This window comes from Corvus hawaiiensis, chromosome 1 (genome assembly GCF_020740725.1).
Source record: "Corvus hawaiiensis isolate bCorHaw1 chromosome 1, bCorHaw1.pri.cur, whole genome shotgun sequence".
Lineage (NCBI taxonomy): Eukaryota > Metazoa > Chordata > Aves > Passeriformes > Corvidae > Corvus > Corvus hawaiiensis.
Genome location: NC_063213.1, coordinates 44188997 through 44333175, shown reverse-complemented (window position 1 = coordinate 44333175; position 144179 = coordinate 44188997). Strand labels below are relative to the sequence as shown.

Below are 144179 nucleotides of genomic sequence, written 5' to 3'. Positions count from 1 at the left end.
GAAGACTTTTTTTTAAATGGAAAATCTCTGTGAGAAGAGTTAACTGGAAACAAAGCAAATTAACCTGACATGATAAATTCTGGAAATTATATACTTCCCATTCTTTTAATTGAACAAAATGCCTGTCCTTTCTTGTATTTCACTATAGTATAGCAATGCATTTCTTCATATTGCAAGTTATTTTTCAGTATTTTCAAGTATTGCTTTATGTACTTGTTTTTTAAAGTAACATTGTTACAGCTATTTATATGATGATCTCTCTGATGGCAGTAAATGGAAATCCCAGCTGAGTTTCTCTCTTTGATATGCTAATTATTAGACAAAGTAAAATCAAGTGGTTGTATCTTGCAGTGTACTGTCTACTTTTAACTTTTTCATATGCTCCCTTTAAAAGCATTTACAACTTCCTGAACAAATTGTAGTTTGACTTTGGGGGAATTGCTGCAACATACAAATAAAATATATTATTTTTCTTAAGTATTCAATATTTAATATTTCCTATAATTTCAAAAGTCTCTTGCTTTAACTGTAGCTATCTGAAGTTCAAACAATTGAAAAATAAAATCTAAATTAAGTGAGATAGAATGTTTTGGAAAATATTCAGATGCTTACTTTTGTTATTTAATCAGGGCATGACAGGCATATGCATTTATTGATGTAATACTGCTGACTAGAAGAGTCAATAGATAGAGAAAGACCACTGGAAGCAGCAGGTGCACTGTCAACAGATTAAAATCAAAGAAGAATTTAGATTAGAATCAAGGAACAATTTAAAGTATATTTCTATTAATTAAGTAATTATTTTGCTGAGGATTTTAATTACACTTAGTCTCAGCGTCCTTATTATGCACTTACACAGACTAAATGTTCACGATCCTGCAGTAAGATATGGTTAGAGACAAAGGAAAATGGGACTACAGCAGAAAAGGCATTTAAAAAGAAGGATAAGTAACCTAGAGTAAAGACATGATGCTTGTGTAATTCTCACACTAAAATTTTGAATGTGATGTGTGACTAACTAGATTTTCACTACAGAATTTCTGGGGGGTTTGTTGAGGTTTTTTTTGTACAAAATAATATAAGCCAATATATACACAGAGGTTATCTTGTTTTTAGTCAAGTATGCTACACCCAAAAGATCAGTCTAAGGTTGCCTGTCCAAAATCAGCCCTTATTGCTCTATGGAACATCTTCTGCTCTGAGCAAGAAAGTATTTGGCTATGCCTAGGTTACACAGTCAATTATCAGGCTGTCACGCCTTGCATCCTGGTGCTTGTCTTTTACTGAAAGCTATGGTATTTCTGTAGATCATGCTCCTTGAAAGAGTTGCTTTCATAATTTGTTTCAGAAAAAAAAAAGGCAAAAATCAATGGAAAAAACCACACACTGAGTGAAATATATATCTATTTGTTCAATGGTTTTAATTGAACTCTGGGGCAGAAGAAAAACACATATTAAGAAATGACACTAATGAATGAATATGAATCAGTATGAGAGAGCATTCTGGTGACTGATCTAAGGCAGAAGACCCACTTTGCAACTAGGGATAGGGGATAGAGATCCTATTAAAAAAGCCCGGATTGTGACTGGGACACCACAGGGAGAGACATTTCCATCAGACAAGGAAATGAATCTTGTAGGCAGTTCCAAACTATGCACAGTCTGGATGATACAGCAGAGAATAACCCTTCCCACAGCTCCTGGAGAGCAGGGCAGCATAACCCAAGCAGACTGTCATTCTCTAAGAAAATAGAAAGTGCTTTGTTAATTTTAAGTAGGAGTCGAGTGCACCAGTTGCTGCTGCAGCTGCAACAGCTGCCTTACCTTGGAAAGAAAAGTCACTATCGGCAAATGGTAAATGGGAGAAACTTGAGTCCGATTCTTGAAGGTGAGACTAGGCGAAGGTGAAGAGGGAACGTGTTTACCTTATCTCACAGCTGCCGTGGAAGGAGCTGTCTTGCTCCAGAAGTGTGAAATTTGGAGTGCAGCACTTGCGAGTTGTACTTGTTACTAAAAAGTGAAAGCCTGTAGGCACAGCAGGGTCGCAGGCTTTGGCAGACATCTGTAGGCAGAACAAGCCTTTTGTTTTTTCTGTATGAGACATTAGCATTAGGCAGAGCTGGTCATAAGCTGCTTCTGTCAAAAAGGTATTGCCAAAAACCTCCCTAAGGATGCAGAGGACATTTTCATCCACAAGTAAACATTTACAAGCAGACTGCACCTCCAGAATGAACTTTCCCAGCAGTGGCAAACATGCTATCTTCAGCATTGGATAACAGATCAGTGTAATAAGCTGCTTTATAGATGTATTGACCTACAAAGAAAAACCAAGTAAACCTGTCTGGATATAGATGAAATGTGGAGTTTGATTAGATTATTTGTGAAGTCCTAAAGATATTATCATAGAATGACCAGAAGACTGTTAGCCAGCTCCAACTTGACAATTAAACAGTCCAGTTGCAATTTTATCTGCATTTTGAAAGAAAAAGGACAGAGATTCATAAGGTGGTACACTAAAATACAGGAAAGTAAGTACATAAGGCAGAGACAAACAAATGAGTCCAAGCTGGTAGTAGGGAAATTGCTGGACTCCTAAAGCAAAACAGATATGGATTTGTTGAGACAGGCTGCAAAAATAATCCAATTCCATTTGTTGCATACCAGTCATAGACTGCTGCTGTTCAGCACTATGTCCAGACAATTAAAGGAAGGCTTTCAGTCCACTCACCAGCTGGTTTTTAAAAGGACGAGGGCAAGGGAATATCTTATGAAGCTTGATACAGATACTCCTCTGTAAGGAAGAATAGCAGTTCCATCTTGCTGCACCACTTCAAAGCAAAAACAGGGATGGAGTGACCTACTGCGTCACCTGAGTTGCCAACTGATTGTCAGCAGCTCAAGGCTACATCAAATTAACCTCTGCCTACTCCAGATTAGAAAAACTGTGGGTGAGATTTGATCAGACCCTATTCTTTGTATGCATCTGGATTCTTCTGTTCTTTGCATCCTGGGGCACCGTCCGGATTATATTAGGGCCAGGACTTTCTTTTCCATTTTCTCGTCTCCATTTCACACCCGTCAGTCACTCTTCACACCTGTCAGGGAAGGCTGTTCCTTGGGGATTGAGGCTCCAGGAGTGGGGCCCTGGTCTCCTGGTGGAGCCAGCAGTACAGGCAGGGGGCAGCTACAGTCAGCCTGGAGTCCCCATCACCAGGCATATCTTTGCTGGGACACAGGGACAACCAATTCACAGGATCAGGACCCAGATAATTGGTCCATGGCCAGGCACAGATCATGGCAATAAACACTTTTTTGGCTATAAGGTCAGCTTTTCCCTAGCCCTCTGCTTGCCAACTTATGTAGGCAGGTGGTCCTTTGAGTTTCCAACACAACATAAATAACAGTGCTTTCTGCTGAAATTATAATGTGTATTTACAGCTTAGCTTGCTGATAACTCTTTGAGGAAATTCTGGTTACAAATTAAGCACATTCTGGTTTGCCACAGGCTACACTTTACTGGCCATGAATTTAAGTAGTTGCAGAGGAGTACAGCTGAGCTGTACAAATACTGGTTACCCTGACTGTCAATCTTACAGATTGCTGGGATTGTCAAAATAAGAAACAAACAATTAAAGATTTGTAAACTTAAACTCTGAATCATGTATAGGGTTGCCAAGTTAGAGAAAAGAACAAGTGAAACCAGGATTTTCCATACTTAAAATTCATTCAGCCTCTGGGTTCATAAGCCAAATGCTATCATACAATTTGAAACTGGTATCAGAAATGCAGGTGAATCACAGAAAGATGAAGAGACAGGTAGAGGGAGCAAACCACCAGTGTGATTTGGCTCTTGCAGTATCCCATTTCCTTGTGAAAATGATACTGTTCATAACTACCGTAGAAAATTATGTTTGAAAAAGCTGTACTACCACAAGAATTAGTCAATTAGCCATGATTATTTTTTCTTTTTTGCATCAGAAGGATGAAGATTGTGGAGGAATAGTGCCTTATTTAAATACCAGGAAGGAGGGATATAAGGGCTTTGATTCAAGTATTTTGTATGAGAAAGTCTCAGGCAGTGAGCACAGAATGAAGAAGCCTTAACAGCAAGAGAGAACTATTCTTGAATGCAGCAGCATGGAATTATTGCCACCTGACAAAGCTGTTGTTGATGCTTCAAGGCAGCATCTGTAGGCTCAGGCAGCATTTCAAAGCAACTCAAATACCATCAGCTAATGCATCCACCAATATGTGAAATTCTGAATTATGTTAATGTTGTCGGCTAGCATGGCTGTGTTTGGGAAAGGAAGTTATAAGTAATTGCCTCCCAAAGGGGTTTTCCTATAAACCCCTGGGGTTTGCTATAAACCCCTTTGCTGTAAACCCCTTGAGAGCACATTTTATTCTGAATTTCACATGGAGAACTAGAATGTAAACTATGAAAGAACAGATCTCTTTCATTTGCTCTTTCTTTAAAGCATCATAGCAGATCCCGTACAAAGGAAAGTCTAAGCAAAATGCGACTTGGAGTCTGTTACTCCCTGTGTAATTTAAATGCTTTTGAAAATCCTGCTTATTTTAAAATTTATTTGTTAATGGGTATCAGAAAGCTTGATAAAATGTACAGACCTTAAAATAACAGCTTTGGGGAATATCTCAGTAACTTCTGTTTTGCAGAGTAGGAGGTGTCTGTTGAGTCAGAGGGCAACATTGCTGAGGTGACAGCCTCTCAGCAGTGCAAGGTCACATTCTTGTGTCCGCTCTCTTCCACTGTGGATATACATGAATCTTTGTAGAAGATTGACATCTGTCCACAGGCTGAGAATAGGTACCTATTTCCAACTTCTTTCATTAGTTTTTAAAACAGGCTCTCCTCCAGATAAGTAGGCTACTACACTTACTGTGCCATGAACACATTTTCACCAGTACAGGTTGTGAATGCAGCTGGAAATAGTGGATTACTTGGAATTTCAGTGCTGTGCATGATGAGAAACTAGAGGTATAGGTGGTAGATGATGCAGTTCTTTATGTGTATTAAAGGTGACTTCCACATCAGGTATTTTGCGCTATAAAACTACTAATGGGTGCAGATAAAAACATGATTAGCAATTACAAATAACATTTTCAAAATAAAATAAAACCCTCATCTATTAAATCAATAAGCAGTGGCTTGATTAATCTGATTCTGAGGATTAATTCTATAAGCCATCTTACTGTTCTGATCTGTAGACAAAAAGGAAACTCAAATGCTACAGTAAGATATGTTCCCCTCTGAGCAATAAACTTGAGTGCCTCAGTAAATCAAGTTTGACCTGAGGTTTTTAAAGCCTTTGATCTGTTAGGTTATACTGATGGCAAAAAACCCCTATTTAATTTAGGAAGCAAATTCTACATGTTTCAATAACTCTTTAATTGAAATATAAGTGAGTACAAAATGTGAATTTATTTGAGTAGCAGGAAAATTAACCAAAAGTCTTCCTGGCATAAGAATAGGAACAACCTTTTTCAGTAAAGATTTCTCCTTTAAATGATGGGATGACATTTGCAATTATTATAAGAATTTGGCCAGATGTTTGTTTTTAAAAGGGCTATATATCCTTAAACTGAGATGTGAGAGCAGCTCTATTGTTAGAAAATATCCTCTGAATGAATGAGGTGAGTTATTTCAGCAGACAGAGAGCAGATGCACTGCAGATGAAATCACTGCCCTGCAGAAAAACTAAGGACTGTTATGTGATACATAACACATTGTCTTGGGACTCGTACAGTGTGAGGGGGCTCTTGCATTACTCATAACTTCTCAGGGTTTCTCCACTCTGGATGTGGCTATTGATGAATAGTTTCCTGCCAGAAAGACTTATGTGCAAAAAAATTGAGGTGATTGAGCATCTAACTTTGTACAAGCATTTATATTACTGAAATCAAATATGTAAATATGTACATATGTATTCCAAAATACATTTGCATACTGTTTTGGTTATATTTAAAGGGGAAATGTAATGCAAATATAATGCAAATTCTATATTCCTTTCAAATGCCTAGTGAGTCCTTAGCAGTGAAGTATTGTATTCTAGCAGTGACCTCTGCCCAGTGAAATCTGTTTCCTGTTGTCTTTTGCCACTGTGATGGCTCTTCTACGTGCTGCCAAGACTTTGAGTTCAATCAAGACATCTGAGTCTTGAAAATTGTCTTGATATTTTCTATTCAAAAAAATAACTGTAGGTAAGTCAATAATAGGTTGATTAGCTTTCTCTGGGAGATGTACCTTTTTAGTGTCTATTGATTTCTTCTTCTAGCTACAGCACAATAAAATAAAATGACAGAAACAATATGCCTAATTTGGTGATTCTCACTTAAGCAGCATACAAAACCAGAAATTAATTTTTCCTCTGGTTCAAGAAGAATGTTTAAATTTTAGAATTACCTCTTTTACCTGTCCTGAAGCCTTTCACTTTCATTTAGCTGTGTATTCATTTTATCTCTGGGCAATATGGGGGGGAAAAAAAACCAATCCACTTAAAAACTTTTTTTCATACAGTCCCATTAATTCAGCTTTATCTTGCTGATCATGTCTGGACTTGGTTGTTGTGTAGAGACTCTCTATGTTTCTCCCTTTATATTGTCATCACATTAAAAGTGAAAAAACCCAAAACCCAAAAGTGAAACTCAGACAAAAAGAGGTGCCTTGCATCTCTTCGAGGTATTTACTTAGTCCACCAAGCAACTTCTTTTCCTGTAGCAGCTGAAAGATATTTTTATGGCTTGTGTGGTTCTTTGTACCACCCTAAGAAATAGCAAACTAGTCCAGAGAAGGGTTTTTCCTGCAGTCAGTCACTCACACTGACAATCCCAGTTCCTGGCTGTAGGGGACACCTACAGGAAATTGCATTTTTCCTATCCTCTCCTGGGAAGGTCCTTGTGGACAAGAGCTGCCGTCTGGTTGCCAGGGAGGAGGGGATGTGAGGCCCTTGCTTGTCTTACCTTCCTGTGTGTCCTTCCAGCATCTTTCATGCCTCTCCAGCAGCAGTCAGACCTTTGGGGAGGCTTGCTGGGGAACACCATGTGGGAAGTGTGGGGAGGAAAATGGGAAGACTCTAACCCTGCTGAGCTGTGTCTTTAGCGGCCCACCATCATAATTTCTGTTGTATGTTGTTGTACTAATATATTTGTTTTCCCCTTTTCTTTCTAGCCCGAAGGACTGTCAACATGCTACTTTTCCACCAAATAAATTGTTTTCCAATGGTTTTGCTTATATGAAGTCTCTTCTGGGTTCATCCAGGTCTACTTCAGAGAAAGGGCATTCATGTGCTATAAATGCTCTCAAATGCTTCCTGAACAAGTGGCAACATCTGATTTCTCAACCCTGTGTTATTTTTTAACTTCTTTTTCACTCTTTATGATGAAAAATACATCTGTGTCTTTTCCTTTCCTTTTCTCCTGATTTGATGCAGCTTTTAAACTGGTTTAGGACTTCTGGCTGAAACCAACCCTTTCCAGATTTATTCCAGTATAAGTAGCATCAAAGTCAGAGCTCGCTGCTCATTTGCTGTGTGACTGTTATACTTCTGTTCATGACTTTCTCTTCCTCACCTTTTTCTTTTTAAATTATTATCTATAATCAACACTTGATTCTAGTTCTTTGAAGCAAAAAGCATTCCCTTATATGTATTTGTATAATCTCTAGCATAAATCTAGGCTGTTTTAGGATCTCTGTTTATGCCTATAGAACTACATAATATGATGTAAAACCAATAAAAATGCAGTAAAAAAAATTACAACTGATTGTGAATATAATTGGCTGCCCTAGAGAGGGAAAATTTTCATTTAATTTCTGAACAAGGTTTTGGGGACTCTTGTTTTGATCTCCCTTCTCCCTGACCTTGGTAAAGATATATACGCATCTTTAAAACTGGGTCAGCAGACCTTGTACATAGGCGGCCAGGGGGGCTCCAGTTTTACCTGTCACACCTATCTCATCTCATCCCTTTTGGCACTGTTTCAGTGTCATCCACCCTCTATCTCTGCTCAGCATATATATATATATATACACCCAGAAAACATTCCTCACCTATTGTTTCCACTCTTCTCTTGGAGTGTTTAATGTAAAAGGTTGCCCAAATTACCTAAGTACCTAATAAAAAACGAACAGTTGGAATGTGGAGAAATATAAATCATAGACTCAGTTCTCTTGCCTATTGATACTGACTGAACTGAGTTGAAGGAAATTCTGCAGTAGATCAAGTTGGGATTTGATAGGACACTATCACTGCTCAGAGTTTTACTTGGTGTTTCGGGTTCTGATTTATCCCACGTAGTTTCAAAACTTTTCAAAAATTATTATTCTCTTCTGCCTTCCTCAGCCTGAGTTGAGCTTAATTCTTTTTTGCAGCATTATTCCTCCTTACAGCTTTGTTGCTGTTGTTTGGGTTATTTTGTTCTTCTTTTTTAAAGCAAACAGAAAGCTGGGTATAAGCTTTTTCACAAAATAAGTGAAACTGATGTAGATTTTTTTCCCTCCCAGACAGTTTCTACCTATGCTAAATCAGATTTTCACCAGAACCAGAACATTAACCTACTTATATTTTTTCTAAGAATTTTCATTTGTAGGGACAAAGGGTCATGTCACACCTGGCATATCAAACAAGCCATGTCCTTCTATTTAAAAAAGGATTAAGCCTTTCTTCTTTTGTCTGTGCCTGTGGCTTATAGTGAGCATGGCAGTCTGTGCATAGATCCGCTCTGTAAACAGCAACCTTCAAGATACATCGTCCATATGCACTTTCTTCATTTAGTCTCCTTCCTTCCTCTTCCAGGGTCTCTTTAATCACTTGGGGTTGTGTAAGTAGCAGGCATAATGCTGTATACCTGTGCTCAGTGTGGGAGGAGGCAGGATATGTGTACATCCACCCTAAAGCTGTTGCTAACTGAGAAGTGTTTGATCTTGCATATCTTTGGCAATGTGTTCAAGGATGGCACGTCTGGAAGAATTCCAGCTACCTTTTTTCTCTTGAATCGCACCACAAAAATTTTACTCCTCAAAGTTTGCACCAGCCATATATTTTGAAATGTCAAATTTCAGTTACATTTTATCTTTTTTAGAAGACGCACAGATGCAACACAATAGAACAAGAGGGATTTCAGAAACTCCAAACAACCACAAAACCATAATCTTCCCACTTATGCCAACATTTCTCAGGCGTTGAGAACAATTATAGATTAAAGTTCAAGTACTAACCAAGAGCCATTTAACCCTGGGCTGTGCTTCCTCTTCAGCTGCTGGAAGAACCAGTGGTATTACCCCCCTTGTAGTTTCAGATTACCATTTTCCTAAAATTAGAACCATAAAAACCAAATTGTAACCAGAGAACCATGCAAGCTAGTAAAAACGGTTTTTAATTGAAAGGACACTTTGAAATCCCTGTGCTGAAAAGAACTGAAATCATTTATGGGTGGCTTGGAGGAGAGGGAAGGAGGAAATGTTTCCAAGAAGATTGGACTGTTCTTCCAATAATAAAATATAATACGATAATATTATAGTATAATATCTAAACTACTGTTTAACATCTAGAATTTAGAAGCTGGCAGTGGCCTGCTATGAGCCATATAGGCAGTACTGAAAATAATTGGTCACGCTCTTTAATGCTGTACAGCCACTTTGTGTATAAAATAGCGGCAGTAGCTGCCCCCCTGACTGAGTAAGTGGCGAATAAGTGGGGAGGATTGCTTCATTTTGTGTGCTGTAGAGACCATCTAGCAACATTCTTACTTCCCTCTCCTTGTGGTTGATATACCAAAGCAAAGGAAAAGGGCTGAAAGACAGGAATTCTCTGACCAGGTCTATTTAAAGATCCTTCCGGTTTTTGTGACCTACAAGAAGCTTCTTCTAAGGTAAAGGGGGCAATCCTGGGCAAGCAGCAGCTGTGGCATTCACGAGTACAGGTGATGGGCAGGTTTCACCTTCAGGTTTCTATCCTAACTGTAGAATTAGCAGCACTGAAAAATAGCAGAGGGTTCATCCCTGGTGACTCTTACAAACATATTCCTAAGAAGCTGAGCTTACTATCTCTCCATAATGAAGGCAGTTTGGATAAGATCTCTTCAGCAATTTTTAGGAGAAAATGCAGAATTTACCTTTACTGAGAATTAACAACTTGAACCTTAATATGATATGACTGGACTCTGTAATCACTGTTTTTCTTTTTGATTTTTCTATTTTAAATTTGGTTTTAGCCTTCTTGCTCATCATGAATCATAACTTTATTCTAAGAGGAAGGGAAGATCCCACACTTTTTGCTTTTCAGAGACTTTTTCAGCGACGTTCAGACTAAGAGCCCTCAGGACTTACTGAATCTCATAAATACAGTCTCACTTTGAAGTCTAGACTAGAGGAGTTAACTGTAAGCCCAAGTGAAATGCTCACTTTTTTTCCCTTGAATATGAAACTTTATACTGTATCTAGGAATACTGCTACTTTATTGGAGAATTGACGCAAGCACTGCTGTAATTAATTCTTCCAAAGAAGCAGCAGACAGCTAGGCCACATACGACTTCTGTCATCTCAGAGAAATCTAGCAGAGAATTAAGTCTCTGAGTCAAAGGTTAAATATGTCAGCTGTAAAGTGGGCATTTTTAGGAGGAAAAAAAGAGAAGCTTGACCTTGCTTTTAGAGACCTGGGACACTGGAAGTAAATTATGATCAAAATTATGTACAAAGTTTTAAGTAGAATTGACCAAAAGAGCAGTTATCACTTAAAAGATCTTTGATATTTACAAGAAACAAGCATCGACAGCTGAATGAGGAAATGGGGGAAAACAAAGGTATTCAGAGAAAATAACTACTAGTTCTCTGAGGATTTTAACCTGGCCAACACACTAATGAAAATCCCTATTGTGATTTAAATTCAATGCACTGCAGAGCATAAAGCAGTATTGAACAGGATTTCCAGGTGTACCTTTGAGAGGTAGTGATTTCTATGCAGGGGGCGATGTCGCCCCTTATTTTACAAAGAAAGTGGACCTGAATATATTTTATCTGGAAAGAAGAACTGTCTCTCAATGACTGTGTACTCCTGGAGGAGTTTGGGATAGGTTGGTTATCTATATTTGATATTGGATTAGTTACAAATAAACAAGGCAGAGACACATTGAGGATAAATGATGCTGTGATACTTGAACTTCTAAATGGCAGAAAGCAAGACAGAAATTTAAGATCTGAGGACTGAGGACTGAGGAAAAAGGGGGATTGAATATAAAGGACAGAGACATTTGATGGTGAAACAGTGTCTAGGAAGTGAGATAGGAAATGGAGATTGTTTCCTTGGCCAGAAATATGAGAACTAAACCATTTTTTGGCAGCAAAAAGAGCCAGAGTACAGAGCAGAAACTGGATGGGCTTCAAGAGCTTGAATGAATAGCGGGAGGGATAATAGGAGAAGATTGCAGGGTATGCAGCATGTGCAGAAAGCGTTCCGAGGCACAGGGGACAAGGAGAGGCTCTGAGAAGGGAGTGAGAGATGCAGGCAGACATTCACGGTATTTTGGATACTGTATGGAGGCGGAGAAGAATGAACTGTACAGAAGGAATTATTTCTTAGATCCTGGGTGGGATGTCCAAAGCAAGAATGAAGAAAACAAAAATACTTCAAAAAGGTGGAAAAGATGGAGGTGGGAAGGAGGGGGAGAATGAGGGCCAGGAAATGTGGGAGGTATTTAAAAATAAGTGAAGGAGTGGGAAAGGCAAATAAGGACAGTAAGAAGAGGAGGAAGGAGAAATTTTATGATAATCTGTAAGTATGAATCCACTGAAAAAAGTGATTTCTCTAAAAAAAAAATTGAATACAGTATCAATATACAATACTATACACAGTTCATTACATCTTTTATTGGATAGTCCTTAAGCTCTTTGCAAAGCTAGAATAAAAAGGATTTGAATTCTCTGCATAATTTGTCTTAGAGAGGCAGTCAATAAATTAACTATTTAAACAATATTCCCAATCTATTAAATTAAATCCCAGTTTATGGATTTTGTGAGGTACAGTATTTTGTTGCAATATCTGTGCAGATAGACTCCACTCTGATAAAATGAACTACATCTCTTTGTAGCCTGGGGTAAATGTCAAAGTAATGCTACAATTTATTACTATATTTTTAAATTATGTAATAAAGAAAAAGAAATGAAACACAATCTCTCAGCTGATGGACCCCACAGGCGAGGAAATGCGTCACACGGCTCCTATATCTCCAGTGGTATGAATTATTTCAGCCTGCTGGAGAAGGAGAAAAGGGAAGGGAGAGAGCACTAAAACTAAAGAGTGGAAAACAGGCATCTTTGTTGGCCATAACCCAAGCAGACTCTATGGGCTTGATGCATAGATGGTTGTGTTGTATTCTCTGGCCTGTCATGTGTGTGGTCAGACCAGACAGTCTCTACCAACATATTCAGTAGAAGATAGCATGGAAGATAAGTTATCAATGAGAACAGGGATACAAGAAAGAGAGTAACAAAGATGAAAACTGATTTTAGTACTTATCTGTTAAAAAAGTGATTTTCATTAAGAGATGTGAAGTAACTTTTCCAGTAAATTAGTGAAAACTTTCATTATTCCCTTTACAAATGGGAAAACTATGCTGAATACTTCAATATGTTATAAATTACTGGGTAATACCATATCCAACTATATCAGGGACATTCTTCAGCAAGTTACAGAAGCCCAAGATGTCACTTGGTTACCATCAGGGTAGATTTTGATAGCTCAATGCTTTCCGGTCTTTAATGGTGACATCCCCAGCCATATGTTTGTTGGCCTGTTTATGTATGGATACATCCATTGAGGATTAAAGAATTAGTAATATACTTTCTTGAATAGATTATATGTGTTCTTGGCATCTGTTTGAATACTGGCTGGGATGGTTTCCTGGTTGGCTTTGGAGCGCAAACTGCTTGGGCAGATAGGGGGTAGATTTCTCATGACTGTTTTGTCCTCAGAATGCCTCACAAAGCAAGAATTTCCAAACCATCAGTCATAAATCTCTCTCTCTTCCTTTACCAGCAATGTTAATACATTTTGAAATAATAGAGGTTCAAAAGTTCACTAGGAAAATATTGGTTTCATTACTCATTGAAAAAGCTTTTATTCGTATGTAGCTGTAATTTAACATCATGTTAACATCAGCACAGTATATAACACAGTAAATGTTCAAGTGTTTTTACTAAAGCTCCAGCTAATTCTAATCTAATTAGTAAAACACGTTGATGATTTCTACAGCATTCTGCATCCTGTTCTTGCTTATTTGCTCAGGCTTCTCCAAGTCATTTTTGTTTGAATTGGGATGCTGGTAGTTTTCCTTGAAATACAGATGTCCTGAGTGACTGCACTAGCTGACTGTGACAGCAAAGATTCTCAGGTTCTTGGCAGCATAATTTCAGAAAATGCACCTGGAAAGTTTCATGGTCATATAATCAAATAAAGAAGAGTTTAAGCAGGCTATTTTAAAAAAGGTTTGGGACTTGCTACAGGAGTTTAGGCTTCTGATTGTAAAGCTGAGAGGGAGAATAATAACCTGCTGGTGTAAGAGAAAGATTTGGCATATATGTTTGTAAAAATCATATTAGATTTTCCTACTAAAATGCAAATTCTGAGCAGGTTTCCTTCCCAAAAGGACACTGTCCCTTGCTAGAGCCTTCTGCTAAGCTGTGATTTTGCTCTCTGACTGGAAATAGTCCTTCCCTTGTTGTTTTTATACCCAAGCCTGGATTCTTTCTCTGTCTGCTCTGCTGTTCCACTCTCTGCTTCTTTTCTTGTCACAAGGAGGCCAGCAGTTGTGACATTTAGGGGAAAACAGCCCTTGTATAGAGTATATTGCTCCATTTCTCTACCTCCAATCCCGCTTCTCACTACAGCATGGTACCAAGCTCCTTAACTGATGTAAAACATCCAGCTTGAACCTCTTGCTGCAGCTGCAGGGACTAGAAACATCTCCTGAGATAGCAGGATAAGCTTTGCTACCCTTGGGATGGTCTGGCTGTGGCTGGGACAGCCTTACCGTGGCCATGCCTGAAATGCACAGCCAGAGCTCCAGGAGTGCTGGGGGCTCCTAGGAATGTGCTCACCATGAAGATGGAGGCTTTGAGAGGGTGGGAGGGGTCTGCTTCTTCCTAAAAATCCTAAAAAAGGGATGGGAGGAACAGAGGAAGAACACTGTGCTTAGCTAGAAAGAGGTTGGATTTTTTCCTTCCCTTCACCTCATCTTTTTCTCTCTTGCAGTGCAATGCTCGGCAGCCCTCCTGCTGCTGCAGCCTTCCTGAGACCTCTCTCTGTCTCCCTGCTGTTTTGCCGCCGGAGCTGTGGCTTCCCTGCTCGGCACCAGCATCCAGTAGCTGGGAAAAAGCCTTTGGGGAAGGCAGAGAGGCCTCCAGGGCGTTTGCTGGCAGAGATCATCCCCGCAGGCTCTGCCAGCCTCCAGCTGGCAGCTGTGTGCTCCCGGGAGCGTTTGGTGAAACTGCCAAAATACAGATGCTGCAGAGCCATCGGGCTGGAAAATTCCCACAGGAGTTGACCACACTGTTGCTCTTTTACCCAACTAGGCAAGCCTGCCCAGGATGTCTAAATTAGTCCCTTTTGGGAACTTTGCACTTTCCCCAATATAGTAGATTTCTAGATTATAACCAGCAGCTGAAAATTTACCAGTCTTTCTGTGAGTACAGTGCTCAAACCAACTTCTGTATTAATCCACTAGGAAAAGACATTAATCTGTAATAAGATCTCCCAATGTTTTTAAGCTTTCTCTATGCCTGAGTCTCTGCTAAAATACCCTGTTTCTCCTTCTGCCTGGTGTTCAGGGCTGTGGACAGCGGTGAATGATATCTGAAGTTTTCTCCTGGAGCCTGAAAAAGCAGTGGAGAACCTAAGTAAGTGCAGAAGGAGCAGTGATGGGCAGTGGACAAGATAGGATGATGAAGCTGATAGATACATTATAGGCTACAGGTACTAAAGCTGGGAGAGACTAGTATGAGCTGCAGGACTGGCATGTATGGTTGGAGCTATCACCATAAGAGACAGTTTGAGTCCAAGATAAAGTGTGTCAGTGAGAATTGTGAGGCACTGTAATTAATGTCAGGCTGAAAGGGCCGGAATAATTTATGAGACTGAGAAGATACAGGGTGAGAAGCATACAATTAATTAATGGTGAGATGGTAGGCATGCAGGATTGAGGATAAGGCATCCAGATTTAGCCACTTGGAATTGAGGGGAAAAATGAGTCTTTTGTGTGACCAAACAGGTCTATGCAAGTGTATGTAATTTATGTGAGTTATAGGATATTTGTCATGTTGCAAAACATTGCCTATTTTGAAATGCTAATGACATCTTGCATCACTGGGCCAAGTTCTGCTTCAGATACACTGATGTACTGACAAATTCACCAAATTCACTCAGACAAGACAGTAAAATGTAAGCAATTGACTTTTTAATTTTCAGAGTCTTATTGCATAGTAATCCTTGACAGCATGTTAAAAACATCTACATTGCAGTTATTAAATCAGAGTTTTTTCTAAGCTACAGAAAACTTGTGAAAAATCCTAATGTCTGACTGAAATCCCTTACATCCATTTCTCACTGACAAAGAACTACAGACGCCCATAAAATTACTGCAGAATTATATTGATACAGGGGAACTATTTTCTCTAGAACCATATTGTGCAAAATCAAATGCAAAGGAGATTTAGGCTCTATTTAATAACCCCAGGTAAATCAGAAGGATGTTTGGATCCGTTCTACATGAATGTAAATGGAAAGAGGTACTGTACAAGGCTGAAAAGAGATGCATCCATACTTTCCCTAGCAGTGCCCGCTGTCTCCAGGACCCATCTAGCAAAGGCTGTTGCAGAAAGAGGAAACACAGTGGTGCTGCGTGGATTGGGCAATGTCTACTGGCTGCTGCTCCCGAAGTGAGCAGGGAAGGTCTGTCTAGGACCTGTCTTCTAGGGCAGCATATGGTTTGCTAAACGGTTTTGCAACTGGAGGATGGCACATATCCAGGTGGCCTTCATTCCCTGCCAGAATTTTAAAGAGATGTTAACAATGTTTACATTTTTCAGTTTTGACAGTCTCTAAAAATTACCTATTTAAACCTTCTCTCCCGCTCTGACAACACAAAATCCAGCTCGTCCTTCAGATGCAAAGTGCCCCAGTGCTTTCTGAGTTCTCATTGAAGGACTCAGAGAAGAGAAATCCTGTTGGCAGTGCCACCGCTGCCCCTCTGCCCCACCACTGGAGCCTTAGTAGGTGCTGCAGCTCTGAGTGCCCCGTGCCCATGCCACCTACAACTAAGAGGTGGGAACATTTCTGTGCTCAACAAATTCAGTGCCTCAAATCTGTTTGGGGGAGTAGCAGTGGGATTTTAACAGCTGCTTTTTTCTATTGTTCAGCCTTTCATTAAAAAAAAAAAAAAGGGGTGATTGTTTTTAGGTGATTCATCAATAAAACAAGTGTAAATGAGAATCTTTCTTGCTCATCCAAAGTGTTAGTCTTGATAGTCAGCTATCTTCAAAGATAAGGAATTCCCCCTCATTACTAGATCAGACACTTTTCACTAGATCACTAGATCACCCTTTTCCAAATATACACAACTCTACTGTCAAACTGATGAAGTCTCATTTGTAGAATGTGGGACAGAGTAATGAAAGCCATGGAAATTAACTCCCTCACTAAGTTTAGCAAAGGAAAATAACGAGGCTTCTGGGAGAGGCTGTCGGTGGAATACTGCAGCACACCACAGGATGTTTAAACGAAATGTAAGGACCAGTACTTTTTTGCAAGGTTAAGGACAGAGACCATAGCCAGAATGTTTCATTTCCAAATGGACATCTGGCAAATATTGATCTACAGTAGTATTCAGCATGTAATGGAAAGTGCAGGCTGTTACATGAGCAGTCAATAGTTTTTTAGATTATTGATCCATACAGTGGCTATTGATTGGTTTTTAGGAGATAGCACAGTCTATTTTTTCATTTAGCTAAGCTTAAAATAATTGGATTGCAAGTTGTGTGCCTATATGTGTGGAAAGGGACTCAATATGCAAATACTGTTTCTCATAATTCACAACATATAAAAAACCCCCCTCACTTTTAAGTGTTTTTTCTTCTCTGTTATGTAGTAGGACTACTCAAATATAATTTTGATAAGATAAAAAATGAAGTTGGCATCAGAAGAGTCCAGATGCCACCGTTTCCCCTTTGCTGTGTGACTAGAACATTTTTATCAAAAATATTTTATGACTAAAGTCAACTGTTAGAATGAACACATAAAGGATCGAACTGATTTCTCTAGACGTCATCTTATCATTCACTCTCATCCCAACTGATATAATTGTTTGCTTTCTTCTGCAGAGAAAACACTCTGTTGCCTACTGCTTGGGGACTTTGTAGAAGTCCCAGCAAGTACTCTTGAGTGTGCTGGATTTTATGAATTGCAAAACAAGCTGATAGTATTTTCTGTTCAGTTAAAAGAAGCTCTACATACATGGGGAAGGACTGGGATACAAGAAATGTCAGTAAACTACGAGCCAGATCATGCCTTGAGGTGTTAGTTCTTGTGATTGCTAGTTATATTTCAGTGCAGACTGGAGTTCTTTCTTTTGACCAAGGCATAATATTCCCACTACAGGCAATCACCAGCTAATGCTCCAGCCATTCTGTAAATAAATTAATCCCATGTTTGCATTTGGTTCCTCCTGCAGAAGCTAGAAACAGAACTGAGGTGTTTATTGTACAGACTCAGTGCTCCTCTGTGCTGACTTTTGGAGTAAATAAAGAGTCAAATGTGTGCATTGAGCAATGTTATTTATGTTATCTAGACAAGATGAGAATGCATCATTTTGTTGTACTGCGTTTTCCCAGATCCAAGAAAGCAAACCACAAATCTTTCTGCTGTTATCTAGCAAGTAACTCTATACCACTACTAAATCAACAACAGCAGGGAATGGAACTATTTTTTCAGGTGTCATAAATATATCCCAATGCACTGTCTGTCCTGAAGGTTATGTGTCAAATCATTCTGGGAACAGATTTTTATCTAGTCTGAAAACATTAATCCCTTACAATTTCACATCTAAGCCAAGCAAACAAAAACCAGTCTAACAGAAGTGTAACAAAAATGAAAGTTTTCTGCATAAATTTAAATAAAAACTGTCTTAGAAAATGATGTAATTTGACCACTGCAGAATCAAAAAATAGGCTGGTGAGTATTCTGAAATTTCACCCTTGACACTGTTTTAAAATAAATTTGTGTAATACACCTGTGGGGGCTATTCTTGGGTACCACTGCATACCTTTGTATTTAAGAATTAGGGATTAAAAATTCAGTACATTTCATGTTCTGGTAGGATTTTATGGGATATTTGTTTACAGTTAAAGATTTCCCCCTTGTTTTGGGAGTGAAAAAACTGCAAAAGTCTTCAGTTTCTTATCTTAGTGTTACATAAGGGTGAATTTGACCTACAATGTGAAATCTGAAACTGAATCAAAGCTACATAAAATAATCTAGAGTTACTTTGATCAGGATCTAGAGTCAGACCTTTCTTAAACGCGTTTTGATTCCAGGTGAAGGGCTGCAAACCATCCCTCCCTCCCAGTGATGATTTGGGTTAAGAGAAGGTGTGTGGTTTGATTAGATCTGAGCTCATCTTTAATAACTGCTATCAAACCCAAAGATTTTTTGGCAAATTGCTAAACTTTCTTGAGTTTTATTGACGTCAAACCAACAAACAAAACAGGAAAAAAGAGCTTTTTTATACAGACAGCGTTTTAGTCTTCAGGACACTGAAAGTACTTTAACTTGATGCTTCATTAGTCTTGCCTTGATTGTAAGATAAAGGCTTATGCAAGTGGCTGTAGAACCTAAAAGGCTGTTAATTGTCTGAAATACTAACTGAAGCAGCTTTCTTTCCTAGCGTGGTCTATTTTAGCATTATAAATTCATTTTGGATGGGAGCTCCTCTATTAGAGAAGTGTTTGGTTTTTTTTTTTTTTTTCAATCTCTGTCTTTTTATGAAGAAAAAACCCAGCATTTTAAGCATTTAAATGTCTTCTGGGCAGTAGCTATTTATCTCACAAGACAGTGTTTCAGGACATCTTTATTTTCTTTGAGAAACTCTGCAAAAATACAGTATAATGTCATTTATTGCTGGATGTGCATGCAGAGCAATATTGTTCTGTTGCCTGGTAACGAGTGAGAGGGAGGCACTTTGGAAACACTGATAGGAAAAGGGAAAGAGTGTGTGCTCAACTGCACACACTCGAGTAGAAGACTTATAAAACTGGTATTTGTTCCAGGTAGATTTGAAGAGGAGTTTGGGTCAAGGTTCTCGTAGGGTTTTGTAAGTTTTTTTTCACATTAAAAAGCCCAGCAGGATATTTTCTTGTGTTGGAATTTAATGACCAGGCTTATTTTTCCAAGTCATGTTTACAGTTTGCATGCTTCAGAAAGAGAAACGTTCCTTTTTTCTTAATATGCATTCTTGAATACTTTTTGAAGGTGTGTTCTCCTTAGAATAGCACACGGATAGTGTTGTAACAAAACAAATATGTAGAAGTGTTTTGAACTGATATTCTTACGAACTGTGAACGATCATGGACATATTTTCAAAGCCAAAATGCTCTGACAGTTTCTGAATTAGCGAAGTCCTAGGTATGGTAATACAAACAATAGATTTGCTGAGTCAAACAAACAATCATGAAACAAACCCAGAAAATATTTCAGTCTGGCCATCGCTTCCTGTTTTACAAGCAACAGAAAGCCAGCATAAAACCAAGGCAGAAGAGATGAGCTCACAGGATTCAGTGTAACCTTTGGCCAACCTCAGCCAAAGTGCAGGTGAGGTTTCAAGGGTCTGGGTTTTTGTGCTGTTCCCTGATGCCTCCCTGGCTTCCCGCGTCTCACCGGTGCCAGGGGCAGACGGTCTTTGCTTGGCCCTTCCTCGCCGCTGAGCGAGCAGGAAGTGCTGGGCGCCTGCGGGGCCGTTTATTGCTGCAAGAGTTACAGCAGAGTTTTGAGAAGTGAAAAGGGTTGTGTTAAACTCAGAAGCTTTGTAAACCTTGTTGGCTTTAGCTGTGGAGTAGTGGTTTACTCCATGTGAACCTCGGAATTCTAGGAAGTAGGAGTTGCACACCTTTGTATGTTGATCACTTCACTGATTATGGGTGCTGGAAAAATTAAGGTCAGAGATTATCTCCTCCATAATAACCTTCTGTGGCATTCAGCTGGTGGCAGAGAGTTCATGGACAGTATGAGGAAAGCATAAAGAAGATGGTACCCTTCATACTGGTGTGTTAGTTTTTCACATTTCCTCTTCTAGAACAATTTGAAGATCATAAAAAATATAAGTAGACAAGCACTAGAAAATTCTTAATTAGGATCTCACCGATTAATATTTCCTGTTTACTTATGTAGGTAATGCACACATATCAGGACCAAGAAGAAATTTAGCTCTAACAGAAAGCCTTGGAATTTTTGCTAAAATCCTTAATATAAGTTATTTGAGAGAAATCTGGAGGAAGCTGGAAGATAAACCTTGTTGTTCTGACTCCGTGATCGTGTCCCTTTTAAACAAATTATTTCCTCCTAGTAGAGTGGTTCACTGAGATCTCAAAGCCTTGCTCTCAATATATCCCAGCAGAAACCACTTACAGACCCCTCCTTATTTTGGAGAGGTCTGTAAGTGCCACAGCTGAACTTTCCTCTGAAACATCATAAAAGGTGTACTCTCTTTCCCTTCTGTGCTTGCTACCTCCAATAAAGAACCTGTAAGTGACCACAAAATCTCATTCTTTGTGAATTTCTGTTAATGATGCTACATAGGAAATATACATCAGTAATGAGGGCAGACAGCCATTCAGTCTCTGTAGAGGAAGAATAAAAACGAAGTCTAAGCTGTGTCTCATGCCATTAAAAAATGGATTTGCTGGATTATAGGGCAAAGAAGCAACATTCAGCTTCCATGCTGCAAATCTAGTTTATGACTAGAGAGGCAACATGATATCAAGGTATCCTGATGTTATTTTTTCTTCAAAAATGCTGGCTGGCAAATTTGGGGTTTGGACATTTGCCCTGTTTTACAAAACCCACTCCCTCACAGAGATGCAGGAACTACCCTTGCTGCAAGTGCTTGCCAGAGAGCAAATGAGGGTTGGCAGAGACTTAGCCATGCTCTGTGGGGCAGGCTTGGGGTCACACTCAGACCCTAGTATGTCCTATCCTTGCAATCTTAACACACCAAAACACTGCAGAAAAACATAACATCAATTAGAAACACCTTATATTTACTGGAAGTAATTGTGTACCTTTTACGTGGGGTTGGATTGAAATTTGATACATTAATTGTTCACAGAATATAAACTTGAATATTTCAAATAATCTGGAAGGCAATTATGATTACATAAAATATTTGTGTGATAATAGCAATTGCTTATCAACTCACAAAGGGTTCACTCATTCAAAGTGTTGAATAGACTGTGTCCATCAAACACAGTATTTCAGGGCAGGTTTAGCTTTACACAAGTAAGTAGTCCAATTGACCTCACTAAGGCCACTCATCTACTTAAATGTCAACATCTATCTAAGTGCTTTCCTGGATTAGGGCCAGAATGTTTTGTCTTTTGGAAGACAAGGTCCTAAGAAGACCTGTTGCAAATGGCTATAGTCTGCAGAGTCCCAGAAAGGTGAAGCAAAATAAAAAAGGACAGTATCACATTATAACTTAGCTGTTCATTTATTTAAGGAATGTAGTTTATCATTAATGATTGGCATTATTACAGACAGGACTATTGCTACTTGAAGGCAGTAATATTAGGAAATATGATCAGGTACTTGAAACACGTAATAGGCCTGAAAAGCAAAGGGACTTTGACAGAGATAGTAATTATCTTATCAGAGACTCAGAGTTATGGGGTTCTTTGGAAATCATTTTGCAGTAGGGGACTATTTCGTGCATTTCTGTTCCTGGAGTCCCAGAAATGGAGCTTCAAAACTGGCTTGCCTGAGGATGGAGTACACTCCCTCCGGATCCTTATCTCTCTGGAGAGTCTGAGGTCCATGAGCTGCTGTCCACAAAGGTCCATTTTAGAGGATTGCTCTTAGCCCCATTAAAAAATAAAAAAACCTAAATACAAGTGATTGTCTTTACCTTGATGAAAGTGAATATAAGGTGAGCCCAGGCATGTGACTATGAATCAAATAGAATCCCCTTCAGGGTAGCTAATGTAGCTGTGGTTTTGCAGGTCATACTCTCAGTTGGTGTGGCCAACCTAACTTCATGCTCACATTAATAATTGATAGTGTGGCAAATTTTCAACTGCTGCCTTTGTACAAGAAAAAAATTTCCTGTATGTAATTCTTCTTAGTTTCAAAGCAAAATACAGATATTCAGATACTCTTGGTATGTCAAATATGTAATGTCAAGCTGCTGCCCAGTACTTTTTGCCTCTCTGGGCATAACTGTCCTGTTTGTATTATACCAGCATTTTGCCAGTGTGAGAACCAAGGATATCAGCTATACCTAACTACACATACTTCCACATACAGCTAGCACTACTCTTTATGCTTGGGTAAAGCAGAGAGGAGGCTTTAGCTAATTATAGTCTGCATTTGAAAGGAAAGCAGCTCTGTATATAGAATGGTATGTTTTAATACTTGGTGGATTTGTTATGGTCAAACTGTTGTGTTGAAGTGTATAACCAGGATGGAAGCTTTGCTTTGACTGCCAGATATTTCAGAGAAATTTGTGCTAGTGAACTGAAAGGTCAGTCTTTAGCTACAAGGAAAAGGAAGAATTACTGTGGAGGATATCTGTATATCTTACATTACCCCTATCTAAATTGAAAAAATATACTAGACAATTTCAGGAAAACTAGTTCACGTATAATGAAACAATTTTAATGCCTTAGGGTAAAGATTCTTCTTCCACTGAATTAATTTTGGATTCCCACTGGATTTGTAAGTCAATGTAAGATATGTTCACATATCAAAATCTTAAGTTGATTCCAAAACCCAGAAATTCAAATAAAGTACCTATTTAAAGCACCCACTGTTTTTCTGGCCAATTTTTCTCTTTTCCTTGGACAACTCATTTTTACATTTACAACCAGTATTTGTGAGGTGTTTTCCATACTTGGTACTGTGGAACAGTGCAGTACATTGTTCTTTAGCTTCATTTGCTCCTTTCGCATAGTTTGTCTTGCTGGAAACATCTATTTCATCTGCTTCATGTAACTTCACCCATTTTTTTTCCAGAGCACAGCTTTGTATTTTATTGGGAAAACCAAGGATACTCAGAATGAAACAAAGAAAATAGTTGTGAATGTCTGTGTGTGTCTGTATGCACATAGTCATAATCCAGAAATCATGCTGATAAACAATGTGAAAAAAAAGCATTATTAATAATTCAAGAAGCTAGGCAGTGGGAAAAAAAGTCAAAGAAATTGTTTTTTTCTCCCAGATGAACAATATTTAAGCAATTTAAGTGGTGCCTCTTCAGTCAGAAGAAATTACTGAAGTCAGCAGAATTGAGAGTTCTGAGATAACTGGTCAGAAAAAGAGCTAAACTTAGTTTGAAGAGTTGGGTTAAACACACCTGCACTTCCAAATGCCCAGGGAACCTTTGTGAGGCTTTAAAAGATAGGAAGTTAAGTAAATCAGTCCCTGAATTTCATTGCCTATCTTATGTTAAAATGCTGTACTTAATGAAGATTAATCAAGATAATTCTTCTTCCGTTGACACCATCACCATTTGCACCTGTACAGAATCATTTATGCAAAATGGTTGGTTTTATTATAGTGCCTCTTACTTGAGACTTCAAATAAGATTTAAGTGTACAAGGTGCCTTAAAATAATTAAAACAAATGAAACAATAAAGATGCAGACTGGTAGAAATCAGTGGACCCATTGGATATACAGTGGTGAATCCTTTTGGCACACACAGTGCTTCAGTTCTTCACTGCTCTTTATCCTGAATTCCTTCTAGCTACATACATATGACCAAGAAAATATTTTTCTAGAGAAAGATGACCAAGTGCTCAGGAAGACAATCAGAAATTTTGAAGGTCCTGATTTCTAAATTATCCAGAGAATGTCTGTGTGCTCTTTTGGGAGCAGATGCAAGATCACACTATTTGTGCTCCAAATTGGATGGCTAGGTGCCATCTCTGAAATGGATCCATACCTTTATACAGTGTCAACACCAGTGAGCCTTGATGTTGACTGGGGCTTTTAGACTTCTCTGTAACACAGATACCAATATAATTAATTTTAAAAAGATTAAAATCAGTAATTTGATCTTAGTCTTCACCGATAGGCAAATTCATGTCTTGTTTCTTGCTTAAGAAGAACTTAGGAACTTAAGGGGAAAAAAGAAAGAATTTTAAATGGAGCAAAACCACAGCATCTCTTTCCACAGAAAGTGACTTTATTAAGTACTGAAATGACCAATGTCAAATAGTCAAGAAGCATGCATTTAGGCCTCAGCTGCTTCTGCTGGACAAAACACATATGGAACATATCAGTGTTGGCAATGTAATCTGCAAGAGAAAATCCCTTCTTTGGCTCGTGTCTGTTACTTCCTCATTGCATCTGAATGTGAGAAGCTCTTGCATACATATTCATTCCGTGTGATTGGTCTCGTTTCCTTCTTCCCCTGTACAGTCATAACCCTTGACAGCTAAGTTAAGTTATTTGAATTTTATTTTAATATTACATTTTAAGACTTTCTTTGCAATAATATATTTTTCTTCCATCTGACCAATCTTGTTTAATTTCCTTCTGTCCTCTTCTGTGTTCAAATTTGTTTTTCAATTCTAATGACTAACTGTTCTTATTCTCTTTCTGCTACCATGGTTTTTCATTTGCCAATTCCTTGGCTTTATCTCCCTCTCTAATTTTGACTTGCTCTTTCCCTCAGTGTTCACTCTTTTCTTTTTTCCTGTCTCTGTATTAGTGCTATGGAATATGATAACAGTAATCCTGAAACTTATTATAAATAAATGTTAATGTTAATGTTTTTACCACTATGTTTTATTGTCCTTCTCTGCTGTGCCTTTTCATTAATTTTTTTCATTCATGCTCTTCCCCTACTATTTTCCTAACTTTTCTGGAGTCTGTTCTGTCCTTGAGCAGTGACTTAGGAATGCTCAGAGGGTTGAACTTCATTGCAGCTGCTTATCTTAGATGGAGGAGGAAAAAGCAATTTGTACAATGAATTCAAATGTACAGATCCCTACAGAAAGGGAAAGTCAGATGAGAAAAGGAAGGATGGAAGTGCTTTTTCTGTACAAGAAGGAGTTAGAGGAGTGCCAGCTGCAACAACTTTGTTTTCACAGCCTCCTGATACATGAAGGCAAAAATGTGAGAGAACTAGAAAATCTTCAAATATTGCTTAGTTTTACTGTTATCCCAACAGAGATTCTCCCTCCTGGTGACTCTTCTTCCAGGAGTAGGTTGCCATAGCAAAGAACAGAACAGAACAGAAGCTGGGAATTTCCTTCTGGTTTTTGGCAGAAGAAAAGTGGTACTTTCCCCTTACTTCAGCTGCTGTTTACTCAGAAAATGAACTGGCTGTATATTAACAGAGAGATTTTGTACATATATATATTTTTCTGAAAATCCAGAGAATATAGGAAAAGTTATATTAGTGGTCAGGACCCTGAGTCTCATGTCTGGTTTATTCAAAATATAAATATATCAGAGAAATTATGAAGACTCTTACGTGTCTACTGACTCCTGTCAGTTTGTGATAGTTGTACAACAGATGTTTTGTTAAGGTCTTCTGATCTGAAGTTTCAACCATAAGCCTATTTCTAGTAAAGACATTTTGAATATGCATGTGAAATCTTCTGTAAATACAGTAAATTTTTAGCATTTTTAGATCTAAAAATAAAGAAAACAAATATGACTGTTGACTTATGCTTCAGAAGCTGGAAGACTGAATAAAAAATTAAATGGTGGAATTGACTTCTGTTAAGAACTGTGCTGGTTAGTGCAATATACCCAAATCTACCATCCCTAAGGCACAGAAGCTGATGTTAATTGCTCATGTGAGCAATACAAAAATTAATGGGATTAAGGAACTTCATTACAAGCTTTAGGACAGGATACAATCTCACTGGCTGTTGTCTTGCAGGCTAGCAGTATCCATGTCAAACAGCATGAAAAACAGTGTTCCCCATGTGTTACCAAACCTTTTAAAACCTGCTTCAAATAATTTGTGCTGTGTGATTGTTCTCAAATGAATGAAAAGAAATACATTTATGTCTTGGAGTATAACAAGTTTCATCAACTCCTCTCTACACCCCTGTTGTGGGCATATACTAAGAATAAAATGTGATTTCTTGTAATTCAGAAAAGTTGCTAGGCTAAAGTAAATTATGTGGATTTTGACTGCCATTCAATATAGGAACTTCATTCCTCTTTTATACATACGTATTCCTCTTCCTGTGGTATTGTGTCGCAAGCTTTCTAACAAGACAAGCTGACACCAGCACACAGTTAATTGTTTATCAGCAGAAGTGTGTATGTGTTATCTCTCCTATTATGTCCTCAAAGATGAAGACATAACACACTGCAACTCCTACCAAGCACATGCAGACCCAGTGTTTACCCTCATGGACATGATAAAATGAAGACAATTATAGAAAGAACTCTGGCTGTCAAAAAAATTCAACTGGTTTTATTTACTTACTCACCTAAAATGGAAAAGATGCAGTTTTCCTCAAAGTAGTGAAAATGTTTAATATTCTGCTATGATGAGAATTCACAAAGCACAGAATGCTGAAATTACAAATTAAAAGCTTTATGTTTTTTCCTTGTTGAAATTTAATGAAATCTTTTAAAATGATCACTATTAACACTTTCATTAGTTTAAAAAAGTTTAGGTTTGAAGAAGTTATAAAAGCTCATTGTGGGCTATTTTATTGGCATGCTCCTGTAATAATAGAGTCAAATGCTTCAAATGACAAAAATAGATGGGTTATGAAATGTCTTATGTCCCACAAGTCAAATGCTTCTGTATATACCCAGCACTTACTAACAAACATAAGGAGGGACAAAATGAAATCTAATCCTTTGCAGAATCCTGGCTCTCGGCCTGTTTTTGTAACTTTTGTAACTTCTCTTTAGAGGGCAGAGTACAGCACCAGGAGATGGCAAACATTGTATGCTCTTTCTAATGACGCATCAGAAACCCTTCAACAGGTTTGTTGTCCCGGTCTCTTTCAGATAACATATGTGCCTCTGCTGAAATGGGCACGATGCAAGTCCTTTTCATGGTGTCTGCCTTTCCTAGTAGAAGAAAATGAAAATTTTGCTCCATAGAAAGTTTATCTCAAGTAGTATTGCTACAAAACAAGTTTTCCAAATGGTGATACTAAAGTCAAACGAAGAATATTTGATTTTCAGCCTTTTCAAGAACGGCAAACTAACAACATGCTATTAGAATATGATAAGTTGTAATTTCCTGTTAAAACAACTCCAGGATCCCCAAAAGAGTTACTCAGAGTTAGTGCCCAGGTCAAGATTTTTTAAAAAGTCTTAATTTCTAGTTTGCAAACCAAGGCCTTGAGGGAGGCCTCTGATATCCAGAAAGTCCTTCCTGTTTCCTCTTTAACTTTCCCTAAAGTCTCCTCTTTTAATGGGCAGGGAGGAAATGCTGTCCTTCAGTTTTTGAAAACCTTGACCTTTTTAAAAACATATATACAAGGAGTCTCATTTTCAAAGCAATGTGATTTAAAGCTATGTTGCAACCAACTAGCCACCGCAGCATGACAGTCTTATTAACAGACAGTTTAGAGAAGAACTGTTGAATGAGCTTGTAGAAAAACACTCCTTCTGGATTCAAGAGTATGTAGGGGAAGAGTAGATTTACTGTTAAGCTCTTGTTAATTCTCAACCATCACATTGAGTAGGCTGGTAGCCAAACTAAAAGGCTTTATAGGTAGGATAGAGAGCAAGCATTCCTTAAGCTGTATTTAATAGGAAAAAATGGTTGAGCTGCTTGATTAAAAAAAAAAATCAAAACACCTCATACTTAGAGTCATAGAATCATAGCATATCATAAGTTGGAAGAGGCCAACAAGGATCATCAAAGTCTAACTCCTGGCTCCTATAGTCACTGCTAATATAACGAACATTCCAAAACTGCAAAAAAATTATTTTCATGTACACAATGTTAATAAATGCTCTGCAGTAGACAAATCTGTCAATACAGTCTATGTTTGCCTCCCTTTTTTTGCCATCTTTAGTGCACATTGTACCGTCTGCACATTTTATGTGCATATGAAACACCTGTACTTTACAGATGTTGTATACAATAATGCATTATTTACAGATAAACTTTGCTTTGGATTAATTATGAATCAGATTCTGACTGTAACAGGGCTGCTTAAACATGTATACTTAATTATAAAAAAGTATAACAAACTAGTATGTGCTAGACTGCGACCTGAACAATCAAGTCAAGCAATTTAAATTATTACCAGAATTGTAGAGATACTTACAATAATGAAAAACCATATTTCAAGCAGAGGTGTCAGAAAAGCAACATTTAAACAAGATAATTGCTAATTAAAGTTTTTCATGTTTGGAATAAACAGTATTTAGTGTATGAGCAATAATCTGGTATTTGGCTTCTTTAAACACTGGTCATTTAGTCACTGGTTAGGGGTTTAAGCATATCCTGTTTCTTGGCATGTTTTTACTGCCACACTATTTGAGTTAGAAAAGTTCAATGGGTAATGTTAGCTTAGCTGTGGAACTCTGATATTTAATAGGATTTTATGAAAATAGCTAATATGTGCACATGACAGCAAGTTCTCACAGTTAAATATTGTCACAGACGGGTGTTTTGATTCCATTATAATCCTTATTTCATTTAACAATTAAACAAATAGAGCCTGCTGAGGCCACTATTGAATAATGATAAAGTTTCTTCACCCCTTGATCTTCAAGAAGTTGTGGCAAAGAAAGTATACAGTTCACATTAGTATTACATTAGTTACATCAGTATTATCTCTGAGCTTACTGGGATAAATAAGGTCTCTGTGGAATAGCTCAGTCTTGGTGACCATTTCTGGGATTTGGTTTATCAGAAATGCCTCCTTTTGTATATGGAAATATTTTTCAACTTTAGGAACTTTAAAAATACATCTAAATAAACACCTTGCTAATTTAAAGAAGTCCTGTAGAACAGAATGGGACAATAAGAGAAATCAGAGAATGGTCATCAGAAGAAATCTTAGATATGGAGAATTAATTATTTGCTACCTCCATCTTGCTAGCACAACCTTACTAGTTTAGGGTCTGATACAATGCTCTTATCAGTAATTAAATTTCAGTATTTAGAATAAGCATAATAGATACTATTACACTGAGTTGTGGGCATGTATCCTTAAGATTAGATTCAGAAGTTTTACTATTTCCTTTGTATTGAATCATCAGCTTTACAGTCAAAAGTCTGGCAATGTCTGTCTATCATTCATTACAGAACTGCCAGGGCTAAAGTTAAATTATTTCTTTTTCAGTGTTGTTGTCTTGTTTCTATACAGGTTGGACTGATAAGCAGAGTTGAAAAGGGTTTGTTTTAATACCTTTTTTCTCTGAGACAGGACTGATCAAATTTTGCTACAGGCCTTAAAACTGGTATTCTAGTATGTGCAATTTAAGCAGCAAAATGACAGAGAGCATACATCTTCCTCACCAGTTTATTGGCAACGCTCTGTGACAAATGATTCTAATAACATTTTGTACCTGTTGTGTATAAATCTCATCCTTCAGAAGAAGCAGTGACACTCCTAAAGACAAAGTGTCTCCTGTAGGGATGGTTTGTGATGTACACATCTGTAGATACAATACTGGATAATATTTAATATTCAAGGCTGACTTTTCCTAGTTAAATGGCAAGGCAAGGTGTTCAGGCAAGAGATGTTCACATAAGGGCAAATGGTAAAATTGCTGTACTACCAGCTAATGAAAAACACACACTTTGGCTATTTCAGATCTTAAGTTTAATATTAATGTCTCTAATGTTTACAGCCTAAATCCTGCAAATGTGCAGGTTTTCATTTAACCTTAAGTTTTGTTAATAGTTTGATTAAATTGGGACCATATATGAGTGATGTAGCCGTGTCAGGTTCTGAACTTCCTTGACCCACTAGAAATGATACTGAATAAGTAATATTCTCCAAAGAGCTTTGTACTTTCCTCCAATCTGCATCACACTTTATGGTTCCTTTTTTGCTGCAGTGACAAGCACCACTGTCTGGATTGCAGACTGAATATTGAAGAAAACAGTCTCACCAGCTCCAGTCTGTAAGGTGAACCATTCATGGATGTGAATCTTTTCAGGAAGAGGAGATTGAAGTAAGGGCTCTCATGCTCCAAGTGATCCAAACAGTGAACACAGACAGAAGACATCATCTCCGAGGCTCTGCGTTTTGGAGGAGTGTGCTGTCCCTTGGTATTCTGAAGGACAGGATGGAGGTACCTTCCTTTTGGAGACAGCTCAGGGCAGTGGGCCACAAAGGTATGGTTGCACTGCTCTGTAGTCCATGGTAAAGCCCTGGAGCTGGGGGACAGGATTGAAAATGTACCCTTCTGTCCAGTGTTTTCACCACCAATGCACTGAAGGGGGTATTTATGCTGCTTTATTCAAGCCAACTAGGATAGGTGTCTGATCTCTGTGCCAAGGTTCCAGGCACAGTCAGTGATCTCCTGAGGGCAACTGGGGGGAACCTAAATTAAAAGTGTAGTGCTTTCATTCAACTATAATCTGAGCCAAGCTCCTGCACTAAGCACTTCAGCCAAATGATGAAGGTCAGATGGTGTGGGCCGTGTTAGGTGTCTCTTCGCTCAGTGTGACTCTTTGCACTCCTATTTCTGCGATTTCCAGTTTTGCTCATGCTCTCAATATATTGTCTCCCCAACTGACTCAATTTCTGAATTTCAAGCAAAGGGCCAAGTGTCTCGACTGTGGCATTTCATTTCCCTTTATTCAACTTAATCGTGAAATATCAAGCTCTTTCAATATGTGGCCGAGTTAAGAGGTAAAAATAAATATGTGGCTCTCTGAATTACTGCTCTTACACCAAGTCCCTCCTGTTTGTCTCATAGCAAACCTAAACGAGTGTGTATGGAGTACGTGAGGGCACTCCGACCGAGCATGCTGTGTCGTGGACACGCCTGCAGGTACCCATCAAGTTGCAGTTTCCGTTAAGCTTTTAATATTCCAGCACTCCATCACATTCGTTCGTTTATTAATTAATGGCTCTAACTGGACCAATTGGGCTCTCACTGGGTTGTCAGCGCCCGGTAGGACGCAGGAATGGTCGCTGCGCCGCCGCCCCCCGCCCTTCCTGCGCGCCGGGGCGGCTGCAGCCCCTCGGGTGAGCAGGGCGGGTGAAGAGCCCGGGTCCCCGACGGGAGGGGCGGGAGGAGCCGCCGTCCGGGGCGGAGGGGAGCGGGGAGCGGAGGATGCGGCCGGGCGCGGGGGGCCGGGGAGCGGGCTCTTTTGTGTCAGCGCGGAGCCCGGCCGGCAGGCGCGGGGCGGGAGCGTGCGGAGGAATCCTCCGGTGAGCGCGGGGCGCGGGAAGGGGCGGGCGCGGGTCCTGCCCTCCGGCGGAGCGCCCCCGAGCTGCCGGAGGGGGGTGCTGGCGGCGGGGCCGCCAATCCGCGCGGGGCCGGCCCTGTGACTGCCGGCGGCGGCAGGGGGGGCGAGCCCGGATCGCTCGCTCAGCCTTCCCCGGAGAGTTTCCTCGCGGGGGCGGCCGGGGCTGCCTCTCCCCTCGGCGCTGCCGGCGTTTCCCTCCACGGGGCTGCTGCCGAGCATTGGGCCGGGGAAGGCGGCGGCGGCGGCAGCAGCAGCAGCAGCAACAGCAGAGAGCGAGGGAGCAGCCACATGAATCAGTTTCTCTCTGTATCCGGCTCCGGGCAGAGGCGGCGACCATAGCGGGGAGGAGGGGAGAGGGGGAAAAGCGGCTACTGCAGCAGCGGCAGCCGGGGGCTTCCCTCGCCGCCGAGGTGGGTAGCGGGGCCGCAGCGTGCGGGAGGGGTCGGCTGCGGGCGGAGGGGCCGCGGGGGGCCGGGGGTGCGCTGCCCTGGCCGGGCTGTCTCCGCTCTGGGGCGGCTGCATGTCAGCAGGCAGCGGGAAGGGAGAAAAGTTACCGAGGGTGCCCGGGGGCTGCCCCGCGGGGCGGCGGCGGTGACCCTGCTCGTGTTCCGCCGCTTCTCGCCGCCGCTCCTGGCCGGAGAGGGGCTGCGGCGGATCGTCCCCGCCGTGCGTGGGACGGGCTTTCCCCCGGCCGGGGCCGAAGGCTTTGGGGCGTGTTGTTCTGCAAGTTCTCTTTTCGCTCCCGCTTCGTTGCTTCAGCGATTATGGGTGTCGCTGTGTCAGGGTGAGAAAATACCGCCATCAACGCCTCTCGTTTTCCCGGCTGAGCAGCCCCAAAAGCGCAGTTCCTCCGGTCCCCTGCCGCCTCCCTCGCCCCTTGGCGGCCGGGGCGGGCCGGTCCCTGTCCCCGCGGCGGGGCTGCGCTCTGCCCGCTCGGTGCCCTCGGCGGGTCGCGCGTGTGCCCGGCGGGGACCCCGGGCAGCCCCTCTCCTCCCACGCGTGTCCGTGTGTGCGCGCAGGGCAGCGCGCCGCGGTGCGACGCTCCTCCGCCCCGAGTGAGGACGGGTTGTTACGTTTCGTCTCCTTTTCCCTCTCCAGGTGCTGCGGGACTGGTGCTCGCCGAGCCGCCACCGACACGTTTCGTTCGTCCCCCTTCCCCTCTTGGAGCTACGCGGCCTCGGCTGCCAAATGCGCGGGGGGGAGAGACTTTGGCTCAAAATCCCCCGATCGTAAATAGAGAGAAAGCGGAAGGAGAGCCACCGCCGAGCGGCCGCGGGAGGAGGGGAGGGGGGCAGCGGTGGTGCTTCTGCCGTAGCCAGGGAGGCTGATGGCGGAGTTTGGCAGCGGTGGCGGCACCGGCGGCGGGGGGCTGCCCTCCTCCCCGGGGCCGGTCCAAGGGAAGGTGGCCTTCAAGGCAGGAGATGGGGAAGGAGGAGGAGGAGGCGGCGGCGGGAGATCCCGCTTTGACAGTGCGGGCAGCCGGGTCTCCAACGGGGACTGTGCCCAGCCGGGAGCTGGTGAGGAGCCGGGATCAGCTCCTCCTACAAGCCCGGAGAGCAGCAGCAAAGAAAAAGGATTTTCCACCAGTCAACAACGAGAAGGCAAACCCGGCATCCCCCGGAGGAGCAGCATAATTAAGGTAAGAGCTCTTGCTCCTCTCCATCGGGGTCTTTTTCTCTGTGACAGAGGGAGGGAGATGCGGGCGATACATTGGGCTCACAGAGCCTTGGCTCTAGATGAAAGGACAGGCAGCTTTTTTCTTTCTCTTTTTTTCCTCCCCCCTGTGGTGAGGGGACTTGATTTTTCCTTTGTCAGAAGTCGACAACAGTGAGAGGATGGCTTTGTATACATCCACACTTGGGGGTAGCTGGGCGTCATGTTTTGAGGTTTATTAAAGCAGAAGGCTCTAACTCCTGTTAGGGAAGGCGAGAGAAACTAGCTGGCTGGTGACAAGACAACATGGGCACCAGCCTGGCAGGGAAAGACATGAATTGTACAGTATGCTTGTTATTTGGGATGCACCTGTGCAGAGCAATTTTGTGGCTCCATTGGCTTGTGTGTGTGACAGGCACACAGCAGGTGATGAGAGATTCGGGATGTCATTGGGCTGGGGGTGGGAGAAGGCATAATAGGGAACATTCTTCTTGTTAAAAATGACAGCTTGTTTAGCAGTAGGCTGAGTTGTACTTCACCTATAGAAACATCTTTATACATGGTGCTGCATATTCTGAACGCCTCTATTTCAGCTGGAAAAGTAAGGGGAGCATCAGTGGTAGAATGTAGCTTGGGCAAAAAGGAATAGGATTTTTTTTTTTTTTTAAATACAGTTATTTCTACAAATACAGTTGTTTATTTCTACAAATACAGCTTATTAAATCCGTGGTTTCTGAGATATGTGTTGGGTTAGCTTTCCCAACTCCACGGAAAAGGTTGAGAGAACATAGAGAAATTATTCCAATGGTATAACAGCTGTGTTAGCTGTGAAATGAAGCACAACTTCAAGTACTTAAGATCTGAGTTTAATCAAGGTTAGCTAGATCTAAATTAAACTGATGTGTTGTTTTCTTAGATATTTATATGCTTCCAAAATCAGCTGTGGTGGGCTGACCTTGGCTGGATGTCAGACACCAACCAAAGACACTCTGTTGCTCCCCTCCTCAGGTGGACAGGGAAAAGAAGATAGAACGAGAGGCTGAAAGGCTCATGGGTCGAGATAAGGACAGGGAGAGATCACTCAGAAATTACTGTCATGGACAAAACATACTTGACTTGTGGAAATGAATCAAAAATATAGGATAATAAGAAATAAAACCAAATCTTAAAAACACCTTCCCTCCATTCCGCCCCTCTCCAGTGGTGCAGGGGGATGTGGAATGGGGGTTGTGGTCAGTTCATCACATGTTTCTGCTGTTCCTTCCTCCTCTTGCAGGTAGGACTGCTCACGCTTTTACCCTGTTCCAGCATGGGGTCCTGTCCTATGGGAGGGACCATGAACTTCCATGAACTTCTCCAACCTGAGTCTTATCCACAGGGTGCAGTTCTTCCTGTACTGCTCTAGTGTGGTTCCCACATGGGGGTCACAAGTCCTGCCTGTAAACCTGCTCCAGCCTAGGCTTCCCTTTGTCCATGGGTCCTGCCAGGAGCCTTCTTCAGCATGGGCTTCCCACAGTGTCACAGCCTTCTTCAGGCATCCACCTCCTCTGCCGTGGAGTCCTCCATGGGCTGCTGGGGGACAGCTTGTCTCACCATGGTCTTCTCTGTGGGCTGCAGGGAAATCTCAGCTCTGGCACCTGGAGCACCTTCTCCCCTCCTTCACTGACCTTGGTGTCTGCAGTGTTGTTTCACTTGTCTACTGTGCTCCCCTCTCTCTGGCTGCAATTGCTTCCTGTCAGTTTTTTCTCTTACCCTGTTAAGTCTGTTATCCCAGGAGTACTGCCACAGTCACTGGTGGGGTCGGCTTGGCCATGTTGGAGCCGGCTGGCATTGGCTGTGTTGGTCATCGGTGAAGCTACTGGCACCTTCTCACAGAACCCACCCCTGTAGCCTTCCTGCATGCCAAAATCAATGTCACCCAAGAGACATTCCACCCCTTATCATTAAAATCCACATCCATCATACAATCTTCACAAATTTCAGTCACATCAACGAAAAAGAATTCCCCACGCCAAAATCAAATACATCACCATCACAACACCAAACAAAACACACACAATTCACCACAGTTAGAACATAAATTCCACACAATCAGCCCATGATTTGCCCATTATCTCTGTTGTTCTGTTGGTTGAATGATGGAAAAATGTGTAGAATATCAAGACTAGTAGTGTATTGAAAGTTGTGTTACTGTCTCCTGGACCTTGCTGTAAAAACCAAGGGGAGAGCAAGGGCAGTGAGCAGTGGAACACATTTGACAGGCTGTACCCACCCTTCCTGTTTGAGCAGTGGTGCTGGGCGTGTACGTGTGTGTGTGTGTGTGCGCTAAAGAAATTATAACAATGGACAAGGGGCAGCTGAGCTTGGTATTGGAATAACTTCATATTTGCTGGATTTGCCAGTGGTTTTTTTTTTACAGGTCTGATATTTCTTAAAGCTTTTTTGTTTCTTCTGTGGTAGCCCAGGAAAGACAGTAGTGTTGTTTGCAGTGTGTACCATGCCGTTCCACTACTTTGTAGTGTATGATTTAATTATACAGCAACCTTCTGCCTCTCTGGGGACCAGACAAGGTCACAGTACCTAGGGATTTGTGATATATTAAGATCAAGAAGCATGAGATAAGGAAATAGGTTTTGAATTACATTTCATGGATAGCCGAGTCAAGGTTCTTAATTTCTACAGAAATGTTAGCACTTTGGAATACAAAATTATTCAACTTTCTGCTATTATTGCTGCTGAATACTGTTTTGCAGATGTGAACAGTAATCTGTGCAGCAGCCAAGAACTGATTACAAAAACTTTGTGTTATCCTATGAATAATTATCTTGAGTGGAAAAATGTGACAACACTGCATTTAAGGTTATGTGGTCCATATTTATTTTAGATATGACTGTTTTAATACTTTTGGGAAAAATCACCTGTCTAAATATATTCTGAATATTATTCTGCCTGCTTAGTTCAGCAGTTCAGGTGGTTTGAATCCGGGTGTGTTGGTGCCTGGTTTTCACTATAAAACCTTTTGGAACATCTGGCAGGGGTAGTAAACCTTAAGATGCTTCTTGCCTGCTCTTGCAGAGCAAATGTCTGTAAAGAGTGGAAAAAGTAAGATGTAATATGTTTTTGGAGAGTGTTCCTGGAGTTTCAATAGCTTATGTAGGTAAAGCTACTCTTAAAGAGGATACAAAGTAACCTCAAGGAACAGGTCTGTTCCATGCAGATGTAGATTTCATACGTTTGTGCAAAACATGACATTGTTAGTTGATCTGTAAAATGCACCTTTATGGAATATCTAATACTTAAATGTTGTGCCTGCCAATTACCGTGTAGGTGTTTGGGTCACAAACAGAAAATTGACATTTGAGTTAATAGTTCTAGTTCAGACGAAATCCTTTAGAACCACAGGTTTGTGCATGAGAATCAGGAGCACAGATCTGTATTTTATTTTGGTTTCAGTCTGTGCTTCCATTGGCTGTCTATTTTCATAACTCTGAGAAGAGCAGTTGCTGCCTTTTTTCCCTTTCCTTTCTTACTTGCAGTCTCTGTTCCCTTTTTCCAGTAGCTCCATATTTTTTTTTCTGTCTTATTTACTTTGTGCACCTGCTAATTTTGACTTTTTCTTTCTTGTTTGGTATAACATGATGTACTCTTTGAGTCTGAAGTGTCACCTAGGATGATGGCAGGTGGTACAGCTGCTATTACTGGAAAAAGTAACACAGGCTTTATACATAGTAGTTTACTTGGCCTTTCACTCTCATATGTCAGCTGTGTTTAGACTGAAAGGATTAAAGATTGTACTCTTCATTTGTAGCAATTTTTATAGAATAGCCTTTTTTATTGCTTGCCTTTGTTGTACCAAATTTGAGGACTAAAGACTACGTACATGTGTTTATAGAGACTTTTTCAGTTTCTATTTTTTATTCTCTGTATTTATGAGATTCTGATTTTTCAAGAGGTAATAGTGATGATGCATTGTGCATCCATGAGATTTAGGCTCTTGGATACCTGATTTGTGAACTAATTTATGTGCCACTTGTTTGTATGTAGTGGGTTTTGGGGTGATTGTTTTGTTTTTCCATAATATTTTCCTTGGTGCAGCTAGCTGTGGTTTCCTATTATGTAATTTCCTACAACATTTCCTATAATATTCTGTGAAATGAATTTACATCTTGCAGTTCAAAGTGGATTTAAGCATCCTGTGAACTTTTCTTAGCTGCTCTGACAGTTGGCAGTGAGCTTACTTTATTTTTGTGTGAGGTTCCTCCACGCCTTTCTGAAAGAGACTTTGAGGTGGGTAGGCGTTTGAGAATCTTTAAGGCAGCAAGTGACTTGTGGTGTATGGGTATGTTTCCTCAGAGCTGCTTGCTTCCAGGGACGTCCAATAAATGGTTACAGAACCTCATGGTTTCCCAAAGCTATAGACCTAGACAGAAAGAGGTCCAGGGGGACAAATATGTCTCTATTAGGAGACAGGTTGTGGTAATAAAATGAGAAGAGATACACTTAGGAGAAGCTGCAGTTATTTAGGAAGGCAGCAGTGAGAAACACATGGAGAACGGTGGCTTTAGCACTCTGTGAGCAGGAGTGTTTTTTATCAAGATGTGTGTGGAAGCAAAGTCCAGGGTGTTTTTTTGGCATATACCAATACTGATCTCAGTGTCAATAAATTTCTTGGCTGACAACTTAAACAAATTTGTATCTTCCTTTTTTCTTCTGGTCTAAACAGAAGCTCTGTAAAGTCATGCACTTGCTGAGCATTGTCAACTCCTAAGTTTCAAAGTCTGTGCGAAGAGAGGGACCAAATTTAGCAGGTAGATCCTCTAGGGTATAATTTTCAGCAGAGCTTTGCTTTTGGAACTAAACATATCTGTGTCTTTCTATGATGGGGGATTTAGACAGCATATGCATCAAGATCTTATTTTTTCTTGTTGGAATGCCAGTATATGTTGCTATCTTGTTCAATCTTTTGTGATCTCTAGTTCATACTGTAATACCCATTTGTATCAGGTGTACAAAATATGAAATATGGAGAATGTTGAACAGTGTTTTCTACAGCTCTGTTTTAAATGCTTTAATATAAACTCTTTTGCTTTCATGGTAAACTCTAAAGTAGCATTTTCAGTGGACTTAGGTTCTCTGCAGTTCTAAATTATCTTAGCCACAATATTTGCAAGTCTTCATGGAGGCCTAGGAACAGGTCATACATATTTGGCTTCCATTTGAAAGAATATCAAGGAATTAGGTTCCTGGACTCAGTTTAAAGTATATGAAATTACCTGATTTTCAGTCATTTTTCATATTACAAAGAAACCTGTGTAATGGTGCAAGTAAACTTGATTAAGCAGTCTTTGGCTCGAAGATGCTAAGGTTCTTTAAGTTCAAAGAAAACAGCCATGGAGAGGAAAGGAGGAGAAAACTAACATGTTTGGTTTACTCATGCCCTTCCCCTTGGAAACAAAATGCTACAGTATCAGCTGAATTTCTCCTGGATACAGAAGATCTGTGGAGGAAGGATGTGGATGTCCCAGCAGCAAAAGATATTTTGCCCAGAGCCCATGTCCTAATTGACACCAAAACTGGCAGCACAAAAAGGCATATATTTAGGGAAGAAGGCAGTGATAGTTGAGCTCCCTGTCTAACCTTGGACAGCCATTCAACTAGACAGCCAAAGTGTAAGTTTTTCTGAGAGGCTGTTTCTGGATTTGTTTTTGTTTATTTCTTAGTTTTCTCTTGTTGTTTTAATGCAGATCTGTCTTACCTCTTTGGTTTGTCATTATGAGAGACCTGAACAGCTAACTGCAGCTCCATGAATCCTGGAGCTTTCTTTTAGAGGATGCTGTCTCTGTGATTTTTTGGACTCTCAGCTAGATTATAGAAGGTTACCAGCACCCATCCATATTTGTATTCCTTCTCCATCCTCTACTACTGATTGTGTACTGGCTTCCTAATTTTTAAAAAATACAATATTTTGAAAAGAATACTTTAGCACCATAAAAATCCTATCTTCTGTGATACAAAAGCTGTATACTTTAGGTATTTGCATAGAGTATCATATATATACGCTAGACCTATGTATCAGGCAGTTTACTACTTGTTAACAGTGACACTGTATGTCACAGCCACTGAGTGGGTAGGTTGTACATTGCATTTGGTCTGTGTTTTTATTTGCATTAGTAGTTTCTGTAGACTGCAGTAATCGAAATTTTATTTGAAGATATGTAACACACAAAAAAAAAGTTGTTTGTAGAAATGTATACATGAGGATACAGCCTTTACATGGTTTAGTTAGCTTATGTACAAAGAGAAGCATTTTTTTCAAAAGCTGACTTGGAGTGGGAGCTTAATTTGGATGAATTTAGCTTCTCTGACTTCTCTTCTGGAAGAGCTTATCTGTCTATTTCTCTTGACTGAGTAAAGAGCTTGGCTAGTGTGAATAATAGGAACTCCTTCACCGCCTGTGCCCACAAAACCTTAGACTATCCACAAAACACGTTCAGTCTGTTCAGTGGTGAAAAATTAATTAATGGAATTAAAAATCATTATGAATACCTGATGAGATTTTTACTTATGCCTACTATCAGGCTTGATCAGTGACATGACTAGTTTAGCCTATTTTTAAACTAGGAATTAGAGCAGTGGTGTCCTGCCCATGGCTCACAAATAGTACACTACTTCCATGATTTGATTGCATTTGTGGAAGATTAAAAGAATTTAAACAGAGACTGACAGGACAAGTTAATTGTGTAGTTTCCCAGCCTTTGCTGGTCCATGGATGATATTGCCATCCATCCTTGTATTATTTGCACTGACTCTATTAGGGAAAGACCCTTATATAAAATTTGCCAATTGTCAATCTCTAAGGGCAAATTAAGTTAGAGCACATATTATGATATTAGTGCATGGATTCTAAATTATTTATCTTTTCACACAAATGTGGGATTGTGTTCAAAATTTAGAAGTCTAAAGAGAAACAGACTAGCAGGTCGATTTTGGGGGAGGAAAGGTGTATAGTAATTTATGTGTAATATACATGGAGAAGAGGAAATCATGAAATCGTGGTAAAAATCAGCAATGTATATATATATATAAGAATGTTTAAAAATAGGGCTGGAAGAGACCTCAAGAGGTCAGTCTACTCTGCTCCACTGCTCTGCTACAGGATCGACTGTTAATAAATTTCAGTATGATGCTTTTTGTCTTTTAATGACCTTTTGTTTGTGATCCTTCTGTGCAAGCTGCTGCCTGATTGTTCCTCTTTGTAATGGGCAAAAGCAATCATCTGCAAAGAGCTTGTACTTGTCCTACTAACTGCATTCTAATTATTTCAGATTATATCTTCGGTTTGTCAGGTTCTTTCTGATTTTAACGTACCTTCTAACATACATGCAGCTCTTCCACCTTCAGGTAAACATCCTGTTTTAACTGTGCTCTCATTTTATCATACATGGTACATGATTTTTTTTGGGGGGCGGGGATTGTTAAGTAGATTGTTATAGATTTTGGTACAAGATCAAGTTATATATTCCATGGTTAAAATAGAAATTGGTTATTTGTATTCTTCACCACCTGTAAATTGAGTGATACGATGTTGCAGAATCTAGTTCAAAAATACAATTTTTGAGAAAATGTTGTTCCTTCTAAATATGTTAAAATAATAGTTGGTAAGTACAAATTGATATTATTATTATAACTGGATTGTAGCATTGGCATAAAATGGGCCCTTTGGAGGGGGCTGGTTTGTTTGTCTTTATGGAGAGTAAGTAGCAAGTGGCCTCTTTCCCTGTTTTGCAGCTGTGTTTATGAAGACTATTGTTACTGGTTTACAGTGGATCTTCACATCTGGCATGCCTTTCAAACATGTGGCAGTGCCATCACTGTACTTCTCCCTGTTGTAGAAGGCTGTGCATGAAGCAGTCCTTTGAAAGGATTGTTGCCCATCCTCTTGACTGCAATACATCTCTTAATAATCTACTTAACTCGCTTATTTTCCAGAGCTGTCTGTATAGACTCATCTGTCCATTGTTCCTGAAGAGGAACATCCCTGAGTTCACTCGCCTGTTCCCTCCTACACCTTGACCTCACAAAACATGAATATTCAAAGCAGTGAAGAGTGCACTGTAGGGAGAGACTGGAATTCAGCAGTACTGAGGCTCACAGTGTTAACTGGTACAGCCTTGGGAGAGTAAAATAGCAGTGATTCGTTTCTGCCTCTCTTGGGATTCCTTTTAATGTCATTTGGCCTTTTGGAGTAAGTAATAAAATATCCCTGAGTACTTCAGATTGTATACCATGCTCAGGAATCTTTTCAGATACCAAATTTTCACGTTCTGGAAATAAGTGCAGGCGGACAGGAAGTATCTTTAAACAAACAAACCAACTCCTTTTCAGAATAGCAGCTGACAGTTTTATAAAATGAACAATAAAAAATAGCAAGATATTAAGCTGGATTTCAAAGTTAACTATAAAAGTCTTTAACAAAAGAAACTTATTCAGACGTTTTATTTTGGTATAAGAAATGGGTACCATACAAGTATATAGCAGATAATTGATATTATGCATATTAGTGTAATGACTGTCCTAATGCCTTTGCTGAAATTGATTAAAATGATTTGGTATTGCCTTTAAATTATGAGATAATCCATACTTCAGAAGAAAAAGACCTGCAGCTTTTTTCATAAAAAGCACTTCCACAGAATTTTCAAGATTTTTTAATGGTTGAGTTTCTGTGATTATAACTTCCCCCCCCCTTATATTTTTTTCCTTTCTTCTTACCAGCATTATTATTTTTCTTACACTAAAAAAAGGCAGAGCATTATACATTTCTGTGTGTGCTTTGATGTTTTAGCATCGGTGAACATATCCCCATCCTTTACTGTCCTTTTTAGTGTAGGATAGGAGAGGAAGAATGGTGAAATTCTGCAGCAGCAGAATGGTCTGCACAGGTTTTGTTTTGTGAAGTACCTCTTATGATGGAAAATCCAGGATGCTTTATATATTTCATTACCTAGTTCCCTGTGATGAAAGTGTTTGACATTGTCAACTGTTTGTTCTAGCTGCATTCCTTAAAATAAAGTGTAAATGACTGCTTATTTAAAAAGATATAATTTCATTGCTTTGTATTACCAAGGTGTAGTTTGGACTAAAAGGACAGGAATTCAGCTTGTGTTGAAGCTTTTGTTAAGAATATTTTCTTCCTGTTGTTGGGGGTTTTAGGATAGGCAGTTATTTATTGATTTTAAGTAACTCCTGTGAACAGCACAGGAACACAAAAAAAGGCAAGACAGTGACTTTGTATACTCTACCATGCTTTTTTGTTTAGTAAATTTAAAGCAGAATGAATCTCTTTCATGTACGTACTGTAGGAAATGTTAGTTTCTGAGTTGCAGGATTAATACTTACATTCAGTTGCAATATTGACATGTTTACAATGTAAATACATCCATTTTTGCTACGTAAGGCAGGAAAAACTCAGTAACAGTTGGAAATAAATCACTTCAGGAAATCAGTCTTGAATCAACTGAAATGTATTTTGTTGATTACAGAGAATGCTCCCTAAATAATTTTTTTTTTTTTGAGATCTGTTGATAGCAGCTTGTTACAAAAAGCCAATGTAAATTCTGGAGTTCAAGACTAATATTTATGTTAAATGAGAATGTATTTCATCATGGCACATTATTACCACATAGTGGAAAAAGCTAGATCAGACGTAAGTCGTTTGAGTCTGTGTAGTATTAGGTTTTTCTTGCTTTTGAAGAACCTTCCAAGAACTTTATATGGCCTATTGGATGTACTTCATTTGTTAAACCCAAATGTCCTCTAATTTCTCGTTCTTCCTGGTTGTAGTAGTTGCAGTGATGTGTTTCACAAACGTTATTTGAGGTTAACACTTTTCAGCCTAAATAATGTGTTCCATGTTGCCTCATGCTTGGTCCTTCTTCAGTGAGCAGCCAGCCTGGTCTGGAATCTGCTCTGAGAGTGGTGGTGTAGTGTGGAGCCACTGAATGCCTCCAGTTGTGAGAATCACCTTGTGGTGTTTTGTAGATTTAGAAGGATGCTTTGGAAGAATGGATAGTATTGGTCTTTCACTAGCCTGCTTGGCCTGGATCCGGTTTGTGTCTGTCACCTCACCCGCTGTGTCACCCAGCCTGCTCATCCCTCCCTTTCTTGGGTCTCTCCGCATCCCTCATACAGCTTGGCCTTCCTGCTTCAGCAGTAACAGACTGGCCTCACTCTGCTTTTTGTCTGGAACAGCTGGTGGAGAACCTTCTATTCCCAGCAAAGTGCTGGAGCAGAGCAGAACTCTGTGTGCTCTGTGCAGTTCTTTGTGTCTGCTTGTGAATCCTCAGAAAAGGAGTGATGAAAAGGGAGTGCACATTCCAGTGCAAGGCTCTCAGCCTTCCCAGGGGGTTTAAGTCCTACAGGCTTTGGGGCTTGAACCTGTCTGTGATGAAGGCTGACTGCACAGCTTGGGGTAGATGCATCTGTTTCCCCCAGCCTTCAAAAGTTCCCAGCCCTTGTGAATTTTAAGGATGGCTGAAAGTCCATTTGGCTCATGATGTTGCCTCCAACAGGAAGAATAGAAGAAGCCTCCTTTCCTGACATCTGCTTCCAGCCTTAAGTGATCTGGAACTAAGATGCATTTAATCCTTATGGGTGGTTTTTCCTCCCCATTAATTGTCAAAGGCCAGTTTGACTTTTGGAAGCTTTTCACCACTGTAACATCCTATGGCAGTTTCTTAACTATGTGTTGTGTGAAGAAGTCAGGTTTTTTCTCTTTTTTTTTTTTGTTTCTTTGCATGGTTTTACCAGGCAGCTATTTACTTGTTTACCTGGTGTCCCCTGGTTCTTATGTTAGAACACTTTCTCTTTTCCACAAATGAGCTGTCTTCCTCACGTTTGCTTTATGTAATTTTTTTTCCTGGGCTAAAGCATCTCAATTTGCTGTCATTCCGCCTATTGAAGCTTTTCTGTGCATTCTTTTTTTTATCCTGGCACCCTTTAATATGTTTTTTTCCTACCATTTTATTAATTTTTTGCAGTGCAGGACTAAAATGGTATTCCAAATGTGTGTCAGTCAAATGTGTAAATCTACTATAACGTAATGAAGGTTTAGCAATATTGTGATACTAAATTGGACTGTAATTTATTTATTTTTAGTGTTGTCATCATCAAATATTTAAATGGTATCACTGCTGCTAATTGGCAGTGGGAGAGTGCTGTTAAAACCTTTTGCTAAATATTTAAAACCTTTTTAAAGGACTATGTAAGAATGTTTATTCTAGTGGTGATAGTTGTGTTGGAAGTGGCTGCCATTAACATCTTTGCAGGAGACAATTGTTCTGTTAGAAGTCTTTTAGGAAGTGTTTTCGTGGTGCTGGTGACACAAAGCATTGCTGATTAGCACATCGAGCTTCTAGCTGTGGTTGACTTTTAAGGTTCTTGTCCAACACTTGTGTTAATGGATTATTTTATTCAATCTTTTATTTCTTTTGCTTTTATAATGTTTGAGGCTCTTCAGAATGCCTGTGTCAGAGTCCAGAAGAGTCAAGAAGGCATTTTTATTCTTCAGAAAACTCACACAAAGTATAACAATGAGATCAGATAGCTTCCTGAAAATAGAACATCTGAAGTTTCACTGCAGAGAATTATTCAACTGAGGATTAAAATGATTATTAAATACAGTAAGTAATGAAGGACAAACATAACCAGAAGTTTCTGTGTCCCACGAGATTGATACAACAGCATTATCTTGGAAGGAAATCCCAACGCTTTATTGCTTGTCTGTCTTTTCTCCTTTGAGGAGGGAAACTGGTTTGTTTTCTTTCCCTTCTTCAGTACTTTCTCACTTCTGAGAAGAAAAGTCATCCCTATTAGCCTATTCCTGCTCAGTTGGACTGCTGTGTTGAGACATACCTTGGTTACTCCTGAATTCCTGAGGATTTTTGAATCCTCATACTTTTGTGAGCCCATTTTGTGACAAGAATCCAGTGTCTGACTCATAATTTCTGAGCATCACTGTCAGCAAAATTATCTTTATGCACTTAAGTCTCAAAGCTTCAGGTAATTCTACTGCTTGTTCTAAAATGTCTGATTATGTGTTATTTTTCTTGTGTAAGTGGCATATACTCAGTTGGAGTAGCAAGAATAGAACATGGCATGGATTTTAATTGTTTTACATGTAGAAATTAATATGTTTGTCCATAAGTATTGAACTTGATCTCCAAAAATAGTAGTTTAGGAGTTCTTGCTATGCTGGGAGAAAATTCACCATTTCTTTGTCCTGATAATTGCAGATGATGTTTTATATTAGTTGGAAATAACAGGTCAAATGTATACTTTCAGTGGGGTCAGCTGCAGAAAATATTTTTCTTTCTTCTACATCTAATCCCAAATTCAACTCAGTCCTTAGTGGATATATAAAATTTACTATAATAATTTGAGTGCCTTGCGATTAAAGTTTTGGCACTAATAATGATTTACAAGATGAACCACTTGCCAAATATCTAAGAATCTTAAACTAATCTTATTTAAAAAAAATGAGATTCTAATGTTTAGATTTACAATACAGTTGGCAAACCATTTCTTCGTGTATTGGAAGTATTATGAAGTGAATTTATTGAATTACTGAATTCATTTCAGGTCTTTTTCACTTTTTCTGGTGAATTTAGTAAAATTACATGATGGGATACCATCATGCAACTAAATGCATCTTTTGCTGAGAAAAACCTGTCACCTGGAGCTCTAACCTACTGCTTGATTATCCACCATCACATAGACTTTATGTAAATCTGCTCAGTGTGCTTTATCAAATGATATCTTTGGCTGAAGTGATGGAGAAATAAGATTTTTCTGATGCGTTCTGTTAAAATACAGCATAGCTGTTAAATGTCTAAAATTTTTTTGGTATAAAATAAATATAAATAAGAATTTTTAGTATATAAGGCAAATGCAGAGCAGTATTATGTTTTTTTCTGTTTGGTTCAGAACCTTACTCCAACTGCCATGTCACTGAATTTTGCAAGAGTCAAAAGGCATTGTGGTGAAAGCTACTCCCTACTTTTTTTTCCTTACTATTTAAAATATTTACAAGACACTTCTGTAGTCTAGAAATGCACACCTTGTAACCTTTTCTTATTTTAAATGTCTCATCTGCACTGCTTACAATGGTTGATGGGAATAAGTCATGGGCTTCTGCTGCAAACTTCTGTTGGCTGCTTTGAGCGTAAGCCAGGTGGTTTTTTGTCTTCTTTTTTCCAGGATTTTTCAAAAATATAATACAGACTGAGCTCTTGGTCCATTGATTTAAAAATCTTATGTAATTGTTAACAATGTAGTTGTGTGAACCTTCCTCTTTTTACTTGCTTAGGAGGCTTTGGTAACAAACTCCTGGGAATCCTTGCTGGACAATGTGAACTGTATCTGTCTTGCACTGATCAGGGGATTATGCAGTTAAAGATTCTTAAAATGCTGTTGTTGACAGACAAAACTTCAGAAAAAAGAGTAAGGCCTCAATTCAAAGCTCTCAATTTGTTATACTAGAAAGGATGACAAAATGTTCTGTATTATTTCAGGCCAACAACTTGGCAGAAATTTAAATCTGAGTCCAAGGCTCCTGAAACCAGAGGCTTGAGAACGCAAGCAGGTTGCAGGGCTGGTAATGAAGGGAAATACAATGATTTCACAGACAGCTGAGATATAAATCACAGTCACAATGTTTAAAGGAGTTACTTGGAAAATGTAGTATTCCATTTGATAAAAAACAGAAAGAGGTATGTTAGGTGTGGAATATATTCCTTGTTGCTAAGTAGTAGCGCAGTTTTTGAAAACTGGTGAAAAAAAAAGGATTTTTGGTCATAGGATGAGCTTTATGCAAAGAATAATGTGATTGAATGAGGGAAAGTATTTTGCAGTCCTTTTCCTACAACTTTGGTATCTCATAGTTTTCACAGATTTCAGCACCATACAGCATTGTGGAAAGCTACATTTACTAGTATTTTGCAGTGGGTTTTTTTGTTGGTTTGGTTTGGGTTTTTATTTTTTTTTTCCTTTGTGGAGTACCAGTTAATTTCTTGCTGGAAAGTGTCTTGGGAGATCGTATTATGAAAGATAGTTGTTGAGCAGCAGCAAAATCCCTCTGTGACTTGTCAAATCATCTCGCAATCCTACAGTGTATGAAATGAATGTGACATTTCTTAACCCTCTTTCTGGAAATATGGTTCTTTTAATGATGGTTCTTAGTTTATAAGATTTCTTTTTTAATATAGACAGAATAAAATTTGTGCCTAATATTTTTGTATTGTTACTACCCTGTTTTAAATACAACTCATGGTTGTGTCAGGGAGTAGGCTTCTTCCAGTGGGAAAACAAAACATTCTTGCACCTGCCATGTTGAGGAAAGGGAGAGAGGCAACACTTTAGAGAAAATAAAAAATTGAACTTCTGTCTTGCATTATACTACTGCTAAGAAACACTCTTATCCAGCTGTGTTTAGATGATACAGGAGAACTCTCTTCACTATGTCTGTGGTCTTTCTGTGTCTTACATTAGCTGCAGTTCTGTGAGGCAGAAATTGCGCTGCTTGAAACTTCATTTCCATCTCTCTTGTTTTTGTAGCTTGTCAAACTCATTACTTGTTGTAAATAAGCAATGAAAAGCCATTTCTTCTTGCCTTCAGGAAATCTTTGTTTTAATGTAATTTGTTACTATAAAGCACAGTAAGAAATGTACTAAAACTCTAGGAGACTTTGAACCAGACTGTTACTGAAAAATATACTTATTTCACATTATACATTTTCTTTCAGTATTCACAATAAATGATTGGGAGAAGGTGACACCTGTTAGAATTTTGTAGCCCTGTTTTGCCTCCATGTAAAACTTTAGAACCATCCCCTCCCTCCCCCCACAAAAAACCAAACCCCATATTTTAGGCTGTAACTTGAAAAATTTCAGAGTTTATGGGCACCTTTTCTTAAGTTCCTTGCCCAAGTTATTTTGGGATTCTTCACTGAAGATACTTGTTACACTTAGCTGTCATAACCTGTTTTCCTTCAGTTATTGCAAAGCTTATCAGGTCTGAGACATTTGTTTTTCACTTCTATATTGTAGACAAACAAGGTCTCAGAAAACAATGTAAGGGACAGAAGTGTCATTAAGAAAATCTTTCCTAACAAATGCTTCGGAAAGAAATGTGGCAGTTTTCCAAATAGAGGAAATAAGCAAATGATGCAGAAAGCTGACTTTTAAGGTAGCATAATGTAAGTCCTTCACTTTTAATTCTGTCCATGTTGCCCTTTTGTTTGTTTGGGATTTTGGGGTTTTATGTTTTTCAGGTTTTTTTTCGTGTGTGTGTGTGTGAGACTGGGAGGTCTCCTGTCTGGCCTGAGTGTTACATGAGTTCTGGTAGTTGACCTGTGTTGGTAGCTAAGAACAACAAAAAGAACAGAGTAATTTTATTTTTCTCTACTATGGCATTATTTTGTTATATGTTCTTGATTTTGTGGTATGTATTCACTCTGTAACACTGTGTATATTCACTGTGTATCACTCCATGTTTTTGAAACATTTTCTTTTTTCTTTAAAGGTAGTAGCATAACGTGGTGGTATTTTCTTGGGTCAAACTTGTAAGCTTATTCTATTTGGTTCGATGTGCAGGATTAATTGAATAGACTGCTTTTAGTTTGGTGGAGATATATATATGCATACATATGTATATGTGTGTGTGTGTGTGTGTGTGTATTAAGGGGAAGATGAGTTTACCAGGAAGACAAAATACTCAATTTAATATGGGTATCAGTGAATCAGAATTGTAGTTTTCATTATATTTGTTCCTGATTCATAGGAATGTTCCAGATTCATAGGATTCATTGGAAGGGACAGATGTGGGAATAAAACAAAATTCCACTTGCATTTAAAATAGTCAAGATAAGCTTAAAAGCAGAGATATTTAAACTATTCCTTATTTCATTTGAGACTAATTAAAAATAGTTACTTTTGGTGTTTATTTCGTGGCTTGGAGGTTATTAAGTACATGGGAAGAGAATATTGTGTTGCTGTGGTGTTCCTAATGGACCAAGCGGCATCCGGTCCATAGTGATACCAGTTTGCTGTTCCAGTAAGTTTGTGTTGTTAAATAACCATGCAACAAAGCAGGTCACAGCCTTAAGGGAGAGTGCTTATTTGAAGGAAAGAGGGGAAAGTTACAGAGTACTGGGATTTCACATCTTTTGTGCTCAGGTTCTTTAACATTTCATTTTCCTTTACACTTTCAAGCAGCCAAAGATAAAGGAAATGGAAAATATCTCAAAACTACCCTCGAGCTACAAGGGGGAATGGTTTTAAACTAAAAGAGAAGAGATGTAGATTAGATGCTGGGAAGAAATTCTTTATTCTGTGGGTGGTGAAGCACTGGAACAGGTTGCCCAGAGACGTTGTGGATGCCCCATCCCCAGAAGTGTTCAAGGCCAGTCCGGTTGGGTCTTTGAGCAACCTGGTCTAGTGGGTGGCATCTCTGCCCATAAAAGGGGAAGGGAGGGTTGGAACTAGATGATCTTTAAGGTCCCTTCCATCATAAGTCATTCTGTGATTACATATTCCTCTTGGGGCCATCTACAAAGGTGGTAGTAGGATTGTGTCCATGAGTTCCTGCAAAGGCTCTCTGTGCAAGTTCCTCACTAAAAGGCTTTCTGGCTTGTGTTCCAGTTGGAAAATAAAAGATGGGTTTTGGAAGCTCTTAAACTGGTAGTCATGAGCTGCTCTGTTCACTGGTGTGCTGTAAAGCAGGCATGGTGGTGCAACAATCTCCCTAGTCTGAAGTGGATCAGAGACTTAAAAACTGGAATATAAATTAAAGTAAAACACACAAATAAACAAATTCTTAAATACACATCTTCATAATTTTTGTGAAGTTTTCTGTTAAAAAAGGCCTTTTTACATCTAACCCATCATCCTATCTCCAGTGGGCCTGCAGAAGAGTGCTTGAATGCAGGCTGAAGGTTGTCTAGGCAAACGATAAGCAAGAAGACAGAATAAACTGATGTGTGTGCCCACTAAATAGATACAAGATGGGGAAACTCTGCTCAGAGGAATACAGGGAATGCAGTTGCATGGTTTGGTAAAGGCCGAACACTTAATAACTGAAAAAGATAACTCAGTGCTGAATGTCCAGGCTTCACTGTCCCTGATCCACAAACACTGGCTGGATTCTAGCACAGCGAAGGACAAGGTAACAAAATACCACATTGGAGCCCCTCTGACAACCCAGGTGCTTCCCACTGGGGTCACCTGGGGGATATGGTCATGCTGGGGCTGGTGCAGCCATCACTGCTGCCTTTGCCTCCTGGGCTGCTTTGTCCTGGAGCTGTTGACTGCAGCCAAGGCTGCCAGCATAGGGAGGCTGGGTGAGAGCTGCCCAAGCAGCTTTGTGAAGCCAAGCATCCAGCTGTGCAGCCTCATCACCTCCTTGGAGGCTGAGAGGCCTCAGGGAGGTGCCCAGGTGTTGTAACAGCCTGTCAAGCTCCGCCGTGCATGGAAGCAAGGACAGCAACCCCTGTTGTCTCAGAAGCCTCAGTGTGCAAAAAGGAGGAGACAGGCAGTGAAGTGCTTTGACTTTTCATTACTAAAGTTCACTGCTTCCCCCTGCCCTGCTTTTCACAGGGAGAAGTGCAATGATGAACTAACCTGTATCATTATCCCTCAATATTGACCTGGTAGTTTTCAGTGACCTATTGCTCAAGGGTTCTTGGAGTCAGTGGTGGTATTCTCATATTCAGTATCTACATTTAAAGGATGAGTTTTGCTTCCATTATTTTTTCCCAGTTTCTTTTGAGCCCTGTATACTTTGGCATCTGTAGCACAACTGGTGGCTCAGAGTTCTGTATCTTGAATGTGCTGGTGAGGAAAAGGTACCTACTCTTCTTTATATTGAATCTTCCACCTGCTAATGTCATGTGATGTCTCTTAATTCTCTCTACAGGATGAGATGGTGCAAAATCATTCCTTATTGTTCTTTGTTTTACTTTGTATTCTGATGTCATGTTTGCTCTCCTATAAAGTAGTCAGGTATGATGTATAGATTAAAAGATTTCTTAAGACCTTGGCATCTTATTAAACATAACAGCTGTCCTGTCTACTTGGAAAGAATCAAAGTCTTTTATTAATAATGTGCAGTGTCTCTCAGCCTCTTTTTCCTCGATATGTGAAAGTAGATTGGTCACACTTGAAATCTCAATGCATAGGGATCTTGTGTTATGTTTTGACAGTTAGTTTATCTGATTTAACTGTAAGGATAACTTATGTAACTTTCATGGATAGCAGAATCCTTCCACACTAACAACTTATTTTGACTCAATGAACTTTTGTGCTGGCAATAATTTCCCAGTGATAGTCTTCATTACCCAGAGTTTCTGAAACATCTGTTACATCAACATCCTCATTCAAGGTTTGGCATTCCTGTTTCCCCACCCTGTTTGTCTGCATTATTTAAATGTCTCTGTTCTGTTTTATCCTCTGTCTCTATTGAAGTGTAGTCACTTTCTATCCTCTCTCTTGACTAGACAGTGTTACTGTGATTATTCCACAAAGGATTAATAAACTGTGAACTATTGAATTCTTCACAGCTTTTCTCAGGTATTAAAATTTAAAAGGTCACAGGAAAGTATTGAATTAGATCACTGACATTGTTCTTTTTTGGTTTAGAGGAAGCCTTCTTCTAGCATGTGCTCACTCTGTTTTTTCCAGTTTTGGTAAATCTACTTGGAATTATTCTTCCCAGAATTAGTCTCTCTTGGGAGATAGTATATTACTTATTCTCCTCCCCTTCCATTCACCTCTTTCACCCATGTAAGAAAAAAGCCCTTCTTAGTTCTGAAAAGGATTGGAATGATTTGATGACTTCTGCTTGTGGGAGAGAGGAAAGTTATTTTCTTCATTCTTGATGTCTTTTTCTCTTTTTGAGGAGCTCAAGCTGGCCTTTTGTTAACAGAAATTGCTTGCTGCTTGAATCCATTAACAAAGTTCTTGTACTGAACTTAAGATACCTGTGGCAATCTCATGGTGGGTACTGAAATTATTCCTTCATGCTCAGCAGAAGCAGGAAATGTGGTGTGTACAAGAGAGGAAAATAAACAGAAAATTCTTTAGTTGTTGTCCATAGTGTTTAGTAATATACTGATGGGAATTGATAAAATCCAGTTGATCTGAAGGGTCCTTAGCAGGTCCGTCTGAATTATTTGGAACTGAAGAATATTCTGCAGAGGTGAAAATGACAGTTCTCAGTGTTCACCCGTAAAAACTGAGGCTGCAAGAGAAGTGTTCTTCCACAGCTCCTGATAAGGATTCAAGCTTTATTTCTGCCATGTATTTCTTATTGATAGAACAAAAGAAGAGAGAAAAACTATTTTGTAGTATTTTCATGCTTTTTCAAATCAGTATTTTTTATTTTTAATTGTAAATCCAAGTTAAAACATAGTGATGCCTTTTCCTGGTCTTAAAATCAAGAGTCAAACACAGTTAGAAGGGAAAAAGGGATTTTACCTTGGTATTTATTTTAAGGATCCTTAGGTGCACCATGTCCAGGTGGAATGCACCCCAATGCACACCACAATGCACACCCACAACAGATCGGGTATAACATTATAGGTGTTACTAATTAGCATATCTATCAAAGATTCCCCAATGAGAGGCTCAAGTGAGCCCCCCCTCCCCAAGGAACCTTCCCCTGGATGGTTCTATCTTAGTTTACAGAATGTGTTCTGGAGAGGGCCTTGGGGTCTGGGGCACACTAACCCCTACCTACAAAGCTTCTAAAATGTTTAGTCTCCTAGCTGAACAAACAAGTCCAAGAATGTAGGGAAAAAGCACTAAGAATACAGAAGTTGTAAAAAGGTATAACAGGGGTATAAAAGAAAAGGCAAAAAACCTTCATGGCATCAATAGAATTAAACACAAACCCCAGAATTTTAAGGAAGATGACCTTGTAAATCTGGTTGCTTATAATGACAGTTTCTGCCTGGAGAATTCCTAGGAGATATAGTTTTGTCTTCAAGTGAGAATTTTTTTATTACTTTTGATGCTTTTATTACTTTGGATGCTTTGAACTCCAGTCTGTCAAGAACTTTGGGAGAACGCTCCTTTTCTCCCAAGGGAAGTACGGAGAATGGATAGTTCCTCAGAAGATTGTTGGACACATTTCTGCCTAGAGTACTAGAAACCAGAGATAATTTGGAAGTAGGATCTAGAAAAAACAATCTGGACTGTGACTGGTTAGGCTAAACAAATGGTAGTTTCTGGGGTACTGAGAAAAAAAATGGAAATGCTTTGGCTACACAGCTGTTGAATGACATGGTAAAATTACTTTTTCTAGCTTAAGAACCTAAAATGATTTCCCTGACTTATGGAAATGTATAAAGGTTTAGTATCAAAGTAATGAGAAGAAATTGAAGAAATTGAGTTGGTAAGTTTTCTTCATCAGATACTTACCCATTTTATTATTTCTCTGCAGCATTTTTCTTGGCTGTTTTTTCTCCATGTTGTTTTTCTCTATATATTGGTATTTTAAATACAAGAGGACAGTGTTATTAATCCCAAGAAGATGCTAGTGATGATCCTTTTAGCAGGAAACAGGGTTGGAAAGGATCTTAAACTTACCATGTGTAGTGGGTTGGTTGACCTTGGAGGGCAGCCAAGCACACACACAGTTGCTCACTTGCCTGCCCATCCCACAGCCACAGGAGAGAGTAGGAGCAACAAAAGCAAAAAAAACCTGCTGGTTGAAGATCAAGACAGTGTAATAAGTGAAGAAAAACAATTGCTGCAAAGGAAATTACTTTCTACCTCCCACCACAAGCATTTTGGTGGCTCTCAACAGTCAGCCCCTTCCTTTCTGCTACCTGAGTTTTATGGCTGGGCATGAGGTTAATACACTATGTAATATCCCTTTGACCAGCTCAGCCCATTTGTTCTGGCTCTTTTCCCTCCCAGCTCCTTGTCCACCCCTAGCCTACTTGCTGGAATGGGGCCAGAGTGAGGGGGTGAAAAAGGAGCCCTAACACTGTGTAAGCATTATCCATCAGCAGCCAAAACATTGGTCTTATCCACTCCCTTTTAAACGTAAGTTCAAAACACAGCTCCATATAGGCTGCTGTGAAGAAAATTAACTCTGTCAGCCAGACCATGGGTTTCCCATGTGCCAGGGTGGAATCATCAGAGTAAAACAAGTCTCCCAAATAAATACATGATTGTGTGGTCTGGAGTTTCTCTGTGTATTTCGATTTGGTACATTGATGTTTTTTAAATAAACCTCTTCTGATGTTTTGATGTTGGTGAATGTAAGGAGTATGATAGATTTGTGATCAGAAACCTTTGTGCAGCTACTATGGCTTTGAAAAGTGATTGCAGTTAAATGCTCAACAGCTCCTCAGAGTACTTAATCTTTTAAGTATTACATACATTAATTAAAGTTTTTGACTCAATCTGTCATAGAGATTGAATCACTGCAAAGCTGGCACCGTGTGCAGGCCATCAAGCCTGCCTTTATAGCTGCTCTGTCTTCAAACTTCCCTGGCTGCTGCTAATACCATTTTCTGTCTCTTCTGCAGTCATAGATGCATCTTCCTGTCATTTTGCCAGTTGAGGAGAGGCGCTCCTAAAAAAATCTTGAGGCTATTGTGTGTTTTCAGACTTAACAAGGAAAAAAAGACAGATGTTGGTCATTTGGAAAGGGGTGCAATTTCACTCCATTCAGTGCCAGAGAGCTAAAATCTTCATAGATTTTCAAAGTACTAATTTTAATAATAGTATCAAGGGAAGACTTTGATCAATTCTACTTTTCATTGCGCAGTCTGTCCAGTCCATCAAACTTCCTTATAACTTCAGAAATCATATGTCAGTTTTTAGGAATGTAGGTCAAAAAGTCTGATAATATAATATTTTAATAGCATTGTAAAACAATTATTGCTTCTGAACTATAAAAACCTGTCTTGAATTCAAAAAGGAAGTGCTATGGCTTGTAATCTAAAGTACTTATATTTGGGAAAAGTAAGCTTATCTTTTACATAAAAACTGTTACACAGAAACTGTAGAGAAATGATCATAGTTACTGTTCCGTTGTTCAGGCTGATTTATATCCTCTATTATTATTATACAGCTTAGCAGGAGTTAGAGAAATAGGTCCTGGATTTTATATTCTCCTATTCCTCTTTTTCTGTATGCAAATATTTACAACAGAACCTTAAGCTGGCTGCTACTAAATGCCTTTATGTGTTTTAGTTTGCATAAAAGTTTGGTTTAGATGGGTGACTTAATATAACCTATAGGTAAAACTGAAAGTTATTGTCTTTGTGTAAACAAAACTAATGATTTCTGATTCTCTTAGTTATTCTTCAGCATATATGGGTTTTTATAAAAGTATTATATGCTTACAGAAAACGCAAAGCTTGACTTGAAGTGTTTTCCTGTAACTTAACTACATTGGCACAAATAGGCGTAATTTTATACATGAATGGTTTTGAATTAAATGAGAGATACACCAAGTGCTAAATTAGCATTAATTGAATTGGCATACATCTATTACTACTTTCTGTAGCCATCAGAATATTTCCAGCTAAAGTGCTCTTTGGTTGACATGTGAATGCAGATTGTACACTCTCTGACTAATGTTTCTTTGAATATTTTACAAAACAAGGCAGTGCTAATTTTACCTCTGTATTGTTACAGAGCTCAGTATGTGAGTGCCCTTAGCATCTCAGCCTCTTGTGTTTTTATGCAACACAAATGGAGGAATGGGAAAGCCCTTTTGCCTGAACTTGCACTTTGGTTTGCTGTGCAGTGCTCTATCTTTGCTGAATGGGCAAGCAAAAAGGTCATCAGGAGGCTTGAGAAACAGCCGGCTGGGAAGGCAGCCCTAGACTGAACTGCTACCGATGGAAAAGTACATTCCCAAGCTTGGCGTCTGAGACTGTCACAACCAAAAATATCTGTGAATGGTCTGTCTGAAACATTAGGGAGAAAAAGTTAAAAAGAAGCACAGTATTAATACTACAAGCAGGAGAAGCAGTGCCAAGACAGTGTCGGATTTATCCCCTGGCCAGTTTTCTTTCTTGCTGCTGTGGTGGTAGAAGGACAGTGTGAGATGCAGACTGTGTTTCATTCACACCATACAGAAGCTGCAGAGAGAGGAGTGCTGTGCTATCAAACAAATTTTGATCAACTGTTGCTAAAACGCCAAATTGTTGGGGTTTTTGTTTGTGCATTGTTAGGAAAAGTTCATTAGTCCTACTAAGACACATTGGTTCTATTGGACTTGATATCTTCAAACTGGAGTGAGAAACTGTTCTTGCTTTGAGATTTGGGAACAGAACAGTATTGTTAATGCTGGAACCAAGGACGTTATACTGTTAAAAACAACAGTTTGAAATTGGTGTTTTTATCATTTATTTCCTTGGCATTTTTGCACTCCTTAGTTGTTGTAATTTAACATACAAAACTTGCCAAAGCTAAAGAGAATGTGGGAAGATCATGCTTCTTAAAGCATCTATTTAGAAGTTAGGGAACAGTGGTGGGGGAAAAAATTCACTTTGCAGAATCTGATATTTCTTCTTTACAAAGTTCTTAGTCTTTGAAATATAAAATAGTATTGTTTTTTTAAATGCTTTGAAGCTTAAAGATATAAAACAATGACATTTAATAGATGAAGGTAGAAAGGGATATGTGAGATGTTGTCACATGTGAAACAGCCAACTAGATGTTTTTTTTGGTGGAGTGCTGAAATGAAGCCAAACCTTACTTATATTGCACTTTGCACTCACTGAAGCAAAAGTAAGCAGCTGTTATATGGCTCAATGTTAAACATATTAGTACAAGGGTCATACCAGTAAAAGCAAAAAGTTAACTTCCGGTGTTGTGTACGAGAATTTTTGCACGTGCTGTTCTCAAGATCTGACCTGAAAGGTAGTGTTTGCTAATTGTGGACGATGAGATAACCATCACACTTTTCTGCATTGCCTCCAAAGGTGTGACTGTGAGTAGCTGGCTCCCCCCCACTTCATTAAGCTTACCCATGGAAGGAAACTTTTCTCTAGGTTCTGAGGTGAGCTGAACAGCACTGCTTTTGTGACTTGTAGTCAGGAACAATAAGAAAATTTCAGGTGAGTTTCAGTACTTTGTTTTAAAATAAAATGGCATGAGCAAAACCATTTCACTAAACTGCAGGAGTATATTGTTTGAAGATACCTGAAATTAAAAATAGAACTTTTCCATTTCTTTTCAACTTTTATTGGACTGCTTGTAGTATTTAGACAAGGTGCAGTATGTTAAAACACAATAAAATAATAGAAAAATCATGCAAGCTTGAAAATAGATAGGTGATTCTTAGGTTGCTTGGATATAATTCGTAAAAACAAGATTCCAGAAATACACAAATGGAATGACCACTTTCAGAATCATTTTGTATAGAGATTTGTACTCCTGTAGAGACAGTAGCAGACCATGGCAGCGTAATTTTGTCTGTCTCTGTTCTTGGTCACAGTATAAATATACCCTTTGAAAGGAGTAAAAAAGAAATTTTGATCTTCTTTAGTTGCAGACTTATTCAGTTAAGATGCAGATGTTTAAAACTACTGATTATTAAGGATAATGTTTTTTAATGCTATTAATGATAAGGAATATCCTTATTCCAAGGAGTAAGAATGAAAATAGTTCTGTATAACCATTTCTAAATGTGCCTGCACAACACCATTCTAAGGCTGATGCATTTACCTTGCAAGGGACTTATGTGCTCGGGAAGGAGTATGTTCTCTGTCCTGTGAACGTAGTTTCTTGGGATTGAATTTCATTCCACTGCTGCAATGTTTTTCAGTGAAAAGCGGCCCAAAGGTAATAGGTTAGTTACCATGTGAAACATTGCTCACAAGTCACCACTTCCATTCTTCCTTACCTTCTTTTCCTTGTGAGGCTTCTTCAGGCTGCCTTTGCCTTTTCCTTGAGTTCCATGATCCTGTGGGTCAAGCAGAACTTCCCAATCTTCATTAACTGGCACAAAATCCAGTCTTAATTTCTTAAAATCAAACAAACAAAAACCATACAAAAGTAATGTGGCTTTTGCCTTCTTCACCAGTGCTGATTGCCCTCATTGTGCTACATAGTGATACAATACTTTGTTGCTTCCCTCGCTTCTCAATGCATCATTTTCCTTTTATTTGTGCCTTCCCTAGGCTCTACCCTGTTTTATCCTAGTTTCCAAGGTTTTATCCCAGTGGGATACCCTCAAGAACTCTTATCTTGCTAATTGCAAATGCTGTCTTATTCTCTCTGTGCTGTTCATTTTGTGTGCCCTGTCAGCAGTGAAAGGCAGTATACCTGTACATGATTTAATACTGAAGGATCTGGTAGCTCAGTGTATGAAAAAAATCCTGATCTTTTAATGACACATTCAGCCTTGTTGTTTAGCAGTTTATAGAGTGCAGAGCAAAACCTGTGGACTCTTGTTTTATTTCTGTGAACTCTGGCAGCGTCTAATAACTATATTCAGGTGCCTTTCCTAACTGTGCCTCTAGGCACTATCACAACATACTGTAGTAATTGTTTAACTGACACAGTTTTGCATCCACTTCTGTTCAAACTTTGGAGGTCAGTGTAGAGGTTATGTCTCTTCCTAACACTGGCCTTCAGGAATTAGCCAAACGTGTGCAAACATTTGTAACCTCTCACCCAAGAGCAGAGTAAATTTCCTGGGATAATTCTGTAGTTGGTATGCTTGCAGTAGCTGCTAGTATTTGCTTAGATTTTATGGCATGGCAGCTAGAAATGTGAGTATGTAACTAACAGAAATTGATTACAAAGCAGCAGCTTCTGCCAGTGGTAAATAATGATAGGCGTAGAGTGCAGCACTGACATTAGCACCCTGTTTTTGTGACATGTTCACATAAGTATGCTATCTAGATTTTATAATTTAGTAAAGCTTGAAAATATTTATATTGGCCCTACTGACATCGCAGTTTCCTGGTATTTATTTCAGTCTATATGTGGTTCAAAACAGAAGTTCAAGTGAGATAATGGATAAGGCAATGTTTTGAAAGCTACTCCAGCTATTCATATAGAATGTCCTCCTTTGCTGAGGTCTGTAGGTAGAGAATTCTAGTGTTACAGACCACAAGGTAATAGTAAGAAGGGTGTGAATTTGGCAAGGTTGTATACACTGTGATGACAGAAAAATGGGTAAGATACTGACTTTTGAGTTCCCCGGTATAATGAGCAAATGTAAATCAATGTTGCCCATTGTTATTAAGGCCCATGATATTAAACTTTCAAATCAATGCAGATATTTAAATATCTTCATTAGAAATCAGAACTTGAAAATTATTTTGTAACTGGTATTGACATTTTAAGATATACTGGGATACATCTAACCATTTATACCATGTTGTGACATATTTTTAATAAATGTGGAGTTTGGGCACATTCCTCACTGCTTTACTAAGAAGCAGGAGGATTTTTTTGGGGTGTGTTTGGTTGTCAGTGGTCATAGGCAATAACTTTTTCCCCCTCCTAGCCAAAGCAATTCCACATTTGGTACTGAAAGTTGTCTGAATTAACCCCAATATCTGAAAGACTTGTATAACCTTTGATATAGAATAATTTTTTATCAGATCATTATGATCTCTATCATTAAAAAAACCAATGTAATTGTGTTCACTCATTGATTGTGTCTGCTACCCTTGTGTCAGTATAAATAGGAGAATGTGAAGTGTGTGAAGTACTGATTGCTTAATAAACATTATTACTTCAATTACTTACATTTATCTGGGTACTTGACTGTGCTGCTGATGCAGTCAGAATAGCTAAACCTGTTGACATTCTGTGTAGACAAATACGTGTTGGGAGAAGAGATCTCTGCGAAACATGATATAAATTAATTGCTAATGCAGATGTTATAAAAATTGCTATAAAAATGCGTGGAAGTTAAAGGTGTCACATTAGGGTTCACTTGGTTCTGAAGTCTTTCAGACATATTCTGAAGTATTTCACGTGATTGTAAAGAACTGGTGGGGAATGCATTCTGCTGTAACATACAAATCCTGTTGGAATAGGTTGTCTGGGGAAACTTTTTTGCAAATATAAACATATACCAGAAGATGAGTCTGCATTTCTTTGCATTTCAAGTGGTAAGGTTCCCGGCCAACAAGAAATCTTGATGTTGCTGTGGTTCTTAATTGGTAAACTTTTATAACCTCATATAAGAGTAGATGAAAATAAAGTTTATTTTTGACCATACAAGCCAAGGAAATCCCAGAACTTGCATCTTGTTGACAGAAGAGGTAACAAAAACGGTTGACTTTGCCACGTTCAGGAATTAAGTGAAAATAATGTTTTTGCTACATTTTCAGAACACGATGTTCTCATTGGAAAATAATTTTTAAAGGGAAGAAATAAATATTATTTTTTGATTTTTGGAAAGTTGAAAGAGCATTTCAAAGTGGTGTGATGTAAGTTTTAGTTCAGGTTCAATTTTTTCGAAGCACTGGACATGTATAAGATTTCTATACATTTATATGTGCATGGGAAGAGATAGAAATTGATAGAAAATATGTAAAAGCTGTAGTCAGTGTAATGACTGTTGTTATGTTTGGAGTCATCTTATACCCACCCCCTACTCCCTAGTCCCCTGACTGAGATTAAAGTCAGGATCCTTTAAGGGACTCATGCTGAATTGTTCTTGAAGATGCCTTGGTTTTAAAGTATCTTATTACCTATCAACAGTGATCAAACCTCAGATGTACCATTTTCTTCCTTGAATAAGTAGCACTAGCTCTAAAAAGCATAGAGCTAATTTAGTCTGCAGACCAAATCAGGTCATCAGTTTTCTTTATTTTTATTCTTAGCTGACTGCAATTTTGTAAAACTCACAATATGTCCATAATAGCAGGAGTAAGACAAAAGATGCTTTAAAACTGCATTTGTAAATTGAGAAATTCTAGTGTAAAATTGCAACTGCCTCAGCTATAAATGAATCAGACATTTTTCCAAACTGCATTAACTTTGTCATAAAAATACTTCACTCCAAAAATACGAGATGTAAGCCCTTGCATCATACTATCTTTCTGAGCATTCTATAATACAGAGAAACTTCTGATGTTCCATAACCAGTTCTACAGCCTGGGGGGAAAGGGATATGCTTTATTTATAGCACGATATACCATGAGGGTATTCTGGGATTGATGAGAGATTTCTGATTACCATCTGCTGCAACTACTCAAGTTTCAGAGTGGATTAACTGTGTATACCAAGACCTTAAGGTCTTAAATCCAGCTGTAGGCTGTTTATCAGTAGTGGTAGACAATCTAAAATCTCCTTGAGTAGAGTGTCTGAGCCCTTGTCTACAGCAAAAGAAGCCTGGCACTCGGAAGTCACAGAGTTAATGAAACAATTTTTCAGTCAAAAACCAGATTATCTTTTTTTTCTTAAATGCCCCTCTTCCATTTTGGAGAAGATGAACCTGGAAATGTAATCACTTGGGTCTAAAGGTGAGACACTGGCCAAAATGACTTTGTAAGAGTTTGCCAAATCAGCAGCTACAGTTTTGCTGTCTAACGAAGCTGAAGAAGAGTGCAGGATATACTTTTGTTTGAAATTCTAAGACATCTGATTTAATGCAGATCTTGAGATTCTTGACCGCTTTACTTCTGCGTGTCTTTCTGTTTAGGAACACAAGGTATTTTATGGTTAGTTGAAGAAATGAGGCTTTACAAAAATAATTATAAAGTTTGATAGATATCTTCAGGAAACGAAGACCTTTATGAAAACGATGGCAAAGTTCTCATGGTAAGCCTCATTCTTGAAGAGGCAGTTCTATAGGTAGCTATAGATTGGCCTTTTGGGTGATGGCTTTTCATGAGTGTCTTAATTTTGCCCACTTTTTCTAGGGAGAAATACTAATTGGTGTCCTCTTTCTCACACCAACTTTTAGGAAAACCACTGCAATAAAATAATGTCAAGATATCTGTTTCCTTTTTCAGATTTCTTTAAGATAGGCTAATACATTTAAAAGCTCTAAGTAGGGCACTACCAAGAGAAGACAGAGAGCTAGGTGAACATTTAAAGTATGTATGTGATCTATGTGTTCTTAGGGAAAGTTAGGTTAAAATACAGACTTACCTGTGTCTGAAGGAAGAAACTTAATTGCATCAATAAGGATTAAACCTGTTTCTTTGGAAGAATGCCAAGACCTTATGTAACTTCTGTTGTGCTTCTGTTGTCAGTCTGTCATAAATTTCCTGCCTGACATTCTTCTGTAGGAATTTGCTTTCTTTTTAGGGGAGCTTTTTGCTACTGATATGTGATCGTAATATAACTCTGGTACTACTCATGCTGTATAATTTTTTCAGGTACTGTAGTTTGTAACTGTAGCCTGACTGAAGAAGCTTCCTAGTTGAATATATTCTGCATTCCTTAAATCTGCTGCATCCTCTCTTAACTCCTGATGCCAGATTACTCTGTCATTTCAACCCCACAGCCTGAAAGAGGGACAGGGAAGCTTTTTAATTATTCTTAAAACAGCTCCAACAGGAAAGAGAATAAACTGTACTTAAACTCTTTTTGGCCAGTGCTTTACTAGGGTAATTTTAGTAAACATGTTTTGTAAAGCCTGTAAAATGAAAATACATGTTCCAAGAGTTCCAATTTTTTTTTTGTGTGTGTGTGCGTGTGTGGGTTGATTTTTTTATTTTATTTTTTTATTGCAGTGGTTGATTAATTAATGTTTGTGGTACAGTCAGTGGCCTTACGAGTGGTAGTTAGACCATCTTGTGGTTGAGGACTTGGCAAATACTTCTAAATGAAAAACACTTGCTAGTTTTTGCAAAATGGGTGGTAATCTTTCTGGCAATCTAAAGTAGCATTATCAGATGAAGAAACACACTTGTGCTATTAAGTAAAGAATTTGCTTTCTAACTTCATCACTGGATTAATACAAAATTGGTTTCACCCTTTCTTGTCTTTTTAGTTGCCTAGGAGCAATTGGTTTACAATACTGGAAAGTACAGAATTGTAGAATTTCACAAAACACACAGTACTATGTTCAGGAAATAATGAGTAATTTTTACTTTCTCCATCATGATTATTGTTGTTGGGATGCATGCTGTGAAGATTTTTGTAGTGTCTGCAAGGGAAAAAGCCCCACACATGAACTAGAACTCGTATGTACTAGAACAAATTTCCTACAAAGTTACGTAAGAATGTCCATGGAGACTGAACAATAGGATCACCAGTTAAATTCTGAAAATGTCCAGAACAAGGTAGTTCTAGTGTAATTTTAAGGCTGTTGAGTCAAATTCTGCTTAGTTGCACTGCACTGCAAATCCAGAATACTTGATTTTAACATTTGGTTTAAAAGCAGGTCAATAAAGGGAGATCTGGCTGCTATTCTGCCAGTAGTAGAGAGTGCTTCAACCGAGAAAGTTTCTGTTGGGGAAATTAGAGACAGGGTTGAGTATAAATGTCATCAATTTTGGAACAGAAAATTCTTATTATAATATCATTACAGTTTTTTTTGCTTATTTTCTAATTTCTATTTAATTTTTTTTTCAGTTTTTGGCTGGAATTTTTTAATAACATTGTTTCCTGTGCTTTTCAGTAACTCCTAGGAGACCTCAGGCAGGGTTTCGTTTTGCAAATTGCTAGCGCTTAGTTAAGAAATTTAGTTGAAGGCAGATAATACATGTAACAGGAAGAAGGGAATAGACCATTGTTTGATTCATATAAAATATGTGGTAGTCTATTTGATTAGAAGTGCGACCTTTATTTTTTGCCTTTTAAGAAGTAATTTTTTTCACATATAGTCGTTCTTGTACAAGGAACTTTTTCTTACTCCACTGTAGTTTCTGCTTATTTGTGGATGTTGACTTTACAGGTTCAGAATCAGTTGCAAGGATGGGTTGCAGAGCAGACATGATCTTTGTTCACTGGCATTGTCTGCTTTGTGTGAACTGGATAAACTTATTTTTAATCATCCCTAATTTTTCAGTTTTGCCTATTTTTACACACAAAATTTTTTCAGGTTAAACCTGCAGACTCATGTGTTACCTGAGCAGACATAGTTTAAAAATTCCTGTATCACAGAAGTTCCAGATCAGTCCCTATGTATGTGTTTGTGTATATGCTATGGCTTTCTAAATCTGGATGTTTCTAGAGGAGATTAGAAAACAACTGTGATTCATAAATACATGGATCAAAATATTCTTCCCTCTTTCCTGTCAGAATATGTAGCTAATACCCTTCAAAGCGTTTGTTCCAAAAGTACAGGACATTCCTTTGGGAGTAATTTGCTACTCACATGGTAGTAATTGAATATATCTACAAATATTGACATTGAAATGTGAAGGGCTAGCACTCTTGGGGGGAGAATTTCAAGACTTAGAGAATGTTGAGAATGTCACTTTATGCAACAACAAAGGAGCTTCTTCTTCCAATCTGTAGGTCTGATCACTTGACTGTGTATTTAGAAGTGAGTAAATGCCTGGAAAAGTTTTCTCTTATTCCTGAGAACAATATAACATATTTCCATTGTTATAAAATGTGGAAAATGTAGAGAATATGTTTGGGTAATAGTTGGAGACCAATCTAAATAAACATTTATAATTCTGTTTTCATTTTTATTCCTTTTTGTTGTATTTCACTGAACTTTTAGAATTAATACCAGCTATTGTTTTCTCTTTCCCAGTTATATAGTGCGTGCAATATTTTATGCATCATTTGGGCCTCAGGTGTTGTGGGTGAACCCTTGTAATTCAAAATAACATTTTTCATTGGAAGGAAAACACATTGTTTCTAGAAACTCTAGTAGACTGTTTTTTCCAGTACTTGTGCATATAATTTATTGAATGCGCTCCCCCATAATTTATGGATCTGGGTAATTATTGCTAACTGTAAATTGTAACTGAAAAATCAGGTTGAAGTGTGTTGTTTGATTAACAATTTCAAATTGTTTTGAAAACCTGTTGCTTGGAAATTGGGGCAGTTCTACATATGACAAATGGTATAGAAACATTCTGATTCAATCAAAGTACATAGGATGTGTAACACAGGTAGCAAAATTTGGTGGAATACAGGGCCTTGTGCTTCTTTTCAAAGTAGTAACTATATGAGACTGGAAGATGGCTATTTCCCCATCCTCTTCCTTTTTCTGTTTACATGTATTTATATGTACACACCCAGTATCCCCAAAATGTTTGTCCCCTCCCAAGCAGAATCATTGCTGTTTCATTACACTTGTACATTCATTTTTTAGAGAGCATGATATGCAATACTTGGGAGTCATGGCTTGGTTGCACTGTAAAAACAGGTCCTTTTCTCTTTCAGAAATTTGAACCCGTACTGTGAAGTGTTTTTGACTCTGGTAAATAAGATGTATGTAAGACATTATTTTAATATTGAACATGTATAAGAAAGCCAAATGTTTAAGAAAATAGTTAGTCCTCTTTTTTCTGACTTTTAAAAAGTGTATTACTGGGGTTTTTTTTGAATGAATGAAAAAATTCTGTGAGTCTTCAAAATTTTTATATCAGTTTTAAATTCTTAATATGTTGTGGAGTTTGGTTGTTGGTTTTTTCTTTTCTTTTTTTTTTTTTTTTTTAATATCAGGTTTGGAGAGTGTGATGATCAGTTTTTCCTCTGTTACCACTGTGCTGAAGTGGAATAGGGTCAGCTATTTTGAAAGTGGTTTCACAGCTGTTCTTTATTCTGTCTTGAGTCCTGAGCTTGGAGGATGATGCCAAAACTCTTATTGATCATCTGAGTGTGTTTTGTTGAAAGAATCTATAGATAATAAAAGTCCACTGGCTTTTTTACTGGCTGATGGTATCTTCTACAAATGAACTTTTTTTTTGTACTACAGGCTGGCTTGTCTAGTTTCCTTCCAAAAGTGGGTCATAATAAAGAGCAGATACAACAGATTGTATATTGCTGTTAAAAAATGGTAGCAAAATGTTTATAAACTAAACTGAATATAAAGCTGTGATTCTTTCAAAGAATAGTGCAAATTAGTTTCAAATGTAAAATGGCTGTAGTAAAGGAAACAAGTTAGAAAGTTCTGTGTGGCAACATGACTTACTGTATGTGAATGGAGACATTTTTGATAAATGAGAAAACACCCCAGGTTTTAGTGTGTTTTCTCCAAGTTTGTAGTCTTTTCTGTAAAAGCTGTCTGGTTTTTATAAAGCCAGCAGGAGACAGATCTTTTGTATGTGCTTCCTGTCTGAAGTGCTCAGACAATATGTTTGCTGTATAATGTGTTTTCCCTTTAATGATCCAGAGATCTAGACAGATCTCCTTACTTAGCTGGGGCAAAAGAAAAGCCAAAAGAGGCAGTGTTTATTTTTCATGGCAATAACTTAGGAAAAGTGCAGTCTCTGTCGGTTCTTTTAGCAGTGACTTACTGAGCAGGTGCCAGGTCTGCACTGCCAGGCCTTCCAGCACAGGTGTCGTTCCAAACGAGCTGCAACACACGCTGTCTCTTGGCTGTCCTGCAAGGCATGCAAGCAAAGGAAAGGATCAGGATTTGCATGAGCTAGGTTAGAAGCATTGCTGGGATGGGGAGGGGACCGTAAATGATGGCAAGAGGTAGTGGAGAAGAGTGAGCATAATTGGGAAAATCAGGAATGTGATCAAACATGAGGCTTACTGTGACATGAGACATTTGTGGAATCTGGCAATGTGAGAAGACATGGCTTCAGTGTTCAGGTGTGTTGAGGCTGAGAACTACTGTTTTCCTCCCCATGTTCCCCTCTGTCACTTTTGTTGACAGGAATTCTCCCTGAAGCACCCTTTTAGACTTGGGCTGTCTTGTAGGACTGTAGCAGCTGCATGGGTTCGATGCGGTGCAGCGGGTTGCAGTCATGCAGGGTACATGCAATTTGAACATAAATTGGAGTCTCTAGAAATTTCTGTAATTTACAGTAGTTCATGTGACCTCAGAGGTTGCCCTGGTAATTGGTGTCCCAGGAGCCTCTGTAAATACACTTGAAAAGTGTCTCAAAGTCTACATGCTAGTATAATGTCTAAAAATATTGAGTAATTATGTTTATATTTAAAACTGGTTATCAAGGTGTCTTTGGTAGCAGACTTCCCCAAATACAAAATAAGAAAGATTGCATGCACTTTGAAATTATGTGGTTTAAAACTTCCTGAAAAGGCATCATGAGCACTCTCCCAAATTATGAGCCAATATTTGATGATTTTACTTTTACTTTAATAACATAACTAACAAATTAAATTAGTAGTATTTTAAGTCATTAGGAGAATGACTTCTGCCTTCATATGACACAAAAGGGAGAGGTGTGGATTAAGGTGCTTTAATACTGTTGGTCTCTAAAAGAAGGAAGCCAAGAGGATACAGTATTTTAACTAGGAGACAAAAATAATGCTGCATTAAGTGCTTCTTTTATAAAGCTTCCATAGAAAACAGTTATGCAATGGTGGAATGTTCAACCTCTCTTCATTTTAAGGAATAATTCTCATAATTTTAAGCATTTGTTCCCTTTCTTTACTCCCACTCTCTTAGTTGTGGTGATGCCATGAAGATTTTTTTGCCTTTTCTTTTATACCCCTGTTATACCTTTTTTACAACTTCTGTATTCCTAGTGCTTTTTCCCTACATTCTTGGACTTGTTTGTCAAACTAAGAGACTAAACATTTTAGAAGCTTCGTAGCTAGGGATCACTGTGTCCCAGACCCCAAGGTCCTCTCCAGAACACATTCTGTAAACTAAGATAGAACCATCCAGGGGAAGGTTCCTTGGGGAGGGGGGCTCACTTGAGCCTCTCATTGGGGAATTTTTGATAGATATGCTAATTAGTAAAACCTATAATGCTTTATCTGATCTTTTGGGGGTGTGTGCATTTTTTTGTGGGATGCTTTTGGGTGCATTTGACCTGGACGTAGTGCACCTAAGGATCCTTAAAATAAATACCAAGGTAAAATCCCTTTTCCCCTTCTAGCCATGTATGACTCTTGATTTTAAGACCAGGAAAAGGCATCAGTGGACCCAGAGCATAAAATGACTTTGCAGTGTTGGCACCTTGCATTCTTTATGCAGTTCAAAGGAAGAGTGAGCTGCATTAGTACCAGCTTTTAGTTGGAATGTCCACAGTATTGCCTAAGTCATAGAATGCCTGTTCTCTCATAGTTACCTTGGATTCTGAAATGCTTTTTCTTTTTTTTGTGGATTTTCATGACCAGCTTTAAATAAAAACTGCAGAAAGAAGTCTAGTTTATTCCATGTAAGAAAAAGTGGAACTTATGAATCCTTACTTAAATCTTGACATGTGGTGAATATTTAAATTTAGCTGCTGCACAGCTTGGTTTCAAAACATACCTCAATGGAATTTCCTTAGTAAAACAAGGATTTAGACTAGTTCTACTGTAATCTCAATAAAATAAGAAAATGAGAAATGTATACACCACTGACAATTATTGGATGGTGAATAAAAGAATTGAACAACAATCTGTTGAAATATCAAAAGGTGTAGCAGTGTATGCAACAGATATGCTTTTGCATTTTGTAGTAAAGTGAGAGTGGTCCGTTCCTGAAGGAAACGCTGATCTATTTTTCAAAGGAATCAAAGCGATATTCTTTACACTAGTTTGTGGTTGCAGAAGTAATTTGTCTACGTAGTGTCTTTAAATAAATAAAAAAGATTACTAGGTGAATGTTATGACTATATCAAACAAGCTTCAGAATGTCACTGATTCTATAAATATTGACCTGCTGGGGCAACATGGAAATAAACCAAAAAAAAACATATACAAAAGTACTATTCATCTCTAGTGCTATATATTAGGGAAATGACTGTGAGGTAAAGAATATGTGATCAAACCCCTTGTCTTTCATGTTCCTGAATCTTAGTCTTATCTCTATATTTTTCATATTCTTTGTCATTCCTCATCTGATGACAACAAGTGAGCCTGTCCATTTTCCTCAGACTTAAGACTACATTTGTAACATTTAAAGTTAGTTAAAACAAGTGAATCTTACACACTGAGGCAGAGCTGCAGTCTGAATTTGGAATGTTTTCCTGAAATTGGTTAAAGTCTTAGGATGAGAAGCATCCAAAAGATTTGCTGTTGTTTAGCCTTTGGGTTCAGCTGTGCAGTTTGTTTCTGGAACCAGCCAACGGATGTGTGTGCAGTCTCACCATCAGCACTCGTTGCCTTCCAGTCACACATTTTTGTGAGTTTTCCACACACTGCCGTATCCAGAGCTGTGACAAGTCTGCCAGTTTTTCTTGAGGATTCTTGCATTGCTAATGTGTATGTTGCTCAGTTATGTCCATGACAAAATGATATGTATGGCAGACTTGCTATTCATAAAGTTATGTTTATACCTGGAGTGTGGTTTTGGATACAGTAATTTACTTCTAATCTCAGGCAGAATTGCAGTTCTATTACCATACAACATAGAATTTTGGGAAGGTTGCCTGTGTAAACATTTCTTTTTAGCCCCCAGTGTCTTATAAATCAGTGAATAATATATTTGAATACGTCCATAAAACGTATCTATTTTCTTTGCATAACTTTGGTCAATCTGGCATATGGGAACAAAACTAGAATTATAATTCTGTAGCTGTGATACATTCACACAAAGTGCAGTGAACAGCTAAATGGAGGAGAAAATTTTTGGATATGTTTTCATGCATCTTGAAATATAAGATGGTTGGTATGATGTTACTTCACCAACTATTACTAAGTTAGGAACTAAAAAAGGATTACAGCCCTGTAAGATTTGCTTGAAGTTGAACATGCATTAACTCGGAAGTGATGATGGCATTGGACTGTTCGCTTTGGGGTTCCTGGCTTCCAGCACCTCCTTAAAAGAGTGACTGATTACTGCTAGGAGTCAGGAAAATGGATCACTTAAAAAGGTTTGCTGGAAGAGCTGAAAGTTGAACTCCAAATATCAATAGCTGTTCCAGAAAGTTTGGGTCTATATAATAACACTTAATAACATCTTGGAACTTTTGCATGTTTTTTTTAGTTTATTTTAGTCTTGTCTAGTTTACAGACATCCAGAGTTACCTAATAGTGTTATACTAGTGAAAGTGTCTACCATCACACTTGCTTTGAGTTGTGTTTCCTGTATTGCTTAGAAATTAGCCAGAAACTCCGGGAAAAGCATAGAATGTAAGTCATAATCTTGAAGAGTGTAGCAGATATTCTCTTGAGGCTTTCAGAATGTTTATAATCAGCGTTAACAAGCTAATCAGTAAACTGTGGTATGTGTAATACTGCTTTTAAGGATTTTTCAGCCATTTATCTGTTGGTGTTTCCTCATTAACCAGCGGGTAGGCTGTGTATTCAAATGGTATCTTTTCTCTCTAATTTACAGAATATAGATGAGTGTGTGAGTTACCTGATCATTGGACAGGTCCGAAGGGTGGTGATGAATGGAATTATATCTGTCTGGCGGCCGGTCTCAAGTGATGTTGCCCAGGGCTGAGTATTGGGCCAGCCCTGTTTAATATCTTTATCCATGATCTGGATGAGGGGATGGAGTGCACCCTCAGTAAGTTTGCAGGTCACACCAAGTTGGGCAGGAGTGTTGATCTTCTGGGAGGTAGGAAGGCTCTGCAGAGGGACCTGGACAGGCTGGATCAATGGGCTGAGGCCAATTATGAGAGGTTCAACAAGGCAAAGTGTTGGGTCCTGCACTGAGATCACATCAACCCCAGGCAGTGCTACAGGCTGGGCAGAGTGCCTGGAAAGCTCCCCAGCAGAAAAGGACCTGGGGATGCTGGTTGACAGCAGCTGAACACGAGCCAGGAGTGAGCCCAGGTGGCCAAAAAGGCCATTGGCATCCTGGCCTGTATCAGGAGTAGTGCGGCCAGCAGGATGAGGACAGTGATTGTCCCCCTGTATTCAGCACTGGTGAGGCTGATAATGATTAGTGGAACAAGGTATTAAATAATAAGCAAAGGAGTTCCTAACAGTGGATAAAGAAACCATGGCCAGCACTGGCACAAGCAACTGCTAAATTATACTGAAATTATAATAAGTTGCAGCCAATATAAACCCTCTGCATAGTGAATTTTCATTCAGTTTATTTCACTAAGCACATTATCTTTAGGAGTAAACCTCCTAAAATGGACTGTGTTTAAAACAACCAAATTACACAGAAATGGTTCTAAGTTGTGATAAAAATTATCAATAGTACATGTATCACTAATCTGTTAACTTTTCTTTTTCCTATTGACAGTCCTTTAGCTGTTTTTGTCCTGTGAGACCTATTGATGAAAATTGTTCATACTTTGCTGAGGAGGACCTTAGGGTCCTGATGAATGAGAATCTGGCATGTGGTCAGCAATTCATCCTTGCAGCAAAGAGGGCCAACAGTATCCTGGTATGTGTTGGGTATTGTATTGTCAGCAGGTCAAGGGAGGTATCAGCTTAATTTATCGATTACTAAGTGTTCTTGGTATATTTGAGGCAAAAATGATGAAGGATTATCTATTAATATGTGAAGAGTTCTCCAGTTACTGTTATCTTTTTAACAGATTAAATTGTCCTAACGATCAGTTATCAGTAAATGTGATTCTAAGTATCCTGAGGTTACTGACCTGCGTGTGGGAAGCTCAAAGCCCATTGCCCCTCAGTAGCAATGTCTGCAGAAGACTGCTCCAATTACCCTCATATGAAGCTCTGATCTCCTTGAAGAAAATAAATCATTTGAGATTAGGGTAATCTGAGGAGAAGTCATTTCTGAAATCTTACGGTTTAATTCAGGTATTTCAACACAGACTAAAGCGTGTTCATACAAGGAGGTTCTGTGATTTTCTTGTGTGTATCTGCCACCTGTCAGTATCTGCTAAGGGCAGTGGGATGACTGGTTTTGTTCAGATGCAGTTTGCAGCTATCTTGGTAGAAAAAGAAGGTGAATAGTATAGTGCTGGCTTTAAGCACTTCAGGCAGTACATGAATTTCCTACCTTGAAAATAATACTGTTTACCACAGTAGGGATTTTGACACAGGTTAAGATCTGTTCTGAAACCTTTCCTGTTCTTTTTCAAAATTGCTGGGAACTTCTATGGAAAGACAGCAGGTCATGCTCTGAAGAGATAAGCCTCTCTGGTGTCTTGCCTAGAAGAAATAAGGAATCTTAGTCTGTGTAGTTGCAGAGAGTCTTTGAAGAGGCAGGTGCTCTACACCTGCCCTTCTTGGAGTGGGGTTTAATTGATAATGTTAAACAACAAGCTTTTGTTTTCCTTATCAAGCCCTTGGGAGTTCTCGGCAGTGCTGTAATGTCTGCAGAGGAAATCTCAGTGAGAGGCAGTAAAGAGTTCAGATGTTTAGATCTCACCATTGTATATCCATTTCATTTAGGTGAAGCCAGAATTAAAAAAGGGAAGGGAAAAAATTGTTCTTTGGGCTAAGATTTGACATTGCTGGAAGTATCAGGATCTTTCATTTGCTTTGGATGCAGCTGTGTCTGCCACAAGTTTAATGACATGTCAGCTCCGGTGGGACTGTGTCTTGTTGGTTGACTTGGGGATTGAAAGAGGTGTGAGCTCTTGATCTATGCTTTTTTTTGTAATCTGAATTTTATTGATTCGTTTTTTCTTCCCAACTGCCCGTTTTTGGAAAGCCTGTGGAACCTTGTCATCTTTAGATCTCTTTTCAGATTTATTTGAAATCAGGAAGTAAGTTTTAAAGTTAGGAGAGTGTGTGTCTCTTATGCATTCTAAGATGATGTGATCCCTTGGATTATTTTCCTAGGAAACCGTCTAAAACATAATATATGGTTCACTGGTAGCCCTGGAAACAGCCTGCGTCTACCTCAATCACTTTTATCATCACGAAGCTTACTCTGCCATGATTTCCTTCCTTCTCATAAATCTTTTAAGAAATAGTTTTTATTTTAACTAAATGCCATTGTGAGAAGTGTACAAATACTGTGGTAGGGAAAAGATTTTATTTAAACTGGGACATTTCTGCTGTATTTGAGAGCAGATCATTTAACAGAGATATCTGAAGGTTCAGTTCCTTAACGTTCTGGGAATAATATTGTGCTGGATTGGATTGGCAGAAGATGATGGGTGTTTAAGTGAAGGGTATTTATAATACATTACTAAGGCCAAAATGTATTCTTTTTTATGTAATGTGTGCAACTAGAACTGTTCTTAAAAAAAGTAAATAATCCAGTGCAACAGGCTGGGACCAAATTGTTGTTGATTTTCCAAATTTGTAAAGTTTGTGATCTATTTCTACCAGTTTAAATAGCTAATTTACACTTGATTGAAGGATTGAAATAGAGTTGCAGCATAAAGCAAGTTGCTGAAATAGGGATTCAACATATATCAAATAAGAAGTTACTGAATGTCAGTGAAATAGTTATACCACTTGTTTGTTCTTTTCTACTGAACTATACTGACAGTTAAAATCCAGTGATAGGGAAAAATTGGCCAGCAACAATTTGCTGCAGATATGAATAGACTGTTCTATTAATATCACCAGAATGCTTTCGCTGTGTTCTGTTAACTTAATGTCTCAGAGAATTGGTTGATTTATAGCAATTTTCAATTATAATGTGACTATTTTTAGTTCAGGATTCAAAGTGGGTAACAAATACTGAATTCTATATTCACATGTATATATATATATACAAAATGCAGTATCCAAATAATTTAATATTTTTGTTAACTTTTCAGTTAGTCATTGCATCAAGTTAGTTCAGCAAATTATTTTCCTTTAGCTGTATTCTTTCTGTTCTGTCTTAGTAAAGAAATCAAAATCTTCTAAAGCAGCATTCCTTTAATGGCACATCTGCTTCGTCTCAGTTCTTATGCTTCCCTTTGGCCCCTCTGTCACTTCAAACTTAAGGTCTATTGAGTCCAACTGGGCCAGTCATGTTGCAGTATGAGTTTACAGAAATGTGTGGAAATATGGGTAAAGCTGGTTAAAGATGTGCTTTTAAAATGTTTTACATACAATCTATTTCTAAAGAAAAAATTAAACCCCAAAAGTCTTGAATTTTAATGACAGTGCTTTTTATGGCTTTTTAAAAAATCTAATAATCTCTTTGGTTTTGTAAGAAGTTAAAGATTTACTATTTTAGTCTTTGTAGCAGTTAAACTATTCTAAGTTTTTAAATATATAAAATGTTGTTCCTTCAAATTTCATTATGGCATTTGAATACTTGCCTTTATTTTCAGGGTTCAAGTGTAAGTATTAATACTGAAGGCTAGTCTGCTTTTGACCAGATTTATTGATATAGGTGATCCGAGGGCCAGCTCTATTTTTAGGGACCACACAAATTCTAACAGCAGGCTTTTTTTCCTGGCGTAATTCAACTACTGGGAGGAGTAAGCTGGGTAACCAAAAGACACATTTTGCAAATATAACTCTGCCCATTCTAGTACTTTTCCTGGTACACTGGTGTCATTTAGAGCAGGGATTTTCTTTACATTACTGTCCACTGTACAGGCAAACTTTCAAGTAGAATCTAAATATACTCTCCACCACATCTTGATTAAACTATCTGCATGCTTTAGGTACAAAAGTGGCTCCTGTGATACATTTTCAGTTCTGACTAACAGTATTAGGAAAAGAAAACATTCTTTTCACAAAGGTTTCCATGTTGAAGGTGAATGCTTGAATCATTTTAAAACAATAAAATATGAACTATTAAAATAATATGTTTGGATAGTTTTGTTAAACCAGTAATTATTATTAAAGAGAAAGTTGGAAGTAGGAAGCTGGGAGAGCGGGGGCGTTGACTGTGAGGGAACAGTTCTAGTTTCAGTCTCTCTGTTACATTGAACAAGAATAAAACTTCTCCCCATGAAATCATTAAATCACTGAGTTTTCAAGGTGGGTGGCTATAAGGTTGAGATAAGGAAAATTAATGTAGTTTCTAAGTATTACCTGAACTTCCCTTCTTCAGCCTTTTCTTGCCCACCCCAGGCATGCACCTTTTTTCCTTTTGGTTTAGGCAGGTGGGCTTTCATGGTGGGAAGGTGATTTCTAAGGACAGGGATAGCACTCTGTGCTGTGAGCAGAATCAGTGGAGGCCTTTGGTGTCAGAGTGAGCAGAAAGTAATTCAATTTGAAGAAAAGGGATGAGAAAATTGTTTTGCTTCTGTGATTGGTTTTAGTTTTGGATATCACGTGAGTTAATTTTTTGTGCTTTACACTGTGAATTTTGGAGTATTTGTGATGTGTAAGAAATTTAGAAAGCTGCATACAGGGTATTGAGAGATGGTACATGAATATACTGATGAAAGATTAATGATATTTCCCTTGTATGACTTAGTGGTTTAAAAAAGGAGTCTTTTTTCCTAGTAATTATTTTTTTCCTCCACAGAACACAATTATGGTATTACCATATTTTCATTATTGCCTGCACCAAGTATTAAATACACTGAGTTCTGAAAATTAAAAGTAGGATTATTTTTGCCTGCCATATTATACTGAAGTTCGAGTGCACACTATATCCGTAGCCTTCGTCCACAACTAGAAGTGTTATGAACCATATTTTACAATATTCTTAAGTTCTTGCGTACTTTCTTACTGCCCCAAGTGCTATAATTCTAATCTATATTGAGAATTTCTTAGCAACTACTTGCCAAGATGCTGCTGTTGTAGTGAGAATCTAAAAATTGTCTTCAGTGTATTTGCTCTTGACTCTTGTATCCTTTAACATATGGAAACTGTGATGTCCTGTAGTGATACTTATTCAGCATTCCTCACAAGGCAAGCTTGTAGCAAGCGATCAAAATAGATCCCCTTAAAATACTGAAAGTCTGAAGAAAACTGGTATACCTGCCAATTTTTATTTGTTTAGTTGTAATTATTTGGGAAAGCATACAGATAACTTATTAGGTTTGGTTTGTCAAAGCTATGAACATTTATATAAAGATCGCCTGCCTTGCTTTGCTTTTTATTTTGCTTAGGATAAACAAATACTTTATACTGTTTGATTTTTGTAGTCTTTCTCATGTCTTTCTGTTACAGGCATCTTGTATTAAATATTCATAGTTCACTGTTCTTTCCTAAGTGCCTGTAACTGTTATGAATAATTAAAGAACTGAGTTAAGGGGGGGAGAAGGGCATTGATGTAGCATTCAGCATGAGAATTTCCTGTAATTTTTTGACAACTGTAAATTACGTACACCTGAAAATCAACATGGAAAACAAGCCAGAAACAGCCTTATGTGGTTAGCAAAGGTACTTGGGTACTCATGTCTTGTCTGCCTGTGTGTTAACCTAGTAAGTATTTTTTATCTAATTCATAAGAATTGTCCTTAAAAATCAACAGCTAGTTATCACTGTTTAATTATCATTACCATCTTACCAGTAAGGCTGAAGTAGCAACTCAAGAATTTGCAAGATAATATTTGTTTAGCAAGTCGTAAATTTTTAAAAATTTCAACTTTTGTATTTAATTTAATACTGAATTATGTGCGTGAACTCTTTGTGGCATTGAAGAGTAAATATCGGTATTAGTCACTCTCCTAATTGACAAAAAGGAACTCATCTCAAACCACACAAGGAGAACAAATCAGTCTGTGAAGTTCCATTTCTTTCTTTAAAGTTATCTTGCAAAATTTGCTAGTCCAATTACAATTAGTCCAGAAGCAAATCTGAAGATACCATTCATCAATCACTAGAGTGAAGAAAATCAGTTGATGAATTGAAAGCTGCAGGGCAGTGGTAATGATAGTTTTTAGAATGAGAAAAAGTTTTTACATTTTATTGCTCTGAAGCCTGCATGCCTGACTTGGAAAAAATAACCTATGGGTGATAGTTTTACTTCTGTGTTGTTCCCTGGAAAACACTCAGTGACAGGAAAAGACACAGAAACACCAGGAACTTTCCGAGAGAGCAGATGACATTTGGATTGTAATTTGGACAAAACACACAAATTGACAGCACAGGTGGAAGTGAACATTTTGCCACATCAGGGAAAGTAAAAATGCATGACTTAGTCATAACATTGTGCTGAGAGGTTGGGTGGGATGACCTGTAAGGATGCGTGAAAAAGCTTTTCCTATAAATCATAGAACACGTTTGTGGTCAATCTGCTGTTTATTTTTTGTGAGCAAGAGATGTTGACAGTTAAGGGAATATCATGTAGATTTCCTCTTACAGTAGAGGAGAGAGACAAGGTACTTTTCTGCTTTCTGACTAAATTAGTCCATCATAACAAACAGAGTTATTTTCTTTTGCTGGCTGCATATGCAGCATTGAAAATAAGAATCTTGTCTGCATGGAGTAAGGTGTCTTTTTCCATATTATTTTTTTAGTATTTAAATATATGTTATTTTGTGGAGTATGTACCTGTAATGGCATCCTAAAATGCATACTCTACATACTTGTTTTTGTACTCCACATACTTTTGTTTTTGAATCAGATAGGATGGTGTCTGGGCCTGCTAGGTAGGAAAGTTGGTAAAAAACCAAGCAAATAAATGAAAACAAACACTCATGTGTGGGAAAATCTGGAAAAGCTGCTGGGAAGGCTTTCCCAAGAGTGCAAAATGGTTGGGAGGCTTGAGCCAGTGCTCCATCTCACGTCTTGCTGGTGATGCTGTTGGCTTCTCTTCCTCTATGATGCTGAAGGGGAGCAGCAAAGGAGAGGTGAAGCAGCTTTCTGCAGAGCCTGCATCTGAAATTACAGAAATCTTAAACATACATTACTCTGTTATATTTCAAAGTCATCCACGTGCTGTACTTTTGCTTTAAAGGACGACAGCTGTGTTACTTATTTTGCCAATTCGGTCAAATTGCTGTTTATGACTGAAACAAGAAATGGAAAAATGCCATGCCTTCTACCAGTGGAACTAACATGCAGCTATGAATACTAGAAAAAAATCTGATATTTTACCCCAGACTGCTGCGTATTAAATCTTGTCGATAAGTCTTGATTAGAATGCTCCTGAAAGTGTATCTTAGCTGTAATGTTTGGGTATTTAAAACATTATGGAAGACCTGAAAATGAAAATGCTTAGAGTATAAATAGGCGTGCGTGTGTATGCAGAAAGAGCATCTTGCTGTTTTTGCGGATAACAGTGAAGACTCAGAGACTTCTCTCCTGAGCCATGCTGAAACCTGTTGAGCCATTTTGTTGAGCCAATTTCAAATCCTTTAGTACTTTTGTATGCAGCGTCTGCTTTGTCATCTTCAGTCATTATTCAAGCTAAAAGCATCTGTAGCTACTATTACTTTTTCTGATTGTTGATGACAGAAAAAATAAAATGGTTATAATAAACATAAGTTTCTCTGTGGTAATTAAAATGATCTGTTTGTCATAGTATAGGTATAATTTCTTAATACATGAGAAATTAGGAGTCTAAAAAACTCTCAGCTTGCTTATCTAGGGTTAAAACTCTTCATGCCATCAAGCAATTTTTAACAGCTTTCTGTCAGTGCAGTTTCCTCAGTTTAAGACTCAGTACATAGTAACTGCTGTATTACATAAATAATTATTGCAGTTTATATGAATTTGGTTAAAATGTTGGTTGTTTGGGTCTGAAATATGCATGTTTTGCTTTTATCAAGTTTGTGAAAATGGGATTCCTCTTTTGCTCAGTTGGAAATGCTTCCAAGAAGCCTGAACTGTAACTGACTCAGTAACACTCAGAACTGAGATGTTCATGCCAAGCATAACTCAGGATTTGGCTCTCTCTGTGCTCACAGGAGTCTGGGTAGTTTCCTTAAATGCTTCTTATTTATTTTCTTTTGAGACCAGACTGTTTTTCCCCTTTCCCCCTCATCTGTATTGTAAATTAACCCCTGAAACCAAATGCCCCTTTATTTTAATTTCATAAATGTGCAGATGAACTCATACATGACAGAATGCTTCAATGGTGTTTGAATTTTGGCTTTGCTGGCATGTTTTAATGTTCAGATATAATATTATATTATATATATAATAATGTATTATAGAATTATAATGTCATACATAGTATAATATAATTAAATTGTAAAATTATGTTATAAAATGACAGAATCCTAGAATGGTGTATTATAGTAATTCCTGGTAGAAGGCAAACATACATGGCAGCATGCAACTGCAGAATGGGGAAGTCTTAGTTGCCACAGATTTAGGTCAAACTCAAACATAGTAAAAGTAGCATCAACTCCTTTATTTTCAGCAGAATAAGCAATTTCAGATTGTTTACTTTCTCTTCAAAAGAATATGGAGTGGGTTTAAGTAAGAGCTGAGTGAGAAGGCAGCAAGCAGCATCATGCCCATGGATGTCTTTGGCATCTTCGTGGAAGAAGCATCTGCCTTGGACTTGATGATCCCTTGTGGGTCCCTTCCAACTCAAAATATTCTGTGAATCTGTACCTACACCCCATGGCAGAGAGTCAGGGACAGCTCCCTTGTGACATCCTGTGAGACAACTTGAATAATGAAATACCGAAGGATACGTAAGACAGCATCATCAAAAACGTATTAAAAGATGGTTTCTTTACTCTTGCTAAACTGATCAAATGACTAAATAAGCTCTTCTGTAGGAAGTTTTGTAAAGAAACCCTTTAGTCTAGACTTTATTTGCAAAACCATATCCTGTTATTTCCTGGCTCATTGCAGTCACAGTCTTTCCAGTTAAATTGCCTGCTGTAACAGCAACAAGGCCAGCACAGGCTACCGTTTTTCTCTGCTCTGTCTAATAGGTGGTGTGAAAGTGATCTTTCTCATATCATAGATTCATAAATTTTCTGGTGTCCTGTTTTCTTGAAATGAGGCAGAACAAAATGAGCCCAAGAGCCTGAGAACCTCAATTCTGTTATTTTGTGGTGTTGGCAGTTCTTATAGCTTGCCTTTATGTTTTATGTGTTTATGAAATTATTGCTGTACTCTGTCAGGTAGACCAAGATGAGAGATTTTGTTTTCCCTAATAGAATTGTTTGTGTTGGAAAAGTCCTTTAAGATGACCAAGTCCACAACAAAACCTAATGACATAAAACTCTACTGTCAGTTCATGCAAGATTGGATTTCAACAGAAGCGTTTCACCTACATTGATTTTAATAGAATTAATTTCTTGATAAAAGTGAGTGACTGTTCTTTCCTCCCATTTTTAATTGGTTCTTTGTTTCTGGTGGTTATTTTGAACCAGCTCTGATACTTAGCTGGTCACATGGAAAATTGTTTCAGCTCACTAAAATTGCAGAAAACTAATTTGGAAGAAAATAGATTTTTTTGTTTCCTGAGGTAGTGAGGTAAGTTAACTTACTGTGTGTCAGACAGGTGCTAATGAGGGCCTGAGAAGCTGAACTGGGGAGAAGGGAGACGCAACTGGGGCAGGAGGAGGAAGACACAGGACAGAAAATGAGTGTTTTGAAGAGGGTTTGAAGAGGGAATTGGTTTACCTGTATCATGAAACATGCAGTTTGCTCATGTGAAATAATATAGGTAATTTTTGTTTGAATATTGAGCTAAGACTTGCACCTGTGTCCATAATCCTTTAAGTACAGAATTCCTTTAGTAAAAAAAAGAGGTTAAAAAAAAAAAAAAAAAAAGAGTTGTTACTTGTTCAACTAATCGTATTTTCTTTCCTCCTCGTTGTTATTTATGACATTGTTTAACTGGATCTGGCTGGGGTCAACCCTCCGCACATTAGAAAAATATGTTTTTCTTAAAAGATTTCTACAAACAACAGATATGTCATGAGTACCAGTTTGGGGAAATATTTAAATGCTGGGCACAAATACAGTGATTCACAACAAGTGGGAGGACTTGTGTTTTCCAAATAGCTGATGTTTTGTCTCTCCTCAAATGGTTGTTATTTCAGTTGAGGACTCTACTTTTGTTTTACTGCTTGGAGCTGTGTGCAGTTAAACAGTGGCTACAGAAACTGCTGGACACAGTCTGATTTAACACGTGCCATTTCTGAAGCATCTGGGATCCTGTCAGCTGAACTGCTGATTACTTGAAGAGTTTTTTCTTGTTTTGGTTTCCATATGCTCTGGAAGCTTTGGACAGCTGTGTTACAGCATTAAAAAGTACGTGCCTTTTAGTGAATCCGGGTCACTGTGTTAGTAAGGATCTCCTGGTAATGGCAAATTAAAAGGTGCTGACTAGGAAAAGAAGATGCTTGGCTGGAAGAGAGGGGCTGAGTGGTGGTTGTCAGCAGATTCTTCTGCTGAGTTGTTGATTCCAGGAGAATAAGGCTGAGAGAGGGTGCATCGAAGGCAAGGATGTAGAGCTCCGAGCTCCTGCCTTCAGGGACATGGCTCCTGATGGTGAAGTGCCTTTTCTGCACCACCACCTCTCTCCTTTCTCCTGCACAGTTCTTTTCTCCCTTTTCCCCCACCTTCTTCCAAAGAAGACTCTCACTCTGCCTTTAACTGCATAAAACTCTTGAAATCAATGCTTAATTTTGTGTATCAAAGATACAGAAACCGTTGCTGATTTGAGTTACCTTTTATTTTCCTTCCTTTTTTTCTACTGCCTCTTTCACACAAAAACTTGCTTAGCCTCTTTTATAATGCTGCATTCTATGTTGTAGAATGAGTTGGCAGCTATGCACAGGAAAACTATACATAATATAATTTATTTTTTCATATGTGCTTGCAAAAACAAGTGGTCCTGTTCATTATTGCTGTTTCAGTTACAGGTGTTTTTTCAAAGAAAACCCTAAATATTTTTGTGCTAAAAATATTTGCAGAGATAAAGATAATATGATTGACGTTGCACTTGTAACACATTTGCTCATCCACACTAGCATTTATATCTCTAAAACCACAGGTGGAACCTTGGAAAAGAACAAATTACTGATATTATAATGTTTTTAACAAAATGCATTTAGAAAATGAATATTTTAAAGTGCTGACTTAAATAAATGTGTTTTTTTTCCTTTGACTAGACTTAACTATATATAGACATGCTTTCTTAAGTATGAAGAAAATCTATGAAATTCAAGTTTTTTGTCTTGAAGAAAAATGCTTAAGAATTTTAATTAAATAAACAGAGCATCAATTTTTGTTTAACTTACTACTTCCTGAAATAGGCTTGTTATACATCATGTCTTCAAGCTAGGCGATTTTGCAATTACTGCTGAATTGCATTTGGTAAAAACAGGCAGGTCTTGTACTCAAATTGGCTACGTACGTATCACATCTACTGTAAAAAACAAGCCATCAATGAGCTGTATAGTGTCAGAAGAGTAGTTCACTGTGTGTTCATTATGAAGATCATCAGTCTGCCTGTTCTCATCAAAAAGTAATGAATTTTACTGACACTGTTGGCTACAGATGTACACTAAATTATATCTAAAACAGCTTTCACACCTTATGACATGAAATAATGGTGTAATTGGATAAAAATTTAAATTACCACACTTAAGTCGGCCCTTTCTTCTCACCTACTCACCTGTAATTGCTCAGAGTATTGGCACACCACTGTCTTTCAGGTTCACAAGCATGCCACTTAATTCAGAACTTATTTGCAAAAAAAAAGTAAAGAAAAAATTGAAAGCTCTTGAGACACTGTACCTGATTGCAGTCTTATTACTATGCCTATGTACAGACCTTGCTAGGCTGAATGGCTGACATTTGTCTTGTTTCTGTTTGGAATGAACTAAGTAGGCATTCTTGGGATTGTAGCTTCTACAGACTGTGTACCATCGTTGCCTCAAGGTGTGTGAGTTTTCTCAGAGGCTGTCGAAGCTCAGCCCTTGGCAATCAAAAAGCCTGCAGTGAGGTGCTGCACTTCAGGGGTCTTTTGTGTTCTTGTTTCTTATGTAATCACTTGGCCGGCAGAGCACTTGCCTACTCATGGAGTGGTTGGGCTCTGATCCCTCTGCCTGGGCATCTTGGAGTGCTCATGCTCTCAACACTAGCATGGAGCTGCCTTCCACACTTTGGTGAACCTCTGGCATATAAAAATGAATGGAAACTCTGTATGGTTAGAGCATAAACAAGTAGCAGCAGGAGACCTGTCCACCTGGGGAGGTGTGTATTGAGAGGACAAAATTCAGTGTTCAGGTCCTTGCTATGTGGACTACATTTTGCATTCAGGGTCACCAAGTGAAATGTTTATGTTTTATGACATCAGGGACTTTCACTTCCCAGACGAGTGCTCTAGAAATCTGCCACTGTGCCACTTCCTCTTGTTACCATTGTCTTTTCTTTTTGAAGTCCTCTGTTCTAAAAAGAGTACCTTAGTGGGCTAAATGCAGATAGAGGCCTGGATTTTCCAGTCTAGAAACTACCACCTCAAATCTGCAGGTGGCTTTAGTCATGGAGAGAGGCAGGATGTCATGCACCCGTCTCCAGAGTTTGCATGGGCCAGTGTGAGGACCATTCTGTATTGGCAGGTGGATAGCGTGTTCTGCACTGTACTCTTGCTGAAGCCCCACATGTACCACTTTGACGGGGTTGGCAAGCCCCTGCTTTGGGCTGTAAGTGTTCTTAATTCCACTGGACCAAATGGTACCTAAACATCTTGGCAACTTGGTGTTTAAATATTTTTTAAGTACTGCTTCTGGGGCATGATTCATTTGGGCATTTACAGGTCATAAAGTTCACTCTCTGCTTCCTTTTCTTTAGGAGATGTTTACAAACCTTACACTATTCATCATTTCCTCTGACATCCTGATCTATTACATTATCAAATAAATCTCTGTTTGAACTCTACTGCTGTCCCTATCAGTACCAGTGGTTATTTGAACTGCCTTTTAAGTAATTTTATCATAAAGTTGCATAAATTAAAAGCGTTGGCTTTCAGGGATTATGTGTACCTCTCTCAGTGTCTGATTCAAGATTCTCTGTTGTCTCCAGAATTCTATTTTGTAGATAGTGCTGTCTTGTCACATAGCTGTTTCTTTGTTGGTACCTTGAGAGGCATTAAAAAAGTTATCATGGATATACTCTTCCCTCCTTGTGCTTTTAATCCATTTTCTCCAGCTGTGTCTGTCTCTTAAGTGCCACAGGTGACAGCTGGGATTATTTCTGTTTTTTAAACTGCTAGATGCTGGTTAGGAACTCCTGGATAAACTAAACTCCGTGTAGTCGCTTGTAGTGGTTATGAGCAATGTTTCAAAACAGTTTTATCTGTGGTCTTGTCTGTTCCTCCAAACATCTTGCAGGTGACCTTGGCTAGGGCATAAATAGTATTAAGAAATGTATTGATGAGGTGGTTGTTCTGGTTTCAGTGTTTAAGCCTGATGAAGCCCAGGCAGTCTTTAGGGGAAATCCTGTAATTGATGGTAGGACATTATAAACTGAGGATTGACACGGTCTTCATTGTGCAAGAGATCCTAGAATGATTGAAAGTTGTTTCAGCACGAAAATTGTAGCTGCTGCTCTGGACTGAATTATGCATCTGCACTGTAGAGTCAGTGTCACTTTGAGCATGTTGAACAGCAAGAACCCTGTTAAGTCTCATGAATGCCAAGAAGTCACTCCTTTGTTCAGATATAGTTTTCTGATATGCCATTCTTTTTGATTCAAGGCAGACCTAAGGCCAAGAGAGACTTAACCCAGTTCATGAATGCCACCTCACTTTCAGGGTAAAATCCTCCACATCTTAGAATAAATTTGTCTCCTCCATGCCAGACTATATTGCCAAGACTCACAAATGAATTTCACACAGTTTGTGCATGGTCTATGCAATTGCATTCTCAGCTTGTGGAGTGAGAGTTTTTTTCTGTGTCTTTTCAGAAAAGCAGGTTTTTCAGACAGGTGAATACTTCTCGCCAGTGTCTTTGGTAAAATATCCTTGAAGTTACTCTGTTCATGCACATTGATCATGACTGCCGTGTCTCTGCTGGGATGGGGACTTGCACAGGCCATCTGGTAGCTCAGGATTATTGATTTCTTGAGAAGCAAAAACTTATGAAGGGTGTTCTGGAGCTCAGAATGTTTTCACAGTCATTCACACTGTGGTGCTGGCTTTATATAAATAATCGGAGTGGCTAGACTGCTTTACCCTGCAAAAATGAAGGGTACTGGTGAACTGGCTGCGAATTCATCTGGCAGGCAAGCAAAATTATCTTGCAGGTGATACATTGAATTACTCCTCTGATCCACATGCATGAACTCCAGTTTAAGCTTTCAGTAACTAGAGCTGGCAATGGGGCTGCCTTGAGATGGGCTTGTTTACATCAGATGGTATCAAGAAATGGAAGATATTTCTTTTCTTTTGCTGTTCAGTGTCTTGGATCAGATACAGTCCTGATCATAGAGACCTTTCTTCTGGTCATGGTCAGGCAAGGTAATACTTGCCAGGCATTGATGGTTCTGGTGTCAGGAGGTTATCTGTCAGTTGTCTGTCACTCAACAGTTTGAGAAGTGTATTCCTCTCTCAGGTCTGTGACTGAGAAATCTAGAGCATTAAGGAGTTTCAAAATGCTTAATTCCAAGCCCTGAAGTACCAGGCAGGAATGTCATTGCTCATTTACGTGGAACTGTCCTTCACCACTTTTTCAGGTTAGGAGATATAAACAGGTAGACAAACAAGCTAGGCTTAAAATAGAACAAAAACCTCGGTAAACAAAAATCACATTTGATTTTTTTTTTTTTTTTAAGTTAAGGAAATTTGCTGTTGTTTGAAAACAATCCTTATGCCTAAACTACATGTAGTGAGATTCCGAGAGTCAACCATGTGCAGTATCCATTGCAGGTGTTTGATCTGCAGTTAGAAATAAAACAGTCCTCTGCAGGGTTATTCGCTTTTACTGGTCTCTTGAGAACTTGAATAAAGCAAATTCTGCTGTCATTAAAGGTGCAAGAATAGTATGGTTGATTAATTTTCTCAAACACGGAACAGCTAATATTAAGTCTGCTCACTTTACTAATCATTGTTTTCAATGAAAGACTTTTCAGGTGCTTATAAATTAAATTACAAAACAAGGACTCTGCATTTTTAATTTAATGAAATTAAACATACAGCACATGTGCCCTGAACTGGAAATGCATTTTGTAATGGATAGTTTTTCTCTGAACATCTGTTCAGCGCAGCAATCATTAGAAGTTTTCTTTCACTTTCCTTTCTGCCATTTAAGCAATGCTGATTTGCACTGGAGCAGAGGGAATATCAACATTCTTTTTTTTTTTTTTTTTTACAAAGCTGGAAAAGTAATTTTTTGAGCTGTGCTGGTTTATAAGGAGAACACTTCTAATTAGAATATCTAATATAAAAATATTTTTTAATGCAAGTGTTATTTCAGACTAAAAGTTAGGTCATCAAGACATGTTGCTTTCAGAAAAAAACCCCAGTGTTTTTCAGTCTCAGAAAATGCAGATAATGAAAGCACACAAGTTTCTTAAATTCAGTTCTTATGAAATTGATTGTACTTAAGACCTGTGTTGCTGATTTACTTGCACTTGTTTTAATTACCACAAACAGGTACAATAGAGGTAGCTAAATGACTTTTTTTCCTTTTTTTAATGCTTATATATCCTGATATACCCAAGCTTTCTCTAATAAAGTAAGACCTCTGGGTTATCTCATTGCTTTAAGAGCAATGGTGAATCACTTTTGCTTCCCTTCATGACCAGGTTTTCCATTCCAGTCCTTTCTAAAGACATGAAGGTTCTTTGGAAACAGTTAAACTCTCTCAGAAGTTTCTTTCTGAGTCACTGCTGTATTTTCTGAAACTCAGAACTTGCAGGGAATTACATCTGCTCCAGTCCAGTTCCTTGTGTTTCTGTCCAGCTTCTTTAGACTGTCATGGGTATTTTCCTGCTGTAGGGGAGGGATGTGTGAGTGCTGTGGGCAGTCTGTGGGAAGAACATGGATGGGTGCTCTGGTGAAGGGAGCTATGCATAAAGAAGTGCTGTTAATGTCTTGTATGCTTAGATTAGGGCCATGTCCTATGGATTTTATGTAGTTAGGACCATGTCCCATGGATTTTATGTAGTTAATTCTGTATTAATGTTTCTCTGGTGTTCACAAGGACCCTGTCAGCATGGTATTAAAGCATTATATTCTGTACTGACAACTTTGGCGAGTATCTGTAGGACTGTATAAGGACTCAGAGAAAAGCTTGCTTCCTACTGCCTTGACTTCAGAACCTGTTCTCTCTCTAAGATACAACTCATAAAATAAAATGTATATACATATATGCAATAATACAGCATTATTGTTTTGTTAGCATCGAAAACTTGTTTTTTTAATTTTGTGTTCATCAAAAATACTTAAAAAAAAATCTGGAAGATTAGTTATAAAAGCAAGAGTAAATAGAAAGCCATTATTAGTATTTTCACTGTGATGATTCCAGTAAGAATTTCCATCTTACTGGTCATCACATAGGCATTATTGAACTACTTGATGAACTTTCAGCTTTAAATTGAAACCTGGTTCAATGTTGAGCAAAATCATACTGATACACTATTTTTTTTCTCCCCCCCTCTTTGTTTACTAGGATGGTACGAAACAGAAACGAGAAAGGAAGAAGACTGTGTCATTCAGCAGCATGCCCACAGAGAAGAAGATCAGCAGTGCAAGCGACTGTATCAACGCCATGGTGGAAGGCTCTGAACTCAAAAAAGTCCGATCCAACTCCAGGGTGTATCACCGATACTTTCTTTTGGATGCTGATATGCAGTCTCTACGCTGGGAACCTTCGAAAAAGGATTCTGAAAAAGCAAAGATTGATATCAAGTCAATCAAAGAAGTAAGAACAGGAAAAAATACAGATATTTTTCGCAGCAATGGAATATATGACCAGATATCAGAAGATTGTGCATTTTCAATTATATATGGAGAAAATTATGAGTCACTAGATCTGGTTGCTAACTCAGCAGATGTTGCAAATATTTGGGTTACTGGCTTAAGATACCTGATTTCTTATGGAAAACATACTCTAGATATGCTAGGAACTACTCAAGATAATATGCGGACTTCGTGGCTTTCACAAATGTTCAGTGAATCAGATGTAGATAATTTGGGACATATACCCCTATGTGATGCTGTACAATTTATAAAAGACTTAAACCCTGGTTTAAAAACTAATAAAATTGAATTGAAATTCAAGGAGTTACATAGATCCAGGGAAAAAACTGGTACTGAAGTAACAAAAGAAGAATTTATTGAAGTTTTTCATGAACTTTGTACCAGACCTGAAATCTATTTCCTGTTAGTTCAGTTTTCAAGCAATAAAGAATTTCTAGATACCAAGGACCTCATGATGTTTTTGGAAGCAGAGCAGGGTATGGCACAGGTCACAGAAGAAATAAGCCTTGAAATTATTCAGAAATATGAGCCAGCCAAAGAGGGTCAGGAAAAGGGTTGTCTTTCTATAGATGGATTTACAAATTACCTTACTTCACCCGACTGCCACATATTTGATCCAGAACATAAAAAAGTTTGTCAAGATATGAAACAACCTTTATCTCATTATTTTATAAATTCATCTCATAATACATACTTGATAGAGGATCAGTTTCGAGGGCCTTCTGACATCACAGGTTACATTCGTGCTCTAAAAATGGGTTGTCGAAGTGTTGAACTGGATGTCTGGGATGGTCCGGATAATGAGCCCGTGATTTACACAGGGCATACAATGACATCACAAATTGTCTTCCGTAGTGTGATTGACATTATTAACAAGTATGCCTTTTTTGCTTCAGAATACCCTCTTATTTTGTGTTTAGAAAATCATTGTTCTATTAAGCAGCAGAAAGTAATGGTACAACACATGAAGAAAATTTTGGGGGACAAATTACATACGCAGTCTCCAAACATTGAAGAGTCTTATCTTCCATCACCGGAATCACTTAAAGGGAAAATACTAATTAAAGCAAAGAAGCTTTCTGCTAATTGTTCTGGAGTAGAGGGAGATGTTACAGATGAAGATGAAGGAGCAGAAATGTCACAGAGAGTGGCGAAAGAGGGGGTAGAACAGCAAAACTCAATGACAGGGAAACGATTCCAGCTCTGCAAAGATCTCTCTGAGTTGGTAAGCATATGTAAATCAGTTCAGTTCAAAGAGTTTCAAGTTTCATTTCAGCTCCAGAAGTACTGGGAAGTGTGCTCCTTTAACGAAGTGCTTGCTAGCAAATATGCCAACGAAAACCCAGGAGACTTTGTAAACTATAACAAACGTTTTCTCGCAAGGGTTTTCCCCAGTCCTATGAGGATTGACTCTAGTAATATGAATCCCCAGGACTTCTGGAAATGTGGTTGTCAGATAGTAGCAATGAACTTCCAAACGCCTGGCTTAATGATGGACCTTAACATTGGTTGGTTTCGACAAAACGGAAACTGTGGCTACGTCCTTCGTCCTGCTATCATGAGAGAAGAAGTTTCCTTCTTTAGCGCAAATACAAAAGACACCGTGCCTGGAGTTTCACCTCAGCTGCTTCATATTAAGATCATTAGTGGGCAAAACTTCCCTAAACCGAAAGGATCAGGTGCCAAAGGTGATGTTGTGGATCCTTACGTCTATGTTGAAATACATGGAATCCCTGCTGACTGTGCTGAGCAAAGGACGAAAACTATGCATCAGAACGGGGATAATCCAATTTTTGATGAAAGCTTTGAATTTCAAATAAATTTACCAGAGCTAGCTATGGTGCGTTTTGTAGTGCTGGATGATGATTACATTGGGGACGAGTTTATTGGGCAGTACACTATTCCCTTTGAGTGTCTCCAGACTGGTTATCGGCACGTTCCTCTGCAGTCATTGACTGGTGAAAGTTTAGCTCATGCTTCCTTGTTTGTGCATGTGGCCATTACTAATCGAAGGGGTGGTGGGAAACCTCATAAGCGGGGCCTCTCTGTGAGGAAGGGCAAGAAATCAAGGGAATATGCTTCTATGAGAACATTATGGATTAAAACAATAGATGAAGTGTTCAAGAATGCCCTCCAACCTATTCGGGATGCTACGGATTTGAGAGAAAATATGCAGGTACAGTTTTATAATCAGTTTATTGGTTCATATGTGTACCTTTGTATTGTGATACATATGGAATATATGCTTTTTTAAGTGTCTTGTATGTCGAATTATTTGAGTCTAATGCTGAACAGCTTTAAGAATGGATCATGTCAGAGCAGCCTTTTAGGTGAACTGTCTGTTGATGTAACCTTGAATGCACATGTGTATTTTGTTGAATGTGAACTGGAAATAGGACTTCGGTGCTGGAACTCAACCCTATTGACTCATCCTATGTCTTTGAAGGAATATTAGAAATACACTAAAAGAAAGTATGGCGATATTTTAGTTTTTAAAAATTAAGTAGAAATGTGGGAGGAATATACAACAGATAGAAAAGGGAGACTTTAATGCTTATCAGAGACCTTACTTGTACATCTAAGAATGTTTAGCATAGTTTCACCAAAGTTATGGTTTTTCTTAATTCCCAAATAGAAGGGAGTACTTTCAGAAAGATCTGCTTTCCATGATTCTTCGTAGTTATGTTAGAAATACATGGCATTAGCACTAAGGTATTAGAAGGTGTCTTCTAGAAGAAGTTGTCATACTTTAAACATCATGTTAGTAAACACATGGAATTTAGGGAAAAAGTGCAGGCTGAGGTGCTTGGTTTTGTGAAAGCCAAGAGATCTCGCTTCAAAAAATGTGTTATTTGGAGATTCCATGTAAACCCTTTTTAGAAATGGATTAAGTTATGTTCTATTTAATAAAACTTTTAACTATTCAGGAACTTCTGATGGAATACTAGCAGTGATCAACAAAATTAAGAATTGTAATTTCAAGTGGATTGATCTATCAAATCCTCTTGCTGTTATATAGTGTTAAGGGAAAAGCGATTAAAGGAAATGTCTGAGACCTGATTCTGGATTTTAAAGGCACATCAGTGTATATAAATTTCCTTTGTGAATAATCTTATATTAAAGATATTCTAATAGTAATACAATTTTAAAACTAGCTTTATATGAAAGAAGAAATTAGTAAATCATCATGCATCTCTCCTATTCCACTTGGTACATAAATTTGCTCTTTTAAAAGATAATAAAAAAAGGAATGATAAGGACTCATAAACGTTTCAAATTACAGGCTGCATGTAAAATGAACTTTACCTGTAGTTAACCTACTGAAGGCTAGAATTCTGTCATATGAAGAATACCTTATTTTAAGATACTTTTCAAGGAAAAACTGAGTTGAGGAAGTGATGAAAACAGAATTTTGTGTAGCTACGTTAAACTCTTAAATGTGCATGCTGCAGTATGCACATATAACGATATAATTGAAAACAGGCTCTACAGTGGGGTTCCTTTGAACATGAGATATTAAAAAGTATTTTATGTGTTTAATTCTGTCAGTTTGAAAGATGTGCTATCGACTAAATTTGTCATTATCTCTCAAAATGCTATCGAAAAGATATTTTAGGCACATGAGGGAAGATTAGTTTTTCTTAACTTTGCTAACAGATTATATCGTGTGCACCATTTAAACTCTGTGTAACTAAGTTTTTACAGCTAATAAAAGCAAATAAACCACTCAATTATACTAAGTATCAATTTATGTCAGGGAATGTGAGATTTGTTTAATTTCCATTTTACTGAAATGTTATGTTATAAATGGTAATGGCTTTATGACCATTATATCCTCATAATATCCTCAGAAGCCAGATTATAGAGGGCAAAGTTGGTTAGTTTGGTTTTTCTAATATAAGATGGAAGAAGAGGAAAAAAGAAAAAGTGCAACAGTGATTTTAATATTTTCTCTAAATCTGTATAGGAATAGCCTTTTTTGTTTCTTTTGTTCCTATATTACCATGACAAAAGCTGATGTCATAGCTCATTACTTGTTGCATATTAATCACTGATAAAAGTATAATATGGGTGATTGAACTGGATGTGATGTTGCATGTCTAAGTTACTTAACAGTATGAGGAATAGTCTCTGGATATAGAGTTGGAAGTCCAAATGCAAGAGTTATAGTAGTAGCGCATATTAGTCCTGTCCTGCCTGTCATTAATGAATATATACAATCCCTGGGTCCTCGTTAACCTCTCTGTAAAATGGTTGTTCATAATGGCTTAACCACGGTACTTATCTCAAGCAAAGTCTGCTTGAATGGACTTCCCAATGTCTGTCTCTTGAGCTGTGTAATTTTTGTGTCATTGTACATCAGCTGATACAAGAAGTTTCTGTTTCCTGGACTTTTACTTAAAGTACACTCTTAAGTGACTGGGTAGGTGCAATTTAGTGTTCACATAATTTTGCATGAATATGCTCTGCTTTGGTATTTGTCTCATAAAGGGACAGCAAAATATTTCACATTTGATTCCTGTTTGTGTTAAGGTTGGCTTTATGCCTTTCTAGGAGACATGTTCACAAATGAGTCTTACCGTGCCAGCAAGATGGAAAGTGGTTTGGAGTAAAATGAAAATCTGTACCAGATGCCCTGCATGGGTGCGACATGAGAGAAAGGAGCACTGAGCACATTTGTAACTTAAATATACCATATTTTTGTTTTTATTTCCTGCAGGAACACAAACTCCAGACTGCCATAGATCACCAGTTCCCAATCGGTACCAAAATCCTAAATTCAGTACAGTGCTGACAATACTCCCATCATGGAATGTCAGTGGCTACTTGGAGTCACGTAGTTCCAATGCTGTAAATTTTCTTCAAGTTTAAGCTTGGCTATGTGGCTTTCTGTTCTACCATACTGGATATAAAATAAAACCGTAAGAAATCTTAGGGAAAGGTACAGAATCAGTATTTAAGTTAAAGTACCTTAAAAAATTTACTGAAGTGACTCTATGATAGGAACATATCAATAGTGGAGTGCTGGGTTTGTGAATCACACCAAATGGGAGCCAGCAAATCCACAGTACATCTGGACTGTAGTTCAGGTATGTTTAAAGTTACAAATGTGCTGAATTCCTCCTTCGACTTCACTTTGCTTAATTGGGACATTCAGCATCTAATATTTTGTTTCTCTTGGTGGCATTTAAAAAGTGTCTTAGAATTTTTCAAAATATATAAAAATATTTAACCAGCATGTTTTAGAACCTGTTTATTTCCATAGTTAGTTTTAGCCATGATAGAGAGATGTACTTGTTCTACATAGATGTTTTTTTCTGTGGCATATACTGAATTACTTGAATTTTCAAGATTTTTGTAAAAGTATGTGTAATACTGGTTGCTTTTGAAAACTGCCAGTTCTTCAGGGAAAAGCTGTGGTAATTGTAGCTCAGCATTGTAGCTCAGCATTGTAGCTCAAGTATAACAGTAAAGTCTTTTATCCGGAAAGAAGAAGACTTTAAATTTCATATTTAACTGTAAAGGAAACTCTTTCTTTCCTTTTTGCAGAATGCAGTAGTTTCATTCAAAGAATTATGTGGCCTCTCCCCTGTAGCGAATCTTATGCAGTGCATTTTGGCAGTGTCTATGCACTTGGTTGGACCTGATAATACACCCTTGGTAGTAATGAATCTCAGTGATCAGTATCCAACTATGGAGCTCCAAGGGATTGTTCCAGAGGTCTTGAAAAAGATTGTAACAGCATATGAAATGGTGAGTAGTTCTTTGTAGTTGTCTTGTATTGTCTATTTAAACACTTTAAAAATATATATGTAATATACAATACCATGCCTGTTTTGAAAGTCATTTTAACCTGTGACTTCCTGGTTCGTGCTTCATTACTTGTGCTTGAAAGTTATTCCCATGAATGTACAGCAATTAGTAGTGTTTTCATACAGAGTAAAATGTAGAGGTTATTAATATACTGCATGCAAACGGGTGTTTGTACACTTCAGAAGGTAAAGTGGTTATAATCAAGAGGATTTAACAAGAAGAAGAGGATGTATTAATTTACTTGTTTTTCAGTAGTTTGAAACTTACTGTATATCTATAAACCTCTTGCTACTTTACATTTTGTGGACCTTAGTTTATTTAGGCTTTGACTCAGAATACAAAAATGCCAGGCACTGCTTTTAGGTATTATAGTTTTATAAGCACCTTGGCATGTAAAATTCTACACGAGCTCTTTTATTTTCCTTTTTTCTATCTTTCTTACAGATGTCATTTGATTAGGCATTTTTACACATGTAAGCAACTGCAATGTTAACTTCAGACATTATGTTTCAGTAAATACATAAATTGTGTCTTTAGAGACTGGAAATAAAACGTTGCAAGAAAGAAGGAAGGAAGAACTAATACACCAATAAAACTGATTTACATCCACTTTGCATTAATTTGAAATGTGGAAAAAAGATCCAGATAAGTGTGATTTGAAATGTCTTCCTTACTTCCACTGAAGTAATGTCAGAGTGTAATTGATTATTTATTCATTTATTTGGTGTTTTCTTTCATGTGATGATAATTTTGCATTAATTTTGTGTGCTAAAATGAGAAACCTTGCATGGCAGCATCAAGTCACTTGCCATTTAAAGAAAAAAAATGGAGAAAAATAAACCAGTAGCCCAGTTTCATATGTATCTTGTAAACTGCTTTCTAAAGAAAAAGTAGCTTTGGAATTATGTTATACCAAAGTGAAAAAAGCACTCATTGATAATTGGCAATTTAGGCAGAGTGTGTATAGTTCAGTGGTGCCGTAAATAGGACAGAATCTGGTTGGAATGATAGCACAGCTACAAGAAGATAGTGTGTATCCTTTTAGTGGTGGCTTATAGGATATCACTATAATTTGGATGCAAACAAGCTTGATTGTTGGGGTTACAGCTGTAATTCATAAAGAAGTTTTGTTTCCTTGATGAAAATGCCTCTACCTGCAGTTTGTTCTGATGTGGTGATGCTGCTTATTAGTTATTAAGCTATTCTAGGTACTTAAAATCTTAGTTTTAAGTCTGGAATAAATTTTTTTGTTTGAATATCACTTAGACAAAGGTGACTCATGACTCCAGAAATCTTTACAATCTAAATTTGGTTTGCTCTTTGTCTCTCACATATGTTTTTTTCCCCACACACATCTTATACTCTATACATGATTTGAATATTTCTGTACTTGAGAAATCTGTACTTTACTTTCACGTGTAAAAGTAATACAACTCTTTTTTAGTGGCAAAAAGCATTTTTCCATCTTCTCATCCCTAAAATACAACTACTGAATTTCAAACAAAGAGTATGATAGTGCTTCTAGCTCCAAATGATATTGAAGATAAGTAAATTTAAGGTTATTTTAATCAAATAAAAGTTATAAGTTAGAATAATGAGATGCATTTCAATTTATGACATTTGGGTTTTGTCAATACTCTGTTCAGTTTCACAAAAGATTTTAGACAATTAAAATCTGTAGGGTGTGCTGGAAAATGAAGTCAGCCATGGGAGACATATTCCCATACTCTTATTTCTGAAAGCACATTGTGAAACAATGTGGGAGACATCTGCGTCATCCTTTCCTCAGGGAGAGGAGAAGAGATGTGACAGTGTTTAGTTCCTATCTTGGTATTTGCTATAGTGGCCGATGTTTGGAGTCTGACAGTTTTATAGATGGTGGGAGGGGTTGTATGATTTTGGTGTATATTAATATAATGAGCCCTCAAAAGCACAAATCTTACCTTGTTAGTTTTGACTTGGGGATATTTTTGTCATGATTAATTAATACATGGGTGTAAAATTCTGCTTAATAATGAGAGCTCTTTATTGTGAATTGAGAAAGGGTAGATGCACTGTCAAAGTAATGATTACCTACTTGTCTTACTTTCTGCTGGTTTAGGCCTCCATATAGGTCAGAATTATGTAACTGTGTACTTCCAGTGTGTCAAGTACTATATGAAATCATGTGGATAACAAAGATAGAGTTAAATGTTTATGAAACAAACTTTGGTTGGTATCATAAACGCACAGGTAGGCTGTTGTTACCTTGTGTGTCCTCTCAATGTGGCATATGTAATGGCATTCTCAAAGTGTGATTGTTTCAGGTTCATGATATTTTTATCTAATGAAGGGATTCTTATTCGTCAGAAATACTCTCTTTTCTATAAAATTATAATAAACATAGAAAGTAGTATTCAAGATTTTAATTATTCCGATTTTGTTTACATTGGGAGTGCTTGAAGGACTCATTGTTGCTCTGTAAAGTGAGAAAGGATGCAAGACCTTAGCAGCAAGGCAGTCAGTCCACATTGAAATAATTACAAATAAGTGCAATACTGCAGGGGTACATGGAAAAAAAAGAGTATCTTCAGTGTAGCATAGGTACATATATTTTTTTAAAGAAACAGTGAGGTAAATAATAATAAAAAATATATCAGTAGATACTTGGGATTTTTGCCTTTTAAAAATAGCACATAATGCTTTCTTAAATTGTCTGCATTCAGTGCTGTTAATGGAGGAGCTGTTAGGTGACCAAGGCTAGTACTATTCTTGTGTTAAAAAACTCTCCTATCCACGTAATAGGAACTGGACAGGACAATGAAAACCAAATACAGCTAGGAATTTTTGAGAAAGGCAAAATTTTAAGGTGTGTATTTTTCTTTAGCTTCTCCATGCTCCTGAGTATTTTTCACCCTACCATCTTTTCACTGTTTAACAATGTTTTATTTTTCCCTCTTGTTCATGAACTTCAGCCTCCTTTATGTGATACTTCAGCATGCACTCTGTTGGTGTCATCACACCCATCACTGATCAGTGCTGCAGACTGAAGCTTGGAGTTAAGGCAAGTGCCTCTTCCACACCATTGCATGTTTTTTTTAATGTCTTATAACCTTTAAGATAAACAGTAAGTAAACCTAAAAAAGTTATACTATGGCAGGAGAAAAAAAAAATTATCTCCCCCTAAGTCTGCAGCATTATTCAGTGATGAGTGTAGTAGCACTGCAAAGATATGCTAGAGATCATACAAATAAAGCCAGACACTGTTGAGACTCTCTCTGTTTGCCCTTAGTAGAGGATGAAGTGTCCCATCTGCTGAAGATAAGCAAGCAATGAATGCAAGCAGGCATTTGCTTCTAAGAGAAAAACTAACACAGAACAGGCAGATAACTGTACCTGTGTGAAAAAGAAGTAAGTCTGCTACTGTAATTAGAGTTAGATGTTATTAAATCCTAATTAGGTGATGCTGCTAGTTCTTTTTTTTTTTTTTTTTCTTTTCAGTTTCTGGGGGTGGGTAGTTTTAAATTTTTTTTAAATTTTGAGCTTATTTTGTAATTCAGAATGTCTACAGAATGCAGTATAGGTCTGTATTTGATTTAATGAAATCAAACAAAATGAATAGATTTTGTATATACACCCTAGGGATGGACTCCATCCCATTGGAAAGCAGATCTGTTTTGAGTTACACATAGCTGATAAAATCTGTATTAGCTACCTGTTGTTCATGTAGGTCCTTGGTTATGGTTACTGTGCAAATACAGTAAGAAGGATTACAGTCATCATGCTGTGGTTATAGATTTGTATCTTGAGGGAACAAGTAGAGCAAGACATTTCTATTTCTACTCAGCCTACTAATGTGTCAGAGTTATTCAGCTGAGAAGTCTTCATTCGCTGAAATTACTCTTTGAGGTTGCAAACTTCTGGGCAACCAAAAAATACTGGATCCAGTGCTGGTAATTATCTCCTAAAACTGAGTATGTTGCTTCAGTTCTTGCATAGGCCTAAATATTCAGTTCCTGATTGTGTCAGAGGAGGCTGAGTTCAATGTCACCAATTTCCTGTAGTAGAACTCAATCTTTGGATATCACATGATTTTAAATCACATTATAACATCTGCCCACCACTTGCATTGTGCAGTAGAAGAAAATTCAGATTTTTTCCATATGGTCCCTTTCCTAAGGAATATGTGACTGGCATAGACCATGATAGCTGTGTTCTGAATCCAGCTGGTTCAGAATGTTGTTCTTGAGCCCATGACTTTGAAGTCGAGCTCCTTGGGTGTTCCATGTTACAATTTAGCTCTTAGCGTTATCTGGCTTATGAAAAAGAGAACGTAGGACTTTGCACAGAAGATTGAAAAGCTATTATTCCTTGCTTTTATACTTGAGAGCATGACTGTATAAAACAAAACAAAAAGATAAAAGAGGTAGTCAAAAGAACAGACATCACAGACACTCTACAGATACTACCTGGGGAATTTGAAGTTAATATGTACCACTTATCAAAAAACAGTTGAGGAGAACAAAATGGAGGAGATCCTCATGAAAAGAAGCGTCGTCCAAAAAGCTGAAGTCATGTGCAAATGGGGAAGACAGAATCGATATTTAACCCTGCCGTGGTTAAATAAGAAATAAAAGAAAACTGACAGTGAAGAATTTCAAGAATGATCTGCACAGACTTAAAAATACCAGTAACCTCTTCTCTGAAAATACCAGAAACAGGAAGTCTGTCAAAGATTGTGTAAGATCACTAGTTGATCAATGTATAAAAGAAAACCCCATCTAAAGAGGTAAAGCCACAAAACTTAATTAGTTTTTTGCCTCCATATACCTGTAGAGATTAAGGTTTCACATGAAACGCTTCTTTATGAAAGACTAATTGGAGAATTAATCTCTAACTGAAATGCTGACAGAAGATATTACAAAGAAAAGGCAAAAGACTGGGAAAATAATATACCAGAAAGAGGAGATACTCATTTAAAAGTTCTGAAAGATCTCAAGAGTTGATGTATCAAAACTGCTAATTGTTGTGTGTATTCTCTCACTTAAAACTGACTATCAAAGTTGTTAGTGTGGTGCCAGTGTTTTAAGAGATTTCCATGGAAGATGATGAAATTATAGATCAGACAGGCTGACATCTGTACTGTGAAAATGGGTAGAAACTGTTTTGAAGAAGAAAATAAAGGAAACATCGAGAAATGTGTCATGTTGGGGAAGAGTCAATACAACTTTTATAAAATGAAGGGCTCATTAATCCCTTGGAGTTGTTTGATGTCAAAAAACATGTAGACACAGCAGATCAGTCTGGTTAGATTTTCCAAAGCATTTGACAAAGTTTCCTTTCAAATGCTCATATTGAAATGAAGTTACCATTAAATTTTTAGACTTTTAAAATTCTTAGATCTTTTATGGTAGCTAAAGTGAATGTTGAACTTAACCTGATGCTCCAGCAGGAAAAGAACTGTTAAAGACAGTTGCTTGTGTTGATTTTTGCATTAAGGGTGTGTTTTTCCAGTAAGCAGATTAGAGATAGTAGGTATAGCTCCTGCAACTTTGATCTAGCTAAAGTAGCTAGGTACTCTGGAAGCTGTGTGAATTAATGCTGCCCCCAGATTTGCAAAGATCATTGAGATGTGAGGTATGTAGCTGCTTAGACTTTCAACAGCTTTCTCAGTCTTAGCGGTAGATTGTTATAACGTGTGTTAAAACAGTAAATTTCAGAGTTGGCAATACAAATGCAGTATTTAAATTGCGATAACACACAGTGTCTCTCTGTTTCCATTATTGCCTCTGGCTTTCTACAGTATTGCTTAGTTTCATTGTCACTCTCTGCAGAATAGAACTGTTTTATTTAAGTAATAAATGGATATAGTTCAGTGGTGAAGAGATCTAAGGGAAAACATCTATCATTCATTGCAAGTTAATATTGCAAATAGCCCAGGTAATGGTTTTTGCCATGTTTAATAAATTATAACAATTGTCGATCCAGGTTTTTGAGATGAATTGAAATAGTTACTGATTGTGTAGCTGTTAGTCTGTCACAAAAACTGAAAACAAAGCATTCATGGAAAATATAGTGAATAGCTTGGACATTTTCTTCAGAAAGAGTTGTGCTGCTTATTATTGGTTTTTATTTTCCTGTTTTATAACAGCATGAAGGTTGTAATTATGCTTCCAAAAACAGAGCTGCAGATGATAACCTTAGCTTATGCTAGGCTTTTTCAGTCCACAAAGCAAGCGTCTAATTTTGGATACTCAAGACTCCAATGCCAAATGTTGTAAAGTATGAGCTGTTTTGCATTGATTGAAAAGCTCTGATAATGACAATTTAATGCTTCTGTGAAGTCAAGATTTCTGCATTTCTTGATGAGATCATGAACGGTGAAGCTTTTTGTATCCTCTCACTTGTCCCATTATGTCTAATGGCTGACTCACAGTATTCATAAGAGCATAAAATAATATGGCTACTTAGGACAAGGAGTTCATGTAGCTTTCTGTCCTGTTTTAATGTAGTCCAATGAAATGTTTATGGAAGAGCATAAAAATAGGTTAGATGCATAGCAGCTTCTCATATGTATTCCATATTTCCAATAGTAGTTCTCTTTCCCAATAAATTTTAAATTTTCTGTTTGTCTTTTTGATTCCATCTGTGTGAAAAAAATTGTGATTATTAGAACTGCTACTGACAGTTCTTGTTTCAAAAATAATGCTACCTATTAATTTTTTCACACAGATGATAGATTTTTGCTTCCTATACAGGTAGAGGATATTTTCATTTGATATATGTGTCCTTACTTATTGTCCACTTATCACATAGCTTTTCATTCTATCAGCTTTAGTTTTAAAATTATGAAAATCATTTTGCTACAACAACCAGATTATCAGGAAAGTGAAGAGAAGTGACTGTTGGATTTAAAAACGTTTATTGTCTTTGGGTGCATAGTTTGGAAGAGAGCTGCTGATTATTATATTTACTCTGTCTTCAACCTAGTCTTTCTCATATACTTGGCTCATGAGGAATTAAGAACGAATAGAAGACTTTTTAATGGAGGACTTGTGGACCATTTGTTCCTTTGGTAGATTTTCTTAAACTAGGGGAAAATTAATTCATTTTGGGACACTGCAGAATTAAGAACAGATTATGTCCTATTTTTTCTCAGGCCTACAAGAATTAGTTTTGGTAAGTGGATTTCATATCTTTTGATCCTGCAATGTATATGGCATAATCTTGGCTTTCTTCTTTCTGAAGACAAAAAACCCTTTTCCATGTATGTGTTTTCTAGAATATAAAACATTTCAAAAAGAGATGAGAGAGGAAAGGTTGGCTGAAAAAGCTAAAGCAGGAGTCTGTTCCTATGTTTTTTCCATTTAAATGGATAAACTGCCAGTGTCAGGTACAGCATTACATTTTTATCATAATATGTCAGTGAATTCAGTAAACATAATGGGAATTTCATCTGCATTTTTTTTTGAATAGGACAGTGGTTTAAAGTCTGAAAAGAAATATAATACTTGATTATATCATAACATATGTTACACTCGAAGGAGGTGATCCTTTCCTTCTATGCAGCTCCAGTGAGGCCACACCTGCAGTGCTGTGTCTGGTCCTGGGTTCCCCAGCTCAAGGGAGGCATGGACATGCTGAAAAGTCAGACAAAGGGCCACAAAGGTGAGGGAGCATCTCTCCTACACAGAAAGGCTGAGGGAGCTGGGACAGTTGAGTCTGGAGAAAAGAAGGCTGAGGGGGATCTCATCAGTGTATCCAAATGCCTGAGGAGAGGGTGCAGAGAGGCCAGAGATGGGCTATTTTCATGGGTGCCCAGTGATAGGAGAAAAGGCATGAAATGAAAAACAGGAGGCTCTGTCAGAACATCAGGTGACACTTTTTGACTGTGCGGGTGACTGGACATGGGAACAGGTTGCCCAGAGAGGTTGTGCAGTCTCCAGCCTTGGAGATACTCAAAAGCCATCTGGACATGGCCCTGGGCAGCCAGCTGTGGTAAGGGGCCCTGCATGAGCAAGGGCGTTTGGACCACATGACCTCCTGAAGTCTCTTCTAACCTCAGTGACTCTGTTTCTGTGCTAAACTTATCTTCTTGTATAGTTGAAGAAATATTTTCTAATTTAGACAATACATTTGCTAAAAACCTCACTGCTTTGAAGGAAATTTGGTTTGATGTGAAGAGTCCTTTGTGTGTAGAGAAGGAGCAATTAGCAGCTTTATTTTCTTACCTTGGTGCTGTGGACTGTATTTAGGTATGAGGAAGATCAGCTTTTGTTTATAGAGCTTTGAACTTTCTGTGCAAAACCGCGCTTGATTTTTATCTATAATGAAGTTATTATTGATTGTTGTCTTGAGCCAGAAAACTCAGTTCTTTTGACTGGTAAGATCAACTTTACTAAAATCTTTTCTTACGTAGAGATATTTAGGTTGGAAGGCACCTCTGGAGATCATCTAATCCCAAATTATGCTGCTCAAAGCAGCATCAGACAGAGCAGGTTGCCCAGGACTGTGTCCAGTTGGCTGTTGAACATCACCAAGGGTGGAGACTCCACAATCTCTCTGGGAAACCTCTTCCAGTGTTTGACTACCCAAGATTCCCCCTGAGCCTTCTCTTCTCCAGGCTGACCAGTCCCAGCCCTCTCAGCCTCTCCTCATGTAAAAGATGCTCCAGTTCCTTAAATCTCTGTGATTTTTTGCTGGACAGTAGTCCATATATTGTACTGTAAAACCCCAAACTGGGATGAATGCTTCAGCTGCGGTCTCACAAGAAGGAGATTGGAAAAACTCAGCATGGCTTTACAAAAGGGAAATCAGGCTTAGCTGACCTGTAGCCTTCTACAATGAGGTGACAGTCTTGGCAGAGCAGAGGAAAGCAGTGAATGGTTTTTTCTTGGTAAAAGTCAACTTCTGTTGTTTATGGTGGTCCTGTTAGAAGCTGGATGTTTCAGAATTCTTTCAGTGTGGTGTCCATACTGTTAGAACAATTCGTTTGAGTTGTGAGGTTTAATATGAGTTTGCAATCTGATTTTACAGTAATTTCCTTTCTTATTTGCTATAACACCATTCTTCTCCAGTGGAAAATAAAAGGCAGCACATATAGCTTAAAACAACTCCTTATGCAGCTACAGAGCAAGCTGACCATGGCAGTTGTCACTGAAAGGACTAAGAGCAGTTCTTCTGCTTGTTGCAGTGTCACAACAAAGATGCCTTCTGGTGCATTGACGCTGAATACTGGACTGCTTGGATACAATTTATACATATACTCAATTAGAGCTGACCATGTTTTGTTTGAGTTACCGGTACCTTTAATGGTTCTTGAGGGCAAAGGGATAAGGTGTGCCTACCAGAGTTCCTTTCCTTACTGTTACTGCTTGGGGCAATGGTAGCAACTTCTGATCCTTGCTGTGTAACATATCTTTTGAAGTGGTGCAGATGCTATTAGCAGTTTAGGGTGCCACGTGTTTGGTTTCCTATTTTTGTGAAGTGCTGTTTGCTATTGGTGCTGCTTGTACCATCCTGGGCTTAATAAAATGTCTGGAAAAATGCAAATTACATTATTATTACTGCTGTTAAGAGCTTTAGTTTGACTTCTGAATACTAAAGATACAAACATTTATAAGAAATGGTGTAGTTTTTGGTTTCAGAAATATATGTCATATGCAGAGGTTTGGATGAAAGTAGAATGTGAGCACCATTTTAATGAAGATTTGATTTATACCTACTGTAAGTATGGTTCCAGTTTTGCTGTTGGAATGTAGGTCTAACAGTATTGGCAACACATTCACAGATTTCAAAATCTAAATGTGTGGTGTGCTTTTCTTGCTAAAAATAATGTTCATCCTTGGTGTTGCAATTCTGTCAGTGAAGGTGTTTTCTCTCACTGAGTTTCATCAGCCAGACACAGTTTATCATAAGCTGGTTTTTCCATTTGAAAATGCAGCTGATGTCTCCTTGTGTGCTACCAAACAGTTCCACATGCAGAGGATTGAATAAATCCTGGGGTTTTGGAAAGAATTCTTTCCCAAGATCTGTGTTAAATGTGATGTTTAAAATACTTAGAGCTGAGTTCAGTTACGTATTTTCCCCAACATGGGGGCATAAACAGAATGTTTTATCTTCTGCCAGAAGACCTGTCTGAGCCTAGTAGAAATAGATCTTCACTTGTTCAAAATCAGCTGAAATTAAATTAATGGTCTCAAATACATGCATGTGTAAATACATGTGAGCACTTGCATTGATTTACATGGTGTTAGTTCATAGCACTTAACTGTTTAATAAAACAACAGATCAGACAACACACTTTGAAACATAAGAAAGTTATCCTGAAGGGTAGTCTAGATGTATATATTTAATTTTCCATAACTGTCTTAATGATAGAGTTCTGTTTTGCTGAGAGTGAGAATATTTATTTTTTTCAGTATATGAGTTTTTCATTTGATTTGTGAGGACAGCGTCACGTAAGTGATGAACTGTTAACAATGCAGTTCCATCAGTTTGAAGCAGTAATTGGGATTTCTAACAATCATCATTGGCTTTTTAAGGTAGGAACAATATATAATAATACAGATCTCCAGTCCTCATTGAGAATTCTGGACTAATCATTTAGTGTTTATTTCTGAACCCCCTTAATAATAATTTAATTTTTAAAATATCTTTCTTGACATTTGTCCATTTGTTAGAATAACTAGGTAAAATGCTTGCATGATTTAACCAACAGAATTTGAAGATTATGACAAATAGATCAAAATGTCAGCATGGCCTCTTCAAAAATGTGATGACTTCAAGGCACATAGAGCATACTGTTCTGCATTTCCCATTTTCCACTGACCAGCAAAAAAGTAGGACAGTCCAGTATGTAATGAGTACCTGAGAAGTTCTCTGGTCATGCTAAGATTGGGGTCTGGTGGTGGGGTGAGAATTGAAGGAGAGTTGAAGCAATTCCAGCATTGTATAAGTTCTGTATTTAAAATACATTTTTGGATATTTTGAGTCTTTGCCTCCAGAGAAAAAGCAACATCGGTTAGAAATGTGAATCAGTATTGTAAAAGGCTTGCTAGAGAATATAGCTTACTAAACTTCATGTAACATGTTCTTTTCTTAGAATATGCATGGCTAATTTGCAATAGATTTTTAATGATCAGCTGGTAACTGGTTCTTTGTTCCCCATTACACTTGTTTCCATTTCTCTTTCCAGATTTGTCACTGATAATATTCTAGAAGTTGGATGTGGTTAGAAAATACCTGCTTATTGATTGACTTGTTCAATATAGACTAGTTTAAGCAGATTCTACCTGGTCTTTCTCCTCAATTTCCACCACGAATTTGCCTTGAGATTTCCATGTCTTATTCTGCTGCAGACATAGTGTTTCACACTGAAGCTCATGCTTACTCATCATTTTCTATTTCACTTTTATATCAATCATATATATACATACCAGTATCATTTGGATTAGGCTAATTTTCTGTTTAAATATAACCATTTATACATAGTTGTTCCATATGCTGCGTCTACCAAAAGTCTTTCAGTTTCTGTGAATGTCTGCATGAGTGTTGTCATGAGGTTATAATTTTGGCTTGAACACTAGAAAGAATTCATATGTTCAAACACTCCATAAGAGTAATTCAACAAGTAGCTGAATACATACTAAAAGGTGACTGTGTGATGAAGAGCAATGTAAGAATAAAATTATAATGAACTAATACCATTACTTTATTAATCAAGCACAGCTAGAAGGTGACACCTACTCATGCCCACAGCATACTGCTCCATTATTTTCTCGGGGAAGGACATTTGAAAATTGGGGTGTTCCATAGTTCTGATTGAATGGTAGTGGCAGTCAACCCCTGAATTATTGCTAGCTCCAGCCAGTTTTGCTCTGCAATGCTGTTAATCTTAAATACAGCTTTGTATGTATTTTAGAGACCAAAGGTAATGAAAGTAACTGTTACTGGTCTTGATAATATAAAACTGGATATTAGAATAAATTCTGCCACATGAAATGCATTGCCATTTTTCTTCAGAAGTCGCAAAGAGGGCATTCCTTTTGATCTGGGGGTATTTAGCAGCTTTCCATACTGGAACTGTGAAATATGAAATTGGCATGTTATTATAAATTCTTCAGTGTTAGCCTGGCCATGATGAAAGAACACTAATACATTGATTAGTTTCTTTTCCTTTCATCTGCAGATCTAGTAAAACTTTCTTGCTTTGTCAATACAGAAAGTAAACAAAAAAGCAGTAATGTAAGCATTTTTATTCATCTCAGAATTCTCTTGTTTCTGAAAATCAGTGCAGTGTCTCAGAGTGAGTTTTCTAATCAGCTGAGACTTGTTCTCCACTGCTTCTAAATTATTTGATGTTCACGCAGGGCATATGAAGGAAGCAGAACAGATAGATAAGTTCTGTGTCTATAATAGGACCTAACTGAGATGATTTAGAAATTATTATACACATGGGGTCAGGAAAACAGAGTAGGGCAATTATAATATTTCTTAAAATTCCTTCAAAACAAATACCTTGAACAGGCAGCACAGCTGTTCTCTTTTTTTTATGAGCTCCAGTCAAAAGGGTGCTCAGGTGTAAGGACTCATATTGATAGAGAATCCCTCTCTAGTCCTTATTATTGTGTATTAGCATCCCAAAAAAGCTCAAGAGTTGTATGTGCTCAGCATTTCATTTTTCAAGGTGATTTTCAATGTAGAAAAACCTGCTTTACCATTTCCTTTCAGCTAGTTAGCAAAAGAGCATCAGCTATTGGAAATATACTTGTGAGAGACATCAGCTGTGTTTTGGTTCTCTCCATTTAAGGTCATTGCAGAAACAAATGTGTTACATGACATACATACTGAAACAGGTAAATCCTTGCCTGTCAAGCAAATTTACAGTGATCTTATTTCAATTTCTGAATTCTGTTTTAGAGACTGAATAGTAATGAAACACTGTGAAATGGGGCTTTCTTCTTGATTGACTAGGAATAGTCAGTTTGCAGTGCTCCCTTTGTGGGTGAAATAAAGTATTCTCTTACTTAAATTGTCTTCAATTTGTTACACTTAAATAGTAATCAGCATAGTTCTATTTATAGGTAGTTTTTGCTTGAGTGAACATTGATATTTATGTTCAAAGAACAATCCAGTTAAAAATGGGTAAGCTAAAGTTGCAGCTTAGCAACCTGATCAAGTTATTTTTACTTCATATATTATAATTTACTTTTATTTGAAACAACCCCAACAACTGACATAATATAAATCAGGCTAAGTAGATACTTTAAACAGAGATTAATCAGGATGTGAGGATTAAATTAAATTATCTAGTATGATGACCTCCACATACTCTAAAGTTGCTTATTCACATGCTGTTTATGTGTAGCATGAACTAAAAATTTCAGGGTTTGCATCATTGTCTTTATTGGTTCAAATCGAAATAATAAAAATAGAACTAGAATTTTTTAAATGCTTTGTCATTTGTTTAAACCAGATTTTTGTGCAGCTGGCAGTTATAGAAGCCTGTAGAGTAGTTTGTCTATGCAGGTATTTTTCCTCCTCACTTGCTTGCACACTTGTCACAATCAAAAATTTGAGACTTGCTTGCCTGCTTCTCAAAATTGATTTATGCCTTCCTTAGAGCAATGTTCAGAAAAACAGCCTCAATGTCATTCAGCTGGAGAAGGTTCTTTCTAATACATGTGAGGAAGCCATGCCTCTTACAGTAATTTTTCTTTGAGGAAGAGTGTTAGAGGGGTTTGGGTTTTTTTCCCTGTAACATGGAATGTTCTTCCTCATAAAAGAAAATTGTGGTCTCCTAATAAAAAGCAAGCTCCACATGAACACCCACATAAGTAACATGTCAAAATCTAGTCATTGTTTTAGTGGAGAGAAAATTGTCTGCTTGAGTGGATACCAGAGACATCAGTGGGTAAAGTGTGAAACAAAGTTGTTACTTCTTAAAACATACCCTAGGCTGAAAAACCTGCATGGTTCCATCTTACTAACTGTGCATTCAGCTGGGATTCCCTGAAAGGCTTTTTGTTTAGAAAGATCAGCTAAAGGAATAATTTATTTTTCTTATCCTCCACTACCAGCCTATTGCTTTCCTCCATAGAGCATTGTCTCATATGTATGTGCAGGTCAAGCCATAAAAGGGAAGATGTAGAGGAAAAAATCTGGAAAAGCAATGGAATGATGCCTAGGAAAAAGGAAGCACTGGGTAATGAGTGGTCATCATCCTGAATGTTGGAATGAATGAGGAAGAGGAAAAATTGCATCCGTGTTATCTCACCCAAGCCACCAAAAGTGAATTACCTTGTTGTATCACTTCCAGTTGCTTTGCTAGGCAGTGAACTATGGAGTAGACATTTTGCTTCAGTATTCACAGATCCCAGCCCAAAATCATTGTATTTTTTATGTCTTTATGCTACATTAGGGCACTTCTCTGCCTTGTTATGACCAGGAAAATGAGTGTATTCATTATGTTAATAATAAATATTAGTTTATTGATTTAGGTTCAATTTTAAGCATCTTTTACAGATTAAAAATTTTAAGTAAAAATTTAATTCTACTGATATTTCTGTATATTTTAATTTATTTTCTCTACAGATGATTCACACCATCAAGACTCTAGTTGAAAATACAGATAGCTTATATGAGAAGATAGTACAGTGTCAGAAAGCAGGTAAGTGTAAGTTGCTTTTGAAAAATATTATACAGAACTTACTGCATTTTTTTTATTTTCCAAAACTTTTAATCAATATTCAACTGTAGCAAAAAATAACCCAAAACCCAAACAATAACAAAAAACCTCATACAAAAAAAAGAGATGACTGTAATTTAGGCACATCCAGTAAGAGTGGAAAGACATTTCAAATCATAGAAATCAAAGATTCATAGAATTACATCTTGAATTTGGAAATTGCAAGTATTTTATTTATGGAGAGTAGCTTGTCAGTATAGTCACAAATGAAAACATAAGATTACAGGAGGCAAAGAGAATGATCCTCCTTCATGCTGAAATGTTTTAACCATTTACTTGTAGCTCCTCTTTCTCTATGAGAGAACTTTTTTTCTTTTGTTGTGGTAGCCCAGTGTCTTCAAGAGCCTTGGTGAAGCTTGAATTGTCAGAAGAACATTGCCTTTTGATAATTACGTGACAGTAGTTCAGATATTTCATTCCCATGTTTCTCTAGACCTGTTGGGTGATTCTGTGTTGGTCCCACAGGTTCTCTGAAAGTTTTCCTGGGTCTGATACACATTTTAAATAGATGGTATAACTACTTCTTAATCTCTTCACAAACTGACCCTTTTTTACGTGTTATTTTGTAAGTTTTCTCATTTGGACGCAACTGAGTTTTGAAGGTTTCCTTCATGTTTTGATAGCATGTCTGACCTTGATGTTTAATCATGCTTGTTTTCTTTTGATCTTTTAACTGTTTTATAAATAATGTTACAAATTTGCTCAAAGTGGTGCATCGCATTTTGCATCAGAAACAGGAATGCTGCCAAAGAGTCAGCCAAAGCATTTACAACCGTGTTTTGCATGACTCAATTGGGATAAAAGCTTTTTATATACAAATAAATTTTTATCTACCTGATATTCAGCATCCTGCAGCTCCTGTCATCTTCCATGATTTTCTTCCATTCTTTGCTTCACTTCTCTGCTCTCCTTCAAATTCCAGTGTCTTAGTTTTGTTCTCTCCCTCCCACCATTCTCCCCAACCCCCCCAAAAAAAAGCTCTTACACCCTCAGCCTTCATTTACAAATTCTCTCCTATTAACAGTAGCTTCCAGCTCAGATCAGCAGCAGGGAAGGCTTACCCACTCTGAATTTCTAGATCTCCCCTTGATTTACAGCACACACTTCAGATTCTGTGAACTTTAGTTAAGCCGCAGAACTGTCAAAATGCCTGAAAATTTTAAGTTGTCCTATTTACTTCAAGCTGTCAAACATAAATAATTGTAAATACCATGAGTGACAGAATATTATTTCACATATCTTATTGATAGATGTAGAGATTTATCCAAAATACTGTGATGGTTTTGGCTGGGATAGTTATTTTTCTTCCTAGTAGCTGGTATGGGACTGTGTTATAGAGTTGTGCTTAAAAACAGGGCTGATAATGCAGAGATGTTTTTGTTACTGCTGAGCAGTGCTCACACAGAATGAAGTCCTTGTTTTGCTGTGCTTGTGGGCACGGCTTTTGCTTTACCCATTAAGCTGTCTTTTTCTCAACCCACGAGTTTTCTCACTTTTGTTCTTCCGGTTCTCTCCCCCATCCCACCCAGGAGGAGTAAGCAAATGTGCAGTACTTGGTTGCTGGCTGGGGTTAAACCACAACAAGAGCAAACACAAAATATATTGTGCTGTTGTAAGGATGTTGTCTGGTAGATGTGTGTTCTTGTTTCTTAAATAATTTCCCATTTATGTGGTGATAGTGTGCCATTTTTTTTTTTTTAGTATCACCAGTGTCTTAAGCAGCTTAGATCCTTGGTTAGAGGTAAGGCAAAAGCTAGTTGCCCAAATTCTTGTATTTTTTAGAATAGTTGCTCTTCAGAAAATATTGCTTTGTACTAGCTTATATGGATTCCTGTAAGCTTCCATATGTCTGACTTTCTTGAGTCTCACCACCTTATTTTACGTGGGGAACAGTTGGGTCCAGGAATCCTTTGTTTAAGAATGCTGAAGACTTAAAGCCCATGCTAAAGAGTGGAGATTTTGATCTCCTTCAAATGAGAACCCTCCAGCGTGGTGACATAAGCCTAAGTATGGATTATGTAATAGATCCTGCTATTTAGGGCAGCTGTAGCCCTGCAGGGTCAAGGCATTTTTTAAGATGAATGAGCTGAACTGAATTACCTTTTAATATCAACGGAGTTTGAAGATTATCTGAGGACTGATTGATCTCATGATCTCAGTAGATGCTACTTTCTTTAATTACGAGTAAAAGATTATACGTTGTCCTATGCAGTTTCTTGATAAGGAGAAAGCAAAAGCGTGCCTTTGTCTGAGCTTTTTTGTTCTGTGGCTCAAAGAGTGAAAAAGCTGCTAAAATAACAAGTACACAAGCTGCCAATAAGCAGTAAATTTTTGTTCTCATAACCAGGCTTATAAGAGAATTTTTTTAAATAGGCAAAGTGGATTCACTCTGTTAAACTGTTTTCTCTCTTAAGTTTAATAATAAGACTTTTGGCCTCCTATAAAATTCAGACCTAATTTAAAAATAAATGCGGTATTATTTCTTAGGTTGGTGGCCTATTGGGTAAGCAAAGATACAATTACTGAGATGGCTATTTTCAGAATTCAGGTTCTTTGCTATTAATATTCTCTGAGAGCATTTAACTGTGAACATCTCTCCTCATTTTGCTTCTTTAGAATTAAACCATATTAAAAACCTCTCTGTTTTCGTCATATCAGCATATTAATTCAGCTCAACACATTCAGTTCTTAGCTAAGTAGTTACTGAAAGCATTTTAGATACTTGAATATTGAAAAGATATGGGAACGTGATATTGCTTTGCTTCCCACTGTACTTTTCTTCTTTTCAGAATTAAGAAAAAAATCCATATAACTTCAAGATGACTGCAGTGCCATTTATTTTATTGTTATTAAGCCAGTTACAGATGCTGCAAGAAAATAGAATCTAGGTACTAAAGGGAATTTGAAGATAATCTGGTCAATTCCCTTAATCTCTTAGAGACCTCAAATGTTCCATTATCTTCGCTAGAGAAAAGAATTTGAATGTCCAGATCACCTTACCCCACTTATAGCCTCCTTTGTACCCAAATCACATCATTCCTGTACTCCTCTTTTGAATCTTCCATTACATTTTTTGCTTTATAATTCAAATACTGCTTGAGCTCATCCCTGGTTAGAAGGGAGAATCACAACTTAGGAATTCATTTTGGCATTCAGCAGTGGAAACTCAGAAGAATGTTCCAAATATTCATTAAATTATGGGGAGCAATAACTACCAAACACAGCTTGCCGGTGACAAAGAATTACTGAACTTAATCAAATGTAGGTATGACTGGAGGGTTTTTGGGCAACTTGGTCTAGTGGAAGGTATTCCTGCCCGTGGCAGAGGGCTTGGATCTAGATGATCTTTAAGGTTGCTTGGAACCCCAAACCATTCTATGATTTGATAATCTTGTGAAATACAACATCAGTAAGGGTTGATTAATGAGTGTAGGGAAAAGGTAGCCTTGGTAATACATGCAAGGAATGATCTCTGAGGTTTCTGTTTTAATCCAGAAAATGAAGTTATCGTAAAGAGTTCTGGCAGTGTCAATTTCCTGGTAATACGATGCATAAATGTGTATTTCAGCACTGTTTGCTCAAACCAAGAGAGTTCAGATTCATAAAAAACATACATATTGCTTTCCATATGGTTTTATAGGCATAACCTTCCCTAGTTATCTGTGCAGCTAGAATTCTTGTTCAGATTCTTATTTTCTGGAATCTCAGCTACGCTATCCTTTCTTTGCATTTGGCCATCATAGTTTTGCCTTACACACGTCATTTTCCTGGCTGTCATTTTGATGATGTCGGTCCCTGGACGGATTTTTATACTTTTTTCCTCACTGTGCGTCAGGACCAAGCTGCTTTCACTTTTCTTGTGTTTGCTCATTTGGTAGCAAGAGTTTCCAGTGCCTAATGGATTGCTAGCCCTCGTCATGCTTTCTATCATGTTGTCCCACAGGCTCTCTGTAAACATCCACCAGGCTACTTCCTTTGAATTTGTTTTTAAAAGTATCCCACAAATATAGCTAGATTGACACGTCCTCCTACCACCTTAACCAAAATAGCTTTTCATTGCTTCCTTGTACGCCTCACTCTTCCTTTATCCATCTGTTCTCTTCCTCATGCTTTGATTCGGAGTTGTTGGAGCAGAGTCTGTCTTGTTTATCCCATCTGTACAGTGGCTGACTTTATTTAATAATGCAAGTAATGAATGACATAAAATGAGTATATTTTCTAACATGTACTTCAAAGCAGCCCTTCAGCAGCATCAGAAACAGGATACAGTTTCAAGAAAGGAAATATCCAGCCATTCTGGTTGCCATTAAACACAGTACACCATATGTATTGGAAAAAAGTTAATCTGAGTTGCATGCAGAAAAATACTAGGATGGTGGCCATACAAACCCTTCAAATACTTCTGGTAGTTGAAAATTAAAGGAATAAAATCAATTTTGTTCAAATAGTTGTAGCTCTTACTTGCTTCCCCACTGTTACTACTTAAGCTTTCCAGCAAAATGATGTCTACTGGGCTGTTTGGAGGTGGGGTTTTATTGGTTTTGGTTTTTGGTTTTTTTGTTTTTGTTTTTGTTTTTTTGTGTGGTTTTTTTTTTTTTAATTTGTTCAGGTTATTTGGATTCTAAGTTGGTTTTTGACTCAGGTTCACCAAAATAAAGCATGTAAGAAAAAGTTATATTCTGACAGACTAGATAATCCACTAACAGAGCAAAAGAAATTTATATACTCAACTGTTGAGGAGCACTTTTGACTTGGTATATAGGCAGGCAATTGAGTTTTTATTTAAACTGTGAAAGGCAATGACTAGGTTCCCAATATTTCTGCAGTTTTCCCTGACTTGAAAGAGAATTTATGGTTTTTATGGTTTGGGTACTGTGGAGTTCAGCAGAACTTGTTAATCCATGTCTTCTGAAATACTGCCTCTCATTAGCAAGTCTTGACTTTTGATTAGAAGCCATTGCATTTAAACTATTGTTTGGTAAATAGGGAGTGAAGGAATGTTGCTTTATCTGTTCTCGTTGGACTTTGTACCTGAGAATATTTAATTTTTTTGACTCCCATCAGTAGGACATGCTGATCCTAAAGTTACATCCTAGAATTGGATTCATTACTATATTTTTCATGAGATTCGCTGTCAAAAGAAAGCAATCTATAATATTTATCACCTTCACTAAATTCCAACATCACCTGCTATGACTAAAACAGCACTTGGAGACCCCTCTCAGCCAGTCTGCATGCTTCTGAAATACCTTGTTTTCCTTGTTTTCTCCATGTTCCCATTTCTTAATAAGTCAGCTATCAAATTGTTTTAACTCATTTCTCCACACTTGTCACATCATCATTTTCAATGTTTATTAGCACAATAGGCTTTCACTGATAGTTAAGGAAATAAAGGGTGTATTCAAGTTAATCCCTTTATTTATGTTTCTAAGCTTTCTGTATTTGATCCATCTTTTTTACCTGTTATTTCTTGTTTGCTCTTTGTCCTGTCTGCTCCTTTTTTTTGGTATTTTTTCTTCCTAATTGTCCTTCCTCCAGGTATAGCTCCACAGCAGCTCAGATGATACTGTCATGGCATGTACTCCCTGGCTCTGTAAACCTGTTCCTCTCCTGTGCCTTGAATATTCTTGAAACCACATTCTACTGGGGAGGAGGAGAAGTGAAGAATTGCACTTAGATCAATTTAGGTAGTAGTGAATAGGCGATGAGTCATTTTTCTTTATGCTCAAATCTTTTTCACCGTGGTTCTTCACACCAGTCATACATCACATTTTTCCTGTATTGCTTCTCATACATAGCCCCCTGTAATATCTTGGATGGTATTGGTTTTTTTGTGGATCTGATGTATTTTGCAAATGGGTAGATGATTCCTAGGAGACATCTCACATACTTCTTAATGATCTCACTCACTGGTACTGGGGCGAATACGTGACCAGCACAGGCTTTTGCATTACTCTCTTGAGTTTCCCCCTTCACATGAAGTCTTTTTTTTCCCCTCCTGTTATTGTAATGCTAGAAAAGAAAGAAGTTAGATTCCTGTGGAGTTGTAAGAGATTCATTACTATTGCCAGTGAAACAATGTGGGCTCAGCCAGATCTGAACACTGGGAGAAATTACAGTGTGCCATAAATCAATATCTTTATTAAGTCTGCATTCTAACATTCAATAAAATCAGAAACTTTTCAATAAAATCTCGTTGGTCTCTCTTGAGTATCAGGACTAATAAATAAAAGATGGAAACAGCAGTCTGTGGAAAGAAATCCTCTGCTTTGTACCTTTGTGTTTATGCCCTTTATTGACAATCTTAATTCATTCTCATACATGAAGTGGCTGGCTGAACTTCACCCCCATTCAGAAATATAGTCTGTCTTCACAGAGGAATGTCTTTGTGGAGTAGTTTTCTGTACAGTGAGGGTGGAATACCATGAGTCAGTTTTCCAGAACAACTGTTTTAATATGTGAAGGTCTGGTTCTCTGTGAATTCTGTAGGAGCGTTATTTTGGAGGAACAGAAAAAGTGTTGGTGTGGGTTTTTTGAGTTCTGTCAGTTGTTATTCTTTTTGTTCACTTTGGTATCTAGAAGGTTAAGGTTACATAGGATTGTTCTGGAAAGTGTTTGGAAGGCTGCAGCTGGTTACTTAACCTTTGGAAGTAACCAAGTTGTAGCATAGATGTTACACGTGTCCTCTTTTTAGCTTCATAGCAGCGTAAGCTTGGTACTACAACTACTTTGAATCTCTTCTCATGGTGTTTCTTAAAGAATTTAGTGACCATCTTAAGTCCTAAGTGGCTCCCTAGCATTAAAGAAAGTTTTTTATATTGAAAACTGAATTACTGTGATTGCATATGGCACTGTGTGAGTCTGGATTGGAAAACACTAATTTAAAAGGAAGGATGCAAAAAGGATGGTGCTCAGCAGGCTGTGATGCCATTCTTGTTTGGAATGTTGGAATAAGAAGGTTCTCTGAAGCATGGAATTTGTCTTTACGACTTTTCAAGAATAATAGGGCAGCAGGCACCAAAATGGTTTTCAGCCACCTAAGTAGAGGCAGTACATCCATGTCTGTCTGTGTCTGAGGAACATTTCCACTTAGTGCACAGTGTCAAAGAGGTTGAAGTAATTAAAAAATACTGAGCAACCAATTAAGGTAATATATTCTTTTGTCAAATAATAATAATCTAAATATATTGAATGCAAATAATTCGTACCTTGAGCATCTTGAATCTGCAGCAAAATACTCTCTGAATCTGGCAAGAAGTTCTGATTCTCTAGTTATGGAGTCAAATTTTTTCAGTGTCTTCAGTGGAAACTAAGTGTTTGGAACTACTTCAGCATCCAATCTTTGTTCCTGCTAAGAATCCATTTTTGCAGTTATTAGTGATTTTTAGAAAATACAGAGGTACTTTAAGCATTAGTTTATTAAGGTTCATTTTAAATCTTTGTGTGAAGAGTGTACTGTAAGGAAAATATATGAGAATTTACAAGTATAGTGACTTCTGTTGCTTCTCTAATGTGATGGATTTGATTTATTGTTGATATGATTTGGTAGCCAGACTCTTTTCCTAATCGCTTTTTCTGATAAAATTAATTTTAAGAGGAAATTTTTTGTGAGGCTGAAATAGCTGACTGTTTAAGGAATATAATCTAAAATAAGAATATGAAGAAACCTATTTAATGCTGTGAAAAATTAGAGCTGTAGCTTTCAAAGATGTAGCCAAGAGTAATGTAAAGCAAATTAAATATTTATATGTGGAAATAAATACTTATGGCTTAAATCCTTTCCTAGGATTCTTCCGTTTCCTTTACTACCATTTAACCTACACAGTGTAGGAAGAAATATTTGAATATATAAACTGATTTCTTGCATTTTTTTTTCTTGTAAAGAACAAATCTGTGTATGCAAATTATTCACAGAATCTTTGTAAGTGTTTGAGATGAGTCTACATAGTAGTAGACCGGCAAGGTCTGGTAATCTAATCAAAAGCTGTGAGGTATTTTCCTTCCATTTAAAAATATTTGATGTTTATTTAGTTTTATTTTGTATTTATAACTCATTTGAAAAGTATTTTGTTTGCTTTTAAATCAAAGCGCTCTACCAGAAATGAAATAAACTGTATTTGACTTGACTTGAATTTAAGTGCTTCATACCTGGAGTATTACCAGTGTGTATTTAATATAGACACAGTCAAATTTTGTTTGCTACTCGTTTCACATTAGGCCTACTCAGTATATGCATTTATTGCCAGAGTTTCATCACTGTGCTATTTCACTGATAAAGCTCTTTTTTAAGAGAGAAAACCTATACCAGGAGGAGCCCACCTGCTGTGTAGTCATGTCTCAGCTAGGTTGTAAATCATCTCTTGGCAAGAAAGCTTTCATCAAAGAAAACAAATGAGCATGTCAAGGAGAGATTTGGCTTTAGAAATACAGTAAAGCAAGTGTTGTGCTTGGTGTTTTGCTAAGGATTCCTTGAAAAATTAGTTTCTTGGTTCTCAGTTAAAGAAAAGGTGTGAATGTTTTTGCTATAAACTGAGGTTGTATGCCAGGGCTTTGTGATAGGAACTGTTACAAAAGCAAACAAACCTCAGAGCTCCCAACAGTTCCTGAACTCATATCGTACAGGCACGTACTCCAGTTTTCTGTGTTACAGTTTCTTTTCACATCTTGATTTTAATAAACATGTAATTATCATCAGGGTGTTCAAACAAAGATACATATATTTTATATAAAATTATAATTGCATGCACCTCAGTGACCTAAGGACACTTTCCTTTTTAATATATGCTTCTAAACTAGGTTAAAAATAGAAGTGTCACTTATGCTGCTTTATATGTCACATTTTAATAAATATCTTAAGTATGGTACTTTGGAACTATAGTGAAAGCCCACTAATGGGAGGAATTGCTAACCAACTTCCAACAGGTGTCATTTCTAGTTAGTAATTGAGGATAATGAATTGCATATGAAGCAGCTTCATTTTAAAGAAAGGAATAAACTATTTTTTCAAGCTAAACACAGTTGAAGATGAGTGTCTTTTAATAGTATAAAAAATGTTGCTTTTGAGATATATCACCAAATAATATTTTTTTGGTGAAGATACAGTGTTGGCACTACATCAATATGCAGGGCATCTTTGTTCCAGCATTTCAAGCATCAGCAGAACCATAACACTCATTTTAAGCTCATATGAATGTTGTAAGTTCTGATAGGTTTTTTATCTACTGAACACCTTGGTGAAAAATTAAATACTGAGAATCCAGGACATAAAACAAAGCTGAAGTTCCACTCTGGAAGTGTTTCTGACAAGTGATGGCTCAAAGTTATCATCCTGCCAAGACAATTATATTGCCTTGTATGTTTTATTTAGGAAAAATTTTTGTTATTGAAATATGTCATACTTCAATATGAGACACCTTGCTTTCTATACTGTCATTTAGTCCTTGTTGAGTTTATTGACATAGTTGTTCCATCAGAGTATGTTAAGCATAAATTAATACAGGTTTGAGATCCTATGCATGTAACACTGTTGGTCAGCCTGCAGCTGGTTGAGGAAACACGGGACTGTAAGGTCCTTAAGTCTGCTTCCCAGTACAACTCTTGAAAATTGATCATGTCAAGCTGTATTTTAAAATGGGATATGAGTTTTTGATCTGAGTAATTTTCTCATTTTCAAGGCTGATTACAGAACCACATCTACAGTGGTAATAAATTTTGCATAAATTCTTATTTTTCTGGTGGACATCCATCCTAATATTGTCCTTTAGCCAAAGTGATCCTTTGAGGTCCAAGGTCTTACCTGACTGGTCTAGAGTATCAAGAGAGCAATTGCTCCTCTTCTGGTTTTCTTTTTGCAAGGCTAACCAAGCAAATTTTTGTTAGTCTCCTCAATGATACATGGTTCGTACGGCATTCAGTAGCCTTATAGTACTTCTCTTTTCCTCATGCTGTTTGAAGTTATTGAAAATGGGAGGAGAGAATTGTACGTAAAATTTCAGAATAGCATCTTGAATGGTAAGGTGTTCCTGGGGAAATGAAGAAGTGTTAAAGCCATCTCATGCATTGCAGGGCTGTGGGAAAGAGTCTGAGAGAGGGAAGACCTGAGACAGTCATGAAATTCAAATAACCAGCATTCAGTGGGGAACCAGAAAGAGATTCAGCACTGATGGGGAAAATATTATTTGGAAATACTGAAGGATTGCTTATGAGAATGCTTTAGAATAAACAAGTGTACTGCAGAGGAGAAGAATATGATGTGAAATACCTGGTTATGATTAGGAAAATTTGTCAGCAGAATTTTGTTAAGTGTCAAAACCTGCTGTTGAATCATGCTATTGCTGTTTTGTTCCATATATTACAGTGTATTTACATGCCTTGCAATAGCTGGGGTGAACGTTTCACTGGAAAGCTGGTCTTACTAACGTGGAAGACTTGAATCAGTTTCTATTTTGCAAGTGCTCAGGAAATTGTATGGCTTCTGTCAGCTCACCCTTACTTGTGCAGTGATGACCAGACTTCTTAATGCAGGTTATGCAAACTAAGTGCCCTTAGTGCCCCCAAGCAGAAAGTCAGAAAGGGACTAAGGGCTAATGATGTTTGAAACCTCATCAGACTGTCATAAGCAGTAGAGTTACCACAGTCAAACAGGTTAAAGAAACCTAGAAAGTAGGACCAAGCCAGTCAGCCTCACTTCAGTCTCAGGAGAGGTGGGATATCCACCCTCGGTGATATTGAATAGCCACCTCAACACCGTCAAGGGCCACGTGTTCTCTCTGATGCTGGTTTTGAGCAATGGGATTGGTCCAGCGGTGCCTTCCAACCTCAATGATTCTATGCAAATAAGGATTTTAGTAAAGTTGACATCTCCAGTCAAAAGACCTTTTTAGATCTGAGCTTTCTGGCTCAAGGCAAGAATCAATAATAATTTCATTGTAGATAAATACATTTGTGCAATGGGCAAAAATTAAAACACAGGGCATACCATCCAAAGAGAAGAGCACACATCCTATATATTCATTGTGGTCACTCAGAAAGTTGTGAATTATATCTTTCTTAATATCTGCCACAATAAATGGAAAATATGACTAACTTGTGCTTTCTTTGATTGAGATGGTATATGCAAAAACATATTGAGTGATATGTCAGGGTAATAGTATGCCTGTTATCATTCAAGAGCTCTCAGGCAGTTCAAAATTACTAATTGACTAATAAATTGAGAAGTAATTAAGCCTCATAAAAGTGACTTGTTTACTATATCTTAATGAGAGTGAGAGCTGAATTTTTACTTGCAAGGAGACAGAAAATTGTGTATATAAAAAAGTCATTTAACATTGAGTTTTCTTTGCAAGCATATCCTAAAGGCACGCTTACAGGAGTTTGTATGGACATGTAGTTTATTTTATTAATTTAGCTGTAAATGAGAATGTCTTTCCTCTTTTTTTTTTTTTTCTGTTATCTTGGAAGAATTTTAATTTTGGAATTTAACACTTGTGTTATTCCTTTGTCATAGTTGATGCATTAAATAGTTCCAAGGCAAAGTGCAAGAAAACCAAGTGGGAACATATAAGAGGAATACCAAGAGAGACATAATCAACAGTTAAATGCTGTGCTGCATTCATGCTCTAAAATTTAGTTTTCCATATATTGTGTAGTGAATACAATTAATTCCTTTCAGCAGAAGGAAACACTGAGACAAAGAGATGAAATAATTAGTTTCAGTTAATCAGGCAAGAGCTAGTAATGGAAGCAGAAATAGAATGCAAATCTACTTGTCCCTGCTTGTATGTTTAGGCTTACAGTAGCATAGATTTAGTGTAGCATGATGATGAGGAGTTGGCCAGTGTGTGAGAGATGTTGAGGATAGGGGGGTGATTAGTGCTGTTTAAGCAGGATGCCCCTGTTAGCTGAGGGTTTACAGGTGTGTGCCCTGGTAGGATGATTTGACTGTTTCATTTTCTGAAGAAGGGTGATGAGATGATCCTGCCAACTGCCAAGTGTACTTAGCTGGGGTGGAATGGCTTTGGCAGAACACAAATGTATTGTAGCATGAGTGTAGACAAGGAAGAGCATCACCACCGAAGGTTGTTAGTGAACAAAAAAGGAGGTTTTCTGGCTGGCAAAATACATGGTCACCATAGTCTCTGTGATATCAGGGACTTCATGTACATCAGAATAATCTGAAATCTACAAAGTACTGATTTCACGTTTAATATGCAGACCCTCAGCATGATTGTTATATCTCTCTGAGTGGCTTTAGTTCAAGTTATGATTGATTGCTGGTGTCCACTGACTTAAAAAGCAGTAATTGTAAAGATGGAAATGAGGTACAGAACTCCAAAAGTTTACCAGTATGTCTCAGAATTCATTGTACAGATCAGAAAATCTGTACTGTCATGATGGCTCTACAAATGTAATATTTTAAGTATGGATCTGTGTATAATCTTTCCATAATCATATTGGGAGTTTATTATTTTAGTTGATGTGAACAAAAAGTGGATACTTGGGAACAATGATGGGTTAATGAACTTTAATGTCTCACCTGTTTAGAAATCTGTTTTGGGGAAATATAGTATGAACATTTTATTTGAGACTGCAGAGTCAGAGCTATAGAGAAGTGATTGAAATAAAAATGATACAGTATGTTAATTCAGGGAAAATATTTGCCATTTATTTTTCTTGTAGCAAAATTTAAAATAGTAAGAAAAGGTAGAAAGAACAATTTTGCCTTTCAAATGAATCTGTGAATACTTTTAAAAATGTGTGTGTGCATATGTGGGAGTAAGCTAAGGGAATGTACAATGAAAACATTCAGTCATCTCTCTTTCTTTTAATGAGACATGAGTGTGGGATAGAGAGATTATGAAGAAGAGATACTTATAATGTCCTTAAAAGTCAGTCTTGTCTCAGATTGACAGCCAACCCAGGTTTGTATGCTTATTCATGGTAATTAAGTACATGTAAATTTTGAAGCATGCACACTCACTGGGCAAATAGAAGACCTCAACCAACTTAGTTAAAATTATAATTTGTACTTTAACTATAACTTGGTTTTATGTTCATAGGTGTAAGTCACAACCACTTGCCAACTTTTGACTTCAAAATACCCTGTATGTTATTAGAGATGGAGATCCTGAGAGCACAACTGAAGTATGACTTTCATAGGAGAGTAGCTGTAATCCATGCTAGGTTATTGTGTGTACCCATAGAAGGACATTTTACTTCTCCTGTGTGAAGGAAACTGTTTAAAGTTTATTTTTATATGGCTTGTAACAGCAGCATGGAAAGCAAATTATGGTTCTGCTATCCGTGCAGTGTGCTGGGTAAAAACCAAAACTTTGGTTGGTCCGCTCAGTGCTTAGATTAAGGTAATCTGAATTCTACCAAAATGTTTTGATTTGGAGTTTGTTGGATATGGGTTTTGTGGACACAGTAGTTTACATGGTGTGGTAAAATGTCCTTGGCAAGTTCACTTGGCATTCCTCCTTCACAGGTGTTCCTTTACTTCTCAGGGATAAGGTAAAGTGTTTATTTTCTGGGCAGACGCGACCATATAAGCTGTAAGCTGGACAACTGTGATGTAAATGCATAAAAGAGCAAGGCACAAAGTAAATTTATTTGGCTAGAGTAGTTAATGAAATTACTGCTTCCATCCTATAGCAATTACAAAGAGGTTTTTACGTGTGGTACAACAAATTCAGTTGTGCTTACAGATTATATTTCTGTAGGAAATACTTGCTGGGCTCCATCTTTGTATAGCAATGACCTAACAGGTGCTTCAGTGGATTTTGGCTTAGAGAGATTTGTATATATTGGCATGTTGTATAACATTCCATCTTACTACATCAGATGGATTTGTGCTTGAAGAATAAAATTTTTGAAGCTTTTTCATTGTCTTTTTGCCATGTTAGTTTCAAGTTGCTATCTCTGTGATCACAAAAATGCACTAAAATAGATACTATATTCCTCCCTCTTTTATTCTCCACAGCAATGGAGTTTCATGAAAACCTGCACAATATAGGAGCAAGAGAAGGCCTAAAAGAAAGAAAACTGCAAAAATCAGTAGAAAGTTTTACGTGGAACATTACAATTTTAAAGGTAATGTGTCTTCCTTTGGTTACTGTATATTTCTGTTCAAAACTGTCATTCTAATATTGTTACTGGTCATTACTCTGTGTCACAGTTCAACTGGATTTATTCACTTCTATAATCATAGTCATTTTAGCTTATATAACCTGAAACACAGCAGACTCTCAACGTGACTTGTTATTCTCTTGTGGTGTTATGGAAGCTTACTTCATTTAGTTTGTCTAACATTTTCTTCTTGTAATCTTCTAACATTAGGGATCCTTGGTAATCTTTAATACCTGACTGAAACAATGAATCTTGACTTCTGCAAGTGGGTCGGGCTGGAAGGAAGCTATGGTGTTGTTTAAACCCTGTTTTGTGATTTGAAAGGGAGTAAGTGTTAAGGTTAATGCAGTTACTGAAAAACAAAAGCGAAGCTGTTACTACTGCAGTCAGTGATGAATGGTGATTAATGGTGGAAGCAATTATGTTCATAATCCAAGCTGGAATAAATTGAATGTATGAGCTGGAGACTCTTTACATTTTGTTGAGCACGTTTGCTTACATTTTGACAAAAGAGTAAATGGTGAAGTATAAGAAAAGCTTTCAGCCAGAGACCCTCAGGAAACTAGAACAGTTCAGGTTTCCTATTGGTGGTCTTTTATCTCAGCAGAGTATATCAAAATTTATAGAGACAGCAAAACTGCTTCCCTTAATTTATTCTCTTGACACTATACTTCTAGCCCAAATTATTCAAATTTTGTGTTTACATCCACTAATGAGTTCTTCTCTCCCACTCAATCAAATACTTCTTCACTACATTAAACTATAAAGTCTGATTTAATTATAAAGAAAATTATTTTCTTCCTTGTGGTTTTTATTTTTAGTTCTTCTTGAAAATACCATTCCGTACCGCCTCTTCTTACACAGAACTATGGTGGAAAAGCAGTAATGCATATGTATTCCTCCAGCTTTCCCTGTTGGCTTGAACTGTTAAGCTTTTCATGGTGTCACTTGGTGCACCAATCCCTCTTGTGTTATACTGCACAAATCCAATGTCGAGGAGAATCAAAAAGTGGTGAAATTTGCTACAGCATGTACAGTTAATGCATTCTAAAAATATGCATGCAGGTTCTGTTTATAGGTAAAGGACCAGAATATCACATTTCCTGTATCAGAACAGAGTTTCCTGAACACAGTGTATGGGATGTGTCATGTATCAGTCCTGTGCTTCTGAGGGGATAGAGAAGAGTCAGTTCTGTGGGTTTGGGCAAATGTCAAAGAAATAAATTCTTATTCCTTCTTTTCTGTCAAAGGTGTCAGATACCGGCTTGAATAGGCAAATCTATTTTAATGCTGCCTGAAACAGCAGTACCTTTGCTTCATCTCTGCTTTACATTCTGAACATAAGGGTTGGTGGGGGGGAGGTTTGCAGTTGGTGAGTGACTGAAATGTGAAGTCGTGATTTCTGCGTTAGCCAGGAATCGGAGAAGCCACATGGTAGGTCTGGCTCCAAGGAGCACTGAAGGGCTTGTGTGCATGTCCTTAGGATTAACATAATTATGAAGTTAAAGGCCTTCCTTTTGAAGAAATGATTGAGAAAATCTCTTCAACATTGACTTGGTGGTTTTCTTCTACTCAGAGATTAAGATTCTTTCTTTAGGAAGATAGAATTTGTCCCATAATTAATACTTTAGTTAAAAAAATTGGTGAGATTTTAATCAGCCTGGTGTTGAAACCTTAACAGGAGTGTTACAGAAAGTTCTAGTATGTTGTTACATCTTAATAGTTGTTTACAGGTACTGCAATTCAGATAGGCATCTGCTAAGTGCTGTTGCTCATGTTTAGAGGTACAGCAAGTTAAAGGCTGAGATTTGTTTGAACTGACACACTGAGGTTTTTCACTCTTTAGCTGTGGGCTGCAACCATACTCTTGTGTCATATAATTAAGCAGAAGTTAAACAATTTCTAAGGCACTACTCTTCCTGTCTGGAGAAAAAGATCTACAATCATAATTTCAATCTGTTTTTTCATTTCCATGTTTCCAGTTCTCAAAAAACTAGGAGAGAACAGGGATGAAAAGTGAACGTCCACATTTTTTTGAGTAGAAGTTGAGCAGAAGAGCAACAATCTGAACCACCTTGTGAATTTCTTTTATCTGATGAATTCCCTGCCTTCTTCAAATTAACTTCCTTCTGAAATAGTACAAAAATCCACGTGGAAATACACAGTAAATATGTGGACTCTTGGCTATGATATAGGAATTATTGTGTGGCTCTGAACAGCATTACTAAATAATCCTGCATGAGTGCCACCCTCAGCTCCCACCCAGAGAACTCATGCAATGCTCACATGGTGTGGCTAATGTATTTTCCAAACCAATTAATCTGCATTTTACCCTCGAGATACATATTGATCGTTCTCTTTCAATTGGGACATTTTCACTACAGTTGATGCAATGGAAAGTTTGATAAAATAACAAAATTGACAACTTAATTCTAGGGAAACTTTTTTAGAACATCTGACGTAGTTATTAAATATCTATATGTGTTTTGCATGCACATGCATTACAGTTACTGTTTTAAAGGATTTAATTTTTCTTAATTTGAAGCCATGTGGCCAAATTTATTATCAGTACAGTATGTTTGAATTCAGCTGAAATGCTTCCATCCAATTTGTGTATGTGTATGTGCACAAATGCCCATTCTTACTCACCCCATATATATACACAGAGATATTTAACTTCAGAACATCACTTAAAGTAAATTTGGTCTGTTGCCTGATTTAGAGATTGAATATTCATCTCTTTCAAATAGACAGTTATTTGCTAGTAATTTATTTATTGTTACTACTCGGGCTGATAGAATTCATATTCTCTAAACATAAATAATCACATTTTCTGCCAAAAGTACGCTGCTGAAGAAAGAAAATCACTCACTGCTGTTGCAGACTCCTACAACCTATTGTAAAAATTTATGGACTTGTCTGGCATAGAAAAACTTTGAGAAAAGCCATCTATAAGGCTCAGAATTTGAGATGCCCGTAGGAGGAACATAACAGCATCTGTAAATTAGTCTTGGCAATGAAGAGCTGTTCTAAACACAAAGGGAGACTTCAATGGAAGTATTTGGAATGAAGATGGGACTCCTTACTTCAGCGTTTGTTATATGTTCCTTGTTGGCTATGTACTTTTAGACATGTCACTTTAGACAATGTAAATTACTTTCTCTTGCAAGGCATGCAGTCCATGCAAGGCATCTGTTATCTCTGTAATAGCATTGGTTCTGCACCTACAGTATTTTCAAAAATGTATTTATAAATGGAACATTCAAAGTACTTACAGGACTGCAGCTTCTTACTTTTTAAAATACAATCTGAACTTTTCCAACCAAATCTCCAAGTGAATTCTAGCAGCCATGGAACATTCATAAAGCCTCTGATAGTTGCTGCCTAGTCCTGTAGGTCCTCGGAAGGTCCTCTGACATCCCAGTTCAATTGAAATATCTGAAGCTACTACTCTCTTGATGTTGCTGGACTGATGGGATTCTGGCTCCTAATTAAACCCTTATTTAGAAGTTAGGAAGTTAAGGCCTTTATGTCCCGATTCCAAAACTGCACTCAGAACACGTCAGCTGGCACAGAACATTGTAGTGTGTCATGGAATAATAGAATGGCTGAGGTTGGAAAGAACCTTAAAGATCATCCAGTTTCAACCCTTCTGCCATTGGCAGGGACACCTCCCACTCGACCAAGTTGCTTGAAGCAATGTTCTATTGTACTCTGAGGAGCACTTTGAGAAAGGGATACTGGCTTCTTATATTTCCTGATAGGAGCTTTGGGTTCCAGATCCTGAGCTAAAGATCAGTCATTAATGATAGAGTTTCTTGGGATTTTTTGGGGGGGGAAGGGTGCTCATGCTGTTATTTCAAATGTCGTCTGTACAGTTTTACTTTCAGGTTAACACACCTAGTGAAGAACCAGTTAATGAAAAATCATGAGTGAATACATAACAGCTCATGAAGGTAGCTGTGCTGAGACATTCTAGTTGATCCTATATCCAACTGACTCTGAAATGGTACCTCATTTTGCATGTACAAGAACTGATAGGAACCATTTTGGGTTTGGTTTTAGTTACTGTTAAGAAGCTATGATATAAAAACACTACCTCTTAGCCAAAAGTTTCAGAACAAACAGAATGTTTTGAAGAATGATTTAAGAAAAAATAAATCAGACTAGATGACATGGGCGTATTGGGCCAGAGAGGTATAAAGGGTACTGAATTGGGCTTTCAAATTAATCCGTATTCTTTATTGTTGCTGTTTACTAAAAGCTTCTGAATGAATATCAGTTTTGTTCTTTGGTCTTCTTTAAGGTCTTTTTTCATGCCTGCCTAGAAAACAACTTTTTCTGAAGCCTGTAAATATGAAATATTCAAGTTACGTAGGGCTCAGTTCTGTAAGTGAATTTTAACCATGGTGAAGGAAAGGGAGCAGCAGTTGCTGTGTGCTGCTGTGAGGAGAGCACTCTCCCAATACTCTGCAAGGCCTAGATCCGTCCTGCTCCACATTGGGAATTACCACAAGCTGCCTGTTAACTGCAGCGCTGGAAGTAAATTCAAGTTTTTGGTGTGCTTGCCAGACAACACTAAGGGCTAAATTAATTTACGTTTCAACTTAATCTGAGATGAGAGCCTGGTGAAGACAGCCCTTCCACACAGAAAGAAACACACTGGTTTGCTTCTGCAACTGCTTCAGATCCCAGCATTGAGCTCTCTGCTTTGTTTCTTGGAACATGGGTTTTTCGGCACTCCCTTAAGATAAATCTGCTTGCCCTAAAGTTTGAGCTCTTTGTAGGTTTCTTGTATTGACTTTACAATGTGCATTTTATCAGAGCAAGTTGCTACAGTCATTTGGGTCTGCTGAGAAGGTGAAAGACTCCTGAGTAGTCCATAGATCCAAGAGATTCCCATGTTCCAGCTTGCAGTCACCTGACTTTGCTATTAACTTACCTTTTAAGTCAATGACACCTACTGTGAGAATCAGGAGGCATAAAGTATAAAGAATTGAAACTGAATCTTGAGAGCCCTTGGAGAAGAGACATTTGATACCTAACTAGAAGGAAAGACTTTGTTTAATTGAGTGTGTGTGATGGCAGTCTTTTTCCAGATCTGGATGACTTTTTAAATTTTCTGCCTTTCAGATCCATTTTATTACTTTTCAACAGTGTTCATTGTGACTTCAACTTGAATTTTTGAGGTGCATGCTGTTTTATTTCCCCAGCATATGTGTTCATGGTGGTATATCAACAGAACTAAGCACTTCATATCAATTGTGCAGAGCTCTCTCACTTGAGCTCATGACGTATTTGGTAGCAGTGGTTGGCTCTTGTTTTATCTTGAGATCAGGACGTACCAGCAGATAATGACAACAAGGTTTCACAAACATTTTTCTGAGTTCAATGGCATTCAGAAATAAATTCTGAGCATTGGAAAAGAGAGTAACGTGCACTGATACATTTTTCTATTTCACCCTGGTCTGAACACCTTGTCTGCAATAATCCAGCCCTGATCCTCTTTTGTCTTCGAAGTTCATCTTCCCTGATCGGAATTGTCCAGGCACTCACAGTTCCCTGCTGAAAACCAGCCATTCCTGCTAACCCCTGCTTCCTTGTTCTCCACTTTCCTACATCCACTGTTCTGTTCCCACTTGGTGCCTAATAGTCTCTTCTTCCTCCTTGCCACCTCTAGAGATCCTTCCCAATGAGTGTTAATTTTCATTTTCTCATTACCTTACCCAATTCATTGCATTCAGCAGCCTTCTCCCTGCTCAGTGTTTTTGTTTGTTTTTCTCTCACCAGCTTTTGTTCTCATTACCAATCAATTCACTGTGTTTTTTAGTTGTTAGTCCTTCTACTTGTCTGTAATTTTCAGGCTTCTTTCAATATGGTGAATTTTATCAATCTCTTTTCTTTCTGTATTCCAACCCCAAAGGTTGCCTTAATCTTCCCCTTTCTCTGCTCACCTGTCAGATCCAAATTCAGTGTTGTTGCACTGTGTTTGTGTTTCACAATCTCCTCTTGCAGTAAGATCTAGTATCTGCTTTGTATAGTGCAGTCCAGCTTCCCTTTCTGCAGTCCTACGCTTCTTGCCAGGTCAGTCCCAGAGATCACTCTTGCACCCTCCTTTTCCCCATCCAACTCTTCTCCAGAGTCTCTGTCTCAGGCTCTTCCTTCCTCTCCTCTAGTCTGGCTTTTTGACTGCCTGCATTGGCAACCCAATGTTGGTGGCTTGGAGAAGCCATCCAGGAAAAAAACAACTTTTTTCCTAACACACATTCATTATTCTGTGGGAATGAAATACACATTGTCTTGCCACATTGCTGGAGCTGTCAAGAGATGAAGGATGATCAGGAGTGGAATCCTGAGTGATTGTAGTAACCACATTCAAAATCTGATTTTTGTTTATTAAAAGCTCATAACTTGGATTTACTACCCTGTAGTCATTTGAATTACAAGTCCCTACCCCAAGTGAAAGTAGGGAAGGAACTATAGAAGATTGTTAACGAACTTCGGATGGCATTTCCCCATCTTTGTTCTCAGAACTGAATGAACCATATGGATAAGGTTAAAGAATAATATTAAACAGAAATAATAATGAAGTCTGCCAAACCTGCCAATGGCAAGAATCCTGCATAGAAAGTATCAGCTTAAGTAGTTAAAGTTTGGCAAGCATATAAGTAACTGAGAGCAGGGGTGTTTTTTTAACTGAGAGGTTTTGGGCAACCTTATTAATAGACTGTTTGCTAGCAGCTCTGCCTATAATAAACAACTTGATTAAAATTCCAGAAGTATATTCTACTAATCCATGTAAAATAGAACTTGGGCTTGAAACAGATGCACTCCAGATATGACTCATTTAGTGTGCTGGAGTGTTTTAAATTAGCTTTTAGTTGTTTGTTAGTTTGGAAAGAAGTATGCAATTTAAAAAAAAAATCTTTTTTTCTTTGGTTTTCTTTAGAAGAAAATATTACTGAAGCTTGTGCTGTGATTGATGGCATTCTAGATTTTTTTCCTCTCTAGTTATCAGAAAAAAAGACTTTGGCTATTATGGTCTTGGGTAAGCAGAGGGGGGACATTATTTCTTTGAAGAAAGTAATATTTGTTTTCAATCTGTGTGTCTCAAATACATAAGTGTGCTTATTCATTGGATAGTATTTATGTTTTGAGTTGCTAAAGAAGCATCAGAAGTATCACACCATGAAGTGCACACGTTTCTGTCTGACTGCTATTCTATCTCTCCTCCTGTATTTTAAAAATCAAGACATAAAGATGCACTTGAACCTTATTTGTCAGAGGAGAAGCAGCATATCTTTGAAAGATACACTAGCATGTCTTCAAGAGACATGTCTGTTAGGAGAAAGAATGTACCCAGGATGGACAGACATGACAGGAGAAGGTGCAGTCAGTGTTCATACCTTATTGGACACTGCTACTGGCTGTCTCAAGGAGCTACAGTACCTGGACTTTTCGTGTGTGTGTATTTCTCCCCTTCAGGGGTATTTTCCTGTGAGCTGTGGAGCAGTTCTCCCTCAGGAGTGTGGGCACAGCACAATCACTTTGGCCCTTGCAGACTTTCTCCTCTTGTTTTTGAACTTTTCTGTGCCCACCAGTAAGACAGACATGTTCCCCATGTGCTATGGCTTTGCTCATTCCCTGCAAGTGGGCAGGGTAGGCAGATACCAGCTGCAGGGAAGGCTGTCCACAGTCTGCCAGTGAGAGCTGATGCTGTTAGAAGGCTTTAATCAATACAAAGAGATGGAGGACTGTAGAACAAGAGCCAAATCACCTAAGCCTGGGACAATTTCTCTTACAGCTTTGCTTATAACTTAATTGCTATGAAGAGGAAGAGTGATGTGGCTCTTAAGGACGTGGTTTAGTGGTGGACTTGGCACTGTTAGGTTAATGGCTGGACTTGATCTTAAAGGGCTTTTTCAACCTAAATTATTCTATAATTCTAAAGAGAGATAGCAATAGTGCTGAACTGCAGACAGCCCTGTGAAGTCTTTGTCATCACTGTCCTTTTTATATGTTGCTCATCAGCCTGTATTTTCATATTCCATGCATTGACAAGCACTGATCCTTTACCATCCTACTATTGAATGAATCACATTGCTAAGAAAAAAAATATCCCTAAGAACCAAAAAACCAGGAAAGCTTTAAATAGTTCCCTGAAGTATTAAAATCAATTGTTACAATTTTCATTATGCAGAAACATTTATAGTCCCCATGGATTAAAAATACAGCACACATTACTTTCTTGAAAACTGTTAGGCAGAAATTACCCATACCCCATTGCTGATGCTGCCAATCGGCTTCAGAGACAGCAAAGAGCTTGATTCTTTCTAATATCAGAAAAATCCATATTTGAGTTTTGTTTTGGTTTTTGGGGGGATTTTGTTTGTTTGTTTGATTGGTTGGTTTTGGCTTTTGTCTTTCTTTTGTTTTTTTAGATGGGGTTTTTTTGAGCAGGACAACTATACTTTTAATCTGAAATAAGCAGAAGGGTAAAAGAAAAGGAGAATGCTGTTATCAAATATGTATTCTAACTGCGTTTTTTTCCTTACAGGGACAAGCTGATCTTCTCAAATATGCTAAAAATGAAGCACTGGAGAATCTGAAGCAAATCCATTATGCCACTCTTTCATGTGGACTTAATAAGCCAGGCACTGAAAATGCAGAAATCTCAAAGCCTCGTCGAAGTCTGGAGGTCATACCTGAAAAAGCAGGTGATGAAAACGGAGAATGAGAGAAGGCTCCTCTCCTAATTTTGGAGTTTATAACTCTGTGACCAATTGTAGCTGCATAGGACATTTGCTTTGCACTTACTGTTGGAAAATATTTGGAACTTTTAAAGCACAACTGGAGAAGCTAATTACAATCTATTGAAACTGTGAATGTATGTAGCAACTCTGCTTGTGAAGGCAATGATATTGTGTAACATGGAAATTACATTATTGGCCTAAACATAGCATATATATGTAAAGGATACTGTAATTCAGTAATCGCGTGCTGAAAAGTTCATTGTAGTGCCATCAGGAAATGAACATTTTTTAAATGAGATGTAACTAGCAGGAAATCAGTTGACAGAATTTGGCAAGATGCCTTGATTTTCAAACCAGTTTGATGCAAAAGTTGTTTCTTTCTTTGCACAGTTTGTTAATTGTGCTAGTGAGATATATTATTCTTTTAAAAATCAGGTCTAAAAAAGTGGAATCCACATGTTTCACACTATATGTAATTCAGCCGCTCGGATATTTGGGTTTGAAGTGGTATTGATTTTATTGTTGAGCCATAAATTAAAATGAGAATGTAATTAGACAGTGATCACTGACTTCAGTGCACTATAGGAGAGCGATTATGTAAAAGGAAAATGTGCAATCAATCTGATAGCCTATGTCAGAAGAAGATACATACCTATTTTGCCTAAGATCTTGTGCAAATGTGTATAGATAATGTGACCAAACCGCAAGCAAAATGATGTAAATAGTTTTTCATTTTGTGAAGTGAAGTGCTCATATTAAAAAGAATTTTATGAAATTGCTCCCAAACAAGTAAATCTTTTAACTAAATTTTAACTTTTTTATTTTTTCAATATTTTCTTCCTTACAGAATAGGTGATATCTCAATAAGCAAGTTTGTCAAAAAATAAATCAATTGCTGTTCTGATTCTGTTTTGGTTTTCTGACTATGTTAGGTAAAGGTATTGTAGCTGATATGCTCATTGTAAAATGACTATACCAACCTAGAGTGTTCTCTTCCTGTTTCTGATTTAACAATAAAATGGACTATATAATTACAGAAGCTAATAAATTTGAAGAAAAACAAGTGAAATCCTACAGAGATCAAAATGCACTTTTTCTTCAGTTGTGGGGGAAAAGGGGAAGATGGTGATGGTTGTTAAAAAGCATTGTTTTAATTAGAGGTCTTCAAGACATATATTCTACATGGATTTTTTTTTTTTAACCAGTTCAAGATGCTCTTCCTGCACTGATAGTGTAATGAATATCTACATATGTATAACATCCTGTAATAGTCTATAGAGCTCTGAACAAGAACATTGTTACACTTGCACTTCATTGAATTATTAGGGGCTTCATTTATTTTCTAGTCATTGTAAAATTAAAAGGGGGATGGGGTGGGGTGAAAACAGTTTGTTTGCATAGAAAATGTCACATCTTGAGCCTGCACTTTTAAATGTCAAACTGTATGGGTTAGGAGCAGTTTTAGAAGATGCTAAGCCCTTTCAATGTCTAGTTACAGACTGCCTATGCCTTAATGTTATGATCTTCCCAGGAGTGAGTTCTATTCAGTGTAGTACAAAATGAAGCATTTAACCTGTGGTACACACCTGCAAATGTTGCTTTTTAGGCAGCCCTTTTCTGTGTTGGCAGCTGAAAGTCTTCTGATGGAACCTGAAGCTGATGGGAAGCAACTTGAAATTCACATTGCTAACTGTATTCTGAGCCACTGTGAAATTAGTCTTCCAGGGCCAAATCTATCTCATGTAAATGTGATTTAGATTTGGATTTATCTACTGCAAAATAACTGCATTAGATCAAGATCCATCTGCACCATAAATATGCAAGGTCAGTTTATCAGAAATCCCAAAACCTAGGCTGTTGGAATTTTGTTTCTGACTTTAGTCCTAATTGAAAGATGTAGGCTGTGGAAAAATGTCATCACCATTCGCATTATGCTTCAGAGAGGCCTAAAAACCAGTGAGGCTCCTTTTGCAGTCCTGCCCCACCACTGTTTGCATGGCGTTTACAGAATGACATAATTTATATCACAAATGAAGCATTTCTGTAGAGTCTCTTCCTCCAACTAGGTAATCAGAACTGATGTCTTGGGTATTCTTAGCATTTATGTATTTCTGTTTAGCACATTGAAACCTGAACAGAGGTGAGGGAACGTTGAAAGGGTTCGACACAGTTTGATGGTTTTTCCTTTGTTTAAGGCAAAAAATAGTAAGTGAAAAATGGTTATCACATAGACAAGGGCTGAGAGATTTTGCATGTTCAATTCTTACAATATATGTAATAGCTGATCCTGTTCTACCTTGTTAAAAAGGAAGATAATATTTTTTTGAGTAATATAGATAGGTAATATACCTTTTTAAAAAGTTAATATACATGTATTTAGTTAACTGACCCTTTAAATTTGTTAGGATCTGATTTTAGTGCTGATTCCTTAAAATGGAGGTCACTTTTGTGCATTATTCATGCTCGGTCCAAATCTGTATGTACCATAAATTCTTAAAATGAGCTGAGTCAAGCAGATACTCTGAAAGATGATGTGTAGCTAAAAATGCTTTAGGGAGTTTATATATTGCATGTTAAAAGAGTTCAGGATAAACACTTGCAAGCAAAGTATCTGGCTCTATTGTTAGCCCAGTAATGATAATTTCAAAACCAAATGTATGAGTATATTTTTTTCAGTTGCATTTTCTTAAAGCATTCTTTGAATCCATATTATTAGTCCATTTTTTTACAATGTTTATTTTAGGTTATATAGAAAGATGCAACCAAGACCCAGCAAAGTACTTGAATAAAATTAATCATAGGTTGACTTAGCACTTTTTGGGGCCTTTATTTTCTTAAATGTGCTGTAATGCAGTTGAACTGTTTATGTAGTTTTTAACTGTGGAAGATGGAGCCAAAATATGAGTGACTATTTGTCTGACTCCCTTTGTTGCTTTTGTTTGGCTCCGATAATCATTGAGTGAGTATGGGTATATGTCAATATATTGCTCAATTTAAAATAAAAGGCTAGTTTATTGTAAAAGGAAAAGTTCACATCCAGGTTAACCATATAGACACTAACAGTTTTTTTTTGAACACAAGAAAAAGGATAAACAGTGCCTGTTTGAAAAAGGAGCACCTCTCTAAACCTCATCTGCATTCTTCTTCCCTTTGATGCCTTAGATTTTAACTTCGGTATTTTTCAAATCCTATACTGCCTAGTTTGTAACTCTGAAGTTTTGTTGGCCTGTTAACCACTGTTCTCTCATGCTGGTTAGACATAACAAACCATCTCTAGGTTTGCTCTTCAAGGACACCTTGATTGTCCCAGGCCCCAAAATGTGTAAACTAAAAGCCTTTGAAGAGGAGGGGCAAACTTGGGGTCATTGCATCATTAACTGAAATTATAATTGGAGAATTAACCCTGATTTGCGAATGGACCAAACTTATAAAAGTGTGAAGAACCCAGCGTCCATCTTGGGTGGAGCTCCTTGTAGGCTTTACACTCCCACACTGTTGAAGGCCCTTCAAATAAATACCTACTTTTATTCTCTTATTCTTGTCTAGCCTCTGTTTTCAGGTAGCCACTTCAAGACATCACCTTCCTCATTGGCTTTTCTTGGTGTGGTACCTAGCAGCCATTGGGTATTTAATCACAGAGCCAGGATCCTGCCTTCCATCCTCTGAACACACCAGGCAGCTGTAGGAGCCAGCTCTGTTCTCCAGGAATTCCCCCAGCAGCAGTTACCAAGGGGCACTCCTGAGCCTTGTGATGCCACCAAAACAGCAAAAGCCTTCAAAGCAGAGCTGGGGCCCAGGCTCTACTGGTGAAGCTGTGGCCCTTCTGATGTCAGCGGTAGTCTTCTACTCAAGTCAGTAGGACTGGGATTTAAGTGCAGTGATGCAAAATTTCCCCTTTTTCTCAGGTGCTTTTTCCTTTTTATACCTTCATGTTGTTCTGTCACTGCAGCAAAAAATGCTAGAATGGTGCCCTGCACAGTTTCACAAACTGGCCCATGCAGACATAGTGAGTCAGCCATTTTTTCAGCTACTTTGTACAGCACAAGAATAATTTTGTAAGACTCCATGGCTGGTTACTGTACTCACTTTTTCCTGTTTTGAATTTGAAGCAGCGGAGAGAGATGATTCAGAATTGCCAGCGTGAAAACTGGAAGCGAGTTCCAAAAATTTTAACACTGGTCTACTAATGAAATAAACTAATCTGAAAGGACCCAATCCTTCACTCTTGCAGTGCTTGAGTATCCTTTCCATTTATATGAATTCCTGATATAGTTTCCTCTGGCATGGATGGTTTAAGTAATGCTGATTTCTTCTTGTTATGTTAATTTGCTGCACAGATCAAGGAAGCTCCTGAGTGTCCTGTGCATGGTGTAATAATGTTCCAATGAGCTTTATCCTACCTGGGTTTGCACTTGTGTTAATTGAAGGTTAAAAATTAATACAAAGCATGATATTTGCAAGAAAGGTAATCATACAGCCATAATCATGGCACAGTGTGCCCTTGCAAAGGCACGTTCCTCACTGTGAAATTGTTTTATCCCTATATAGCTAAGAGTTGGAGTGCTGCTGCTGAACGGTGGTGAGCCCATGGGGTTTTGATACCATGAGCAGAATTCTGAAACTGGTGATATCATCAGCTAGCTTCTTTCGACTATAATGGGTGTAGGACTTTACCACTTTTTTTTTTCTGGTCACACCTACTCACTCTGACCAATTAAGCTTTCTAAATGGAGTATTTAACAACTTGGTTTAAAGATTAATAAATCTGCATGTATCCTGTAAAGACCTTCAGTCTTTTGATCTCCTGTAAACACTTCAATCAAACCCTCCACCATTCTCAACACTCCCTGATTCCTGTTGCTCTCAGTATTATGAAAGCAGCTGTGGGACAGATCAGTCTGATAATTTTCAAAAGTAACCTGTGTGATGTTCCTTAGTCATTACAACTTGTTTGTTCTCAGTAAGAAAAAGGCAGTAAACTGCCTAAGTAAAACTCCTGAGGTTTTCTAGTTATTTCTGTTTCTGGACACTATTTAACTTCCCTTTCTGACTCATCACCTCTGTTCTGTGGGTGGCTGTAGAAACACAGGGTAGCAAAAAGGAGCACAGCAGAAAGATTAGAAATAGGACTTTGTATACAAGAGAACAACAAGTCCTTACAGGCTTAGGCGAGCATCCATTGTAGTCAGCCCCAAGCTGAAAAGCACTTATGGACTGAAAAGCAGCATAGAGGAAGACAAGCAAAACTGGGTGTTTAAAAAAAAATTAGCCCAGAAGTATGGGTAACCAGAGGATGACACAGTCCCAGTGCCATCCTGAAAGATCCCTAATGCTTCCCGTTGGCTACTGGTACTTTGAGAAAAAAGATAGTATTTCTTCCATTTATGATATCATCTGGTGTGGCAAAGAGAGCAGTGATGCTGGGAGAGTGGTGAGGTACAAACACCAAACTCTTAATTTTTCTTTTTGGGGCTAGCTGCATGCACTGCTTTGAGGTTCATACTTTTGCCACTTGAGCTCATAGAACTTCCCACTTAGTGCTGCTTTGGCACAGCAGAGTTGAGAGGAAGGAGGGTGTGTGTGTCTGTGATGAGGAGGTGAGTGTTGAAGAGGTGGCGTGGGAGGGTGGTATGAAAGGAGGCAACTTGAACTGCAGTGGGAGTAGCACAACCAAATAGTGATTCAGCTGTCATGGAACCTCTCCTGTTTGTCCAGAGCAATCCAGCCTTGTTAAGCTATCTGCAGTCTGTAGAAGATCTTTCTGAATAAGCTTGGGTGTTTCATTAGTTACCTCTTTTCCATGGAGATAAATGCAGGGGAGCAGAGACTCTTCTTGGCTGGCTGCAGCATTGGCCTGTGCATTGGTGACTGTCTGGGAGAGGGAAGCAGCACGGCCAGGAAACAGTGCAGGAACTCCAAGGCCTGCACTTTGTTCTCTGGCCCTCAGCTTCCTCCATCGATAAATTGGAGGAAATGACATCTACCACTTTTTAAAGTAGCAGAAGAAACATACTGTGTAATGGCAGAAAAAAAATAAGCCCCTCAGAAGGTGGCTAGGAGCAAAATAAACTAAGTGCTTCATGAGAAGGCAGCAGCAGTCTGTGTTTGAATGCCACGTACATTAGGTTTCACTAGATGCTGTTTTACAAAGTGCACTAATGCCTGCATAGCTATTCAGTGGCATGTACTTAGCAGGCATTCTTAAACGTGCTACTGATTGGTGAAGAGGGTTTTGAAATACAAATCCTATCGGCTGATTACAAACTAAGCATGTCTGTGTGGGGTCCCAGGTCCTGGGGAGTTCCAGTATTTTTCGTGTCTAGTAAGAGAGTAAAAAAGAATTTGTTACACACTTATAAATACAGACTTTATACTGCGGCTCACGGCATGAGCACTTCTTTTATTCTCAGATGTGTTATTCTCTGCATAAAAAAACTGCAAAACCTCACAGAAATCTTAGAAAAAGCCTTAGGATTCAGCTGTCTCTGTTCTGAATTCCAGAATTGATGATAACTGCTGTGATTTTGGTATATCCTTAGCCAAATAATGATTAAATTTTCCAACTATGAATATTTAACAAAATCTTCAAATATCTTTTTATGTAATGTACTGGTGCTGCTATTTGTGCCAGAATTCCTGAAAAAAAAGCAATTTTGTTGGATGGAGAAATAAGGATCACATCTTAGACCAGGAATCTGTAATTGTGGAGGTGAGTAGGGAATTTCCCAGGAGGTTGGTGGCTGTTACCGCATTTCAGAGCCCCATGCCTCTGCCAGGGAGCAGTCAGCAAGCAGTCTGAAAACAGCATTTCCCAAACATCATTCTCTAGGGTGCAATATTTTGTGCTTGCATGTATTGTCACACAGTTGTACAGAAGCATACATTTCACTCTTTTTTTTTTTTTGAGCCTTGATTCATAACTAGTATTCAAAGTTTATTTGCTTGGAGACTGTTGGATTGATTTGACAACTGAGTATTTTCACTGTTTCCAACATGATTTTAACAGCTAATAACTAACAAATAGTAAGAGCCAGAGTGCATGAAGAGCAGTAGTGATGTCAGCACTGTGACAACACATAATTCTGGACTGAAAATCTGGTCACTATAATGTGAGCACAGCCTAATGCTGGGGGAGGCTGCACTGGAGATAGTATTAACTGAGGAGACCTGTTAGCCCATGAAGGGGAGGTGGCAGCTGTTACGAGATTAAGGACAGAACTGGGTATGGGAGATAGGATATGTTCAGTCCTGGAAGAGGAATCAGCTACTAAATCCAGCTCCTTTCACTACCCTGTGTCACAGCCAAGACTTCTCAGACACGACAGTTCAAGATAAAAACTCAATTTTGTATTAGAGATAATTCTCTGTAAGTGATGATCTGTCACATGTGATGGAGCACTCTGACAGCATCTCCCCAGAAGAATTCTAGCAAAAGAAAAATGGCATTTTCTACCTACATAAAATATCTGCGACAGCTCAAAGCCCAGAGGAAAACTACAAGAACAATGATTAAATATGAACAGAGTATTTCAAGCTAATCAGTGATGTACTTTGCCTATCATAGCTACATTACCAAAAGTAGAATGATCCAAAAGTAGGACCCTGAAAAGAAAACTTGCACCTATAATGGTGGAGATGCACATGATGGGTGGGAACACTATATGCTCTAAAATCAATCACCTCCACAGCTTTCATAATCCACATAGAAAAAGACAACCTCAACCCAGTTTCCAGCAGTGCTATATTTGCCATGTACATACTTCCTTGTACAAACTTAGACACAAACTAGAAAGATAGTTAATAAATAACACGGTAATAAGAGAGCTGGAATTGCAGCTTTTGTAAATTGCTAAAGTGCAGAACTTGCAAATGACGTTGGTGCAATTCCCCCAGGTGCTGAATCTCTGAAAATTAGACCCTTGCATTTAAGATTCTGTTCACAGGCTATTCATTAGGGGAGACTGATTAAAGTTATCTTAGGATCTGTGCTGCAAGTAATAGTACCTATAACGCTGTAAGAATGGCTATATTTGATATTCAATATTGCTGTTTCATAGGTTTTACTGAGCTGTTTCAAATACAGATAAAGTAGGTAAATGGCGAAACACATTAATGAAATAAAAGGCTGCAAAATGCTGAAATCCATAAAGGATTTCCCTATAGTAGCTAATAGTCACAGCCACAGGATTTCATTGAGGCCAGCTTAGCAAGCTCAACAAGAATACCACACAATTTATACAGACTAATAGAGTTATAGTGTGTTGCACGAAATAAAGAATGATTAGATGTCATGCACCAGGGCCTTAAATAACCTCTATTTCATCACATTTGAGAGAACTTTAAGTTATCTTCTGAAACAACTGGTACAAGTCAATGCCCAGTGGCAGCTGCTGCAGGAGATCTTCTGTTTTCTGTAGATATTTCTGTGTTATGTTTAGTGCATATGACTTACAATTAACATTATTGTATCACAAACGTTAAAAACAAGCTTCCTCCCCCGTTCAGCATTTGTGACAGTAGGAAGGATTGCCCACAGATTTCAGATCCATTCAGAAGCACACGATTGCACTGAGTCCCATTAGCCCTGACTGTACACTGGAACTCAGAGACCAGGTTGTGTATCTGAATGAGTTTCCCAGTGGTGTAGCAAGGTATCCATGAAACACCTGACATCAAGAGATGTCTTTAGCTCAGCAGGGCTGCTGGTGGCTGCTGTATGCTTTACAGACTCTTCTTGGGGAGCTCGGAAACATGATTTTGTCACATTCTTTTTTTTCTCCCCAGTGCCAACAGCTTCCAAACCTGGCGTTTCCATTGTGGCTACTGTTCTTTCCTCCAACAAATACCACTGACCTGGCGTGGGCTTCAGCAGGGCTCAAAGCACCCCACAGAGCAGTTTTGAGGCAGGGTAGAGCAGTTTTTGAGTTGCACAGATGAACTACTACAGCTTTCATGACCTGCTGCTGAACTGCAGGGTCCAGCAACTGCAGCTTTATCCCATGCCCTGGAGGCAATAGAGAAAATCTGGAGAAAGGCAGAATTTTCCTTGGTTGAGGAGGATTGGGTTAGAGATCATTTAGGCAAACTTGATCCCACAAATCCACGGGGCTCTGATGGGATGCACACACGAGTGCTAGATGTTATTGTTAAACCTCTGTCCATCACCTTTGAGTGGTCACGGAGAGCAGGAGAGATGCCTGAGGGCTGGAGGAAAAGTAGTGTCAGTCCAGTCTTCAAGAAGGATAAGAAGGAGCCAGGAAGCTACCGGCCAGTCAGCCTCACCTCAATCCCTGAAAAGGTGATGGGACTGCTCATCCTGGGTCACCTCTTTTCAGTGGTTCCTGTGATAGGACAAGCCACAATGGGCACAAACTGGAACACAGAGGGTTCCACCCCAACATAAGGAACAATTTCTTTCCTGTAAGGGTGACCGTGCACTGGGACAGATTGCCCACAACAAAGGTGGTGGAATCTCCTTCTCTGGAGATATTCAAAAGCCATCTGAACATGATGCTGTACAACCTGCTCCAGGTGAACCTGCTTTAGCAGAGGTGTTGGACTAGATGACCTCCAGAGGTCCCATCCAACCCCAACCATTCTGTGATTCTGTGATCAGCTGCAGGAAGGACTATTCTGCAAGATCTGAGAAAGAAAGCGGCTGGAGCCTGACAGTGAAAACACTTTTGAAACAGGAGTGAGGGAGCCCTGCAATATTAGGGAGCAGAGGGTCACAGAGAAAGGCACTTGAAATGTGGTTCTCTTCAGATACCCTTCTGAACCTTTCTTCTCAGTGTCAGTCTACAGTATGTATCAAGTGGTTTGTAATATCTTTGATTAGTCTGGAGGGAAGAGTAATAATTTATGAATAACCAGTCCAGAAGGAAAGCAAGTGATGTTTGGAAATGCAGAGAACAAGATAAAAAAATATCTTTATTTTTATATGTAGTGGTATTTATATTTATAATGTTTCTATAGGGATGTAATAAAAGAAACAGAAAGGGATGAGACCTATCCTGGTTGTCCATCTGCAGTGTAATGTGGCATGTTCATAGCTTGGACTTAACTGTGGTTTAGGCAGACAGAGCCTAAGCAGAACTTTATCACATTCTGTCTTTCCAGGCAAAATCAACAGCTAGAAACAGATAAGCATATTTCGTCAAAATCAGGTAACACTGCGTCATTTCTAGCTGTTTTAGACTGAGCATGGAGGAAAAAATGAATCCTTTTGCAGTAATTGGTTCTGCTACTGTATTTATCCCCAATTTTCTGAACTGTCAAGCCTCATTTCTTCTGTTACGTAGACTGACAGTCCTCTCCATAGTAATTCTCATTATGGTTTGAAGGACACCATGGCCTACTTTTCTGGGGTAAGCACTGACCGAGGGAAATGTAGCCTGCTATTACGTTGTCCATGGTGTTCTGTAATGCTGATCGTGATATTTGGTTCCTTCTCATATGCTGGCAATTTGCTAGACAGGACGATTCACAGAGCTGTAATTCATCAGCCACAGGCTTGGGTGTAACAGACTGTGGCAAGGTGACAAGTGTCCCAGTGCAGATGATTCAAGCTGACAAAACGGGGGGGATTTCAAAGGTCCAGCTGCTGTTTTCATGTATTTTGATGCAACCACTTTGAAAAATAATTCCTTCAGGATTACAAAGGGAGAGGATGGGCTGCTGAAGAGAGAGAAGGAACTTCCTCTAAACCATGTGGTGGAAGGCAGGGTTTTCTCTGTGCTTGTCAGTCCTCCTCTGAAATAATATCTTTCACAGAGTTCTATGAATTCATTACCAATTCAATATGAAAAAGGTTATGTTTCCAGCAAGCCTTTTATTCTTTAATTAGATTTTCCTGTTATTGATGCTCTCATAATAAAGGTTATGTTTGAATGGAATTTATACACTTACATGACATTTAAAACTGCACAGAAACAGTGTGTGAAGTCATTGCATGCAAAAGTGCTATTAACTGCATGTCAGCATCCAATAAACTCTCTGCACTTTTAATCCTTTTTTAAGATCTTGAAGTTTATCTGACGTTGTGACATTTTATGGCATTTAAATGTCTGATCAGTAGGACTTTGTTCTTTTCCTCATGCACCCAGCTCTTCTAGGACTGAAAGAGCTGTAACATTGCAGACGAAGCAGGGAAGATGACAAAGTAGGATGGATTGCCAACTGTTTCTCAAGTAAATTGTTGTAGTCAGCTGAACTGCAAACATAAGCTGAAATCTTAGGCTTCTCCAGAGGTTTGAAGCATGCTGAGATGATCTGGAGTTGGAAGGATGCTTACGCTGAAAACAAAGTTAAATTTACATTCAGCAGGAAGGCCTAAAGGGCAGAAATACAAAACACGAGTCTGTATCATAAAGACATATTACCACATACTGTATGATCCACTGTGAAACTCTTCTCAAAAGCTTCAAACTGCCAACTGGTTTCAGACACAACACGAGAGGTTTGTGAAACGAAACCTGGCACAAGTGAGAATAGATTAAATGACTGAGTAAAGGAGTGGGCTTATTTTATTAACTCTTTCCCCCACAGTGCTCCAAACTCTAATGTCACAGCAGTGGGCAGGTGGGCGAGGAGCCCAGACCTCAGCCCCAGCACAGCAGCTGCCTCTGCATCCAACACATGCACGAAGCGAGTGGAGGGCAGGACAGGAGGGTGGTCAGGCGTTTCCCCTTTGGTAACACAATAAAGTGGGGATTGGGTAGTTTGCAAGTCACTGTTCTCTCACTGGCTCCACACATTAGGTGTGAACACACTCCCCACCAATGCCACAGTTTTTGGCTTGATGTTGTCAGCAGCTCACACATATGTGGCTTGTCTTCCACCAGGCCTCGCACACTCTCAGGTAGGAAGGACTGTGACCAACCTCCTCATCCATCCTGTGCTGCACCTCGCAGCCAGAGAGGACTCGGCAAATGAGGGGCTGTTCATATAAAGTGCAATGAATTCAAAAGAGTTGCAGCAACGGTTGTCTTTTATTACTTGGTTGCTTTCCTTGGGCTTGCTCTGCCAACCTGGATGCTGGCATGCAGCACTGATGAAGGAAGAGGATGTTGAGTATTGCTGGAGCATTAGAGAAGGCTGCCCCTAAATAAAGGAGCTTATAAAGTATAAGTCTGTGCAAATACTTAAGAGCATGAGACGGGTATGAGCAGATATTGTGCATGGGTCTTGCACATATCATGTGCATCAGAGACATTTTGAGGTGAAATCCACTATGGGCTCTTCCTAGTTTCCGTGTCTCTCAGCTCATCGCAGAGCTGTCTATCTCCAGAGACCTTCAAATGCTCACACTGGTTTACTGCTTGTTCTGTTACTGAGCCAGGAAAATTTTGATATCAAATGGCTTTGCCTTGTAAAGAGTGGCCAACACCCTTCTAAGAAACAGAATTTCATCTTTTTCCAAGTAGCATAAATTTCATGCTTGCTGAGCTCAGCCTCCAAATTGCTTCCCTGAGGAAGCCCATCACATGTAGAGGAAGAGCTGTTTAGTGCCTGTAATTGAGAGGAGAAATGAGATCTCAGGGGTGTTTGGAGACTGAGCTGAGCTTGGTCTGGCCTGGAATATTTTGAGAAAGAAATATATTTTTGTAGACCTCAAACCTCATCTGTGTTGTTGAGCCCAGATGAACGCATGACTGAGTATCTGTGGGACTGAATATAGGTGTGCTGGCATCCTGGGATGTGGCAGGAAGGCTCTGTATGGTTTATGTGGAACATGTTACTTGGGATACACCACAATATATTTATGGCTACCCACTGGCAGAGCTGTGGATTGTCTCC

General features: G+C 38.1%; 1 protein-coding gene across 6 annotated transcripts; it reads left to right on the top strand.

Annotated features, from left to right (window-relative positions):
* The first annotated feature begins 31535 nt into the window (after positions 1-31535).
* PLCL2 (phospholipase C like 2) lies at positions 31536-132455 on the top strand. Of its 6 annotated transcripts, none has more exons than XM_048302331.1 (7): positions 31536-31607; positions 32744-33284; positions 87649-90135; positions 93510-93713; positions 108348-108423; positions 122483-122592; positions 131186-132455. In XM_048302331.1, the coding sequence occupies exons 2-7, from the start codon at positions 32973-32975 to the stop codon at positions 131363-131365; spliced, it is 3369 nt and encodes a 1122-aa protein (XP_048158288.1). In that variant the 5' UTR covers positions 31536-31607; positions 32744-32972; the 3' UTR covers positions 131366-132455. The 6 variants fall into 6 exon arrangements, with proteins under 6 accessions (XP_048158288.1, XP_048158320.1, XP_048158297.1 ...); XM_048302324.1 differs by lacking the exon at positions 31536-31607 and adding an exon at positions 31729-32055; XM_048302340.1 differs by lacking the exons at positions 31536-31607; positions 122483-122592; positions 131186-132455 and adding exons at positions 31725-32055; positions 96728-96816.
* Positions 132456-144179: the final 11724 nt, after the last annotated feature.

Coding starts and splice junctions, on each gene's coding strand:
- PLCL2 (XM_048302331.1), top strand. CDS start 32,973: ATGGCGGAGTTTGGCAGCGGTGGCGGCACCGGCGGCGGGGGGCTGCCC. Junction 90,136..93,509: donor ATTTGAGAGAAAATATGCAG/GTACAGTTTTAT, acceptor TCCTTTTTGCAG/AATGCAGTAGTTTCATTCAA. Junction 93,714..108,347: donor TTGTAACAGCATATGAAATG/GTGAGTAGTTCT, acceptor TTTTCTCTACAG/ATGATTCACACCATCAAGAC.